Below are 128,615 nucleotides of genomic sequence, written 5' to 3'. Positions count from 1 at the left end.
ATAATTTATAAAAATATTAGCTGCTAATTGCCATACACAATACACTGTGACACAATAGGAAAAGGAGTTTACTACACACGATACACGAGGAGCCAAATAATATGATGGATATATCTTATTTCAGCGTTTTTCAAAGTGTGGGTGGTGATCCGGCACTGGGTCACAGAAAAATTCAGCTGGGTTGTGGCAAAAATTAAAAGGACACAAAAAATCTATAACATTTTGCTCGAAATTTAATATTTTTCAAGTACTGCAGGTGGCAATGCTTTGCCACCATTTCTTACCGGACCATTTAAATTCGGATGCTCTGATTGGCAGATTTTGATTCATCATTCAGTGCCTTCTCCGGTACATGTGCTGTGAACTCACGTGTATCAAAACAAGGTTATGTTTGAATTTTTGTTACGTATTTTATTTGGCAGTACTTATTATTACCTATTATTAAGTAATAAAAATACTTTTTCTTATAAATCATTAATAAACAAATTATTTTTATTAAAGCTTTCAACCTTTTTACTTCCTTGTACGAAGTAAAAAAGAAGTATTGTAATCGTGAAAAGTTTCAGGCAGCATATTTCAACAAAAATATCCATTTTGACCGCTATCGAATGCAATTTAATGATGTTTTTGCGTGATATCTGTACGTAAGGACAGAATAAAATACTCTTTCCCCTTCAAAAAAATTATAAAACTGCTTTAAAATTAATTCTGAAGAGAATTTTTCGTGGTGTCTGTACGAACATATGTACAAACGTATCTCGAAAACGAGTAGCCTCAGAACGTTGAAATTTTGTATATAGGACTGCTATAACATGTAGATGTGCACCTCGTAATTTGGTTGCAATCGGCCGCACCAAACGTATATAAATATATTTATATATATATCTACTCTGTTCCCGGCTCAGTGATCTCAGTTTCTTTACTCTTATATGTTTGTAAATTGTACATTTTTTGCTTTAAAAATGATTGTATTATGTTGTTTTTATCTTCCGATTAAGGTTTTTATGCCTTTAGTAAATCTGTATGTAATATTTTTAGAATTATCAACAATTTTAAAGTTGTCTAAGTGCTGCTAAGCCTTTTTTTTTAATGGCGGCCATTGCTTGTTCACTTTTGAAACAGCAGACTAGTGGATTTATTGCCAATCTGAAAAAACTTAGCTTCGCATTATCAAAAATAACGCCTTCATTTATTATTGCCAATTAAATCATGCTTAATTCTTTCTGGAATTTTTTCGAGGAAATAAGTGTTTAAGATTTACTTCGTAATTTTTTAATATAGATACTTTGAGTTTTTATGTATTTTTGCCTACTCGCGAAGTGAGAACTGAATTAATTAAATGAGAAATACTCAATCGTCTGTGATGGTTTTGTTTGCTTAATTTCTTTTATACATCATTCTAGCTTTATTACAGTTTTTGAATAGAACATGTGGCAATGATTAGATAATTCTATTCTTTAAATGATATAAATTTTGTGCATTATGAGTTATAATATGAACGAAATATATAAGTTAACTGTTATATAATTATTGGATTATATAACAGTTAACTTAGTTTCCGTTATATAATTATTATACAAGTTAACTGTTATGTAATTATTGATACTGTTAAGTGAATCTAGCGCCAGAGTGTCGCTATGGTAAACAAATACTAGAGTGAATTTTAAAGAATGCATTTATTCTATTGTTGTTTACGCGCTGTCGGCGAAGTAGATTTAATTCAATCCAATAAGTTTAAATGAAATGCAGAGGAAAAAAAAAAAGAAATGCGTATAATTTAATATTTCGTACAAGGAAGTCATGTGGTGTACACATCAGATTTTTTTAATGAATAAATGGTTAATTAAGAAAACCACAGATTCAAATGATGATAATCAACCAAGCATGAGCAAAGCTGAACATCATGATCGTGAAGAAACTGTGCCTGAAGCACCTAAAGCAGATATACAGCGCCAAAATAACAAGCATGAAGCTACTTGGACTCGTGACGAATATTTACGCTTTGGGTTTATTGCCGGCGGCAGTCAAAATAATTTGCCGCTATGTATTATTTGCAGTGAATAACTTTCAAATGAAAGTATGAAACCGTCAAAGTTGAAACGGCATTTAAACACACTCCGTTCTGAGTACTCTGATAAGCCAATTAACTTTTTTACTAATAAGAAAAAAGAATTGATTGCTGCTTAAAAAAAAAAATGAAAAATACACTTTTACCTCACCAGTCAAATAAAAACCTCACTTTGACATCTTTTGAAATTTCCAAATTAATAGCTGAAAGTGGGTATCCTCATAGTGCTGGGGAAAAATTAATACTTTCTGCTTTGAAAATTGTAGCAAATAATTTATGCGGAATAAAGGAAAAATGTTTATTTCCGGCGATACTTTTATCAAATAATACAATTAAACGGAGAATTGATGATTGCACGAAACATTTAGAAAAAGAACTAGTTGCTCAAGTAAAAGAGAGCAAGTTTTTTTACCTTGCAAATAGATGAAAGCACAGATATTGAGGATAATGCAAATCTAATGTGTTTTATCAGATATATTGACAAAGACACCATACAAAAAAAAATTTTGTTTTGTAAAAGGCTACCAGCAAGAATAACCTCAGGTGAAATTTTTAAGGCTAGGAATGATTTTGTCACTAGTCATGGTATTGATTGGATGAAGTGTCTTGGGCTAAGTAGCGATGGAGCACGTGCAATGGCAGGCTGTCAAAAAGGTTTGTTTAAACAAATTCAAGAATTAGCAATCAATTGTGTATGGGTGCACTACAGTATCCATAAAGAAACGGCGGTAAAATGAATGCCTTTAAATTTAAACATGACTTTGGAAGAATGTGTCAAGTGTGTAAACTACATAAAGTCTTGTCCATTAAATAGCAGACTTTTTATCGAATTATGCAAGGAAATGGGAAGTGATCATAAACACCTTCTTTTTCATTGTAATTCACGATGGCTTTCAAAAGGAAACATTTTAAAACATCTGTTTGAGCTAAAAGACGAAGCCTTGGTATTTCTGAATGAACACCCACCATCTTAAAAAGATGCTATTTTTCCATTTAAGGACAGATTCCACGATTTTGAGTGGTTAATAAAAGTAGCTTATTTGTGCGACATATTTGCTACATTCAATGAATTAAATTTAAATTTGCAAGGCTTTGGTTTAAATATTTTCAAAGTATCGGAAAAAGTCGCTGCAATAATTTAAAAAAATATCTCTGTGGAAACAACGACTTTCAAAAGGAAATTTTAAATCTTTTGAAGTTGATAATTTAATTGAAATTTCATGCCACACGGATCTTTAAAAAGTATTTGAAACTGTACCACTAATTAATTTTTGGTTGCACTGTCAAAAGGAATATCCAACCGTAAGCGAAAAAGCGATGCAATTTTTAATGCCTTTTGTCACCACTTATACATGTGAAACTCATTCTCAGCCTTGGTAGACTTAAAAAATGAGTATTGAAACAGATTGGATGTCGAACCTAATTTGAGAATAAAATTAACATCATTAAGTCCTAATTTGAAATTACTATGTGATGAAAAACATCATCATCCTTTGCACTAAGGTCAAAATAGGTAAAACAAAATTTACTTTATTTACTTTAAGTTTAATATGAAGATAATGGATTGTCTTTAATTACATAAGTTTTTGTTATATAATTATTTTGCAATTTTTGTGTATGAAATAAACAAACAAATAAATTGAATTTTGATTTTTATTAAAAAATAAAATTTGTTTTGTAAATAAATGTTTTTTTATATAAGGTGGGTTGCGAAAAAATTTTAAATCTCGTACCGGGCCGCGGTCAAAAAGTTTGGGAAGTGCTCACTTATTACATAGCTTTTGAACATATTTCTATCCATAACAGCTAGATCAGAAATAGCTGAGATTGCTTTCCTTTCTTCAAAAACCAAATACAGTCAAAAGTCGTTAATCCGGACTCGTCGGGACTTCGGCGATTCCGGATTATCGATTTTTCCGGATTATAGATCATCAGTTTAAATCTGGTAAGATGGCATGCAAAAATTACAAAATTAAAAATGTGAAACCGTAATTTATGAAATGAAGAACAATTATGATCTAAAGGGTATCAAAATTTACAAAAAGAAAAAGCTTAATATTTATTTGTTTACTTTATTAAACATTTCCTTCAATGTAAGTTGCTTCGTTTCATGTGATAATACTTTCTCTTTAATTCCATTAAACAGACAATTTCTTGTTTAGTTACAAAGTTCCGCTGTTCAAGTCCTATAATTGCTGTGTTGAGAATACCGACTAATTTGTCAATCGAAATGTTTTCGTTTTCAATAACCTCTGGGTCACTTTCTTCACTATCGGAAGCGAATTATAATGACGAGGAACTTGATTTAAATCATATCAAAGACGGAGTACATCGAGACGAAATACTAAACTTAGTACGGAATTATAATCCAAATAAAATGAAAACATCTGCTCTGAAGATAAGGATAGTGTTGACAGATCAACTTCCAATCCGCGGCGTGAAATTCATAAACAGATTTCGGATTTCAAAACATACTTTCGCTTTGTAGATACAAATTACATATTAGTAAATATATATTGGAAATTCTATTTGACATAATCTTTCTAATCTATCATCTAATAATGACGTTTCTGCCCCCCCCCTCTGCCGCAGAGCAGCGTGAAATTGATAAACAGATTTCGGATTTCAAAACATACTTTCGCTTTGTATATATCGGAAATTCTATTTGACATAATCGAAAGTTCAAGCTTAATTTTATAAAATTGCTCTAACAGTCTGCAAAAAATAATAAGCCGGATCCAATTCGAAGATTAAGGAACAACGCAATCTGCAACATTAACTGAATTAGATAACTTTAGCTTAGCGTATAACTCCGTTACACATTAAACGCGCATGCGTACAAACATATTCGCAGCCGTAAGGGTCTCACGCGCTCTCGTAAACGCCTGTGCGCATGCGTGAACGCGAAGCATGCGCAGAAAGTTTGTAGCTTTGAGGTCCGGATTATGGGTGTCCGAATTAATGACTTTTGACTGTATAGTACAAAGTCCGAAATATGGACTTGTCGGGACTGGCAATTCCGGATTTGGGATTTTTCCGAATATTAGATTATCAGTTTAAATCTAGTAAAATGCCATGTAGAAATTATAAAATTAAAAATATGAAATCATGACTCATGGAATAATGAAGTATTTATGATCTAAAGGGTATCGAAATTTACCCCCCCCAAAAAAAAGAGCTTAATATTTATTTGTTTACCTTATTAAACATTTCTTTCAATGCAAGTTGTTTAAGTTTCTTCATTTTGTGTCCTAATACTTTATCTTTAATTCTGTACACGGACATAATCTCTTGTTTAGTCATATTATTGAAGTTCCTGTAACTGCTCTGTCGAGAATTCCGACTAACTTGTCAATCGAAATTTTTTCGTTTTCAGTAACTACTCTGTCATCTTCTTCACTATCGATAGTGGTATTTTCTAGATGTAGAACTGTACTGCAGATTTCGCCATTCATTAATTGATTGATGATTAAGAAGCATTGTCATCACAATGAAAAAATTCTTTTATATAATCTTCATTTATTGCTGTTTCTCTACAAGATCTGTTATTTGGAAAATTTCACCTTTGTTTTGCAATATCCGAAAACCTTTAAAATTTGTTGCTATCATCACCAGATTTAGCTATCTTTCATTATACATATTTGGCTATGCATCATGTGCTTGGCGACTAACGACAAGTTGTTTCGTTAAATTTTATCTTGCTTCTATCATGTACTGAGACAATTAAGAGTGAACTGTATTAGTTTAGTTATTTATTATACTTATGTCTATTTCTTGCACATGCTTAAGGCTTATTGGAGTTGTGAATAAATAAATTCCCACATATACTTAAGCCTTATTGAGGGCAGGCGCAGGATATCTTACCGTTTATCTCTGTGGGTCCTGAATTCTGTGACCCGTTGCAGCCTTACGAGCCCTGGCACTGGTTCTGGGTTTATGTGAATAACAAATCGGTTATTCTTAATTCAAATAGCCCTAAATGTAATCTTTGGGTCTGTTAGTATCATCAAGAAAATCTATTTGTAGCATATGGAAAGAAAATTTTGTTAAATTGTTCCTCGTCAACATTTTGTAGCGCATTTAACTTAAATTTGCAATCATCGCCAAGCGTAATGTCAACATAAAAGGTTACCATACTCCTTTGTTATTCAATAACTAACATAAAAAAATTGTTTAGGCATCGCTACATGAGTCATTACTAAAGTTGTCATGTTTTGATAAACATGCGGTGATGAAAGGAAAGTATAATGAATAATGAGTTGGCGTCAGATCAGTGATGTATCTGTGTGGAATGTTTCGGTTTGAGATGTTTGCCAAGCAGATATACAGCAACGGAGCCAAATTACTGATCATACAAATTTATGCTAAAATGAAAGATATTTTTAGCGTGAAGTGAAATTAAGAATCAAGACTATCCAGATGTTTTATTATGCACGGAGGAGGAAAATCAAATGCGTATGCATATAACCTAAAAAAAAAAAAGAGGAAAAAGTTGTTGGTGGTTTTGAGGTCCGGATTTTAGATCATTCTGAATACTAGATGTCTGGATTTCAAACTTTGTACTTCATATATTTTTGAATATTTTTATTTATCAGCATTTATTATAATTCTTTGTTATTTTTCGCATAGCCTTGACAAAGCCATCCTGTTTCCAGCCTATGACATGCATAACCACAGGTTGGGAACCACTATTCTAGATGATATAATTCTCTTAGGAAGACGATTGTTTATGAAAGGTAGCTTTCAATACCAGTATTTTATGAGAAATATTGGTTATATTCGAAGGTAGTCCTCATATCACATTTCTGAAAGTGAAGTAAGACTTATGTAATAAAATTAAGGAAACCTGATAGGCATAAACTGATACTTTATATGTGATTAGGTAAAATATGAGCTGTAGCATTTTAATAAAATCCTTATGCAAGACAAATCTGTTGATGTTTTGCATTATACTCCACTTTAGGCATCGTTTACCTTTGACATTAGCTAATTTTTGTCTTAAGTTAGCTATTTCAGGTTTCTGTGTTTTCAGGTTTTCCATTCAATGTAATTATTTTTACTATTGTTTTATATGCTATAAAAATATGTCTGTTAGCCCCTTTCCGCCCCTCCCCCCCCCGAAAATAATTTTTTAAATCACTTTTTTTTTGCTACTCATTACAGAAAAACACACCTTAAACAGAAGAATAACAGAAAAGTTTTTGTTACTAATACTTCTTCATTTGATTAAATCTAAAAATTCTATCATTTTCTCTAAGTATTAGATAATGGGAATCTAAATACAGGTATATTCAGTAAAGTCCATCATTAGGATAGCTCTTCATAAAGTTTGGATGTTATATAAAAATGGTCAAAAAAGCTTGTCTTTATGTAGGTTGTCTTGTCTTTTGGGGTGGTACTCAGCTCACTACCACCCCAAAAGACCAACCAAACAAAAGTGACACCATTCCCGCAAATGGAAAACCAAACTCCAGCCCCAAAACAAGCAGAATTGATAAAGTGCGCATTATTGTCGTAGATGACGTACCAAAAGCGGATGAATTCTTAAAAAACTTAAACAAGCAAACCGGAAAAAAGATAACTGGCACCTTAAAAGGACGCCGCCTTGAAATACAGCCTGCAGACTCTGACTCACATCGATTCATTCGCAAAATAGTTGAAGAAACAAAGCTTAAAGCCCACACCTACTTATAGACCGAAGATAAAGTTTTAAAAGTCATAATAACAGGCATACCCATCACCACAGATCCCCAAACCATCACTCAAGAACTACTTGACAAAGGATTCAAGGTTAACTTTATTACACTGTTTAGAAACAGAAAAGAAAATAAACCAATGCCGCTTTTCTTAGTGCATATACCAAAATCAGAAGAAAATAAGGAAGTATTCAAAATCAAACGCATAGGTTATTTGAACGTATCAATAGAATCATTACGCAAGAAACCTGGCTCTCCACAATGCTATAGATGACAAGGAGTTTTTCACAGTTCCCTGCTCTGCACCAGAGACTGGGTATGCGTCCGTTGCGAAGGCAATCATAATCCTATAGAATGCACCCATAGTCGCGACCAGCCAGCCATATATTATCACTGCGAAGGTCCTCACCCAGCCTACTTCTCAAATTGCCCGGCCAGACCAAAAAACAAACAAGTTCAGTTCCAACCCAGTCCTCCACCAGCAATCAATCCCTGGACTAACAGACGACATGACTTTCCTCCGCTGACATCAAACAGTAACGAAAATCTCGCTCAAATCTGCATTCAAAACGAAAATCAACAGAAGAAACTACCAGCACCGCAGAATCCTCCCTGTCAGACCTCTTTGACTTCTTTTCGCTAAAAACAATCTGGACATTAGTGATACAAGGACTCAAAAACATTAAAACCAAGAAATCACCTCTTGATAAAATAATCGCAGTAGTCGAAATCATTGAAAAAATAGGAAATCGTCTTTAATTCTAATAAATTCAAGAATAGGTGCAACATAAAATCCTCTCTTGAAACGCAAACGGTCTTTACCATAAAAAAGATGAATTATCCAAACTCATTATTGAAATTGAACCTGACGTAATACTCATACAAGAGACTCACCTTAAAACAGCACTCAAAGTACTTTATGCTAATTATAACACCTACCGTACGGATCGTGAGACAGGAAGAGGAGGTGGCATCATCACATTTGTTAAAAGGAGCATAAAACACTCTCAAATTCCTAATAATACCACTTTCGAAAGTAACACAATAGAAATTGTAATAGAACATAAAAAATTCAAAATTTCTAATATATACATCCCACCAAATAATAATCCCAGCTCACAAGAATTGATTCACCTCCTTAATTCTAATACTTCTACCATTGTCGGAGGGGACTTCAACACCCCTGCTGGAACCGAGGACCTGCTAACAAAAAAGGAAATGACATATTTAAACTCATTCAATCAAATAATTATAACATTCATGCCCCAGACGAGCCTACCCATTACGCATACAATAGCGCCACCGCAATTGACTTCATCTCAAATAACATTACTAACAGATGCAATATCTCTGTAATTCCAGCCCTCTCTTCCGACCACAACCCCGTTGTATTTGAAATCCCAATTAATAAATACCTCCCCTCACTTGACAGAAGTATAGGAGTTACAAATTGGATAAAATACTCTGAAATTCTGAATAATTCCATACAAGGTAACACATGTATCAACAACAAAGAAGATTTAGAACACGAAGTCTCAAAATTTACCAACTGCATCAATTCTGCTTTAAAGGAAGCCACCAATACATTTTATGCGAACAAGCCTTTCCTCCCCCTGCCTGCCGATATAAGAAATAGTATTAAAGAGAAAAACCGGATCCGTAAATGATGGCAAACCACCAGGGATCCACAACTCAAACACGAATTAAACTCTATGCAAAAAGAAATCAACAGAAGAATCAAGAACTTGATTCTTCTGATAAAAACCAAAAATGGACCAATTTCCTAAATAACCTAGCTATAGAGGACAATTCCCTATTTGACATTTTCCGCAAATTCAAGAAACCTTTTAAAGCTATTCCACCTATTCATGGACCTAGTGAAATTTCATATACAGAAGAAGATAAAGCTAAATCTTTTGCGGACTATATGGAAGATACATTCACTCTTAATTTCACTCCGTACGACAGTAACCATATCGAACGGGTCAACCAGGTGGTCAATAACTTCCTTGATACCCTTGCTCCGTACTTCACTTTCCTGACTACCCCAACAATCGTTGCCAACACCATCAGCGCCTTACAAACGAAGAAAGCCCCAGGGCACGATGGCATCTCGACCAAAGCACTGAAGCATCTTCCGATCAACGCTCTTACCTGCCTAACTAAGATAATCAACAACATTATCAAATTCGCTCATTTTCCTAACTCATGGAAGTAAGCTATAATAATTGTTTTTGCTAAACCGCAACAAAATCCAACCTTCTCACAGAACTATCGCCCTATCAGTTTACTTAGCCATCTGTCTAAAGTTAATGAGAAAATCCTACTTTTCCACATCCAAAAAGTTTACCCTTTCATGAATTTTCTCTCAGAAGAACAATTCGGTTTTCGTAATCATCATAGCATTTCCCACCAACTTCTTAGAGTTATCAACATTATCACTGAAGGCTACAACTGCAAGCTTCCGACCGGTGCTATATTCCTCGATATCGCGAAAGCTTTTGACAGGGTATGGCATCGAAGCCTTATTTGCAAACTAATCACTCTCAATTTTCCAGATCATTTTATTCGCTTAATAGCCTCTTTTCTCAGCAACAGAACATTCAGAATCAAAATGAGTACTGCTTACTCTATCACCAGAGTAATTAATACTGGTGTCCCACAGAGGTCGGCACTTTCGCCGTACCTTTTTAATATTTATACACAAGACATCCTTAAAGACCCTTCTGTTCATCTTGCATTCTTTGCCGATGACACCGCCATACTTACTAAAGCCTGCAGAGTTATCGCCGTAAGAAACCAACTCCAAAACTATCTCATAAAGCTGAAAAAATGGCTCAGCCTTTGGAGGATTAAAATTAACACTGATAAAACTAAGGGAATAATTTTCCGTAAAGAAAACACGAAATACTATCCTCCACCCCCTGAAATATTTGACGAAGAAACAGACTGGATTAACCTTTTGAGGCCGGGGCTTTGGTAGCAGTAAAAGCTACCAAAGGACGGGGAATCTTGAACCGAATGCTTTCCCCCCTTTAAGAAATCTCCTACTTGCAACAAAGATTCTTTTGTGTAGTTTAATGGATTCTCAGAGGGGTGCATCTATGTCGAAAAAGGAAGATCTTTGAAAGAGATAAGTGGTTAAAACCCCAGGGACGTCAAATTTGACATTTCACCCCACTTTTCAGCCTGGAAAATGGGAAAAAAGACATGGCCACTAAAGTGGACAACCCCGCCACTATAATGGCCATCCCGTCTTCAAAAGGTTAATTAAACCAAATACCTTGGAGTCACTCTTGACCAAAAACTTACCTTCAGAACCCACTTCCGGTTCGTAGTATAAAAATTTAAAATCCTACAAACAAATTAATTCTATATCGCTCCGTACTTCGCCCAGCCCTCCTTTAAGCAGCACCGATCTGGGGACATGCAGCTAAAACCAATATTAAACAATTACAAATTCTACAAAATAAAATTCTACGAGAAATTATCAATGCTCCTTGGTATATTCCAAACATCTATATTCACAGAGACCTTCGAATCGAACTTCTTCAAGAGTATATTAAACGATTAGCGGTCAACTTCTTTTATTCAGTACAAACCCACAGTAACAGCCTTGTTAGCACTCTCAGACACTCCCCGCATCCCGGAGAAAAACATTGGTACCCAAGTGACATCCTACCCACATAAGAATTACAACCTTAATTGACTCATTCCACGCTAAACTGACTCTGCGGTTTACCACCCGCGGCTACATCTTATAACGACACTGCGCTTGCCAACCCCCTTTTTTGCCGCCACTAGTGCGGATCTCACTCTCGTTTTTCCGCCTCCCACACTTCCTTCCATCCTACTCTTTCTCCTCTCACCCGATATTTATCAGAAGTCGAGTAAAAAGATGTTTCTACATCTTGACACTCGAGAATAAAATACGATCTGTGTGTGTGTGTGTTATACTAGTATGGGTTACGTAAATGGTCACAAAATTCCTATATTAAGGGATTCAGGTGCTAGTATTGATATAGTTTGTCGCAAATACACCATGCCGGAAATGCTGACAGGTGAAAATGTGTGGGTGCAACAGCCATTAGATTTGAATCCACCTGTTTACCATTGGCTGAGATCGAACTAAATTGCGATCTTGCACGAAAATAGAAATTATTAGAAATGCACTCGACAAAAGAAGGTATTTATTAGGCAATCGAACTTTTGCACTGTTTGATAAACAAGGAAAGGAGCCTGATAGTTATCCTCACCAGGTTAATGCTGTCTCTACTAGAGCTCAAAGGAAAAGAGAACTAGCTGAAGAGAAGATCTTGGAACCGATGGAGGAAGAAAATAAAGCATCCAGAGATGTTTTTGAAGAAGAAGATAATTTTCCGGAACCAAATACGAAGATGAAGCTCTCATGAAGCTGGTAAACATTGACTCAGAAGAAGTTGCACAACTTCAGCTTACTGATAAGGAACTGTTTAAAAACATCAAAGAAGTTAAAGAAGGTACATACAAAAATGAGAACTATAGTCCGACAAGAAAAGAGCTTTTAGTTAAAAAAACGACGGATAAAATGGGCTTTGAAAGACAGCTTGTCGTTATACCTGAAAAACTCAAGCCGTCAATTATAAAGATGTGCCACGAAGGAACTTCTGGTCAATTGGGTGTCAAAAAAACCAAAGACAGACTTGCTAGATATTTTTACTGGACGAGGTTTTACAAAGAAACTGAAGATTTTGTAAGAACCTGTGATGCTTGTCAGCGCGCTGGAAAAGGAAATGACATAAAGAAGGCTCAGAATGACATTAGTACCAGTAATTTCCGAAATATTCACTAAAATAAATGTCGATGCTGTTGGTCCGCTACCTATTTCAAAGACTGGAAAAAATATATTATTACAGCTCTGTGTATGTCGTCCAAATATCCAGATGCTGTTGCGGTGACAAACATTTCTTCGCCATCTGTGATTGATGCTTTCTTACAGATTTTCAGTCGTATGAGTTTCCCAAAAGTGATCCAAACAGATCAGAGGACTTCTTTCGTCAGTGCTTTGACAGAGGAATTTTTGGAGCGTTTCGGCATTAAACATGTAAGAAGCTCTGTAATCCCGTTGAATATCACGTTGAGCGATTCCATAGAACGCTAAAAAGGGTGTTAAGAGTCGTATGTATAGGAGTGACTTCGGATTGGGAGAATTATCTACCATCAGTTCTTTTTGCTCTCAGAACAGTCACACACGAAAGCACTGGTTTTACACCAGCAGAATTAGTTCATGGCAAAAACCTACGAACGCCAGTCACTTTATGAGCAGTGGCTAGAACCGATTGAAGAAAGTAATAATGTTGTCAGTTACGTTTTCGAACTTATTAATTGAATGAAGAAATGCCAAGAACTTGCCGTGGAAAACATGAAAGAAGCTCAACAACGGAGGAAAACATCGTACGATCGAAACGCAGTGAAAAGAGAATTTGCTAGAGTAGATTTAGTTCTTGTTTCATCAATGAATCGTCAAAGTAAACTAGAAGTACAAAGGAAAGGACCTGAAAAAATAGAGCAGAAAATTTCAGAAGCCAATTATATTGTAAGTTTCGAGGAACAAAATGAGCCAAATCAAGTATATCACATTAACATGCTTAAACCATATTACAAAGGACCAGAAATGATTAATATGATAACTGAAGTGGAAGGAGACTTAGAAATGGACATTCCTTATTTACCTTCCAATCCAAGTATATTAAATTTCTTGGACATCATAGAGGAGAATGAACTCGAGAAAAGGTTGAAACCTGAGCAAACAGAAGATTTACAAAAAGTTTTATGGAAATATTCTGGTTGTTTTTCAAATAATCCTGGACTAACAAGCTTAGTTTGTCACGATACTGAGTTATTAAATAACGAACCAATACAAATAAAGCCATACAGACTGTCACCTCGACAAACTGAAATTCTCAAAAAGGAAATTCAGAAAATGCTCGATCTTAAATTATAGGGCCTCGAGAATCGGACTAAACATCTCCCATGATTTTGATAGAATCTTCATCAAAGGATACTCGGCCTTGTATTGATTATCGTAAACTCAATGCTGTTATTAAAACTGAATACTATCCTTTGCCTAATCTTGAAGAATGTATCGAAACTGAAGCAAAAGCAAAATATATTACCCTATTAGATTTATCTAGAGGCTACTGGCAAATTCCGTTAACAGAAAGAGCCCAAAGATATGCAACATTTGTAACTAGTTTTGGAAGTTTCAGGCCTCTACGTTTACCATTTGGATTAAAAAAATGCCCCATATTTTTTTAGCAAAGTTATGACTAAAGTCCTGGCTGGATGCGAAGGATTCGCTGTACCATACCTGGATGACATTGCCATTTACTCAGAAAACTGGGAAGAGCACCTTAAAAACCTAACTTCTGTTCTAGAGAGAATACAGAAAGCAAACTTACGACTAAAACCATCAAAATGTTAATTTGCACAAGATCAAGTGAGATACCCAGGCCATGTTGTGGGAAAAGGACAGCGAACCCCGGATGAAGTAAAGATCCTGGCTGTAAAGGAGTATCCTACACCTAAAACCAAAACATAAGTACGTGCTTTCTTAGGACTAGTAAGGTATTATCGCCAGTCCATACCGAGATTTTCGGAAATTGCTTCACCCCTCACGGACGCTTTGAAGGGGGTTACAAAAAAAGGAAATATAAAATGGCCTGAAATATGTGACAAAGCTTTTAAAAATTTAAGAGTTGCTATGCAAGAAACCAATTCTGTATGCTCCCGACTTTGATAAAAGGTTTATTATACAAACCGATGCCTCAGACAATGGCATGGGTATAGTACTATGCCAATTAGATGATGAACAACATGAACATCCTATCTTGTATATAAGCAAAAAATTTACTAAATTTGAAAAGAATTATTGTACTATTGAATAGGAGTGCGCTGCGATCCTCTACGCTATCAAGAAACTACATTTTTATCTGGATGGTCAGCAAGAATTCAAACTGATCATAACCCTTTAGTCTGGCTACAATCCAACGCCAAATGTAACTCTAGATTGATGCGCTGGGCACTCTCATTACAACCTTATAATTTTAAGGTCATTCATCGCAAAAAATTTTTGCACAAGAAGTAGATGTTCCGAGTAGAATTAAGTAATATAATAACTCTTAGTGTATGTAACCACGTTTAGAATTTATTTTATTATTTAATGTATGCTCAACTGATGTATTTGAACGTTCTCCATTTCTTTCTATTTAAATGTGGTGTAAAAGTATTTGTTTAAAACTTAAAATTTTTGGCCTGAAAACTGGAAATTTATAAGAGAAATTCCCTTTTTCTCTTTAAGCAATTGAGCAAGCCGAGCTTATCAACCTCTCCGTTGGGGGAGAGGTTGTAACAGCTTTAAATATTATTAAAATCTTGTAGTTTAAAATAAATAATTTAATTAGATGAGCATTAAGGTATTTGTGGATGGCAGTATTTGAAACCAGGCTCCAGTGCCACGTGCCACTCTCACACGAAGAATGTAATTTATTTTTAAATATTAGAATTCTTTTTCTTCTTGTCTTTTATGTCGCCATTTTGAGTGCTAAATAAAGTTTTTTTTGTGTGTTCCCTCATTGGAGTTGCTTCATTTGCCAAAGAAGTATCACATGGTGCTGTGTGGTTCCAGGAAGTAAATGGTCAAGAATGTGCCGTAGCATACTAGAGCAAGTGTCTATCTAAACCGGAAAGAAATTGCTGTGTCACAAGGAAAGAGTTCTTGGCTATAGTTAAAGGTGTAAAACCTTTCCATCATTCCCTCTACGGCAAAAATATTCCTGCTCAGCACAGATCATCATGCATCGTTGGCCTGGCTTTTGAATTGACACTGGCATCTGGCTATTTGGCTTTCAAAAGGATATGGAGACTCCAGGAATATGACATAACTATCCGTCACAGGAAATGATCATTGCACGGAAACGCTGACGTCCTATCCAGAAAGCTGCCGATACTGATGCAGAGTCGAAGTAAAATGCGAGCTGGTTAATCTGGTTGAACGTCAAATTACGAATTCAGCGTCGTCTGACTCAGACCCATGAAGACAGGAAAGACCATTTGGCTGTGGAAATTATTTTGATTAATTTCAGACAACGCGAAAACTTTTAAAAAGGGAAAAAAGGAACTTGAACATTTCTCTAAACTATTGTCAAATGAGAAATTCCAAGATTTTCTGTCGAATGAAGGAATCAGTTTGGAAGTTTATAACAGAATAGGGGCTTAGTGGGGAGGCTTCTACGAGAGATTAGTAAAATCAGTAAAAGAGTGCTTAAGAAAAATTCTCGGTAAAGCTTAACTAACGTTTGAAGAATTGTCAACGGTTTTAGCACAAGTGGAAGCTGTTTTGAATTCTCGTCCTTTGACATATGTGTACAATGATCACAAGGAACCGTTGCCACTGAAGCCAGTCAATATTTTGATTTTTGGAAACAAAGATTCTACATTACCTATTAACTTTAATTCCATTGTTAAAGATTTCTCTACCAAGTCCTCTCTGACCAAAAGAAAGATTTATTAAGATTTATTGGTTAGGCAATTGTGGACTAAATGGAAAAAACAATATTTGATGGATCTTCGGACAGCCCATCAATTAAAAAATCCTAATGTTTATGATGCTCTAAAAGTTGATGATCTTGTATTAATCGAAGGCAACAATAAGTGCAAACTTTTGTGGAATTGTGGAAGAGTGATAAACGTTTTTCGTGGTCGTGACAACAAAGTTCGTTCTTGTGAACTAAAAACTGCTGATGGAACAATAATAAAACGACCAGTTCAATTATTATATCCTTTAGAACTTTAAAAACATTTTTTATGATTTATTAATATGAATATGATTGAATATGGTTTTTATGCAATTGTTTTTTTGCTTATTTAGTTTCTATGATTAGATTAAGAATAGTTTAGATTTACTGAAGTAGTGTCAAATTGTATTTGATGATTAACATACCTTTTTTAGAATTTAGTATAATGATTATAATTTGAATATAGTTTCTATTCATTAATATACTTATCAATTGTTTATAATTATATGTTAAAATACTTATTGATATAAATTTGATTGTTGTTAGATTAATGTGAACTCTTGACAGAGTTCAGGTGGGGAGTGTGTGGAAATTATTTTGATTAATTGATAGATGGCGCTAGCGTTGCGTGTTAACGCGACGCGACGTGCCTTCTGAATTTCCATAGACGCTCCACCGGCAGTTCGATAGATGGATGTCTGATGTTTCGCACGCTATTTGATTAGGAACACTCCGGTTCCTATTTGATTTCGATTTTCGATTATGAAAGCATATAGATTTATTTGTCAACTGAACCACCATGCTTTCATCAATGATCTGTAAATATTGCACATATTAAAAGTTACATTTTAAAAGTTATTGATGTCGATTTATAAATCTTAGAATATTTTGAAACATTGGCAGACGACGATGTTAACCCATAATTGGTTCAATGGAATCTTCAAACTGGAAACCTACCTAGCAGGGTATTTCAATCTACAGGCCTGTAATAAAACAATACTGGTCTTTCAGGGACTCAATCCTTATTCGAAACGGTGTCTTGTACCAGAAATTCGAATCGGATGAAGGAAAGGCATTTTGATGGCAGCTGATACTTCCAAGATTCCGGACACCCTTAAAGAATTACGCTTTACTTCAATTGGAGGTTACTTATAATGAAGACTTACACAGTGTTCGTGAGCGCTTCTACTGGAGCAATGCAAGGGCTGACGTGAAAAGTGCTGCCAATCTTGCGATGCCTGTGGGGATCGGAAATGACCGAAGAAAAGCAGCCGACAGGAGAAGCAACGTTACAATGTAGGAGCGCCATTTGAACGTATCGCCTTTTTTAACCTGGAATATCTGCCACGAACTGCCGATGGCAACAAATAGATCCTCGTTCTTATTGATTACTTCACAAAAGGGCTTTATAGCCTATCCTATTCCTGATTAAGAGGTTGTAACGGTAACCGAGATAATGATACAGCCCTGGAGTGCTCTTGAGTTACATTCTGATCAAGGAAGGAGTTTTTATAAGCTACTCGGCATCGATAAAACCCAAACGACACGTTTACATTTCTAGTCAGACGGCATGGTAGAGATGTTTAATAGAACCATCCTTAATAACCTCTCGCTAACGTTTTTCAAAAATCAATAGAAACTGGGATCAGAAGTTACCACTGTTCTTATTGGTTTACCGCAGTGCTGTCCACGAGACAACCCTATATTCCCCATCATAGGTTCTCTTCTTTCGTCTGCCTTATGATCTCTTGTTTGATTGCCCTCCTGATGCACTTTTATCGTCTGAGAAGTCTGCCCCAAGATCTCCAGGCACTGTTTGAAGTGATGCAGAATTTTTCCCGAGACCCGAGTCAGCTTGGCGACGGAGAAGGTGAGGACTCGATACGATAAGAAATCTAAGGGACATCGCTTGAACAAAGGTAACAAAGTTGGGTTTTGGAATTCGATTCGTCGGAAAGGACTCTCTCCTAAACTACATTCATGTTGAGACGGTCTTTACACAGTCCTAAACAGGCTGAACAACGTCGTAGCTCGGCTTAGCTTTCAATCGTTCATTACGACAGGCTAGCTCCTTACTATGGCCATAGTACGTAGTTCCACACAGTATATATAATGTAAATAGCATACTAAGACCATGGTCCTGTTTGTTTCTAAATTTGTAAATTTATGCAATTTTTATTGATTTATTATTTGATTTGTTTTTTTTTATTTACTGAAATTTTTGTTTTAGTTTAAGTATGGCTTCTTGTCTTAATTTATAATGAATTGTCTGCCTTAATTTTCCTTAGCTGTAAGTATGGCTTCCTGTCCAGAAATTCAGTCCTGGGGAAGGGGGCAATGTTACGACTTTTTTACATGAATAGATAATTTTCGTTAAATTATATATGAAATTGTTGTGTTTTTCTGTATAGTGTAACACGAAAAGCTTGGCAGGAACGATGCTCTGCCGGACAAAATTAGAATACAGGTGAACGACTAGATATTGCGAAGCTGTCAACGGTTTTTGGCGAATAATTTTTGGCCCCAAATTTGGCGATTTTGGTCTGGTCCCTGTATACCTGTTATGGATATTGTAATTGAATAACTGTATTTCATCCTCTCAGCAACTGTAACCGTATCTGGTCCTCATATGCTTTTCAGTAAGTTCAAGAACTATAAATTTCTCGTTGGCGTGGGAAAAACTATATAAGACTTGAGAGAGCATCGGTTTCTCAGCTGTTGGTTGTTAGTTCAGCGTGGTTCGGATTATAGAAATAACTCCGTGCCAGCTTCGCTCTTCAGATTGGCTTTGCATTGAGTTTTGTTTAACGTTCTTAGTAGTTTGAAATGTAACTGCTGACTGTACTCTGTGATACTGGGAAGAATAGGAGTATTTTTGTGCGAATTTCCAGCACTGGGAAGTATTTCTTTTGGTAAAACAAATTTTATCAAGATATCATCAGTTCTGTGTGCGTTCAATCTTTACAGTACACATGCAAGAATATATATGCATAATCGACTTACCCGGGCTTTATTTTCGCCTTCCAATTGCAAAAGTGTTTTAACTCATGAAAATACTCATGGTTTGCTATTGTCAAATAAATAAAAAAAAAAAATCGACAAATAACGAAATCTGACTTTTTAAAGCAGTCTTCGGGTTCCTATACTTGCATTTGGGAAAGTTTTACATTCTCTATAAAAGAAATGAAATTGTATGAAGTTTGACTCACGTACGACGAAAAATTAATCGGGATATTTAATTGCAAAAATTTCAAGATTTGATGTAGCTTTCAACATGCCTTGAAGGAAAATGTGTATAATTTAATAGGCCATGCAAGGGCGTCATGGGGGTGTTCACATCAGATTTTTTATCAGTTCTGAAAATAAACGTTCTCCTGTATAGTTGATCATTATGATGCACGTAAACGCTCTGAGTGAAATTTCAACATTCGGAAAAACATTTTAAATCGTCCAAAAATATTTTGCTGGAGAATGCGGGAGGAGTCTTACAGTTTTCATCAAGAGCAATGTAATTCTTGACACGGTCACATTTGTGTAAAAATTCTTCATATTTCAAGTGTTTATAATACATATTAGCTAGATGTCCACATATTTTCTTTAGAGAATAGGTTGTAACGTTTTTAAATTCCTGAAGAAAGCAAACGTATTTTCAATCTGGGAACAAGCTTCTGAACGTTTTTGCCAGTTGAAATATTACAATTGCTGACTCATTAGATTTTTATTGGAGCAAGAAATACGAAAAAGAACGATGCCCTTCCCGGGACTGGAACTTAGAACCTATACCAGGGATGGCTAAGCTCCTTGGTAGTCCGAGCCATATTTCAAAATTTGAAATTTTTCGCGAGCCGCAATTAAATATGTATTTAAAAGGTATGCGAAAAAGGTATTAAAATTTTTTATAGAAATTATATTTATTGAAAACATAAATAAAAGTACAAAATGTGTGTATTTAATTTAAATATTAAAAATTAAACGCATTTATTTACTTCTCTTGATAATTCTTTAAAATTTAGTAAATAATTGGTGACAGCACTTCTCAGTAATTCTTTGACATACTGGTTAGTTAATAGTGATCGGTGTTTGGATTTCACGAATTTTAAAGTGGAATAAAATGATTCACATAAGTACGTTGTTCCGAGTATTGAAATAATTCGACAAGCAGCCTTTTTTAATTCAGGATAGTTCGATTCTGGTACAAATTTCCAGAATTCAGTAATCGGCGTCGACTTATATTTCAATTGTAGAGCTTGATATTCTTGCATCTATATTAATTCTAATTTTCCATATGCTTTTTGGATCATAATTATATTGGAAATGGAAAACTCACCTTGAATTATGTTAATTTCAAATGGTTTCAGAAAAAAAAATCAAGATTAAAATATTTCAAGTCGTGAAATCTGTTTTGGAATTCTGTCAGTATTCCTTCTAGCTTTTTTATATACTCGTTGAGTTTTTCTTGTACAATATTGGAACAAATTTTTTTAGTTCGAGGAAAATGACAAAATGTTTTATTTTTAATGTCCTTTTGATAAAGCTGTAATTTAGCTGTAATAAAGCTGTAGTTTGAAAGCTAGTTAAAACTAAATATACACTGTGAGAGGTCAGACATCATTTTATCTTTTCCCTGCAATTGTAAATTCAGTGTTTGCAAATGTTCCATGACATCAGTCAAAAACATTAAGTCTTGTAACCACTCGTCATCGTCTAATTCTGAATAAGTTATTTCCTTTTCTTTTAGAAATGCAGTTATCAGATCAAACAAATCTACAAATCGATTTAATACGTTGTAGCTAGATAACCATCTAACAATTGAAAAGAAATTATTGTCATTTGGAAGTTCTTCGTCCTTTAATTCTTCAAGGAAATTTTTGAATTGTCGGTGATTTTTTGCATTGGTGCGAATGTAATTTACAACGTGTAACACTGTTTTCATAACATTAGAATATTTTAAATATTTTGTAAGGAGATGCTCTTGGTGAATTATGCAGTGAATTGATATGATTTGTGGAATTTGAGAATCACCTCTTAAAAGCCCAATAAGACCGATTTTTTTAACCCAGCACTGCCGCAGCTCCATCAGTTGCAATGCTTACAAGTTTATTAAGAGACACATCAAAAGTTTTCATTATGGAATCTAATGCATTTTTAATATCGACACCGCGGGTTGACTCTTGAAGTTCTACTAAATCTAATAATTCTTCTTTAACAACTAAGTCAGGTGAAACAAAACGTATGAAAACTGCCAATTGCAGAAGCTCTGTGATATCTGTCGATTCGCCAAGGGTTAAGCTGAATGCAATACAGTTCTTCAAATCTTTTTTAAATTATATTCAAGAGATGTATTAATTGCAGTTATGTGTCGTTCGGTTGTGTGTCTCGAGATGGGAACTTGCGAAACAACTTTGTGCAATGCTGCATTATTTGGATATAAAACTTTAAGTACATCTTCCAAGTTTTTTTTAATAAACTCTCCCTCTCCATACGGGCGTTTTGCACGAGCGATATTCCAGGCAGTAACAAAACTGAGTTCAGCCACATTATTAGCTTGATTGCTAAAGGTCATCAAAATTAACTGTTGTTTATTTAAATTTCATTTTAAAGAAGCAAGTTTAGCAAGTTATGATAAGGTCAAAGAAGAAATAATAGAACAGACAGCTTAATGCATTCTGCTGTTCTGCATTATGCTAGTAAATGCAAAAGCGCTTGAGAGTAAAATTGATAGTCCCATAAATAGACCTAATATTAGCCCTGTAGTACTGTGTCGAAAGAAAATAATCTCCTACCTTACGAAATTTAAAGAATGGCGTTTTGCTATTGATTATACAAAATTAAACCGCATAGCAAAATACTTAGTTTACCCATTACCAATAAAAGAAATAATTAGGAAAGTAAAAATCTACAGTAAACATGACGACGCATGATTTCTTTTCTGTATACTTTCAGATTTGTGTGAAACCAAAGGATGTGCCAAAAACCGCATTTATTACAAAGCAAGAGTTTATGCTTTTCTTATAATGGCGTTTAGCTTATGCGGAGTACAGGTGACTTTTCAAAGAGCTATTGATATTATTCTGAGACTGGTCCTCGGAAAATCTATGTTTATATACTTAGATGATATAATAGTTACTATCGAGACACTTGATGAACATACACGGGATTTTCAAGAAGTATTTTCACTTCTAAAAGAACGCATCATGTTTAAAGATGAATGCGGTTAAATAAAAATATGCGGCCGAAGAAGTTCTTTGCCTCGTCTATAAGGAATTTCAAAAGGAAATTCAAACGGAAGATTCTTAAAGTCGTAGCGATAAAATTTATCCATTGCTTAATACAGCAAGAATGTTGGCCTCATTCTTGGAATTGTGTTCCCATCACAGAACTTTCTTCAAAGGTTTTGCTCATATAGCAGAGCCACTATTAAACTTAAAAAGAAAAAGAAAAAAAAAATCTGATGTGTACACCACATGACTTCCTTGTACGGAATATTAAATTATACGCATTTTTCCTGCGTTTCATTTCATTGACTTTCCTTATACGGAATATTAAATTATACGCATTTTTTCTGTGTTTCGTTTAAACTTACCGAATTATACTTCGTCGATAGTGCAATAAACCACAATGGAATAAATGCACTCTTTAAAATTCACTATATTTATTTACCATAGCGAAATTCTGGCGCTAGGTTCACTTAACAGCGTTACATTTCATTCATTTTATAACTCAGAATGCAGAAAGGTATATCATCTGAAGAATTATCTAATCGTTGCAACATGTTTCATTCAAATACTATTATTGGCTCCTAACTCCATATTAATCTTTATAATTAGAACTCCGTTTCTTTAAATAACTTTAAAGAAACACATTTTTAATTCGAAAATAATCTTTATTATAGCTCTAAACAAACACAGACAATTCGTTTGAACAACGACACTGAATAATCCTTTCGTTGGCATTCCAAAAACAACAAAAAACAAATAAAACGATATTAACCATTAATTAAAATTTCTGTATAAGTTCGAGCCACAACAGTACTCCTTTCCCAGTAACTAAGTTACGTTAGAGCATATTATTACCCTCAAAGCTCACTATTTACAAAAAATATTATAGATATACAGGGTGTACCATAAATGTTACGACAAACTTCTAGGGAAGGTAGGGCACTTCATAAGGATTAAGAATTGCATAGGAACCCATGCCCGGAAATGTCAGAGGTAAGTTGTAACAGAGGTAGACGATGGGAAAAGAAACAGGAGTGATTAATTTGATACATTTATTGGACATGAATACAAATGTATACGACAGCTTGAATGTTACAACACATGCTCGAAATTTGTACCATCAGACGCCAAACGTGCCTAGCACCGACGGACCATTGATTTTCAGACATGTTCAAACACACCGGGAGTTTCTTTGATTGTAGCAGCTACATAGGCGAGTTTTGCTACGATATCCATTTCAGACACAACAGGATCGTGATACACAACACTTTTGATGGTTTTCCCCAAAAATAAATCCAGGCTCGATAAATCCGGTGAGCGTGGGGGCTAGGGAACTGGTCCACCATGCCCAACCCATCGATGCGGGAATGATCTGTTCAAATGGCTACGAACATCCAGCCCAAAATGAGCAGGGGCCCCCATCATGTTGAAATCACATGTTGCGCCTCACATTTGGTGGAACATGGTCCAAGCAAATCGGGAAGAACCTGCTCCAGAAAGATCAAATAATTCGCGGCATTCAAACGGTCCGTTGGTGTCAGGGATGTTTGGCGTAAATAAATATGGCTGCTATGGTAAAAAAAATTAGGTTTAATCCCATATAAACAACTTTTAAATTGTTGATAATTCTACAGCTCTAACATACAGGTTAACTAAAGACATAAAAACCTTAACCGTAAAATAAGAACAACATAATTCAATCATTCTTTAAAGCAAAAAATGCACAATTTACCAACATATAAGAATAAAAAGAATCGATTTTGGAAATGAAACTTAAGTATTTTAGTTTGACCTGCGATAACTAGTGTAAATAAATTAATTGATAGAATTATAGATGCAAGCAAGCGATTTCCAAGTTTAATCAATATTGCTGTATGGAAAAGGTTTGATAATAATATTAGAAAACGAAGAAATATGGCGTGCTGAAAATTGGCGTGGGATAACATTCTTCTGCCCTAGTTCCTATCCCTACACATGTGAGCATCGTCATGTAATTGTTTATTTTTCTGATAGAAAAAATGCTTTAAAATTAAAATTCCCGTGGGCTATAGAGGCCAATTTCGAAAGTATTATGCCCATTTAGTCACTTATTTTAAATGAAAGGAACAGAAAACAAATCGACACAATCTTTCACTTCCTAATCCATATTAAGGAGTAAATTTTAAATCTCCATAGTTTACTGATATTTCTTGAGACACATTTAAAGTAGTAAATGTGCGGGACATATATGTCCCAGCCCCCTGGAAAAGGTTTTAACTAAGTATAATGCTATGTTTTATTTTAATATATATAATAAATATGTAAAGTATGCTAACCATGCATCAGTAACTCCCTTGTATTTTTATTTTTATTTGGGCATTTTTTTCTTCCTGCCTTAAAAATTATGACTATTTTGCTTCATTCTGCTTCATTTCATAAAAATTGTTACTTTTTCGTTACTAAATAAATAATTTTATTTACCAGTAGAATTTATAGAATATTCTGCATTATTATTAAAATCTGGAATTATTATACAGTCTTATCCTGTTTTGAACTATAGATTTTTTATCAGTATTTCTCCTAGAACGACGAACTTTTATGATGTTGTTATTTACACTTATGACATTTACATTCATATCGTTCTGCCACCCGTAACTAGGGTAAATTCCCATTTTAGCATTTGCAATCACTTTCCTTTTTAAGCTAGAATTTTTAGTTGGTTTAAGATAATTTTTACTATTTATATAATCAGTGAAAGCTTTCTTTTTATTGTTTTTTAATTTCATTTTATATAATTCAGAAAGGAGTGGAGTACCTGTAAATGAATAGCTTTTGTCTGGTTTGATGCCAGTTCTGCGTCATAAATCTTTGATACCGAATCTTTTAATGGCAGTTTCGATTCTGAAGATGTCTTCGAATTGATTTATTTAAAATTCCTCAAACGAATATTAAACATTCATTTAATTAATTTCCTAAATTACAATATTTCGCTAAATGGCACTATTCATATATAAATTCATTTAAATTTCCACTTTTTCGTTGCTTATTAAACTAAAAGCTACAAAAGATTTCAGATGCTGTTAGAGAAAAATGCTGACTTAACACAGCCGCTATTTCTTGAAAATGTTACTCTGATGGCTTCTTCTACAACACAAGTGCTCAACGGTTAGCAAAGCAGCATGCTGTCATTTCTTTCAATAATTCCATTAGCTGCTAAGGAAAAAATTGTTTAAGTACCATGAATCTTTTATATCATATTCGACGACTGTACCAAAAGCACACATTATTAATTGAAATCAAAATTTGCCTTGAGATGACTTCAGTTTAGTAATACTTCCTCTTTACAAAATATTTAATCATTCGAATCCCATATACGGAACAAATAAAAATGATCAACACTGACGTCAGAAGAAATGAACGGATATACTCTAAATTAAAATGCAGTCATACTAAAGAATATCTCGAATTAGTCTGTTTTGGCACATGGCAGTTTCATGTAGAAATATAGATATGTTTCATATATTCATAATATATTCCACAGAAAAGCAGGAAAAAGCGAGTGTTGCCATACGGTAGATACAAATCATGAAACCAAAATAAGTAAATTCTGCAACTAACCGTTCTTAAATCCGATACGCAAATTCTCCACCTTTCGATATGGTCGCACAAATCTCATGCCAAAATTCCTCCCCAGGGAACGGTCTGCCTTTCTCCTTTTAATTATGTTCTATTACAGGTTTTTCTAGATGAAGCATTTTTAAAAATAACCCAATTTCACACTTTTTCGATGAGATAAGCGTAACAGAAGATTCTGTTTCAACCTTTCCGAAAATTGTAATTAGAGGTTGCGCGACTGCAAAATACGTATGAAATGATATTACTCGTATAATGATATTCTTGCTCCTAAATTTCGCATTCAGATATTGTTTAGATGCAAAATTAATATCATCGGTGTAATATCTGATACAATAAACATAATTTTTTACGTGTGTGTGTTTGTGTGTGTATGTTTATCATTAATTGTTGTTATCTTGAGATATGGCCACGTTGATTTCTTAAAGGATAATCACAGCTAAAATACTTTGAGAATTTTCACCTTAAATGAGCGCGAAAACGTTTTGAGAAATAAATCAATTTTAAAAATATAACTCACCAAAGACTCGGGAAAATTATGAATGATGTTCCTATAACAGATGTTACTAAAATGGGTTCATTATTTTATTGATAAAGATTTTTTTAATATGTGCGTTACCTCATGGACAAAAAATCTTGAGTGATGCCATATACAAGGAAATAGAATTTTTGCTACCATTTTATAAATAGAGTTTTTATGTAGTATCAAATAAAGGTTATGTCCTCCTTCGCCAACTAAAATAAGTATTCTCCGTCCCATCTCAGCCTTCCTTTTTAGATTTTTCTTAACTCATAATTTATTTCGAATTATTTAAAATATGCTAATTTTATTTTTGAATTTCTACTTCTAATGCAAACAGTGAGAGGGTTTTCTTGCTGATACGCTTGCGATGACCAAGAGGTAGAACAGATTTAAACCAAAGTCATTCTGATATGCATGCGATACAATTTTAACCTATTATATGTTTTGGAAATATTTGCAACTATTTGTTTAAAAAAAACTCTTCTATGAGTTGAAAGTGTGAAATGACTCTGTTCTTTGATGTGCTCATTTCGATATCATTTTGATGTTCTCCAAGTTGCCGAAAAGAAGAAAATTCCTGAAGAGGCACGATTTTAGTTGCCACCTTCAGAAAGCCTGAAGTGGGAAAAGCTGAAATGAGATCCCAAGCTTCTTTTTGAATACTTAGATTTTTGGGTTTTAAGAAATTATTTGAATAAATAAACGAAATAAATTCGCTCAGTTAAAGAGTTAACAAATATTTTTAAGACATTCCAAGCATTTTGAAATTGCTAGGGAATGGAAATTTTGCTGCCGGAATTCTAAAATATCCCAGGGGAAAATGTAGTTTCTTTAAATATAATCCATTAGAATATCTAGTATAAAAGAAAACAATCCAGAATTGAAAGTAGAATACTAGTGAGCGTGGCCTTAGGCTGAGAATGATTATTAAAGTTAATAGCCACTTAAAATTTAATTCCAGTTTTTAGAAACTTTGCCACAACACTTTTTTCATCGTAATTTTATATCTTAAACGCATCCTATCATTCGAATTGATAAAATGAAGACATAAAACAACTAACCTTATCTACTTTGGCAGTAGCTTCATGTCTTAGCTGACTGAGAAAGTATAGGTTAAAATCAAGGAGGTTAGAATAGAAGGAGGGAAGGTTCAACTCAAACGGTGAAGCTTGGCGGCCATGTTACTGTTATCACTGTGACTTGTGCAAGGAAGTCTGTAATTGTAACATTTTTTCCCCCTTTTCTTTTTGAAGCATGTCAGCTTATATTGCATATGGATGCACAAATAGATTTTCAAAAAATATTCCTGGGATTACTGTTTACTCGTAAGTATTGATTTTCTTTTTTTTTTTTGTGTGTAATTTCATAAATATGTTAAAAAATATCACAATGTCATGTTGTTTTCTTTTCAGATGTGAAAAAAAAAAGACTTAATAATAATCGAAACATGTTAAATACACTTTAATGTTTTTGCTTACAGCTGGTATCTTCGTTCCTTAACATATAATGATATGTGCTAGTAATTAAACTGTATGATTTGAACGCTTAGGTAAATAGTTTCATAATTTTCATGAAAAGTAAGAAATCAATTGTTACTATTTTTATGAATTGTAAAAGTGTTAAATAAAGCAACGCTTTCTTTATGCATTAATTATTATTCATTTTTAAGTTTTGTGAACTGTTACGAATATAATTTGTGCATTTGATCGAGATAAACTGTTCAGTTGTTAAAATGTTTTTGCATAAGCTTACAAATTTCTGGGCAGTATTGCGATAAACGTAAGTAAAATATTTACACAATTGAACATGTGGAAAGATATATCCAAAAATTTATATAGGTACATTTCTGTAATTCAGCTTAATTCAGGGTAATTTCTTTGAGATTTATAAATATGAAACGCGCATAAACTGAAATCATTGAATTCACATAAATCTGGTTTATTTTATTAATATTTATTTGCTTGTTTATATAAGGTTGTTGGTTGTGAAAAAAAATCTATTTAAAACATTCATTTAAAAAAAGCAACATGTTACCATTTTTTTAGATAATTATCTGCTATTAATTTCAGGTAAAAATTATTCTAAGTGATTCTTTAATAAATTGTAATAATATTGCGAATAAATCAGAAATATCACTTCTTAAAAAAACAATTGGAAAGTATACTCAACAAGTTGATAATAAAACCTATACAAATTCTTGAAGTTATGCAGAAACATCATTTAGATTTCGAACTATTTCTTAATGATTTTCTGTACTTAGTAAATTACGGATATCATCTTTATAACTTTAAAACAAAAAACTAACAATAGCGAAGCATTTCATTATAAATTTAAGATATTTTTACTAGAAAATCCCTGCATTTAACAGCTGAGAAACACGTACGTTTCACTACCGTATGGCAAATGTTTTGAAGTTACAAACATGGACGCCGCTTGTTCCGTGGAGCTTCATTCCCCAATAGTGGAGGAAACTGCGAACCCTCCCTCCTTCTATTCTAACCTCCTTGGTTAAAATGCATTGGGATTTTATCGCTGAAATTCGGGTTATTCTTCAAATTCAAGAAAATCGCTTTGTGATAATTACCGCTTTTAATCCCATTCGAATTCCTGGAGTGGGGATCTAGCTTTCTGAGTTCTTTCTACAACCTTGGTGACATATTCAGCAAACTTTGGAATATATTGAAAAAACCATATCTGTCAGACCTGCAGTTTATTCCTGTCTCATTTTAATGTATATATTCTATACTGTGGCTGATCATTTGAAAATTTAATCTTGTGAAAATTACTCTCAAAAATGTTTTAATAAATAATATAAATATTGCTATGATTAAGAGTGATTTATTACACATTAACTGAATTTAATATTATTTCCAAGCAAAAGACTGATCATATTTAAAGCAATATTAACACATTTCAATATTTACTATGACACCCTTTGGATTTCCTGGATTCTTTTGAGTATTCTTTATATAAAGATTTTGCATTGCTGCTATATATCTTATCTTTGTCATAATCCCTTATCTCTGGACCTTTTGAACTAATTTATCAATTTCTGTTGCACGAATTTTACTTTTTTAAATATTCTATATTTTTTAGTGAGCAGCAGGACTATTTACAAACCAAGCTAGTACCTGAAGCTAGCGCTGGATGTATGGCAAGTGGCATTGTTGAAAAACTGCATCGCCTAAAGGAAATCATATATTAAGCTATGGAAAGAGATTTTTTTCTAAATTCTGCTTGTGTTTTTCCGTATTTATACTTCCTTTAATTATTTTGATGTATTCGGTACTACAAATAGATAAGTGGCTTCATATCATTAAAAAAAAGAGAGTGCTTCAGCTTAGTTTAAATAAAATCTTCTGTACTTTCTTCTTGCCTCTTATGAACATGCTGAAATCCGTCAAAGTATTTTGATCATGATCTCATAGGGGAAGGGAGAACCTATTGTCAAAAACGTTAAGAATAATGATAGAAATTGTTTTCAATTAGGAAGTTAGAGTAAGAGGCTTTAAAAGGAAAAATAATTTAATTTTGAAAATGTAGCTTGCTTCCGTCCTGAGAAATCCACGTTTGAACTTGAAAGAATAATTTCTTTATCATAGAAAGTGTCAGCTTAAGTATGATATGTAGTTTATAAGCTTTGAGAATGCGTCTTCTTCCAGTACTAGTGCTAGCTGACATATGATGATATTCCCACATCCATTTCAGTCGTGCAGGGGATCATCTACGATTTTTCAGACGCTTTCTTTATCAGTCTTTTAGAAAATATCTCTTTATGCCCTCATTTGTCTAAATGTTTCGATGACAAACATTCATTTTTTTGCTATCATTTTTATTAAATAACGTTACCGTATGGCAACACTCGCTTTTTCCTGCTTTTCTGTGGAATATATTATGAATATATGAAACATATCTATATTTCTACATGAAACTGCCATGTGCCAAAACAGACTAATTCGAGATATTCTACCTAAAGTGAACTTTTAGCTTTTTTGTAACATCTCTTCCCCCCCCCCGATCGGTATTTTTTCGTAATATCTGGATTCGTTCTCTTAATTTTGAATAATTTAATAAATTTAATAAAACAAAAATGCGAAAAGCAATAATCTAAAGATTGAACCAAATGTATAGAACGTAAATATTGTATATTTGATAATATTATTTTAATTTGTGGAACAACAAACTGATATGAATGAATGAAATTGACTAAATTTAAATACTAAATTTGTTTTTGAGAAAATCTCAAATTTCAGTATATTTATTTCTATAAATCTAATTAACAAATGATTAGCACTAAACTAAAAAATAAGTTACGCATTTTTGGATCAAAAGTTTTTCAGTACTTTGAACAGGAATATTTCTTGTGAACGCGTAAACGAGACCGTGGCCTTCGAGATTAGATGGCCTGGTCAGCTGCAGAATCACGTGATTTGACGTCACGTAAGGCGTCTGAACCAAAGAATCTATAGTGAGATTCTTTGTCTGAACTTTCACCCTTCGCCCTGCATTGTGTGGACACTGCAAGCGAAGACTTCTTATTACGTTGATCGCGTGCTGTATTTTATTGTTTTATTATTCGTGTCTTTTTTATTGCTAAATTTAAGTAATGTTGTTAAGGATATTTTCGTTTTTAAATTTAGATAACTAGTTAACTTATTTGTTAACAAGAATAACGATCGACGTCTATGTAGAGCTGTCTTCATCATGCCTGCACGATGTTGCGTTCCAGCATGCAAATCCAATTACGATGGAACCAACGAATATGTATCAGTATTCAAATTTCCAAAAGATACAGTAAAACGGGATTTATGGATCAAAAGAATTTTAAGGAAAAATTTTATTCCAAGTGATCGCAGCGTTATGTGTGAAAAACATTTTCGAAAAGATGATATTATTCGCTATGATTATTTACCAACAAACGAAGGTACTTTTATTCAGATGTGTAGAGGGCATCCTAAATTAAATAACGATGCTTACCCATGCATTTTTTCTGGTTGTCCAAAATACTTATCTGAAATTCCAACCCCTCAGAGGAAGAGCAAGAAGGAAAAATGAGCTAAGATGGAGAAGCATATTTTTAATGAATTTTTGAGAAAGAACAAAATAGCATCATTTGAGAATTTTTCTTCTATGTTACCGAATAAATTAAATATTTCAGATACTTCAAATATTATTTTACACAAATCTGTTGCTGGTATTTATATTTTATTGCTAGTTTTCATCCACATCCTAAAATTGAGAAAAGTATCTTCGTATCGCTTCATATGGATATAGCAGTTTATCTAGGAGATGAAGTTGTTCCAGTTGAAAGTAAAGAAGAACCAGTAAAGAAGTTGAAAAACATTCTTTACTGGTCAAACTTACCGAGATATATGTACAAAACATTAACATGTTCTAATGATGTTCATGAAACTTGTTTAATGTGTGGAATTCCATTTTCTAGCAGATTAAAAAAATAATGAGCACCATTTCAAATATTTGTTTAAACAATTATACTAAAGTTCTTCAAAATAATATGCATACAAAAATCGATGAAAGGAAACTTAAAAAAGTCAAGATTAAGTGATGGAAAAGATATGAGTATGTAAATGACATTGTTTTATTTTTTAAAAATAGTGTACTAAATATGCAGTTCAAATATATTTTCAATAATGTACCTTTTACATTTAAATTTATTAATCCTTTTGCTGTTTCCTTATTATTTGATAATACTTCATAATTTTCAAAATAAATTATCAATTGCGATTAATTATTGCTTCAGTATACTAGTACAACTTGCACAGTATTTGCTAATTAGACAGAAATGATGGTTTGTTCTATGTATAGTTGTTTTGAGATTTTCGTTGGCAAATTTATTGATTTTACGCTTTTGTGAAACATTTTATGGATGGCTTTTATTTGTAAATATATTATTTATTATGCATCTACATATAAGTAATAATGTAAATATTATTAAATGACGTAAATATTATTATAATTATTGCTATAGGTAACATATAAATATGTGAAAATTATTCGTTTTCTGTAATGTTGCAGGAAAATTGTAATTTATTTAATTTACAAAGTTTTGAGGTTTAAATTTTTTCTGTGGCTTTTGAACTGCTTTTCATTTTATTAGATAGTAATTTAAATGAATTAAAAATGTATTTGCATAATGTTTGGAAGCCCTGAAATATTTATAGTTTCGAGGAAAAATAATTTTTTATGTCTTTTAATTTGCTAAATTATATTTACTTTTGTTAGTGAATTATTTATGTTTCTAAATCTTTTCATTCCTCTCCTTCTCCAACTGTAAAGACATTTTTATGTTAATAAATAACAGCCTTTTTATTTCCTTATTTCAAAACTTTCTTTTTTGAGTGTATCCTAACAAATTATTACAATACAGTGTAAAACAAAATGCACAAGATAACCTAAAACATGGCATAGAAAATTTCGTGAATATTTCTTAAAAAATAATATTTATTAAGTTATTAATCTTAACTGCAAATGAATATACGACTTTTTATATACGTTTTCCCGTCAAGTCTCTGGAAATTTAATCATTATGCATTATTAAAAACAAAACACTCTAAACATCGAACGAAACGCTCGCATTCAAATCTGAAGCAAAGAAAGTCACGGAAGGATCGGACGCCTTTCATGACGTCACTCGCAGCTAATCATGGACCTTATAAGAGATAGACTAACCCAGTGGGTGGGGCGCGCGTCACCGACATGTCCGCAAGAAAGAGTAGGGACGATCTGGTTTACTTTAACAATGAAACCTATGGCGTTTGTATCACATAACTCTTTTTAATTATGAAATGTGATACGTTGTATACTGATGAGATTATGAAAGCCACAGTTTTTTCCAAATAGGATTTAATATATCTCATTAAAGCACTTTTTACTACATTTCGAGCATTTTTTTCACGCGTAATTCTTGTACAAACATCTTTACTTTGGTAAAACGGTAAAAACTCTAAGCACAAAATTTATTAACTTAATTTTGCAAGAAATAGTAGGGACGAAATTTTAAAAAAGGCTTTTAAAAAGGCCTCGATAGTACGTGATGCTTTGAAATAAATAAGGTAAAATTAAACAAGATCTGATAATTTGTTTTTAAAATTTAATGACCATTTTCAGCCAGTGATTTTCAAAACTATAATAACATTACAAAACAATTATTTACTTGATTATATCATCATTGACTTATCAACATTAAAGTGGAATATTTATTTTAGTAACTTATAAAATTCGGAGCATAAAATTTTCTGAGTATAATGATGGGGGAAAAAAAGGTAAAATAAAATCTAGAAGCACTCAGATTTTATATTACGCCCAAAAGGAACTTTTTTTTAACGTTTTGTGTGTTACCTATATTTATTGAATATCATGTTCTTCGCCCGTAAACCACATACATTTGAAAACAGCATATCTTTAGAATTTCCGCATTGGAGATAAAAATGTTATTTTCCGTACAGTGTTACGATTGCTCGCTTTGAACTCGTTGAGTTTGTTAATCAAAAATTTGTTAAAGTTTTACAAAATATGAAATAGATTGAAACAAATTCGAAATTCGGCCGTCTAAATGCCCATGTTCGGGTGGAGGATTACTTTATTCAAAATTTGATGGCTCTAGATACCGTCGTTTTTGTCACAGTGCGAGAAACATGCATGTATTCATGCAGATTCTTCATTATTTAATTTCTTTAAATATAATACAGAGCGATAATATTTGGTAACAACAATTTGCAAGGAGACATGGACATTTATAATGAAACAGCGCAAAATGCCGCTTTGAGCTAATAAATTAAATTAACAGTAAATTAAAAATTCTTATGCAGAACTAAAAATAAATTAAAAAAATAATCACTATAAAATACAAGCAAAATTAATTATTACGGTTAAATACAATTTTAATATTAGAATTAAATGTATAAAAATTAAGATGTCAAAAGTGTTTATCACTATGAAGTATTATGAAATATAATTAAAATAAAATTCCTTTATAAAAATTGTGCTATAATACTCATCTATAATTTTAAAAAAGCAGCACAATTTAGAATTTTAAACAAAACTTTCAAAAATTCGTTTTTTAATATTTTAGTATTTTTTACTTATTTACACCAATAAAAAGTATAAAAATTGCAAGAGAGAATTGCTTGTTTGAAATTTTCTATTAGTTGAGATTTAAAATATTATTTTCTAAAAGGAGTAGTTAAAAATTTCCTTACAGCATAGGAAAATCTAAAAAATTATCCAGTCCTAAAAGCATGCTATAGCTTTATAATTATTTGGAACGTTAATTATGCTTGATAAATATGCTAAATTTTTAAAAATCAATCTCAATTTCAAAAATAAAAATATGTAGAAATTCTAATTTGTGAAATGAGGCGCTACAACCAGCTTTCTCTTGACAATTATACACGCTGCAATAGGCAACCACTGTTAAATTTCTGCAAGTCGTCCCTACTCTGCGGATGTGATCAAGGTGACAGCCGGGAACGCCTCAGACGAGGGAGAAAACCCATTTGGGTTAGTTTATTTCTTATAAAGTCCATGCAGCTAACCAAGCCATGTTATCTCGAAGGCCACGACGAGACTGGCTTCAGCCAACACCTCCTGTGTTGCTTCAGCGCAGAGAAGCGAACGCCATCTATTGGGCAATGAGCCAAGTTTATCTTTTGGTAACCACAACTCTCTTATCTCTTAGTTTTAGTTTCGCTTTCTGAAAATTGTGGCACCCAAACAAATCGCTGTGGTTCACTCTCTTTTCTTACACACCATCAAAGTGTACGAAGAGAAAAGCCGCTGTTTATCAAAAGTTTCCTTGGTAGGTAAGACTTCATTTTTGATAGATATTTTTTAATTTGAGTGTAATATTTAATAATTTATAAATGGCAACATTTAACATTTAATATTTAGCAACTTGTAATTGGCAACAGTTTGGATACATATATGAAAATAGAACTATGTTGGTATTGGAGGTCTTTGTAATATTATACATTCTATTATTATAAATAAATAGTTTCTAAAAACTAAAAGTGTACCCTCATTATTCTATATGGAAAAAATCTCAAATTTCAGTATATTTTTATATCTAATTAACAAATGATTAACCCTAAATTAAAAAGCAATTAATTTATTTTTTGGGTCAAAAGTTTTTCAGTACTTTGAACACGAATATTTTTTGTGAAAGCGTAAATTTATATCATTTAAAATTTTTAGAATATATGATTTTAATAATATGCCGTTATGATATTTGAATTTTAAACATAATTTTTGAGTGTCATGAGCTCAAATTTTTAAGAAACTTATTATTTCAGTATTTAGTTAATTCCCTGTATTAAAATTTTGCATAAGCTCCGTAAAACGTGGTATTCTGTAGTCCAGTCCAACACGATTTTCCTCTAAAGCAGTTTACGTACACAAATTGGTTTTGATGCTACTCGTATTAAGTTTGGCAAGCAGCAGTTAAGTTGCGCTATTTAAACATTGAATATTTTTTCATCATTAAGATGTACGGATCATTTGATTGTTATACTAAACTCTATATGTAAACAGTCGCATTAATCTGTATGTGTTTGTGAAGTGAAATAATTTGGATATTAAACGAAGTTGGATTTCGAGTCAAAACAGGTTCCATCATTATCGTATAGAACAGGAATGGCAAACAGGATTTACAAAGTGCCAAAATTAAAGCAAATTTAAATGCAAATTTTTTTCATGTACCATATCAGTAACTTATACTGATCATTCATATCAGTAACTTATGTTTTTATACGTAGTGCATGTATATTTTTTGTAATAAATAATAAACAAAACATAGAGGTAGAGTACAGTATTTATTCAGTATAAAATAGTTATAAAATTATAAAATTTTAATAATCATTATAATTGAAATAAACTAGTCTTATGATCTGTTAGAAGTTTTTTTGCTTCATGTTGCTTGCAAGGTTTTTAATATCAGCCTGGTATGTTATCGATTGCAAGACATGCTGCTGAGTCTATCCCTGCCAATCTGTTTGCGGGAAGTACATGATTTCAGGACTCAAAAGAGTCCTATGTATCCCTGACATGATTTAATACAGAAAAAGACTTTCTAAAGAGTGAGTGGGCAAAAAAGGGTTAACAATGAGATTGCTGATTTTTTTAACTGAAAAAAAAAGGGCATCTGGCATATTGTTCCACGTGTCTAGTATTGAGTTTTTAATGCGGGATACCGGCTCTCTATCCTCTGACAATAGATAACGCTCCAATATTTCGATATATTTTCGTATATCTACAAATTTTTGTGTCCATATAGGATAGATCACAAGATACATTGCAGCTCTACAGTCTACATTTCTAAATTTATTAATTCCATCCAACTAATGAGGTTGTTATCGAAACCCTTTGTGTCGAATAAATCCGGATAATTTACGATATCTTGTAGCCTCTCATTTCTTTTATAATCTTTAAATTTGTTTGAAAATTATTCTTTAATAGAATAAAGAACTTTTGAAAATTCATAGTTGAATTTCCAATTAGTTGTTTTGAAAAGTGTAGTTTCATTCAAAATAATCTTAAGTTTTGGAAAATGATTAAGTTTTTCAGATGCAGTATCTCTAGTAAAAATATCTAATTTGCATTCAAACTCATTTATTAATCCAATCATTAACTCACTGTTTTCCCCCCGCTTTGCAATTTTTTATTCAGATCATTCAAATGTAAAATTATGTCTACGAAGAACACCGATTTTATCAACCATTCCGTATTATGCAATTCTTTATACTTCGCGTTCTTTTCGGTACATTTCTTAGTTTTGAAAGTTTTATGTACATTTTATTTTCTGGAAAGCGTGCAATAATCGCTAATCTGGCAGATGACTTCATATCAGTTGCTTCATCGAGATAAGTAGAAATTAGTCGCAGCTATTAATATCGTTGTAAAGTTGATTGAAAATAGTGGCACTGATTTCTAAAATCGTATTTTTAACAGTATTTCTACTTAGAAAAAGATTATTCCGAGAGTTCAAGAATTACAAACGCGATTCTTGAACTCTTGGAATAATCTTATCTTTATTATTGAAACATTGAAATAAACTGGGGACAGATTTTAACATAACCGTTTTTATAAACTTTCTACCAGAAAATGCTTTTGATTGTTCAGCTATCATATCATTTGGAAACTTCAAAACTGGCTTCCGTAATAATGGTATTATTTTGGAAAATTTTGACAATAAATTTATTGATTTTCATATATTTTTTAATCGTTGAGAAATTAGTTCTTTTCTCAGTATTTTTTCCAGCAATTTCTGTATAGTTGGTTTCAAAATGTCGCTTGACAGGTGACATTCGACATACAATAATTTCAAAACACAGACCACATCGACTTTTATCGCCATGTTCAAACGAAGCCACAATCAACAGTCCAAGTACATCCTGAAGGTTCTGTTTTTTTTTTTTTTTTAATTTTTTTTTATCGGTATAATTTTAATCTAGCGAGTATTAAATATTTTATATTTAAATTCAAACAGAAACTTTATAGTAATTAATGAATTGCATTGGTAAAATTTTACTTCAAACAAACATAACAGTGCTGTACTGGCCGAAATAGAAATAGTGACAGACATTGTTGTCAGCTCTACAAAATCCAATCCCGGACAGAATTATTAAAAAAGCAAGATTGTTAAATACGCTATTAGATGATACTTATGCTACTAAACCTACATAATATCATTTCGTAACCTAGAAAGAATATTCTCCCAATTATTTTATTTAGTTAGTTATTATGATATTTACGTATTATCGCGTCTACCGTTAAACTGTCGCAAGCAAAGCGATTTAGAACCATTAATGGATAAAGAGTGGTCTAACAGCATACACAGAATATCTGCTCCTCCGTTTTATATAATTACGACTGATTCTCGAAAAAACGTTTTATTTTTATGAATTAGGATATTTATTTATACAAACACCAGACATTTAGGGGCTAAGCCATTAGTCTTGATCTTGTTTCCCATTACTTAACAACAATCGAATTAAAAGATAATAGAGCAGTGCATTCGTCAATATGCTCCTTATCCATAGACTGTCAAGAGTTACAAAGAGTACAGACTGAAGCGTCCTTAAGGCGAATTTTAAAAAGATGGGCGTTCAGACGATCGTGCCCAATCAAAAGACGGACTATCGCCACTGTTACAGGACGAGGAAAATCCGGAATAACTGGCTTTGAACTAGTGATAGACTCCCAGGCCTTGGGCCTACCTGTTCATTTTGTATCACACGAGATTCACGATTGTTTATAACTTGATATTCTTGCGTTTATTTTTGATAACATTTCTTATTTATTTAAATCAATGAAGTACTGTAAGTATTTACAGTAATGTATTTACTGCAAACTGAAATATACAGTACTGAAATATATAATTTGACGTTTGCGCTCTATGGGTCTGAAGAGCAGGGGTCTGCTTACACGCGATTTTTGTTTTAATAATTATATGCGTAGATTATTTAGAGATGTATAGCAGTTTGGAAAAAAAAAAAAAAAAAAAAAAACCCTGTTTGACAAGCCATACTGTATATAATGGAAAATATGTCATAAGAAGTAACTTAATATTGTATGTGCGTGTAACATGTACACTGCGAGAAAAACTAGGGGGGACAGTTCTATCTCCCATTCTACTGGGACGATTGACGAAATTCAAATTGCGTTTTTCATGTCTCGAAAGCGCGACTTAGGATATATTAGATTTATATATAATATTGTTCTAATATAGGTATTTTGACAAAAAAAGGCGGACTTTTTCTGAAATAACATGACATATTTTTCCCATATTTCGATTCTATGATTCAAATTATGCCTAAATATTAAATTTTGTAAAATTTGGTGCCAAATTTACGGAGAAACTAAAAAAATGTATCTTGGCGAATTTTTTCAGTTTTCGACAAGAATAACTCACTTTGCAACCTTTTTAATTTATAGCAACCTATTTTCCTTTCCTTTTTTTCATTGTACACGAGCGGAAAAAAAGTCATCATTCATTCTTTCAAATAATTTTAACAAAGTGCGTAAACCACATTTGGCAGTATTATCGCTTATAACAAATATGCCAAATTTCAAAACGCGCCAATATAGGTATAAATTCACTTATATCTTAAGAAATTTCGAGCTTAAAAAAACTCTAAATTTTGCAGGTATGCTTAGAAATCCATCTACTTTAAGATGATGGTAAAAATTTCATAGGTTATAATTCAAATTTTGTTTTTGAAAAATTTATAAAAATTATTTAAAATACAAATTTTAAAAATAAATCAAACAAAATGGACGAATTTTGTTTGGAATGAACCTAAATTTCGATATGTGAAAGGAATAAAGAAAATAATAAAGCAATAATAATAATTAATAAAGAAACCTAAATTTCGAATTGTCAAATATGTTTAAAATAAAAAAGAGATATTAATAAATATATATCAAATTCAATTAACATTGAGGAGCTAAAATTTTGAGAGCTAATTTTTAAAGACTATTCGTGCGATTTTTACAAAACTTGGCAGTTTGACATAATTTGCATCGAAATATGGAAAAAATTGAAATTTTAGAAAATGACATTTTAGAAGAAATTGACATTTTAGAAAAAGTCCGATCTTGTGTCAAAATACCTGTATTAGAACAATGCTGTATATAAATCTAATACATATCCTAAATTGCGCTTTCGAGACTTGAAAAAACGAATTTCGTCTATCGGCCCAGTGCAACGGGAGATAACTATCCCATTTTTTTCTCCGCAGTGTACGTACATGCTAATCTATTTTATTGCTTATTATTATGAAATAAGCGCAGATTTGCATATTTTACATAGTGCCGCTGGCTAAGAGTGAAATATAAACAAATTTAAACTACATTTGTATAAAATTAGAGTTTATTACTTTTTAGAATAGGCACTTCAAGGTTATTTTCCGCTAAACCATGCTTCTTAACCACGGTAATGACTATTTTGGGAAAAAGATCGAATTCTTTAATTTCTGAAATTTTTGGATTAACTTTGTACGGCGACGACATACATTACGATCGTCAATCTGGGAAGATTCGCTACGATACTGAAGTGTTTATTCTAGAGAAACAGGCTGTAATAGTAATTGTTTCTATGCTATTACATTTCGCAGCTGTCTGTTGTTGCTATTATTACAGCGAGGTCAGGTATTGTAAATATCTATCTATAACACGGTCATTTCTAACTGACAATCTGTGAATTTAGCTTTGCTGTAAAATGCGATCTCCCGAGGGTTCTTCGCTACTTTTCATTGTGTTTAGCATAATATTGTAAATTTTAAAATTTTGAATAAAACATGACGTTTATTCAGGATCTGCAATAACTAAGGTTGCTTTTTATTTAATGTTTAAACTATACGTTAACATATTACTTCTAGTTTATTTATTTCATGCTTGCAATGGATATTTCCGGGTTGTTTTTCTTTATGAATATGCTTTTCGTCTAACACAACTTTTTTTGCTCCATGAACCCTTTCCACCATTGCTAAAAGACCATTCCCCTTTTCCAAAACTTGAAAAGTACATATATACATTTATTTAGATTTAGATTATTTTCTAACATGCTTTATAAATTAAACAACCAAAAATATAAAAAATTTGGCAAACACCAAAATTCGAACAAAAATAGTCTTTTTATATTTGTATACTAAAATTAAACGTTTAACAGCAAGAACAGGTCAGGCCTTCCTGAAACTATGAAATTCTCTCCTGGTTAAGAGCCCCTGGTCTAGCATACATTTTGCTGAATGTGTTAGGAGCTTCGGTTGTGTCTTCGACCTCAATGCATAGGCAAATTGTGTCTTAATTTTACTAAGTTCATTCACGAGTTACTATATTGAAGGATCTCGAAATTCAACTCATAACGTTGAACCTAATATCATTTTTGCGACAAACTATTTATTGCTTTCATAATTTGTATCGCGTTTTAATTATTAATTATTATTATTATATAATTTGCATCATTACTATAATTCATAAAAGAAGTTTCTGGCAACATTATCATTTTGCTTTTCCCTTATAAATCAAATGAAGGTCCTTAAATGTGAGTTACAATATTAAATACTTTTAATTTTTGCGGAAGTATTTATGCTTTGTTTAACTGGCTTACATACACAAAATCAAGTTATAGTACGCATTAAAAAATAAATTAATTAAATTAAAAATATAAATAAGCCTGAAAATGTGATATACATTGGCATGAATGCAGCTTTTAGCAGCTCTCTGAATGATTTACAGTGAATCAAAAAAGTGTTGGGCCAGAACAAGCTTTCAGAATTTTTGTTGAGAGAGAGAAGGTATAAGGTATTTCTCCCACTTCCCTAGCGTGCCTTCGTGGTGTAGTTGTTCTGCACGCTGGGCCGGTATTCCAGAGGTCCGTGGTTCGATTCCCGGCGAAGGTGGTTGCATATTTTTCATCTTTTCTGCTTCCAATTAACCTAATGATTCTACAAAGGATGAAATATTTAGTTTAATCAAAATATTTTTATTACCTGCCATATCTTAGAGCTGAGCGAAATCGAAAAACCTTGAAATTAATTAAGAACAAAATTTTTCAAAAATCTGAAAGTTTCCAGAATTTATATTACGTCCAAAGGGACATTTTTTAACGTTTCGTGTGTTACCTTTTTTTATTAAATATCATGTTCTTCGCACTTAAACCATAAAATTCAACAGCAATATCGCAAAATAATTTTAAAATAAGCATATCCTTAGAATTTCCGACACACAGTCTCACGCGCTGGAGATCTTTTTTTTTTTTTTTTTTTTTTTTTTTTTTTTTTTTTTTGTACAGTGTTGCCCTTTCTTCCTTTGGAATCGTTGAGTTTTTTAAACTGTTGCGATATATGAAATCGTTAATAAAAAAATTTCAAATTCTCAATTAGAGCTTCCAGATACCCAGATTCGGCGGAAGATTACGTTATTCAAAATTTGATGGCTCCAGGTACCGTTGTTTTATCACAATGCGAGTGCGAGAAATATACATACATTTATGCAGATTCTTAATTATTTAATTTCTTTAAATATAATGTAGGGCTCTAATATTTAGTGGCGACAATTTGGAAAGTGAAATCAGCATTTAACGTTTTCAACGCAAAATGCCAAAATGAAATTAATATCCATTCTGGTCTAAAAAATCTGAAAGCCTTCAGATTTCATATTACGCCCAAAGGGGCGTTTTTATGTGCTACCTTTATTTATTAAATATAATGTTCTTCGCACTTAAACCATAAAATTCAGTTCAACAGCAATATCACAAAATATTTATAAGAGCATATCTTTAGAATTTCCGATACACAGTCTCGCAGGCTGGAGATAAAAATGTTTTTTTTTTTCCCTCCCCGTACAGTGTTGCCATTGCTCACTTTGAAATCGTTGAGTTTTTTTAATCAAAAACTCATAAACGCCTTACAAAATGTGAAAGAGATAATAAAACAAATTCTAAATTCCAAATTGAGCTTCCAGATATCTATATTCGGTTGGAGACGTACATTATTCAAAAATTAATGGCTCTAGGTACCGTTGTTTTATCACAGTGCGAGAAACATTCATGCATTTATGCAGATTTCTCATTATTTAATTTCTTTAAATATAATACAGTGCGATGATATTTAGTGGCAACTATTTGAAAAGTGAAACGCTACAAAATGGCAAAACGAAATTAATAGCCCTTCTGAGCTAAACCTTATTTTTAAAATTATCACACTAGTAGTAGTACTGCTACTGAAAAAATATTATAAAGCTATTTTATAGTTTTATAATTGTTTTTTAAATTTTTATTTTACAGTAGTGTGAATTTGGCGTAATAATGCACGACATTCCTTTTTGTGTACAGTATTGTTCCTAAGGTATTCAACTATTAGATTTTAATATAAACGTAATTCTTGCTGTACATAAATCGAGTAGAAACTTGTCGGATGTCTATATGTGCTTAATAAACTTATTATCTTCTACATTTTTAAAGCATATAATTACAATTTATATCTATAATTTCAGGAATAGTACAAATAACCTTTCTTTCAGTAGAAACTGCGTTCTTGTTTTCTGAATGTGGCTCCAAATACTCTATCAGTTCATCGCAAATTAAAATAACTTTAAATTTTGGCAATCTGAAATACGCAATGAAAACATCTTCCGGCAGAGCAAAAGCATCAACATATTTTTTATAAATTTGCCACCGATTCAGAGATCTGCGACCGTATTCTTCGTTTAAATATGAAAAAAAATCAGCGGCGAAAACATATAAAGCCATTGTCTATTTAGTACGCCAACTGCACAAACCTGATTGACGATGCGGCAACACTTTTTTGCGCGCTTTCTACAACTTCCGTACTCAGAGAATATAGGATGTTGGGCAGACCTGTTTTTTTCTAGCAGCGACATCTGGCGGCCCACAACATGCTGTCGACTCTCGTAGCGTAAAATAACCGTTCAGGACGCCTATTCTATGATCACTGGATCTGTCTACAACTTGAGCGAACAATATTGACTCAAAAAAACCGGTATGGACACCCATCACAACTTATCGGAGAAAGCCATTCTGTGGTCCTCAGTTGGTGGGCGGGTGGGTCCATTTGACTTTACTTAAAGGGGACAAGGCTTCAAGGAGCTTTAGACCAATCGCAGTACAGACGAGTGACGAAATTTATAGCGCGCGCTGACTGAAGTTCTATTAATATTCTACCATTATTTCACTAACTCATACGCTGCATTTTTAATTCGAAAAAAATTGCACAAAACAGTATTATGACCAACACGTGCAGAACATGCTGCTGTGTTATGTGAAGGAAAATCCCGTTTTATAAGGTGAAAGTTAATGCAGGAATTTAGAGCTAAGAAATAAAGAGTGATATGGGATACCACGAAAGCAATGGTAAATAGATAAGAGTAGATGAATTAAGCTTACTTCAAATCCTTTTAGAAATAAACAATTTTAATTATTTAAATTTATAATATGATTAATTTGCATTACAATCTAATAGCAAACTAAGGTTTTTTTTTTTTTTTTTTTTTTTTTTTTTTTTTTTTTTTTAATTCCATGCTTACATTAAAACTGTTTCTCCGCAATTTACAGTTACTATTGGAAAAATATTTCTTTAAATAAGAAATTAGAAAGAAAATATTTCTTTCTTAATATTTCTTCCGTTTTTTTATTTTCTTTTTCTATGAAAATTATTTCTTTTCCTAAAGAAATAATTTTCATAGAAAAATTCATTCGCTATGGCCGATTGCTGCTGCATTCAACTATCACACACGCATCAAAATGCTATATTTTAAATAATTTATTCTATAATTAACATGATAGAAAATATTTTTTCAGTATAAAATATTTAACCAAAATTAAACTAATCTATCCTGTATGTGTGATTAATTCGTTTTGCAATTTTTGTCACAAAATTACTAATACCTTTTTTTAATATTACGTTGCTGTTATTTTAATTTTATATATATATAAGAACTTCTCAGTTTAAATATTCTTCCTTCTCAAAAGATTTTATTCTGTGAAAATAATTAAAAGATATTTTCACAATGCAAGTACTAAAGTAAAAATAATCAGTGTAGGTCTCCTGCAGTTGAAGTCCTTGTCAAACCAGCGTTTCGACACATTTTAAATAGAAAACTAATAATAATCAATATCTCTTTTACAATATTAAAATGAGAATGCTGTGAACAGTAATTTTTTTTTAATTTAAGTTTGCAAAGAAGCTATGATTTTTTTAGTACTAGAGTAGGTTACAAAAGTACTATTCTATGAACAAACCCTCAGTCTTATAGCATTGTTACTTTATAGTATAATACAATAATAATGCAGTATAATTCTGCTAACAAGTCCACCAGCCGCTGAGCGGTAGAGTCGCTTAACGCAGGTAGTTTGGTCCGAGGTTCGAATCCCGCGAACGAGCTGGCCGGCGTTTTCGAGGCCCATGTGTAACGTGTATACGAGCCAGCTTCCCCTAGAAAGTCCTCAGGTACCGTTGTTTTATCACAATGCGAGAAACATACATACATTTATGCAGATGCTTCATTATTTAATTTCTTTAAATATAATACAGGACTCCAATATTTGGTGGCAACAATTTTAAAAGTGCTTCGCCGTTTATAATGAATCAACGCAAAATGCCAAAACGAAATTAATAGCCCTTCTGGGCATATTGGCCCTTTGGTGAGCTAAAAAAATCCTTACATGCACAAAAAAATTAAACGTTTGTTGAACCTTGCAGCTGTTAACTTCAACAAGTTTATGATAAAATGTATACTAGATAAATAAAAACTCGTAAAAATGAACACACTACTTTAACTCTCAAATCGAATTATTTTAGAATTATAATTATCACTTAAAAATTTATAATACCTGTTCTCATTTCATACAAATATTTTAACCAGTATGCCATTACAAACTGTTCAGCTTTTCTCTGTGTGAAGAAGCTTGAAACAAAAACATTTAAAATTTAGCTATTTCCTGTGATAAGAAAGTGCCGTTTCCTGTCACACTGTTCATGAACCAAAACTTCGGGTTCGGGAAGTTGCGTAGAACAGCTTTGTCGAAGTTATTATGAAGTAGATAGTAGATATGTTTATATGGATATGACTTCTCTTAATCAGATTAAAATAAAGTCTCTTAAGGCGTAACAAAAACATTGTCATTGAGAACTCATGCATTTTTGCGTCCACTAACTGCGGCATATAAGGAAACATACATTTCCAAAGTTGACTGACAATTTAATATTTAAACAGTGTAATTATTGTAGAAAGAATGATAATTAAACTAATGGATCTCATCTAAAAATTTCATTTAATAAAATACCCAATTATAAGACGTTATACTAAATTTGAGAACCAAAATGTACAAAAAAAAGATGTCCGATTTTCGAGTAAATGCGGTATCTAAGAGATTAATGTAGAGTATTTTGAAAACTGAATAAAGTTTTGATGTAAATGGAATTAAATTTGGATTAAAGTGTTCAAAATACGAAACATAATACATTTAGGGTTTTTAATTTGGAAAAACTGCAGTAGAATATTTCTTAGACGAAACTGAGACGTAAAATTCGATTGATAATCTCTTTCAAATTTACAGTAAATTCGCTCATTTTCTTGTGAAAGGGAGAGAAAAATTAACTGATGTCTAATAATAATAGTTATGTTTCTCAAAAGGTTGTAATTTCAATTTTAACTCAAAAAATTCGCTCGCGTTTATTACCATAAAGAATGAATACCATATCTGAAATTCATCATTAAAATTAAGCATTTGTAAAAATAACTTTTTATTACCGAAAATTTTTAACAAAGCGATTGAACGTCCCGATGCGCTTTGCCACAGTGTATTTGAGAGAAAAATCAGTTTAAATCTACGTAGTAACAAAACAAAATACAGAAATAGATGCGTTTGTGAAACCGGCACTTTTATAAAAGTCGGCAATTAATTTGAATCGAACAGCCTGCTTTACGGTACCACCAATTTTTTCCGAGCATCATTACGTAAAGAAGGCTCTACTTTACTTCTTCACTAAAATAGCTGTTACAAAGCAGAAAGTATTTATAATGATTTTAATGAATCCATCAAATATAATCATAGATCCAACCGCCAATTAGTATAACTGACATGAATCTATGTTTATTGCTTTTAAAATTGCTCAGTTCGTTCATTAATAACTGAAATGAATTTATATTTATTACTTTTAAATCGTTGAGTTTGTTTATTAATAACAGAATAAATTTGAAAGAAAAATTCAATACATTACTCTTCGCCAAATGATAAAAAACTGGCTCGCGGAACATAAAAATATTTTATACTAGTCGTGGCAACACGTCTCTTTTATATTATTGATTTTTCTGATTAAATTTGAAATAGTCTTATATTACGCTTTGCAGAGTGGCAACACAAAACTTTTATATTCTTGAGTTTTTAATCAAAAGTTTATTAAATTCGCATTCGAGGTACACATTTTCGGGTATTCAAAATTTTGTGATTTTAGATGTCCAGGTCTTTCTACAATGCCATTAAATTTCAAAACAAATTTATTGCGTTTTGTTAAATGGAAATACGTATATTTTACCTCACTGAGTTTTCTAATTCAATTTGAAACATTAATGTCTTACGCTTAGTAGTGAACTTTTAATAAAACGTTCATTACATTTGATTGGTTCTAGAGTTAAAAAAGAGAGGAGTTCCTACCAAAGCCGAATCGTACGTTATCGCTGGGAGATTCAATTCCCAACAGCTATTTAGGACTGTGGAAATGGTTTATAAGAATTGCAAATTCACGTTTTGATAGTAAAAAAGCAAACAAAACAATTAATAATTGCTGCCCTAAGGTCATAATATTATTTGCCTTAAGTATCGCCAGGGGCGTTGTACATTATAAGCATCGCATTACACGGGTTCGTATAGAATTGAAAGCACAAAAAACCGATGATAGGTTGATAAAATTTATTTTGTCGAAAGGAACACTTGACACAGGTCACTGGAGTACATGCTACAACCACATCGCCTTTCCTAATGACGTTTGCTTTATCACTGGAGTTGGCAACTCTCACCGGGATGACGGCCATCGATAGGTCGACGCGGGGCGAGGCTACTAGTACTCCTTTGAGAATGAAATATTCCATTAAGTCGTACCCGAAATTTCTGTTTTCAGATATGGATCCAGGAAGTAATAATTGTGTTTTTGTTAAAATTGTGGTATCAATCAGAACTATGATTTAATGAATGTAGTTAACTCCTTCATCTTTAATTCTGAACAGGATTATGTTCTCAGAGATAGAATGTAATTCGTTATTCTGAGAGTCCGAAGAAAAATTGTGTTTTCTTGGAAAGTCTAATCCGAGTAAGCAAACATCTGTAATATTTGCTCCTAAGCCGTGTGATGGCAAGTGGCATTTCCAAACGTGATGTTAACGTTTAGCTTTCCATTGACGTCGGTTTTATCACCGGACACAGTCCGAAGGGTTAGGCAGGGTGGCGTCCAGATGAGTTTACCTTCCAATTGCCCTTCTAGCACTTTAAGGTCGGTTTTATTGGCATTGACAACTTCTACTTCAAGGCATTGACTAGCCTGGTTAAATCGTTTTGACGAGCAGTCAGTTTATCCAATGGCTCCAACATAGGGGCAGCTTCTTCGTCACTGCATCGGTCTGGGTCTGACAATGTTGAAGTTGCAGCTTCACATGCAACCGCATTAGCCAGCTCGTATTTCGTTTCGCCCCTCAAACAATATTAACAGCTTTCTGGGCAGGGTCTTCCAGACAGGGAGTCAACATTTTCTTTTATCGATCTTTTCTCATGACAGATATTGATGTCATATTCCTGAAGTCTCTGTATTCATCTGGATATTTGGCCTTCGGAATTCTTGAAATTTAATAGCAAGGTCAACGATGCATGATCTTTGCGCAGCAGGAATTGTCTGCCGTAGAGATAATGATGAAAATGGTCTACAGCTTTAGTCATGGCTAGCAACTCTTTGCTGGTGACAAAGTAATACCTTTCAGATTTAGATTGACATCTTCTCCAGTATTCTACGACACGTTCTTGATTATTTATTTCTTGGGATAAAACAGTACCAACATTCCCATTGCTCTCCTCCGCGTCATGAATAAATGGTTTGTCGAGCTGAGGATACGTCAGGACTGCTAGCGATGCTAAAGCCTCATTCAGTCTGTAAAATGCATTCTTACATTCCTTTGCCCATAGAGCTTTTGTTTGCTTTTTTGTCAGTCAGTGAAGGGGTCTTGTGATGGAAGAAAACGACATTCACAAATATCATATAGTAGGTGCAAAACCCAAGGAAACTTCTCAGCTGATGAACATTTTCACAGCGTCCCCAGTCTTTAACTGCCGATAACTTTCCGGATCTGCAGACAAAATTTCGGCTGAGGTGACATGTCCGAAGTGAGTCATTTCCTGTCTGAACAATTTACATTTGGCAGGACTTAACTTTAGATCGGCTTCTTTAATTGAAGAATCTTCCTAATATTTCCTAAATAATAGTCAAAACTTTTCTTGACAATGATGATATCATCCAGGTATATCAGACAGGCTATAAGGTATTTCTCCCACTTCCCTAGCGTGCCTTGGTGGTGTAGTGGTTCTGCACGCTGGGCCGGTATTCCAGATGTCCGTGGTTCGATTCCCGGCGAAAGAGGTTGCATATTCTTCATCTTTTCTGCTTCCAAAAATAAACCTAATGACTCTACAAGGCTTCGTAGGAAAGTTCTTTCATAAATGTCTCCATGAAGCGTTTGAATGTCAACGGCGCATTACCTAATCCAAACGGCGTTTTCTTGAACTGCCAAAGTCTTTGTACGGTAGTAAATGCCGTCTTTTTTCGGTCAACAGGATGCATCTCTACATGCCAATATGCGCTCTTTAAACCAAGCGTCGTAAACTACTTGCTTACAGAAAGAGTGTCCAGAATGTTGTTATATCTAGGAAGAGGTAACTGTCTTTCTTCATGACCTCGTTCAACCACCGATAGTTAACGCAAAATCTAGTCGAGCCAGTTTCTTTCGGAACGGGACCAATGGGAGAGACCAAGGAGTTCCTGAAGTCTCGATAATGTCGATTTCTTCCATGTCCTTTAGAAATTTTACTACTTGTTCCTATTTAGAAATCGGCAGACATCTTCGATGTTGCTTGATTGATGGATGACCTACCGTATCGATTCTATTCTGAGCCAAACTGGTTCGACCTACGTCAGAAGATCTGCGGGAGAAAACATCTTGAAATTCTATAATGACACGTTGGGTAGCACTCCTCTCTTCATCGCTCAGATGAGCATTCTGCAATAACTTCGATGTAAGGCCCTCCGAAAATACAGACTCTGGAAGACTACTGGTTTCGTATAACGCAAGTTACTGGAGTACATGCTGCCAACAACTTTGCATTTCCTAATGATTTTAGAGTTATCACTTACGCTGCTAACTCTTACCGGGGTGACGGTCTGCGATAGGCTGACGAGTGCCGAGGCCATTGGTACTCCTTTTGGGCTGTTACAGTTATGAGAATATTCCATTTCGCCGTAACGGAATTTTCTATTTTCATTAATGGATTCAGTAACAACAATTCTATTCTTGCTGGCATTGTATACTGTATTGAGCTGTTACTTGGTGAACGGATTTAAGTCATTCATCCGTAATTCTGAACATAGCTATGTCCTCAGAGGCAGAATACATTTCGTTATTTTCTAACTCCAAGAAAAATTGTATTTATATAGAAAGCCTAATCTGAGTATGCAAGGGGTTGTAATATTTGTTACGTATGCCGACTAACGGTAGCCGGCCTTTCCAAACGTGACTGTAACGTTTAATTTTTCAACCATGTGGATTTTATCCCCAGACCCAATCCGGAGGATGACGCAGGGCGGTGTTCAGATGAGTTTACCTTTCAGACAAATCTTTTCGGATGATGGTAGCATTGGCTTCTGAATCGATCGTCATATTGCAATAAACTCCATTTAAAATAATGTCCGATTATGAACAGTTTATTACTGCCGCCATTCGTTGAAAAAATACAAAACGCTTTAAAATGAGTCCCCTCAAGATCTGACAACTGCTTCTCTAAGAAATGGCTTCAAATCTGTTTCCTGCCTTTTTGCTGAGGAGAGGTTTTAGCTTCTGTGCCTTGGGATGATCTGCAATTCCCTCGTATGTGGCCTTAACCACCGTAGTTTCAGCACTTTTGAGTCGCCACTCCTTTTCCGCCTCAAGGCATTGACGTACCTGGTTATATCGTCTACACGAGCCGTCAGTTGATTCACTGGCCCTGGACAGGAGCAGCTGTGTCTGGGTTCGGGCTCTGAGAGTTGCTTGCTAGGCTGCCTCGAATTTCAGGGCGTACACTGAAGCACTTTTTAAATCCTTGACATCCATTATTCGCAGGGTTTTCTATGTATCGAAATCCCGGATGTCATAGATGAAGTACTGCAGATACGAGAAAGATGCTGTCAAAAATTGTTGGGCAGTCTAGGAAGGTTGCATGAGAGAGCCTTTTAACATCCGTGGCGAACTCCTGAAGTGTTTCAGAGGATTTTTTGTTGTCGAGATTTCAACTGAAGCCTGCTATGGTCTTTTAAAGAATTCTCGCCATGTCGCAGTTCCAACGCGCCGAATAGAGTTTCGAAATCTAGCCTCTGGTTCCCGGGCAGGGTATGAAGGATATCTGCTGCGTCCGTTCACAGAGAAACGGCGAAGTGGCCTGGGAATTCTATCTAATTGTGTTTGCCAGTTTAGAGAACTGAGTCTTGCAGACTTGTCAGGAGGTCTTCCCATCGTACGTGAATAGCTTCAAAGATGGTCTAGGAAGACATAGGTGTGGATTTAAAGGTATCAGAATTTTATCCAGCGGTTAAATAATATTAAAATATTGTAGTTTAAATAATTTAAATAGATGAACATTAAGGTATTTGTGAATGGCAATATTTGAAACCAGACTCGAGTGCCACGTGCGACTCTCGCACGAAGAATGTAATTTATTTTTAAATGTTTAGAATATGTTTTCTCTTCTTGTTTGTATGTCGCCATTTTTTTGGGTGTTAAATAAAAGTTACTGCTGTGTTCCATCATTGGAGTTGCTTCATATCGCCAAAGAAGTATTACAGTCTTAATTATTTTGGAGGCACCGGCGAGATCGAATAATCGTGCGTATTTTTATTTTATTAGTTCATCACTGAACATAATATTAGTGATACCAGATTATTACTTCCTGTTTATATAGAATTGCTTTATTTTATTAGTTCATCACTGAACGCAGTATTAGTGATACCAGATTATTACTTCCTGTTAATAATAAATTGTCTTATTTTATTACCGTATTTGATATTATATTTAATATTCATTTTAGTTGTCCAGACGGTAGATATATATATTGCTCTATATTATTATTCTTATTTTAATCACAATTAATGTGGTAGAGAGAATGAACTTCATATAATATATTCATTTCATTTTTGAGGTATACGTACTTAACAAAGTGCATTTAATTTCGTGATTCCTGACTGCATTAATTAATTAAAGTAATTGAATTGAGCTATTTTGAGGAAATATAAAGAACACAGTGTTCGTTAATTTTAAACATAGAAACAATGTCTTACTTAGGAAGAGCTCGTATAGAAGATTTGCAAAATCGGTGCTACTTTGGTAGACGGTTGCACGGATTTTGGCGATTTTTTGGCGATTTTCCTTTGGCGAGTAATACAACTTATGGTAAACCCATTGCTGGATAAGTTATTTATGGTAACCGATACTTTGTTGTCATTTTATTTAAAAAATAATGCGTTTTATTGGGCATAAATTCCGTGCTTAAAATATTATTTATGGCTTTTAAATATTAAAAATCAATTTAATTTTGCATTTTTATTTGAAATACAAATTTTATTGTTTATCATATTTTATGAAAGTTTATGTTGTGGATGATGTAATCAATGACGTCACCTTACTTTAAAAGTAATTCGTTTTAATATGTATAAATTTAATCTAATGTTTTAAACATTATTTATGGCTGTTAAATATTAAAATACAGTTTAATTTTGCATTTTTTTAAAATATGATTTTATTATGTATGAATTTTTAAATAATTTTAATTCTAGCCGTGATGTAATAAGCTCTCTGATTGGTTATAGAATATTTGTGCATTGACGAGCTGTAATCAGCTCCCTGATTGGTTACTGACAATTTGTGCATTTCCGCGCCGTTTTAAAATTTAATTCATATCTTCGAATTCTTTCAAAGATATCTTCAAAGATACATATTTTTCTTTTATTTTATAATTGTATAATATATTTCTTTTATTTTATAATTGTATTTTTTGTTAAAAAATTAATACAATATTTTCAGAAATTGCTGAGATAATTATTGTCCATATGTTTTAATGTTAATTATATTCTATATAACGTATTTTAAAGTATTTGAATTTAATAATATTCTAATTCTTTTAAATGTTGGTATGATGGTTTTTTAATTCGACATTCAATTTCAGTAATATTTTAATCTAATTAAACGTTGGCCCAATGTTTCTATAGCGGTGTTTTTATTCTCTTCTTTGCTATATGAAAGTAATAATAACCTTACTTTAGTATTTTATACTCATAGTAAATGTATTTATTTACACTTGCCTGCCATCTTAAAAATCGACATTTTCAACAAAAAATTAATCCATTACTTTTAATGATATATTTTTTTTAAAGTTTCGAATACTTTACTATGCGTAAAAACAGCGTTTTTCAAGATGACTGACGTTTGTAAAAATCGCGCCAACGTAAATTGCTAAAAATCCGTGCAACCGTCTACCAAAGTAGCACCGCAAAATCTCGCGGCTGAACTGGGAGTTCATGTGACTGCAGATTTGAAAATAGTCGATTTAAAACAGAAAATTGTTGAAAGTAGAGATTATGATGAAGTCTTCGTCAAAGGAGTCTTAGACACAATATTAGAAGAACGGAAAGAGAGGGAGAAAAGAGAACGGAAAGAGAGGGAGGAAAGAAAAGAACGGAAAGAGATGGAGGAAAGAGAAGAACGGAAAGAGAGGGAGGAAAGAGAAGAACGGAAAGAGAGGGAGGAAAGAGAAGAACGGAAAGAATGGGAGGAAAGAGAAGAACGGAAAGGGAAAGAGAAGAACGTAGGAGACAGGAAGAAGCAGAAGAGCGGAGAAGAAACGAACAATATGAATTAGAGAGATTAAGACTTGAAGCAGAGACAAAGTCTCAAAATCCCGGACAGATCCAGCCGAAAACGGAGCTGCGTCACCTTATGCAGAAATTCGATGACAAGAAAGGAGATATCAGTCTATATTTGCTATTGTTTGAGAGGCAAGCAGAATGGGCTAAAATTGATAAAGAAGAATTTGTATCTCATTTACTAGGACTACTTCGTTACGAAGTAACCCAGTTAATAGCTAGAGAACCCTCCGATAAAGCTAAAGATTATGAACACGTGAAGAATTTATTGTTAAGACGGTTTAAACTAAGCCCGGAAAAGTTTAGGCAGAAATTTATGAAACATCAAAAGAGTACCGAATCCACATGGGTGGATTTCAATTATGAAATAGAAAATTATTGCAAAGAATGGGTGACTGGTCTAGGAGTTAAGACTTTTGATCAGGTGCTAGATTTGATGGTGATTGACCAACTTAAACGTCGAGTTCCTCCTGAAATTCGAGATCATTTTCTTGATGAGTGGGTAGAGATGATTTCATCTAAAAAATTAGCTGAAAAACTTGATGCCTATGAAAACGTTTGCGGAAAATTTCAAAAAAAGCCTGTAGTGGATCGGCAGAAAGAAAGATACAATGCACTAACTCAAGATAAATTGAGTTCAAATAATAAAAATAAAACTGAAAAAAAAAATTGTCATCGGGATTTAATTCGCAAAGCTGGTTTCTTAGACCTAGAAGTCCACGTCCAGATGATAAATATGAGAAACGAAAGACGCCACAATGCTATCAGTGTGGTCCTATGAACATTTAAGACCCCAATGTCCAAAACTTAAGAATAGTACTGAATCTCCTGCTAATCTTAACAGAATTAGGGCAAAACCAGAGGATGAATTTCTATTACCTTATACTAGTATGGGTTACGTAAATGGTCATAAAATTCCTATATTAAGGGATTCAGGTGCTAGTATTGATATAGTTTGTCGCAAATACATCACGCCGGAAATGCTGACAGGTGAAAATGTGTGGGTGCAACAGCCGTTAGATTTGAATCCAACCTGTTTACCATTGGCTGAGATCGAACTAAATTGCTATCTTGGGCGAGTAATAACTAAGACTGCCATTATTAGAAATGAACTCGACAAGGGAAGGTATTTATTAGGCAATCGAACTTTTGCACTGTTGAATAAACAAAGAAAGGAACCTGATAGCCATCCTCACCAGGTTAATGCCGTCTCTACTAGAGCTCAAAGGAAAAGAAAAATAGCAGAAGAGAAAATCTTGGAACCGATGAAGGAAGAAAATAAAGCATCCAGAGATGTCTTTAAAGAAGTTAAATCACCGGAATTAGGCGTGGAAGATGTTCACGAAAAATTGGAAAACGATAAAGAAATTAATATTGAGAATCATTTTGCAATGCAGCGTTATCATCATCTTTCGACTTTTGATTTAATATCAAAGCCGCTACTAATAGACGCAGAAAACAATTCTCGAAAGCAAATGATAAAAGGCACAGATGAACTGAGCAAAGGCTTTGCTGTGAATTATAGCCGAGTAACTGGTCCACCATGGAAGAGATCTAGTCGCCGTCAAGGAAAAAAAGAAGACTAATTTGAACACTGTCCATTTTCTTCCTACTTAAATGTGGTGTAAAAATATTTGTTTAAAGCTTAAAATTTTCGGCCTGAAAATTTGGAAACTTGTGAGAGAAGTTATCTTTTCTCTTTAAGCAATTTAGCAAGCCGAGCTTATAAACTTTCGAATTTTACAGAACTTTTCTCTTCGGTAAAAGTCTCTCCGTTGGGGGAGAGGTTGTAACAGCTTTAAATAATATTAAAATCTTGTAGTTTAAATAATTTAAATAGATGAACATTAAGGTATTTGTGAATGGCAATATTTGAAACCAGACGCGAGTGCCACGTGCGACTGTCGCACGAAGAATGTAATTTATTTTTAAATGTTAGAATATGTTTTCTCTTCTTGTTTGTATGTCGCCATTTTTTGAGTGTTAAATAAAAGTTATTGCTATGTTCCATCATTGGAGTTGCTTCATATAGCCAAAGAAGTATTACACTATGGATTTCTTCAAGATGTCAACTTCCAGCAGAAAGCAGCAGAAAGCAGCAGAAACTCTCTCACTGATTTGTTGTTCGACAGAGGAAACTGTTTCTTCAGTTTCTACAACTTTATTTTCAAACATATCTATCTTCCATTGCCTCGAATTTATCCTCTGTTACGCCAGGAATTTCTCTTTAGACACCAGAGGGCATCCCCTGAGAGCAAAACTCATCACCTGCGCGCCTGCAGACAGAGCGAGGTAGAAAGACGAAGAGATGTCAGACCACGTGAAGGTGGTGACAATGGACTTTAATCTGATTGCGAGTGCTAGTACGCGCTGAATGACTGTGTAAACATTAAAAGTGATGCACAATTGCCTTTGTGTTCAACTAGCTCGAGAAGGCGCTAAGCCAATGTTATATTCCAATTTAATCTGTAGTTTTTTTACGTTATTAAATATTTTGTGGTGTGGAAAAAGGATTCCTCATTATTTACCGAATGACACTATCTCTACCTCCCCCCATATATATATATATGTTACGAATTTTGTACATAAATAGATGATTTTAGTGCAATTATATGTGAAATTGTTGTATTTTTTGTGCAATATAACATAAGAAAAATCTAAAAGAGAGAAGCTATACCGGAAAAGTAATATCTCAGGGACAAGTGCATTTAACACTGAGTAAATGGCTATCTCGATAATTTGGCCAGATGTCGCCAAGCTGGCAACGGTTTTGGCGACTTATTTTATTGCCAAATATGGCGAGAAATCGCCAAAAGTCACAAAACTTGGCCATCATTTGACGATATTTTGGTCCAGTCACTGTATCACCGTAATATATATTGTAATTGAATAAATGGAATTGATCACTATGTTAGCTGCAACCGTAATTCGACCCTCATATTGCTTTTCAGTAATTTCGAGAAGCCAGAAAGTACTAAAATATCTTAGCGGCCGGAATATCTCCGGGTTAGCTTTCTCTTCAGATTTGCTTTGCATTGCATTGTGTTTAACATTCTTAGTGGCTTGAAGTATAAATACTGATTGTACTCTGTGATACTATGAACACCTGTACGAGAAGTTCTGTGGAAAATTCTAGAATTTTTAAGTGTTTCTTCTGATAAAAATAAATGTTATTAACTTATCATCGGATCTGCGTGCATTCAGTCTATTACGAACTTACACGCACACAACAATATGTATACTTCACTGTATAGCAGATGTTTCCAAACCTGAATAGCTGTATCAAATTATTAGATTACCGTACTGAAAAGACGAATCCATGACAATTTAAAAAATGCTTTATTTATTTTATAGAAACAAAAGAGGACAGTGGCAGTGGTTTCGCAAACGAAATTATTTATATGTTAGAAAAGGAAGGCCTTGATTTTCAAACTGTTCGAGTCAAGAATATGGTAATGGAACCATTATCCCTGGAATTGCACTAAGGTTCACAAATCATTACTTGTAAAAGAAATGATGGAGGCACATATTTTACTTGCTCACCTAACAGCTTAAATTTAGTAAGCAAAAATTCCGCTTCTAAAAATTCAGGCATGCTAGTATTTTTAGGAATTGCGCAGAGATTTATGATTTTTTAAAATCTTCAACTAGTAGATGGAGTGCAATTATGTCCGTTTTAATAGCCATATTAAAAATTCAGCCTGATACGTAAATGGGCTCCAAGAGCAAACGCTGTTAAAGATTTAGATCAAGAACTAACTAAAGTATGCCGGTTATTAAAAAATGCGGCATTAAATGATAAATCACTGAAGTGGACATAAAATAATAAAATTTTGAAGCATATCAAATTATTATTCTTATGTATGTTGCCTGCTTAGAGTTTAATGCTGCAAGAAACAAAAAAATTAAATAAAACCTTACAGTTAGAAAATATTGCTCTCTATAAAGCACATACTTATAAATGGATTATGTCTTTCTTTAAAGAAGACAACAGAAAATATTTCTCAAAATATTCATGAAAAATCTAGATAGATATATATCAGCAGAAACCAAAAAGAAAATTCCTAAACCAGATTGTCAAGAATTAATTGATAAGAACCCTAATTTTTTTAGAAGAATATGCTTTTATAATAGTATAGATGTGTTGTGGCTTGAACTTATACAGAAACCTTAAATACTGATTAATATCATTTTATTTATTTTTTGTTGTTTTGAGAATGGCAACAAAAAGATTATTCAATTTTTGTTGTTCTTGGAATGGCAAAAAAAGATTACTAATGATATTGTTCTAAAGAGTTGTTTACATTTTGATAAAAACGAAAATATAAAGATTATTTTGATTTAAAACTTGGATTGACGTTATTTGATGAAACAGAGTTGTAAAAATAAAGATTAATTTGGAGTCACAGCCAATAATTGGTGACTTGGACTTTCGATTTAAAAGTAAATATGTCTGAAGACGATAAAACTGTTACGGATTCTGCACACGAACTGTGCAAGGTAAGTGTCAAAATTCCTCCATTTTGGTTGAATCGCCCAGAAATATGGTTTTTTCAAGTTGAGGCGCAGTTTAAGATAAATGGGATTATTTCGCAAGAAACGAAATTTAACTATTTAGTATCATAGTTAGAACCAAAATATGTTGAGAACATCTGGGATATCATAACAAGTAATTCCGCTACTAAATATACAGAATCGAAAACAAGGCTTCTGGATTTATTTAAGGAAAGCGAAAGTACTAGAATTAAAAAACTTCTTACAGGAATCGATATAGGTAACTTGAAACCCAGTCAATTATTACAAAAATTAAAATCTGTTGCAACATCGGATGTGTCCGAAAATTTAATTAAAACGTTATGGTTAGAGAAATTGCCGGATTCTATGCGTAATATAATACTTGTTAGTGACGAAGAATTACCCAAGTTGGCGATCATGGCTGATAAAATTTCTGATATGACGCCTTCTAAAGAGATTTGTGGTGTATCAACAGCTGCTAATTGCTCGAATACAGAACTGTTAATGAAAATTCAGTCCCTTGAACAGGGAATTGCCGGTTCATCATATATCGAGACCACGATTTAGAAACAACTCTCCGTCCCGGAGACGATCTCGCAGTACTTCTAGGAAAAGATTTAATCTCAAAGGAAAATATTGTTTTTATCATTTTCGTTTCGGTAACAAATGTCATCAAGATAAATGTACTCAGCCGTGCAGTTGGTCAACTGATAGATCATCCAATCAGGGAAACGACAATGCGCAGTAGAAGAGGCGGCAAGCTCTACTGCCGATAATGTTAAAGAATGTCGCCAGTTTCGCCTATTTGTCAGAGATAAAAAATCGAAAGTGCGTTTCTTAGTAGATAGTGGTGCAGATGTTAGCATTTTACATGCATCAGCACAAGACAAACAATCCGCGGATTTCAAGTTGTATGCAGCGAATGGTACCGAAATCGAAACATATGGTATAAAAATGTTAACACTTGATTTAGGACTTAGGCGTGAATTTCAATTTCTATTTATAGTAGCTAAAATTAATAAAGGAATTTTGGGAGCTGGTTTCCTTAACAAATTTAAATTAATAATTGATTTACATGGCAAGAAACTGATTGATGGAGTAACACAACTAAAGGTAACTGGTGAAGTTCTTTCATCAGTAAAAATAGTGATATTGTTACAGTAACCCATTCAACAAAATTTAATACTCTTCTAAAACAATACCCAGACTTATGCAAACCAAATTTATTCTTATCAGGTTTAAAACTAAATGTTTAACATCATATCATAACACATGATCAACCTGTGCATTCCAAAGCAAGACAGTTGGATCCTCGAAAGCTTGCAGTAGTTAAGCAAGAGTTCCAATTCATCTTGGACAATAACATTATAAAACCCTCGAGTTCTCAATGGGCAAGTACTCTGCATGTGGTGTTAAAAAAAGATGGTACTCTTCGCCCATGTGGAGATTATAGACAGCTAAACAATAGAACAGTTCCTGATAGATATCCTATTCCTAGGATAGAGGACTTCCATCATATTTTAAAAGGTACGAATATTTATTCTAAAATAGATTTATTTAAAGCCTACTACCAAGTGCCCATTGCCGAAGAAGACAGATGTAAAACTGCTGTTATTACTCCTTTTGGATTATATGAATTTAATGTTATGAGTTTTCGTTTGAAGAATGCACCAGCAACGTTTCAAAGATTTTTTAAATACAGTTCTTTCTGGTCTAAATTTCTCTTTTCCATACTTAGATGACATTCTGATAGCATCTGATTTGAAGCTTGTGTTTGAGAGATTAAATGCCTATGGACTCCGCATTAATGTTTCCAAATCCATATTTGGCACACAAGAAGTAGAATTCTTGGGTTATTTAATTACTCCTCAAGAATCACGACCTTTACCTGAGAAAGTCCAAATTATTGTTAATTACAAGCTTCCAACAACCATTCACGAACTGAGAACATTCTTAGGCCTTATTAATTTTTATCGGCGATATTTAAAAAATGCATCAAAAAACCAATCTCTCCTACACGACTGCTTTAAAGGAGCCCGAAAAAAAGATAAACGGAAAATTCAGTGGACCGATGAAGCTAAGGAACAATTTCAGCGATGCAAAGATGATTTAGTCAATACAACACTCTTATCATTCCCGAATCATGAACTACCTCTGTCATTATATGCAGACGCTTCAGACTCGGCGATTGGAGCGGTACTTCAACAATTTGAAGATAACGGATGTAAACCTGTAGCATTTTATTCCAAAAAACTAAACGAAGCACAAAAGCATTACAGTACTTACGACAGAGAGTTACTTGGAATTTACCTCTCCATCAAACACTTTAAATGTTTACTGGAAGGAAGAACATCTACAATATTCACAGACCATAAACCCATAATCTTTGCATTTAAACAAAAGCCAGAAAAAGCATCACCTCGTCAACTTAGACATTTACAATACATCTCTCAATTTTCAACTGATATACAGCACGTAGAAGGCCGAGATAACATCGTTGAAGATACTTTATCGAGAATTGAAGAAATTTCTTTGATCGACTATGACAAAATTACAGATGAACAAATTATGGATAAAGAATTGCAAAATTTGAAGACATCAGCAATTTCCCTGAACTTCAAGTAGTATCTGCTACCTTCTCGGAAGTCTCTGTGGTGCGAAACTTCAACGAATAATTTCAGACCATATATTACAGACAGCTATCGCAAGAAAATATTTTATCAAATGCATAACGTAGCCCATCCTAATATTAAGTCATCTGTAAAGCTCTTATCGTCTAAATTTATTTGGCCAGGTATCCGTAAAGATGTACAGTACAACGTGCATATTGATCTTATTGGACCCCTACCACCATCAAATGGGAATATTTACTGTCTCACTTGCATTTACCGGTACTCTAACTGGATGGAAGTGATTCCACTTAGCATTTCAGCAGACACAGTTGCTAAAGCATTTTATTTTAATTGGATTTCAAGATTTGGGACGCTCTGTCGCCTAGTCACAGATCGTGGACCTCAGTTTAGTTCAGAGTTGTTCAACAACCTATCGAAAATGTGTGGAATAAAATTACAACATACAACGGCTTACCACCCCCAAGCAAATGGGAAGGTAGAGCGCTTCCATAGATCTCTCAAGACCGCGCTTATGGCACACAATAAACTGGCCTAGACTGAAACACTTCCAACTGTTCTTCTTGGCTTACGCACAGCTATGCAGGAAGACTCTGCATATACAATTGCTCAAATGGTTTATGGACAAAATATACGATTACCTGGAGAAATTTTCCACGATAGCACAACTCATACACCACCTGACATTTTTGTCAAGCAGCTAAAAAAAACTATGGAAAAAATTGGACCAAGAACAGTATCCGATAAATATGTCCAAAAAATATTCGTCCCTAAAGACTTGAAAACAACATCGCATGTGTTTATTCGCAAAGACAGAGTTATAAAGCAGTTAGAATCCCCTTATGATGGTCCTTTTAAAGTGGTTGACAGAAAAGAAAAATATTGTTACGAATTTGGTATTTAAAAAGCTAATGTTAGTTCAATTATGAATTAAATGGTTTTATTTCTCGCGCAGTGCAGCGCGTGACGAATATTAAAAGAAAGCTAAGCCGGAAAATTGAAAATACAAGAGCGTGTGCATTAAATAAATAAATATCTCTTTTTGATTTCGAGAAAGTACTGGAAAATTCTAGCGCGTGATTTTAAAATCTTATAAAAGGAGGAAAACATCTCAGTTTGTTGTAGTTGCTTAGTTTGTTGTTTAGAAAACTGCTGTTGTTGATTGTAGCGAATTCGCGGATTAGCTTTCTTTAGCTGTTTTGAATTACGTTCTATTGGACATTTGAGTAGTTAAAAGATAACTACTGTGAGATATTGTGATACTGCATGATAATTTGAGAAGATTTAAGCATTTTTGTTGTGATAATAATAAATTTTTGTTCATTTTTCATCGGACTTGTGCATTCATTTCGTAACGAACCCGTACGCACGCGACAATTTTTGGTGTCAGGAGTGGGGTTTGAATGCCAATCACAAGAGCGATGGAAGAGCAGTTAAGACAGTTGATATCAGCCTTTGCTGCATTTAAAGAGGAAATGAAGACGAGCCAGGAGGAAATGAAAGCGGGACAAGAAGAAATGAAAGATGATATGAAATCTGGTCAGGAAAAGATGGAAGAATCCGTTAAAAAGGAAATGGAAGCCGTTCACGAAAAGTTGGAAGCTGGTCAAATAACTTTTAGGAAAATATAAAAGCTGTACAAGAAAAGATTGAAGCAGGTCAAGACGAAATGAAAAGAGAAATAACCTGCGTAATAGAAAGTAAATTTGAGGCTATGGAAGACAGAATAGGAGCTGTCGAAAATAAAGTCGGGCAAATTGAAGAAAAGGTTTCTTCTGTCAAAGATGAAATAGAAGATAGAGTGTCGGCTGTGGAGCAACGAGTCGAAGGAAGAGTTTCGGCCGTCCAACAACAAATTGAAGAGAGAGTTTCTGCAGTTGCCAAAGAAATGGAAACTTAAAAAAAATTCGTAGCGACGGCAGGGAGCAAGAGTGATGATTTTAAATTCTTACCGATGCCTGCTCGTCCATCTCTGAAGCTATCCACATATGATGGGAAGACATCCTGGCAAGTGTATAAGACCCAGTTTTCTATCGTTGCGGATGCGAATGGATGGGACTCCCAAGCTAAAGCCTGTCATCTCGCTGCTTCTCTTAGAGCAGACGCAGCGGATATTCTGCAGACGCTTCCCGAAAATCAAAGGCTAGATTTCGAAGCTCTGTCCGGCGCCTTGGAGCTGCGCTTCGGCGAGAAATGCTTAAAAGACTTCAGCAGGCTCCAATTAAAATCCCGTCAACAGAAGCCCACCGAAACACTTCAGGAGCTCGCCACGGATGTTGAAAGGCTGTCACATCACGCCTTTTCGGAGTGCCCGACAGAAACAAAGGAAATCCTGTCCCTGCAATATTTCATCGATGGCATCCGGGACCCTGAAATACAGAAAGCTATACGAATGGCGGATGTGAAGGATATAAAAAGTGCTCTGTTGTTAGCCATGAAATTCGAGGCAGCCCAGCAAGCAACTCATACAGACCGCTACCCAGTCAGAGCTATGCGAGTCCACGAGCCAGTGGATCAACTGATGGCTCGTTTAGATGATTTATCCAGACAAGTCGACGCTTTGATACGGAGTAGCAGTGAGAACAAATTGGCTCGAAGGTGTTGGAGATGTGGTTCTGAAGGTCACCTACGACGGTATTGCAGAACACCCCAGGGCACGAATAATAAAGCGGATGAGTTGTCAAGACCAGTGAATGCCTTTAGACGGAATAGTGGTGAAAAGAAACCGACCCTAAAGTGCTGGAACTGCGGTGTTGAAGGCCACATACGAAGGAACTGCAGAACACCCCAGAGCATGGAAAATAAGGCATACGATTCAAACAGACAATTAAATGCCATGGGAAGGAAAAGGATTGACAAGAAACCAAAGTGCTGGAACTGTGGAGCTGAAGGCCACGTACGAAAGAATTGCAGAACACCCCAGGGTATGAACATTAAGACCATTTCTCAGCAACGACGCAGGAAACAAATAAATGACCATATCAAGGAACGGAGGTTGCCAGATAATGAAAAACCTTGTTTTAAAGCACTCAAGATTTCTACGGTGAGTGGCAACAGTAACGGACTTTCCATCAATGGGCATATCGATGGAGTTCCTTGCAATATGATCATTGACACAAGAGCTAATGTTACCATCATTAGGAAAGATTTAGCTGAACAGTTTAAAGATAAACTTATTTGGACGCCATCCTGTGTTACCCTTCAGACTGCGTCTGGTGACAAGATCGAGATAGCTGGGAAGTTAAACTTGAACTTCACGTTTGGAAGTGCCTCCTACAATCACACGGCATATGTGGCGGATATTACAGATCCATGCATACTCGGATTGGACTTTTTAAGGAAATACAATTTTTCCTTAGATTTCAAAAACAATAAGCTGCTTTCAGCATCTGATGGCATGACTATCCATCCTCAAAAGGGATCCTCGCCTGGAAATGTCGACGCCTTGTCCGAAAGATCGAGCTTGGAAAGCTGCCGAAATCATACCAGGGTCGAAAAGAAACGCAAGACTACCAGCTATTCTCCATCCCAGAAGCTCTTCGGTCGAGACCTTCGTCTGCCTTGTGACCGCCTGTTTAGTCGCCCTACGCACGGATCCTGAAAAGGTATCAGCGGTTAAATCCTGGACGCGTCCCAAAAATGTCCATCAGCTGAGAAGCTTCCTAGGGCTTTGCACCTACCATAAGAGATTCGTGAAGAACTTTTCTTCCATCGCAAGACCACTTCACAAGCTGACAGAGAGCAAGCAAAGATTCTTGTGGACAAAGGAATGCGAGGATGCATTTAACAACTTAAAGGAAGCTTTAACATCTGCTCCAATCCTGACGTATCCTCAGCTCGACAGACCATTTATTCTCGACACCGACGCGAGCAATGAAAGTGTCGGTGCTGTTTTGTCCCAAGAAATAGAAGGCCAAGAACGTGTAGTAGCTTACTGGAGCAAGTGCCTGTCTAAACCGGAGAGGAATTACTGTGTCACAAGGAAAGAGTTGCTCGCCATAGTCAAAGCTGTAGAACATTTCCATCATTATCTATACGGGAGAAAATTCCTCCTCCGCACGGACCATGCCTCATTGGCCTGGCTTTTAAATTTCAAAAATCCTGAGGGTCAAATAGCCAGGTGGATACAGAGACTCCAAGAATATGACATCACTATCCGTCATCGTAAGGGATCATCACACGGAAACGCCGACGCCCTGTCTAGAAGACCTTGCCAAGAAAGCTGCCGATATTGTTCCAGGGTGGAAGCGAAATACGAGCTGCTGACTCCGGTCGCAAGACAAATTACAACATCAACATCGGCTGATCGAGACCCGTGGAGTGATGATGAAGTCAGGAAAGACCAGCTGGAAGACCGCGACATTAAACCCATACTTGATTTAATAGAGTCATCAAACAGAAAACCTACATGGCAGGACATTTCTATCTGTAGTCCAACAACAAAACAATACTGGGCACTCTGGGATTCACTTCACATTCGAAACGGCGTCTTATACCGGAAATTCGAGTCGGATGATGGGAAGACGTTCCGATGGCAACTGATACTTCCAAGATCCCGGATTCCTGATGTCCTCAAAGAACTACATAACAGCCCTACAGGAGGTCACTTTGGAATTATGAAGACCTTACAGAGAGTTCGTGAGCGCTTTTACTGGAATAATGCAAAGAATGACGTGCAAAAGTGGTGCCGATCTTGCGATGCCTGTGCAGGTCAGAAAGGACCGAGGAAACGCAGCCGAGGCAGACTACAACGTAGGTGCGCCTTTTGAACGTATCGCCTTTGACATCCTGGGACCACTGCCACGAACTGCTGATGGCAACAAATACATACTCGCTGTCATTGATTACTTCACCAAGTGGCCTGAAGCTTATCCTATTCCTGATCAAGAGGCAGTCACAGTAGCTGAGGTAATGATACAGCACTGGATTTCCAGGTTCGGAGTGCCTCTTCAGTTACATTCCGATCAGGGAAGGAATTTTGCCTCGGCAGTAATCAAAGAACTATGCAAACTACTTGGCATTGACAAAACTCAAACGACGCCATTGCATCCCCAGTCGGACGGCATGGTAGAGAGGTTCAATCGAACCATCCTTAATAACCTCTCATTAGTGGTTTCCAGAAACCAACAGGACTGGGACAAGAAATTACCACTCTTTTTACTGGCTTACCGCAGTGCTGTCCACGAGACTACCGGCTATTCTCCATCACAGATGCTCTTCGGTTGTGACCTTCGTCTGCCTTGTGATCTATTGTTTGGCCGCCCTCCGGATGCTCCTTCATCGTCTGAGGAATATATTCAAGATCTCCAGGCCCGGTTTGAAGTGATGCGCAATTTTGCACGAGAGCGAGTCAACTTGGCGACGGAGAAGATGAAGACCCGATACGACACAAGAGCTACTGAACATCAATTCCACGAAGGAGACAAGGTGTGGTTGTGGAATCCGACTCGACGGAAAGGACTTTGTCCGAAATTACAGTCACCTTGGGATGGGCCGTACACAGTCCTAAACAGGCTGAATGACGTCGTGGTTCGGATTCGTAAGTCTTCGAACTCTAAACCTAAAGTCGTTCATTACGACAGGTTAGCTCATTACTATGGCCATAATACATAATGTAAATAATTGTAAATAGTATAAGACCATGGTCCATTTTGTTTTTAAATGTGTATTTGATTTGTATTTGATAGCATTTGATTTGTTTTATGTATTGCATTTATTGTTCATGTTGTTTATTATTGTAATGTAATGCTTATTAATGCATTTATGCCACAGTTGTAAGTTTAGCTTCCTGTCCAGGGATTGTACTGCCCGGGACGTGCAGTCCTTGGGAAGGGGGCAGTGTTACGAATTTGGTATTTAAAAAGCTAATGTTAGTTCAATTATAAATTAAATGGTTTTATTTCTCGCGCAGTGCAGCGCGTGACGAATATTAAAAGAAAGCTAAGCCGGAAAATTGAAAATACAAGAGCGCGTGCATTAAATAAATAAATATCTCTTTTTGATTTCGAGAAAGTACTGGAAAATTCTAGCGCGTGATTTTAAAATCTTATAAAAAGAGGAAAACATCTCAGTTTGTAGTAGTTGCTTAGTTTGTTGTTGTTTAGAAAACTACTGTTGTTGATTGTAGCGAATTCGCGGATTAGCGTTCTTTAGCTGTTTTGAATTACGTTCTATTGGACATTTGAGTAGTTAAAAGATAACTACTGTGAGATATTGTAATACTGCATGATAATTTGAGAAGATTTAAGAATTTTTGTTGTGATAATAATAAATTTTTGTTTATTTTTCATCGGACTTGTGCATTCATTTCGTAACGAACCCGTACGCACGCAACAATATTTTACAGTAAAAATTAATCACAAAGACGTTACAGTGTCTATTGATAGATTAAAGGTTGCATATTTCTTGCAAACACCAGACATTACTACGAAGCAACCAACAACGTCAATGAGAAAACCTGTCAAACCTCCAACAGACTTACCTCCTAAAATTAACAAGTTTCCTGCAAAACAGTAGCGTGTAGGGCGGACCCCTGTGCGATTTCGGAATTAGCATTTATATGTATCAATATTTTTTTTTTTTTTTTTTTTTGTAAATAGTGTGTTTTAAAGGTAATATTATGCTCTACCGTAACTTAGTTACTGGGAAGGGATTACGGTTGTGGCTTGAACTTATACAGAAACTTTAAATACTGATTAATATCATTTTATTTGTTTTTTGTTGTTTTCAGAATGGCAACAAAATTATTATTCAATTTTTGTTGTTTTGAGAATGGCAACAAAAAGATTATTCAATTTTTGTTGTTCTTTGACTGGCAACAAAATAGTACTATAATGATATTGTTCTAAAGAGTTGTTTACATTTTGATAAAAACGAAAATAAAGATTATTTTGATTTAAAACTTGAATTGACGTTATTTGATGAAACAGAGTTGTAAAAATAAAGATTAATTTGGATTCAGAGCCAATAGACGTATAGAGTCTCACTCGCATTAGTAGCATAAACTTATGAGCTCTAGAAAGACTGTCGAAGGAATTATCCTCTTGTTTTAAACTGACAGACAAAGTCAGAAGAAGGGTGTAAATAGCCCTTTTATTTGTTCACAAAGAAGTAATAATGACCCAATACACAAGCCAACACTTCTTCTTTTACACAAGCCAACACTTCTTCTTTTACACAAGCCAACACTTCTTCTTTTACACAAGCCAACACTTCTGGCTTAACTTTAACAAGTAATGTTGAACAAAAATCAAATGCAGTTACTATATTAGCTTAACGGCTCATAAGATAAAGTAACGCGCAGGAAAGCTCTGGCTTGTAGAACTCGACGAGACAAGCTTAATGGCTAAAAGCACTGAACGCCACAGAATCAAATTACTATTTGCCGTTGTCTTGTCCATGTACTTCGCGGAAGAATGGTTGCCAGAGCCTCAAGGAAGTTGGACTTCTATTTTAACCACAATTTTGAGGGACAACACCCCGGAGTTGAGGGACAACAACCCGGGGGTTGGCGGTCCGAGGGTCTCCTACCTCTCTTCCTTCCCACCAAACCACACGAGAGGACTTTCGGCTGGCCATATATTTAGAATGATCTCATGCCGCAAAGACACTATACATTTGTAAACATCCATGCTTTCTCTGGGATTCGAACCCGGGCCTTTCGGTGCCGCAGTAGGCTCCCCTAATCACTATACCGTTTGGGCAGCAAACCGCTATTTAGTCACGGCAACAACATGCTCTCAAGTAGGCAGAACACGCTCTAAAATCAACTTGGGAACTCTTTTAAAATAGCACTTCTTTCTTCCTTAATTTGAATAAACTCGCGCTATCTCATTTACATTCTGGCATGAAAAGCGTAGGTGAAAAGGCAAGGAAGTTGCTTTATAAGGTATTTCTCCCGCCTTCTTAGCATGCCTTTATAGAGTAGTGGCGTGCACGCTGGGCACGTATTCCAGAGGTCCACGGTTCGATTCCCGGCGAAAGCGTTGCTCATTTTACGTCTTCTGCTTCCAAATAACCTGATGTCTCTACAGTTGCGCCCGAGCTAAAAGGGGGTGGATGATGATTCTCCACACCCAGGATTTGGCGAGTGGGTCCCCTAAAAAAAACTCCAGTCACTCTTTAAAAGGGGGAGTATATAAGGTATTTCTCAAACCTTCGTGGTGTAGTGGTCTGCACGCTGGCTGCGTATTCCAGATGTCCGCGGTTTGATTCCCGGCGAAGGCGTTGCTCATTTCACATCTCTTGCTTCCAAACAACCTAATGTCTCTACAGCTTTAACTCAAAATTAACTATTAGTCAAAAATAAATAGATAAATCCTCATAATAGAAATTAAAGAACAATTAGATGTTTCAATTTCACTCTGAAATAGCGATGCAAAAAATAATACGGAATATCTTCCGATTTCCAGTTTCTAACTGTGAAAAATCTATGTCATTAGATTTAGCTAATGTAAAAGGAGCAGCTTATAACTTAATATTTATATATCCGAATGATATAAATGCTACAGAAATTCAGTTAGAAATATCTCAAATATCAGAAAGCCCGATTCAGTTAGTTCCATATAGTGTTCTGTCAGAGGCCGTCCAACACCTTTTCCTTAAAGAAAAAGATTAAGAGAAACTATAAGATGAATAAAATCTTGTTCCTTAGGCCTGGGCTGTATATGACTAGGCAGTAATCGTTTGTGTTAGAATAAAAAATTATGAAATTTTGAGGCTTACTGATTATTTCATAAAGAACTGTTATCTGAAGAGAGACATTAAAAACTATTCAACGAAATATCTTAAGACATCGGAGTTTGGAAAAGTTTTCCATTCTAATGTTATCGTATGAGCTGCAACTGGAAACGAAACCTTAATATTTTGTTAATGCTTCTGACAACCAATCCAGTGAGTTCCTGTATCATTTGCTTTAGAAATTTAGTCTGAATTTGACTGTCATAGAAGTAGCAATTATTTCACTAATGGACTTGGAAATACAACTGAATTTTACAAAAACCTCATTAACTTGTATCAAAACACCTAAATACAAAGGTCGTCACTTAATCCTATCTTGATTAATGTTATCATTCACATAACATTATCCGATTAGAGAAACACGGATGGAATTTAAACTGCATTTCCATAACCTGATAAAAAATAGGCAATTATCGGTAAACCATCGACTGTTTTAATCATTCATACACTTTCTATTATCAAACTGAAAATTTGAATCCTAAAAGACAGCTTATCAGTAAAGTTAGATACTCGTTTTTAAAACCATTTCTCCAATTTCCGCACTAAAGATGCAGATCATTGCTTCAGTAATGTATTTGTATGTCTAAGCTAAAAAATCATAAATTATAATTGTTTCACAACTGTATAATTTCTAGGTATTAGGAAAATATTTACAGACATGTTGTGGCGTGTTGTTGTTCCTTCCAACTCTAGTAGCTAGGTGAGTAGTTGTTTTGGTAGATATCACTGTGTGCAGCAATATTTTTCACTAACTGCGTAAAAATAGGTGATGAAAATAAGATCTCGCCATCTCAGCTTTTCTATGCGTCTCTTATATGCTATCTGCTGCAGTTTGAAGCTTTTTCAGAAATACAGCATCTCATTTTCGTCCTCTCAGACGCAAATTCTGTCTTTATAACAGTGCATTTCAGGATTTTTTATTTTCTGGAGCAACCTTCAGGGATTTCATTGAGATTACTCGAAAGAATTGCAGTTGTGGAAGCTCAGTTTAACCACTGCATTATCGAAGTAAAAACCTTCATTATTGCTGTGGATGGAACCGGAGAAAGAAAAAATATATAGACTTCACAAACGAGCACATGGCGATAAAAAGATGTAGATTTGGTTTTAGTAGAAACTTGGATTATAGTTGAATAGCTTCGAATTATTTTAAAGTTTTTACCTGAAATTATGTATAAGCATCGATGAATCCGGACGTTTTTTTTCTCATATGTACTCGATCAGAATATACGACTTAAAAATGAATCTGATGGAATAAATTTGGCAAAAATCTGCAGAGGAGCATATTACCTTTTTCGTGTTGGGCCAATATATCTAAGAGAAAAGATAGCCGTTATTACTAAACGCAAAAATATTTCATAAATATCAAGAAAATGCTTTTTGATTATTACTCCTATTTTGAAGCATGGATGGCTGCAGTGATTTTTAGCGGATGTTTATTGAAATGAGAGGTCAAAATGAACCATGACACGTCTTTTTGTTAGGTCATAATGAAGTTCATATCGTTAGTATCACATTGAAGCATATTAATGGTTGCCTTCTAAACTGCTGATATTACTATTACTTCAGCTTTGTGATGAAGATATTATCCAATTAACAGAACCCTAATACTACTGGGAAATGATTATAATTATAAAAGGAAGAGATGAAAAGACTTCTTTTTTAACAGTACACATGACATATTTCGAGGATACTCTCTTATGTCGTGGAACAAGATCACAATGGAAAAAGTTCAAAATAGACTTAATAAAGGAAAATTCCCAAAACGAAAAAGGCCGAGTCTATGAAGATATTGGGCCTGTCAACATACTGAACTAATAATGTGGAAGACTTGCAACCAAAGTGCAAATGTAGCAGAGGATCGCCAAAATTTTAGCAGTTTTGATATTTCTTTAACTTATTATAATAATTTTACCATTACCAAATATTTTTACACAATGTCTCTGAAAATAGATAAAGATAAGACAATACAGACAAAGAAAAAAAACGAAGTTTCGACGCATTCTTTTTGTAATATAAACGTTCATTTTCCTTGCTTTGCACATGATGATGTTATATACTTATTAAAAATTTTCACATTGTATTATGTCTTAAAATTAGAAAGTAAAGTGAATGCCCTAAAATTGCAAAAGTATATTACAGTACAAGTGAAAAAATTGACAGTTTCACTCACGTGTGTGTCGGATTTGCCCAATACTTATGGGGTCCCTCAAAATTTTTGTAAATATTATGGGGTTCGGGGGATCTCGAAAAAATATCAGTGATGAAAAGGGGTCACGACTGAAAAAGGTTTATGAAAATTCCATCAAATACTTTTTTGAAAAAGTACAAAACCGTCTGTAGTACTGATAGTACGATATTTATTATTAAATTGATATGATATTATTAATGAACAAGATAATTAATAATTTTTATCTCAATGGGTATCATTTCTATAAATTGCCCTTTTTATTGTCAAAAACATCGGTTATTCCGATACTAAAATTTTCAAAATTTATTAAAAGTAAATAGAGATAATAAAAGTTTCAAAAACAATAGAACATTAAATTTATTTAATATTTACCATTTACTTCACACGTGAAAATTTTACAGTTATGCTTTATAAAAACGCATTGGCTTATTCCAATATTTTATTTCGAGTTGAGTTTAGTTGTAGCATCAGTAGAAATACCACCTAGCAGAAGAAATTTAATTTTAATTAATAACCGACTAGAACTGAACATGAAATAAATTAATTAGTTTTTAATAGATAATATTGATTTATTAATTAAACTTACGCTTAAAAGTATCTAAAAAACTATTTTTTGGTGATTCTAAGGTTCATTTTCCGAAATATAGATGCTTAAAGTCGAGCACCACTTGGAACTTACTTATCTTCTACTGCAGCTGATAAAATTAAAAAGCACTCCTCTTATTTGTTATCAAACTGAAGGTTTCGTTACTTTTATTGTACATATTTCTCTGCCATGTGAGGGACTTTCCCATTTTTAACATTGCAGGTGAAAAGAAAGGTATGTAAAGTGAGTGTTCTTTGTTTGTAAAACAATCACCATTTCTATTGATTTTCAAATAACGGTATTTTGTCATATATGAGTATTGCTATAAGATTTATTCCATTTTATACATTGTTTAGACTGTTGAAATTATGATAAACTGATTAAAGGTTTTGATAAAATTCATAAGAGCTTTGAGAAAGTTCATGAGACTATATATTTATTGCCAGCAAATGCATAGTGACCTGTCAGAGCTTAATAACCGAAAATAATTTGCAGTATTAATGATCTTGCATCCTGTTATATATTTTAATTCTCTCTACAGAAGTACTTCCTGCTATAAAATACAATTTGTTTTTGAGATCTTGATTGCAAGGACCTATTTTTGTTAAAGTAGCTTGAAAATACATCGAAACCTCATTTACCTAACTCAGGGGTAAAATATCAATGTATATATATTTCACAAACGTACTTATCGCTCATACGGATGCTCATGAGGATGATATTTCATAATGTATTAATTAGTAACAAAGGACGTTGTAGAGACTTTAGGATTTTTTGGAAGCAAGAGAGATTAAAAAATATGCAACGCCTTCGCCGGGAATTGAACCACGGAAGTCTGGAATACACGCCCAGCGTGTAGACCACCACACCAGGAAGGCATGCAAAGAAGGCGGGAGAAATACCTTATAATGTTACGGCTTTTGTCTAAGAGAAGTGACGATTTCCATATAAAAACTGGCTCATATTTACGTGATATATCTAGAAAATCATATCCTTTTGGAAATAAAAAGAATGAAAGCAGCCATTTAAACGAAACCTTTTTATTCTGAAGGTACATAACTCGGACTGCTGTTGCATTATTCCATTTAGGCACAAATAATATCGAGGAACTTGTCGTACCAAAAGTCTTGCATATAATTAAAATAAATAAATTCTTGCATGTAAATGTCAGACACTTCTGGTCCAATCCATTGGGAAATGCAGTTAGAGGCATTTATTGAAACTCTTGGGTGTCAGCTAAGCTCTTCCCCCCTCCCCTCTTCGCCAGAAAAACATGCTCTACGGCAGTGTCCAGCCGCATCCACTCAATAGCTGCTTCAGAACATTCGTGGGAGATCGGGGAGCATCTAGCTTACTCCACGATCTTGCTTCCTGTGATGACTATCTTTTAAAAAATAAAAGGAGTCTTCGGGTGAAACGCTTTTCTGAAAATGAGTTATTTCAGCAAAATGCTGCAGTTATGAATTCACTGGCGGCAGAAGTGATGAAGAGGTATAGAAAAGTAACAGATAGTACCAGTACCGTAATAATAGCGCCAGATGACAAATAAGTACTTGTCATCTGGTAATATTATTGTCTGAAAGCGAGGATTGAATATTTGGAATAGCAGTCCAAAGAAAGTACTTTAAAAATAAAAAGGTTTGTTCAATTAGCATTCTTTCGTTCTTTATTAGCAGCGGGAATCACTGTATAAACATGCTATATATGTAGGGAAGAGGACAAAAACGCTCGGTAACTTGAAAAATGATCAATGTTGCGCAGTTTTAGTTACTGGATCAATGGCGGATCACATTTTTTTTTATTTAGTGCAGGCATGTCGAGTTCAGTATCTCAAATGAGCGAAATAGTCAAGAGCACAGTCAAGTCAACAGTAAAGTGGGCCATTAAGAAATAGAAAGCCATTTTCAAACTGAATGATACAGTGAGTGAAAACACGAGTAAATACTATACAATGTTATCTAATATCGTAGTTTTTTTAAAAAATAGAACGAACACAGGATTTGATTTGTTTGATTATGGCAGAGCGCGCAAGAGCTATCTGCCTAAGGGAGGGATCGCTTTGTATAGAACTTTCTGAGGGAAATTGGCTCGTATCCACGTTACACATGGAGAAATCACGAAAATGTCCTTGCAGGCAGCCCGTTTGTCGGATTTTGAACCCTGATCGAACCTGATAGAAGTATTTAGTGGCTTTACTAGCTCCATCCCTGCTGAGCCAACGAACATAAGAAATCTGGATAATATTTGATGGATACTTTATGTTTCTTTCCGGACACTTGGTATCTTTGTCCTGCAGCTAACTTTAGGTTGCCTGGAAACACGCTGCTCGGTCTAACAGTTTTCAAAACAGAGATAATTTGGATCTTGCTGGGAACTTGTTCTTTTCATAACTGTTCTTTCATACTTTAAGGGACTTAATGATAATTTACCAGTCTTTAATGTTGTGTACATTTTATGATGGCTAAGCACATTCGACGTTACAAATACATCACATGAGTCACTATATTACGTTTTTTACTATTTTTTTTTTTTAAACATACAGACTCCCCGTGCACCACATATGTACAACATGGGACTTACAGAAGTAAGTTAAGTAAAACATTAAAAGTTACATGTATAAATAAAACGAACAAAAGCAGAGAACAGCAGTCTGGACTTCACGAAAACAGATAATTTCACTGGCCAAGTCACTCCGAACATTTTCAAATCGTTCTGCAAATATAATCTAGGTCCATCAAATGTAGGGCATGAGAAAATCAAATGTTCCACATTCTGAGGTACTCTTTTTGAAGAGTCACATTGTTTGATCTTAGATTAAAACGAAACAGGTAACTTGCCAATTTACCGCGACCAAATAAAAACTGACAAACTGTAAATTTATAGAGAGGAAAGGCTCGGAATGCAATAGAAGGAAAGAACATTTTGGTGACCTCAGCATAACAAGATGAAATATATTCCGTATTTCACTTAGCTAAAAGCTTCTTATAATGAAAAGACTTCCAATAGGTCTTTGGAATGTTAATGTTGATGCATTTTTGCTATTAAACTGAAAGTTCCCACCCATGAGGCTTTTGAATAATGAATTTCGTTTTGTAGTATTTGTAGTATTGTAGTATTTTGGTTGAATGTTAGTAGCAAAATATTTGGTTTGAAATAAAGTGTGATATACAGACTATTCGCAAAAGATGGATATAGGCATTATTTCCTTAAATATTGATACTATATTTTTCCGGTTACAATGTTTTCCAAAATAATGCGGAAAGAGAAAATCTTTTCAGCACTGGTGATAGACCGATTTTGATAATGCAAAATTTTAGCTTTGTATATAAAGCGTTTAAAGCAAAAAATGTTTTATTAAAATATTAATTATGTTTTCTCAAATTAAATACAAAACATTTAAAAAAATTCCCTAACTAATCCAAGGGGATATTTATAATCAACCGCTTGCTTGAAGCGAACTAAAAAGAGAAGGATAAGTGCTGTTTTATTCAAATACTAAATCGCCCACCAGTGGTCGAACGTTAAAGTCGCTGAACCCTGGTAGTTCGGTCCGAGGTTCGGATCCCACGAACGGGCTGGCTGCATGGGCGTTTTCGGGGTTTTACCTATGGGTAACGTGTGTACGAGTAAGTTTTCCTTAGAAAGTCCTCCACGAAGGCATCTGTTCCCTTAGGCAGCTAGCCTTCGCAGCTTTGCCATAATCACATACACCAACATCAAATACAGAATCATTAACAAAAATCAGTCAAGTTTTTAGTTGTTGTTGTTGTTTTCCCGCAATTATGAGCGAGAATTATTCACATTAGCTGAGCGAGTTAAAATGCTGAGTCAGTAAATTCGTTCTCATGTATCTTCACGAATTTTGAAAGTAAAGATCCAAAACATTTTATATTGAATTTATGAAAACATTACAAGTGTACTGGATACAGAACTCACGAGAATTAAATAAACAGTAAATCATATAAAATTTATACTTAAAAAAAAAAACCTTCTATTCCCAGGTCTTGAATTACTTTCATAACACCTCCCTACACACCTTATTTTGAGAAACTTAATAATTGTAGCTGTCTGGAGGTTATTCAGATATGGCAAAGAGGCAATCTGCCTAAGAGGACTGATGCCTTCGTGGATGACTCAGGCTGCTATCATACATCCGTTTGTTTCGGAAGAACAACTGTTTGGAACAATTTTTCTTTGTCACAACATCCAATCACCACAGATCGCTTTGGGGTTAACACACAGGAAACTGGTTTTTCACTACGAACAAGCTGATAGCACTCAAAGCTGATAGCTGATTGGTTGAAAACGAACAACTTGAAATTTTTTCCCGAAAGGAAGGAAAGACTCGTCATTCTTTCAATAGTAAACCAAATTGTCCGAAACAGTTGATCGTGTGAAACAAATGCGTGTGTGATATGGGCCTTAAAAGAAACTCACTCGTATTCATGACAATTGTATCCAAGTCGTTCGCCTGGGCTTGAACCCAGGCCTAACTCCCAATATTCAGCTGTCTTAACCGCTCAACCACTGGTGGAAGCAGTTGTACCTGTCTAGCATCACCAATTAAGAAAATTCAGGCGGGAACTTCCTGTTTTCGAAAGTTTATCATAAGAGAGCTTGGAAAATGACATAATTAAGAAATATTTGGTATTTAGATTTTACATAAAACATAACCTAAAAATGTTTTACTTTTATATAAAAGAGTTTCACAAATGCATCCACCAGAATGCATTTATATCACTTTGAAAACACACTGCCCAACTATGGCTGAAGGTTGAACACTGTTAATTCAACCTGAATTCAGGAGAACGAACAGGTACGTTGCATGGGAGTTTTTGTGATTTTTTCCCATGTATCAAGTGCATATGAGTTAGTTTCTCTTAAAAGAAAAAATTATGTATGCTTAGAATAAACTTGCAAGGAAACTCGTTGAAAAGTTAATTTGAATGGATATAAAATTAATAATGCGTACAAAGTTTCCACAAAATTTTACCGGACTTTATTTCCTCAACAGTTGGCAACAAACATATATTTCCAATTATAAAATTAGTTTAAATGATACAAATACTCATGTTTTGGCATTCTGGAATTAAAAAAATAAAACTTCTTAAAATTTACGAAAACAGATTTTATAAACTTTCTCCTGATCGGTATACTCATATTTAGGTAAATGTTATGCTCATTATCAAAAATGTGACTCGTATGACAAAATCTGACAGAGATACTTAATTTTAATGTTGAACATCATACTCAGAAGCAGTACACACACTGAACGGCGAAGTATTTGCATTTGTGTTTAATGAAAAATAAAATATCAAATTGGAGAAAGATTTCCGAGGTAAACAGATTTAGAGACGAGCATTTCTATGGATATTTATCGTGAAAAAGTGTTGATTAATACAATTATTTTTGATTTTATTCGTGTAAAATCTCTTGTTTCTCTTGTTTTTAAAGAATTTTTGTTCTATAAATCATTGGCATAAAAGGACGCCGCTTTATTGTGATCACATTTGTCCACGGCTATTTTCATAACACTGAAAGACGAAAAAATATTGTTACGAATTTCGTATTTAGTTAAATATTTTTAATTAGAATTATAATTAAAATTGTCTTATTTCCCCGTGCAATGCAGCGCGGGACGAATTTTAAAAGAAAGCTACGCCGGAAAAAGAAAAATACAAAAGCACGTGCATATAACATTGAATAAAAGTTTATCTCTGTAATTATTATTTAATTTGAATAAATGTAATTGACTACTATGTTAACTGTAACCGTAATTCCACTCTTTTTGCTTTCCAGAAATTGCTAGAAATATCTCGCGTGGCCGATTTAAAAAACTATAAAAGCCGGAGAGAAACATCTCAGCTCTTAGATAACTGTTGTTTATTGATTGTAGCGAATTCGCGGTGAGATCGGATTAGATTTCTCTGCGCTTTGGATTGCGTTCTATTTAATGTTTTAGTAGTTTAAAATATAGCTAGTGAAGTTTATCCTTTTTAATTTATCCTGGAAAAGATGATCAGAACACACAAGGACAGAATAAAAGACTCTTTTCTTCCAAAAAAATTATAAAACTGCTTTAAAATGAATTCTGAAGAGAATTTTTCGTGGCTTCTGTACGTACGTACGTATCTCGCATAACTCAAAAACGAGTAGCCTCAGAACTTTGAAATTTTGTATATAGTTCTACTATAACATGCAGATGTGCACCTCGTATTTTGGTTGCGATCGGCCGCGCCAAACGTCTATAAATATATTTATATATATATATATTTCCTCTGTTACCCGGCTCAGTGGTCTCAGTTTCTTTACTCGTATATGTTTTTAAATTGTACATTTTTTGCTTTAAAAATGATTGAATTATGTTGTTTTTATCTTCCGGTTAAGGTTTTTATGCCTTTAGTAAATCTATATGCAATATTTTTAGAATTATCAACAATTTTAAAGTTGTTTAAGTGTCGCTAAGCCTTTTTTTATGGCGGCCATTGCTTGTTTACTTTTGAAACAGCAGAGTAGTGGATATGTTGCCAATCTAGAGAAACTTAACTTCGCAACAACAAAGATAACGCCTTCATTTATTATTGCCAATTAAATCATGCTTAATCCTTTCTGGAATTTTTTCGAGGAAATAAGTGTTTAAGATTTACTTCGTAATTTTTAATATCGATATTTTGAGTTTTTATGTATTTTTGTCTTCTCGCGAAGTGAGAACTGAATTAATTGAATGAGAAATACTCAATCGTCTGTGAAAAACTGTTTCTTTTTTGTTTTGTTTGCTTAATTTCGTTTATACATCATTCTAGCTTTATTATAGTATTTGAATAGAACATGTGGCAACGATTAGATAATTCTGTTCTTTAAATGATATAAATTTTGTGCATTATGAGTTATAATATGAACGAAATATAATACTGTTAAGTGAATCTAGCGCCAGAGTGTCGCTATGGTAAACAAATACTAGAATGAATTTTAAAGAATGCATTTATTCTATTGTGGTTTATGCGCTGTCGGCGAAGTAGATTTAATTCAATCCAATAAGTTTAAATGAGATGCAAGAAAAATTGCGTATAATTTAATATTCCGTACAAGGAAGTCATGTAGTGTACACATCAGATTTTTATTCGGCGCGATTCTGATTTGGTTGTGGTTTCCGGTTGTATGTTTTCTTGTGGCAAACCTAGAGGTTCATTTCGGTAACTGTAAGAGCGTGAATTTAGTGTAGCCAGAAGATTTTTTTTTTTAAATTTAATTTTGAAATACTGTGTTTGTTTTAAAAAGTTTTACTGTTTAATATTATTATTATATATATGTTTAATATTATATTTATATAAATATTTGCAGAAGGTTAAGCTGTTGTTGATAAGAGAATGTTGGATTTCAGATGACGTGAAGTTTATAATCTATGAATGTTTTCATTTAATTTTATTTAGTTAATTATTATTTATTTATTTTTTAGTTTTGTTTCTTGCATGTAGAAATCGAATGATGTGGAATATTTAAAGTTTTGAACGAAAGTTGTTTAGTGTGTTGAATTCCACGACGTTGTTTTATCATTTAATCAATTTCATTTACTAATCTGTTTGCACATAATATTCGCTGTTCACCACTGTAATCAAAAATTTGTTATTCTGTTTACGTTTAAAACTCTCTTCGAAGTACTCTGATCTGATAAGTGTATATATTATTTGCAGAATTATTCATCCTAATATTTTATGATGAATTACATAGATAAGACGGCTAGATAAGTACAGAATCGCCTACTTATTTGTTTGACGCTTTTTACAAGAGTAAGAAGAATTGGATTTTTGTCAATTTTCTTTGACTTTTGAAGTGAAAATAGGTCGATGTGTACATACATGGATAAAGTCAAGGGAGTGCGCAATGCCATTTTTGTGCAATTCTGGGATTTTTTTTTAAGCGAAAATAGGTCGATGTATACATGGATACCGAGTATATGCAATTCTTAAAAACGCGCCAAGCTGTGGGCGATTCTGCACTTTTCCCGCTAGGACTATGTTTTTACTTGCAAAGCAGCTGAACTTTGTTTTATTCATCTAATATTTTATCATCTCATTTTACTATTCTGTTTACATAAAATAACTCCGTTTCACTACTGCAAAACTTAAAAGTTACTATTCTGTTTACGTTTAAAAATTACATCTTAGTGCTTTCATTACCGCCAAAAAAAGTCGCCAAATTTTGAAGGCCAAGATAGTTTGGCGCCAACTTACCCCGCTTATGGAATATTAGCCCTTTTATTTTATTTTATTACAGACTCTTGGACAAGTGCCCGATCTTGTGTATGTTTATAACATACGATAATTAAATATATCGTTTCTTGCCAATGCCAACGATTAAGTATTTCGGAGTGCTCATGGTTCTAAACCATGTACCTCCACACATCATAATATCTAAGTAGAGAGCAGAAATAGGGAAATTACATAAATAGTTAGTTTGATGCAAGTTAGAGGTAGGCACATTAGCCCGAGAGAGTTTAAGTACAGAAAAAAAAATCATTAAGACAAAATGTTTTGATTTATTTATTTATTAATTTTTTGTTGTTGTTTATAGTTTTAATTCAAAGGGGCTTTGTCCCTAAAAGACTATTGTTTTCGTTTTGCGATTTTGCGTTGAATCACTATAAATGTCCGTTTTACTTTTCAAACTGTTGCCACCAAATTTTAGAGACCTGCATTATGCACTCTTAAAAAAAAAAAAAAAAAAAAAAAAAAAAAATTCGAAGCACCATGAAGGAAGTGGTTGTTTTTGATGAAAGTGAATATGTGAATAACAACAGATAATAAAATGATTAAAAAACCAAGGTACCTGTTCACGGTTCACAATCACCCATTGAATGTTCAAATTAGTAGTTGGTCGAACCGCTCCTGGCGGCAATGTATGCTTGAATTTGTCCAGGCAAGGAGTGGTAGAAGTTCCTAATGTCATCCTGCGACACATTCTTCCAGGCATTCATAAGTTGTGACTCCAGATCTGCGATATTTTGTGGTGCCCTAATATGGCGGCCTACCATGCCCCAGACATGTTCGATTGGCGAAAGGTCTGGTGACCTTGCTAGCCAAGGAAGAGTATCAACCGCACGGAGACAGTCCAGAGATATGCAAAAGGTATGTGGCCTGGCATTATCTTGTTGGAAAATGGCCCCAGGATGACGTGCCATGAATGGTAATGCAACCGGCCGCAGGATGGTATCAACATATCGTTGAGCTGCTAAAGATAAACGAAGCATGACTAAAGATGACCTGCTGCCATAAGAAATAGCGCCCCACACCATCACACCAGGGGTTATGGCTGTATGCCTTTGTAAAACAAAGGACCGCTAACTGGACCGCTGATTGGGACCGCTGGCCTTATCCTCACCAAACACAAACACGGTGGTCATCTGCTTCAAGAGTGAAGCGGGATTCATTGCTGAACACTATACGATGCCAGTCTGATGGCAGCCATGATGATCCGCTGCGACACCACTCCAGAAGACTCCGCCGATGTTGTGGGGTCAAAGGCAAGCGTCTTAAAGGTCTCTGTGAACGTAACCCCGCCTCAGACAAGCGTCGTGAGATGATGGACGGTATCACGGGAGGTATAGACATGGCTTTAGTGCATTGAATGGTTGACAATGGTACCGTTAGGGTGGTTCGGGCCTGGCGAACAACATAGTAGAAAACAAATCGAGGCTATGGAAAGTAGAATAGAACAGGGATACTATTAATAACTCTGTTTATCTCTTCGAAAATCAAGTTCATTTTGTAAACAGTGCCAACTTTCTGGGTGTCACCTTTAATAAATAGATCGTTCACTTGGACAGCGAACATCAACACTATAAGGGGAAAAACCTTCACTATCATGGAAACTTTATTTTCTATTCTCAGAAAACTCAGGACTCAGCATAACCAAGAAAAAGCGTACTTATACCACCATCATCCGTCCCATCTTTTCTTATGCCTCGCCTGTCTGAGCAAATGCAAAACATAACGAAACTAAAAAATTGCAAACCATCCAAAATAAATTTTTACGACTAATTACTGGAGCACTTTATTTCATCAGGAACAAAAATCTTCATAGAGATCTGAACATCGACTAACCTACCTCAACCATTAAGACCTACCTCAACAAATTGAACGAAGTTCCTACCAAAAAGCCATCCATAACCACTTTGCTGATTTTTCTGAAGTGCTAAACTATGTAATCATCAACGATGATTACTTTGCTCGACCCTTCACAGCTCATGTCTTTAATATATTAAGTAAAAATAGTTAAAACTATCAGACTTTGGATGCTTTTTCCACACAAGTTCCTGATCTGCTTCTTAGTCACTTCATATTTTTCCAAGCGTCGAGCATCAACAGAGTACTGAACGGATAGAGCATCGACCTACAGATCCGCAGATCGTCAATCTGATACTCAGGGGTTAACGACTTTTGGAAATATTAGTCTTTTCAACTTCTACTGTTTTCTCGAACTTAACTACATTATTAGACGTTTTGAAACTGAATCTGCATTTTTCCCGCCACTTGGATTATTGTTATTAAATTTTAAATAGTCTACTCAGCATCCCCCTTTTATCTATGACACCGTCTATTAGAACGTAGCTATATTCATTCTAGACACTGTTATGTACCTTTGAAATTTCTTTCAAGACCATACCAGCAGATTACCAGCTAAGCATAATCAAAGAGGGAAAAGTTCATGTTTTTAAGATAAATACTGAATTATCCCTCGCCCACCGTGACAACGGGTTTCATTACATTCCCCCCCCCTTATTAAAGAGGGTACACGTTTAAATCCCATAACTAAATTTTAAAGATTTTGGAGCATAAAGTTTTGTTTGAAAAATTGTTCTTTGTTCAATGCATTAAAATCATATCTAAAGTTCTATTTTAAAACCGGGTCTTCTTGAACTGAGGAAATAGTTCATTACACAAAATTTTAACGTGTGAATTATTTATTACCCATTTTAGAGTGTTTTAATGTAATACTTTTCCAAACATGAATCAGAATAGATTCCTTTTAATTCTTTTTCTTATATTCCACACCTGTACTTTAATTAAATGGATCGCACTTTTGCTAGTTTACTACTTGATTATTAGTGGTGACGTGGCGTCAATAGCCATTTTTATGTATCTTTTTTATTACCCTTTCTTTCGATTACTCTGGCTTGCCTCTATAGAGTTAAATGGTTTTTATGAGGGAGGAGGATAGAACAGAAGCAGAAGAAAGACCTTTTAGAGAGGTGAGCATTTGTTGCATTTTAAAACAGATAATGACAGTTCTTCTCCAAAAGAAATTGCAAAAGAATTCATCTTTGAATGTCAACATATATATAAATGCGTTGCAATTTTCAAGGTGGACTAAAACATCACGTATTACTAAAAAAAGTATGGCTTGAAAACTTGTATACACTTTAACTTTCCTTTATGATAAGTTCCTTCAATGTATTCTTTATCTTTTACATGGTCCCACCAATGACCGAGTGGTTAAGGCTGCTAAGTACTGAGAGTTTGACACGGGTTTTAATTGCCAGTGAACGGGCTAGCTGCTGACTTCGTGGTTTTCCCCCATGTGTAACGTGAATACGAAACAGTTTTTCTTAGAATGTGCTCCACGAAGACATCCCCTCTCTTAGGCAGATGGCTCTTGTGTGCTTTGTCGTATTCAAATAATCTAACCCATTCAGCCTTTAATACTTAGAATGGATATCTCATTTTTTTTTTTACTTTATATTATTAGCAATCTGTAACTTTATCTGCTCAGAAGAAGAAAAAAGTAAACTCTTATCATAAGAATTCCTGACCACAAAAGTGTGTTCTTTATGTCGGCAGATAAATCAATCATTTTAAGACGACCTAATGTCATCTTGGATATAAAGCGTTAATTTTATCAAACTCGACATCACAAGTAATTCCAAAATGAAACATTACCCTTCTCTTGAATAGAGACATAAAAAAATGATTCAGTTTATGCATAGATATGTTTAATTGCTATCAATGTTGTACAATTAATGTGCCCTTTTTCTCATTTTACTTCAAATAATATTCGTGATAATATACACAATTTTTAATGCATTTGCAAAACTGCCGCCTACATTCCGCGAAATAATCTTTTCCCTTTGCTCTTGTTGTAATGTTGGTTCTGGATTACAAAACAGGTCAGAAATATCTGTTTTCGAAGTTAGTTTTACTTATGTAATATCTGAAAGTGTCATTTATTTATTCTGGTATTCCTATATTGGTTTAGGTTAAACGTTTTAATGGGTTTTAAAAGTATGAAAAATTGATAACATTTGACTCTTTCCACTTACGTAAAATAGCATCGTTAGCATGACAAAAACATATTATATTATCTCGGCCAGATATTGACACGAAATGTTTCGTTTGTTTTAAATATGTGTGTTTGTAAAACACATATTTGCACGAATTTCATTTTGAGCCTTTGTTTCTTTTATAATTTCAGATTTTAAGACCACTGGTGTGATTTATAAGAAGAGCAGAAATGCCTCCAAAAAGAGGAAGAGGAAGAGGACGAGGTAACTAAAATTCGTTACATTTTTTATTGTTTAAACTGTTGGTTTAAAAATGAAAGTTTCTTCAAATTAGTACACGCTAGATCTGTTTATAGCGCAAAAGACTTTTCTAATAATAACCGCTGCCTAAATTTTTCCACAGTCTTATAAATCTACGGTCTGAAAATAACGCAAATCGTTTATAGTGAAAAATGGCTAGTCGGACATTTTCATTGTGCCGTAGTTAAATTAAAATCTAGTGTTATCTTGCTAATATAAAATATTTAAATAGATGAAAAAACATATGAATTTTATTTGAAGTTAGCTATTTAAAAAAAATCTATGAATAGAAAATATGACCTATCAGCACTTCAGAAAAGTTAACATGCTGTTCCAAATTGTCAGTTATATTTCTTACCTGTAACAGAAACTCTATCGAAAGTATAAAGCTTTGTTTTCCATTCGAACAGTATCTTTGCCCACGCTAAGAAACTATAGCCCCCTCTTCCGTGATGTTTAATAGTAATGAATTCTTAATTCTATGCATAGCATATTCAGAGAGTCTAAATTCAGAATTCAGATTTTCTGTGAAAAGCACATTGCTCTGTTCTCAGTTTTGATGCTCTTCATTCTTAAGCTTTCGTTGAGGATAGAGCAAGTGTCATGTTACTATACGTCTTGCATTTAAACCAACATCAGAAACCTGGATCTGGAAACTGGTTTGGTTTGGTTTGTTTTATTTAATTATGGCAACACACACTAAGGCTATCTGCCTAAGGGGAGGGATGCCTTCATGGAGGACTTTCGAAGGCTCGTATACATGTCACACATCGCTAAAACCACAAAAACGGCCATGCAGCCAGCCCGTTTACAGGATTCGAACCTCGGACCGAACTACCAGTGTTCAGCGACTTTACCGCTCGGCCGCTGGTGGGCCGATCTGAAGACTAACCGAGTGCATTGCCTAACAGTACCAAATGTCTACACGTACGGTGCGACGGTATTTGCTTTGCCGCTGATTACCAGCACAGCAACATTGCTACGGCTTACTTCGACGCTGCAACAGAAGAATCACTGCCTACAATGATGGGTTCAACAATGCAAATGGACATATCAGAGACTTGTTATCATTTTCTTTAAAACATCCCCCTTTTATGTACAGCTTATCTAACATAACCCTACCTTCTACCTCTGAAGAGACAGAAAAGCGAGCCAAAGAAAAAAAATTGATGTGGACACCACATAACTTTCTTGTACGAAATATTAATTATACGCATTTTTTGCTGCATTTTATTTAAATTTGTTTTCCAGAATTTCATTAGAGATATATTTTTCCTTCAATATCCCCCTTTTATGTACTTTTCACTTCGCGATAATGCAAAAGTGCATAAATCCTCAAAATACCTTCATTAAAAATTGAAAAATATAGAAAAAATAAATAAATAAAACATCAAATACAGTTCAAATAATTAAAAAACAATTTTTACAATTAAAATTAAAGTTTCTTGCAATTCGGCCAGCAGGCAACAAGGTAAATTTTTCGGTGCACAAAACTGAAAGCTTACTTTTAGTCCCATTCGGCAAAAAGACGCAAAAGTTGGTGCAGAAACTCAATTCACTATTCTGCTATGTTTCAAATGTAAACAAATATGGGTCCTTTGGTAAACAAAAATTAGGCTTAGCCGCACTTTAGGTTATTTACTGGCATTTATAAATTGTTTTAATCAAATATTTAATCAGTGAACTAGTTTTTAAAATTTGTTATTCTGTTACTGATCTGAAGTTATTAAACAAATTAATACAATTAACGAGTTTCAGATTTATCGTTTCTTCCATACCCAAGAAAACAACAAAGACTTTTTATTTAGAATATTGAAAATTTGGTTGCATTTCTATCATAAATTACTTTGTAAACAAACAGACACTTTCAGATTTCATAACTTTTAAATTGTTATTAATTTTACAACTATTGCATGCAAATTAGGTAAAGGTATAAAAACCTTAACTGGAAGATAAGAATAACAGAACTCAATTTTTTAGATGCACAATTTACCAACATAACATATAAGAATAAGAAAAAACTGAGCTCACCGAGCCGAATAACAGAGTGGGTATATATATATATATATATATATATATATATACTTTGGTGCGGCCTATTGCAACCAATGAGGGAAGTGGACAGGTACTTGCTAGAGCAGTCCTATATACAAAACTTCAACGTTCTGAGGCTACTCGTTTTTGAGTTATGCGAGATACGTACGTGCGTATGTACGTACGTACATAAACACGCCACGAAAAAATCTCTTCTGAATTAATTTTAAATCAGTTTTATAATTTATTTTAGGAAAAAGAGTCCTTTATTCTGTCCTTATGTACAGATGTGAAATGAAAACAAAAACATCGTTAAATCGCATTTGGTAGCGGTCAAAATGGATATTTTTGTTGAAATACGACACTGGGAATTTTTCCTGATTACAATATTTCCTTTACTTAGTACAAGGAAGTAAAAAGAATGCTTAGTTAATGCTTAAACTAGCGTTAATGAAACTTATAAACTCATACGAGTATAGAAATTATATAAACTGAAAATTAATTTATAATTAAAAAAATAGTTTTATCTATGAGAACTTTTAAAATTTTAAACTATATTAATCAGGGATAGTTTATATATCACAAATAAAATATCAAAGGCGTAATTAGAGAAAATATTTGAAATTTGCCTGAAGAATTTATACAACAAAAATACATATTTTATACAACAAAAATACATATTTTGATATTTTGTATTCCTAATCTTGGGCTATTAAATCCAGTTAAGATATAAGAATTTGCAATTTAAACACATGCTTTTTTGTTATTTTTTATATCTAGATTTTATTTGCTTAAATTGAGTTCCTTTTTTATCGCAAATTTCTACTAATTACTTACTACAGAATAAAGCTCAATCTAAGACTCTTAAATTTATATTGGAAAAACTGAAATCGTATTGTCGGTAAGTAAGTCTCCCCCGTTTGTTTTTGTTTTAGGCAGAGGTGGTCCGCCTGATAGGCAAGAAGGTCCTCCACCACCTTCATATGAAGAATCACCACATAGACCATCACGAGGTGGAAGGCCACCACGTGAAGATGCTACAAGACACCGTCCTCCATTTGAACGAGAATACGAAGCTCCTTCCTTTAGAGATTCTAGACCATCACGTGAAGAAGCTGTTAGGCAACGTCCACCACCTGAGCCACAGCTTGAAGTTCCTGCGATTCAGCCTTCTCATGAAAAAAGCGAAAAAGCGAGAAAACCTCAGGCTGTAAAACTTGAGGAGCTTGGGATTGAGTTTAAGGAAAAATTAACATTAACAACAGAATTACCAAGACGGCCGGGGGAAGGCCAATTAGGTCGTCGTTTCAGATTGATTTCAAATTGCTATCCAGTTCAGTTACCTAAGGGAAACATTTATCATTATGATGTAGATATTGTAAATAAACGAAATATTTCTGAAACTGGCACTGGAGCTGAAGCTCCCTTAAGTGAAGACAGGAAATATCGTTGTTTAAGCACCAAACGTAACAGGGAAATAGTTAACGTGATGTTAAAGGTTAATGAAAATTTCAGAGGTTTGGTAGCTGCCTATGATGGTCGAAAAAATTTGTATACTAGAAAACCTTTGAATATGAAAACCGTACCTTTGAAATGTGAAGTAGTTATTGAAGACGAAGCTCCAAGTGCTCCATCTGATTCTGGAGTCCTTAGGAGCGATACTTTTGTAGTTGTTATTCAGCCTGTAAGAAAAAGGGATACGAATTCATGTGCCATTAGTTTAGATTCTTTGCACGCTCTTTTTGATGGTCAAGTAACGTCTGTAAATCAAGATGCTATTATGGCGTTAGAAACGGTTCTTCGTCATGGCCCTTGTTTGAGGTATACTCCTGTTGGCCGATCATTTTTTTACCCACCGCACCCAGATGATGTACATCCTCTTGGTGGGGGAAGAGAAATCTGGTTTGGTTATCATCAGAGTTTGCGATTGGGTCAATGGAGACCTATGGTAAATCTTGACGTTACAGCTACTACATTTTATCAGTCAACACCTGTTCTTAACTATATAGCTGACATTCTGAGAACCACCGTGCATAGTTTAAGTCAGATTCCTCAACTGAAAGATGCGGAAATTAAAAGGATTTCAAAAGAATTAAAATCTTTGGAAATCCAGGTGAATCATTTACGTTACAAAAGGAAATATCGCATTTTGAGACTGACCAGAGAAAGTGCTAGTCGTCTATCGTTTTCAATTGCAGATAATGGAAATACTGTCACAATGACCGTGTCTGAATATTTTCAAAGCCAGTATAACAGAAGACTGCGGTATGGTCATCTCCCATGCTTGCAGGTAAATCCTGAAAAAAAGAATATTTATATACCAATTGAGGTTTGTGAAGTAGTGGCAGGTCAACATTGTAGAAAAAAGCTCGAAGATAAACAGAATGCAGAAATGATAAAATTTACTGCTCGAGCCCCTCGTGATAGATTCAATGAAATCAGAGATATTGTAAAAATGGCCGAATATAATAGTGACAGGTTTTTGAAGGAATTTGAAATGACAGTGTATTCTGAGCCATTAAAGCTCGAAGGAAGAATTCTGGAAGCACCAAATGTCCAATACAAAACAGCGCGAAGTCCTGATCCTATAAGAATTAAACCAAAAGATGGTTCTTGGGACATGAGGGATAAGCAATTTTTTCGTGCTGCCGAGGTACAGTCATGGGTATTATTGAGTTTTTCTAATCCCAGGTTTCTTTCTCAAGATATCCTTTCTGACTTTGCAAGATTATTGTGCAAAATTGCTCAAGAGTGTGGTATAATTATAGGCCGACCTTCTTCTATTGACATTATAAATCCTCGATCTGCACGAATCGAGAATGTGCTTAAAAATGTAAAGCAGAAATATAGTGCTGACTTAGCAGTGATAGTTGTTCCCGGTGGAGATAAATCTATTTATGGAGAGATTAAACAAGTAGCAGAAACTATAATTGGGCTTTGTACGCAATGTATAAAAGATGATAATGTCAAAAAATGCAAACCTGCTTTAGCAAGTAACCTTTGTCTGAAAATTAACGCAAAAATGGGTGGCATTAATAATGCTCTAACACCCGGAGAAAAACCTGCTATAATGAGTAAGCCAGTTATTATTATTGGAGCAGATGTTTCTCATCCTGGTCCTTCACAGCGTATAAAACCATCCATTGCTGCGGCTGTTGGCAGCCTGGATGCCCATCCATCAAGGTATGCAGTTACTATCAGAGCTCAGACGAATATAGATGAAAATAAAAAATCTGTTGAAATCATTCTTGATTTGAAAAGTATGGTTTTGGACCTACTGAAGACATTTTATAGAAACACTAAAGGAAAAAAGCCCGAAAAAATTATTTTCTATCGTGATGGTGTTAGTGAAGGTCAGTTTGAGAAGGTTAGAGATCATGAGGTCAAATGTATTAGAGAAGCTTGTATAACTTTAGGAGAAGATTATAAACCTGGAATAACGTTCATTGTTGTTCAGAAACGACATCATACTAGATTTATGCCTGAAGATAGTAGAGATGGAGCAGGAAGAATGAGAAATATACCTCCAGGTACAACTGTGGACACAACTGTAACTCATCCCCTCAATTTCGATTTCTTCCTGTGCAGTCATTTTGGGCTGCAAGGTATGTATACTTCTTCATAATTTCTGAATAATTAATGCACATTTCTCTGGTAAATAGTGATAATATTTGTGGTTTGTATTTTCCTATTTTAGCGGAAAAACTAAACTGAAAAGGTATTTTATATATAAAGAAAATGTTAGAGTTCACAAGTAAATTTTTAAATATGTTTAAATGAGATAAACGATTAAAGACTACATATAATTACTTTAAAGCCATTTCAGAGCTATAATTGTAAATATTTATGAAAGTGGACAAGAAATCCTATATATTAAAAACTAATTAAACTCAACAGCTGTTTCAATGTAAATTAATAATATATGTGTTGCTTTTCACGTAAACTAAAAAAGGAGAGCTGATGCTTTAATCATTAATAACTAAACATTGAATAAGTTATGTTCTTAAGGGATTGCAGTTAGCTTGCATTTTTATTTAAAAGTAGTTATGTTGTGTTTGAAGCTTTTCCGAAATAGGTATGTTTCACTCCAGATGCGAACTAAAGCAAACTCAATAAACTCAGACTCAGTTTCGGGAAATTTTTAGCTGGGTTATTTATATCTTTAATTATTTATTATTTAGATTTATTATAATTATAATTATTTAGATTGTAAGGATCTTAAGTTTTACTAACGTTTATTTTATGTTAAATCTTTACTATCACTTCTTATTTTTTACTTCCGGCCAGAATTAAAAGCTTTTAACTTATTTATGCAAATTTGTCTTGCTAACGCCAAGTACTTAAGTTGTGGCTTTTTGCCAAGCAAGAGAGAGGAAGGAGCTATTAGAAGCAGGCAGCTTGCCATAGTAGTTTTACTCGGTTGCTGGTTGCCTTCAAGGCCAGAGGTTTAATCCTCTTGATAATTTTAAACGTATCGTAGTTTTAGCAGCTTTCTGTACTACATACGGCTTTTTGTTAATTTACGGCCAATCTTGGAGTTAAGCACTTGTTTATTAATCCAAAGTTAGTTTAGTTAGAGTTTAGTTAATATTTTTATATTCTTACGTTCAGACCACAAGTGGTTGGTCTCTGTATTCTGAAGTTCCGGAAATCATTGTAAAGATAGAAAAAATAAAGGGTTTCGTATACCCTTCCTATGTGTATTGTCTACTTCACAATTTATTGAACATAGCTTGAGTAAGCTCCTTGTTCCGAGTCAGGACAGTTAATGTTTCCAAAGCAAGTAAGGAGGAACACAGAACCTGATAAGATCTTTTAAATCATATTTAATTGTATAATTCTCCAACCGATGAAACTAACCAGAGTTTCATATTAAGGACCATTCTCTATATTATTTTATGTAAACTTAAAGCAAATTAATATTTTTTTTTATTTAAGTTTAAGGTTTAGAAAACGGAGCTTTCTGCATATCAACTATCCATCTTTTCTCTACTTTTAGGTAATGTTAAAACTAATACCTCACTGCAGTAAATTTTGAATATTGTTTATTCAAATGAACTTTCCGTATTTTTTATACCATCACATAATGTACAGAATGATTGCTTTCAAATCATTACTGCGAAAGAAATGCCGTTCAAAAAAACCATCACAATTTTTGTATAATAAAATAAGGCTCTTGAAGATAGTATTGTAACTTCAGAGAAGTGATAAATATTTTTAATGAATGATATTTTAATTATTTATGTAAATATACACTGAGGTGGTTTTTCTGTCATCAGTATTTGTAGTCTTAAATGGTTACTATATATAAACTTCCATAGCTAGTGTATCAAACATTTTAAACGTATTAAGTACCTGGTTAAATAAAATAAATAGATATTTCACCTCATTTCATCGGCTTCTACCTTTCGAAAAATGTTTGGCAGACGTTGGAGCGCATATGTTGCTACTCTGCTCTTAACTTACAGTGCTTTAGGAATATTTATACTAAATATTGCATTACGAGCGTGTGTCTGATTTAAAACAGGCAGTACTTCTTCAGAATTATTTGCGGCAGTATCTTGGAATACAATTATTAATTTACTTGATTCGAACAACAAAGACAAAAAATTTGGGGGAAATTCATTTATAAAAAAAAATTTCTTCAAAAAGCATTGCATAGAAGAACACTTCCAAATAGCTTCAAGATAAAAGGATTATAGTTTCTTCAAAGAATGCAACTGCTAAACTGTTTAATTATATACCATGAAGTCCTCAGTCTTAACACATATGTTACTTTACTATTGTTATTGGTATTACTATTTATGGACCGGCTATTACTTTGAAAATTTAGTTAATTCTCTATACTCCCAAAAGAGATGATGAACCAGAACTCTTTAGAATCAAAACGTAATGGGAAATCAATTTCAACCGAACTCTTTGCAGATGATGTCTTATAGAAGATAATTTATATGGTAATAATATCCTCATGGCAGAAGAGCTTGACTGTATAAAAATTAAAAGAAAGAACTCTGCACAACTTTTCTATTTTAAGTCTGAAAGCGTGGTAAACTGCGGAGATCATTTATCAAATTATTGGACATTTTTTGAAAATTTTAAATGACAATCAAAGTTTTATTAACTTTCATAAAAGTATATTCCTGGTTAGCATCTTTGAATGTCATATTCTTTTGAAATATATTAACAAACATTATGAATAAAAATTAAAATTGCTCCAGCCAGTAATTTTTAATTACATTCCTGATGCTAATATTTTATATTTTGCGACATTATGATCGATCAGTCACAAATAAATTTATAGAAACATCCAGCAAGTAGAAAAAGATGAAAATAAAAGTTGCTCTTGGCGAAAATTTTGGTAGCACTTAATTTCTTATAATATTTCTTTAAAATATAAAATTTCTTATGAATAAATTTTCTTCACATAAAACATCATTAAAAGAATTAAAAACACTGATAAGATGCGCTGTCACTCCTGTGCTTTTGGTTCATAGCTCTGTACACCGATATCTCATGGCACTACCATTCAACGAGCGGGTAAAGACAACTAAATACTGATAAGTTCGTCTTGGTTTCGAATCCAGGCGAATGGGTTGCTGCATGAATAAATTTCATGGTTTTCCACCCCTGTTACATGAATATGAGCTAATTTCCCTCAGAAACTTCTCCACGAAGCCATCCCTTATTTTAGACGGATGAAACTCGAGTGCTTTGCCATATTCAAATATTAAACCAAACCGATAGCTTATTATTAAATAAATATTATTAAATAAATATGAATGTTACTTAGAATTTAACCTCGTACTGTTAAATACACTGTTTCGTTTCACATGAAACTCTTTTATAACTATGCAGAATCTGGGGTGAAATCTGTGAGACCAAGGTGTGCTTCATGGCAGAGCTAAAAGTGTGAATAATTTTAGCATTTTTCACAGTAGTACAATGGTAAAGCAACCTATGTATTAGCATGAAACTTTTATACTTTGCGAAAAGTACTCTTACTGTGATGACAAGGTTTTCCATTGCAGAGTTAAAATAGATAGTTTCAGTATATATTGTATACACAAAAGTCTTCAACCAGTTTTTTTTTTTTTTACTTTCGCAACCGTTGGTCGCCGACATGTACTTCCCGTTAGAAAAACTTTTTGAATGACGCAAAGATTTGTGTTTTGTCATTTTTACCTTTAAAAAGATCAGTTTTATAAAACTTACAAAATCTAACTTTTTATACGGTTTTTCAGCCTCTATAATTTAGGGTATTATTTTGATAGTCAGATTCGTAATTTTGACAAAAACAACTTCTTTAAATTTAAAAATGCCAAAACAAGAATCTTAGCATAATTTGAAACGTTGAATAATTTGAAACCATCTGCGTAGATATTTTTTAGATACAGCACTCCTGCGTTTATGGTGCAGATATATGGAAATCGTTCTGCTGGATGGATGCTGTGGATATTGAGTTTGGTCTCATAGTCAAGAGTTGATATAGTGATTCAGTGAGGGAATTACATCTTGCCGTAGGCTTAGTAATCTAGAACTCACGGCCTTTTCTTCATTAATATCATGGGTGTGGTGTATTGAATAGGTAATGTAGTATGATCACTCAAGGCGGTATCCTGTTCCATTATAAAATCCTGAATTGAGCTAGATGCATTAAATAGGTAATGTAGTTATGACTACTCAATGTGGTGTTCTTTTCCACTATCTAGTAGTGGATTGTATCAGATACGTCTTGCGACGCTAGTATAACGTCCTAGCTCGTGCAGTTATAAAAGTAGGAGAAGAATTTTGGGTGTTTAAAATGGTTAGTGTTTTTATGTAGGCGAACTGAAGAAGTTCTGAGCCTTTTCATTCCTTTATGGATTCATTCTAGGCGTTTGGCATTTTCATCTCCTCTGCTCTGAAGAAAAATTTGGGTGCTTGAGAAAAGTTTTGTGCACTAAGGTCTGTAATTGCTTCCGCAAAGTCTCCATGAGAAAATGTAGACTGAGTGGTGGAGTGGTATGAAAGAAAGCAGTTGGATAAGCTAGTAAATTTATCATTTTTTGTAGTGTGGTTACTGTAAAACGGCAAGGCAAATACCTTTAGTCCCCATGTACTGCACTTCCAAATGAGTTGTTGTTCCAGAGCATTGCAAGCTTGTTTATAGAAACTTCATTCCGTATGGTCTTGTGATGCTTTCTTTTTGCCTTTTGAGGCCGTGATCTTGTAACTGAGTACTTCGCTGTAGGTTAACATTTTCCCTCTTAAGCAGCGTGTTCAATGATATCCTGGCCTATATTGTTGTGCTCATAGTTTATGGAATGCTTTATCTTCTGGGTACAGTCTCTATAATCATGTTTTCAATAGACTGAGCAGGCTGTTGGAGTTCTGTAATTGCTGCTCGCATCAAAAAGACCTTGACAATTGAAATAGCTGGAAATCCCGTGAAAACGTTTAACTGAACAGGAATAAAATATCAGGAGATTTTCGACGGAAGAGTGGATGGTCCTCTGTTGTACAACGTAATATCTACTGTAGCCACCTTTTCGATGTTCTTAGAATATTATATTTTGGTCTCTTTCAGGAGTACTCGAGTATCTGTAGAACCTTCATTACATTTGTAGTTGTTATATTAAGGGGAGCGTTGTGAATTATGACTACTTCTCGTTTGGTCTGTGGAAATTTTGCTTGAATTGAGGATTTAAGAGATTCTTCTAGTTTGACGACTTTTTGAAGAGTCTTGGCCCGCTTTCTCCTCTTAGTAAATAAGAAGTTTCTTAGAGCGCGTTGGTCTAACTGCGAATTTTTTATATATCCAAGGTTGTTAACTTAACTTTATTCAGAAGTTGGTTCTGAGTCTGTCGTATAATATGTTTTGAATTCACTGGTTTTGGTCAATAGAATGTCATCCTTAAGTGCTGGGATGTGCCGGAGAATGAAGAATGTCTGTTACACGTAGTGAGCTTCCGTATTCTGTAAAGGGTTTGTTCCTGTTGCATGTCGTTACTGCATGCTAAACAATAGGAATGGGGTTTGATTGAAGAATTTCCTACATTGATACATTCAGTAAATTTAGTTCGCCAGTCTACAGTTAGTCTGGTGTTATGCTTGAATATGCTTCTGTTTCTTTTTTCCTCTTTCTCTACTGAGTTGGTACTTCTGATATATATTCAGTCAGAAGCTGATTAACTGGATTCATAGCTGTTCATTTCATGTTGCTGTGCAGATGAAGACAAACCAACATACGTCTTATAAAACTACTTTATTCGTGCTTGTTAGATCCACATGGTAACGATACCATCATTTCGAATCGTGCAAAACGCTTGAGTGATACTTGCACACGAAAATTCATCTTGCTAAATTAAAATTGTAAATAAAGTTTTAAAAGTTTTAATTTAGATATTAGAGAGCAAACATCTTTAAAAAGGGTAAAACGAATGTGGTTGAAAAAGTCTTGGATTTTTAAGATAAATCGGAAATTATGTACTTTTGTGGTGTTGGTCGCAATAAAATTGTATGTTTATTATGGATTTAGGGAACATCAGTTCATAAAGAATAAATTTATGTCTTCCCAATTAAGTTAAGAACCTGACTGGCCAATAAGCATCTATAATCCGTCATAAGATAGTTTCCAGTAAATTTTTTCTAAGGCTATGAGCTTTATTAGAATCGAAACTGAGCTACGTTGTAAAAAATAACGAAGTTTATAATTATTTACTTATAAACATCTGTACGTTTTTGTATGCATAAAAACAATTCAAAAAATAAAAGGAAGAGAGTAGATTATCGTTATTTATGCTCAAGCTTTGTTCTTCTTGGAAAGTTTTCCCTAAAAACTTGGAAAGCGTTCATTATTTGTTTAAGTTAAAAATACGTTATTTAATGCTTTGTTCAAAATATTCGAATTATTTGGAAGAAATGCCAGTTTGAAAATTTAATATTTAGCTGTTGATACGTTTGAATTATAAAATGTAAGGAATTTCCTGCAGATTTCAGAAAGAAAGTAAATATAAATTTGAATTTTTACATTGTATTATTATTATTATTATTATTATTATTGATTATGGGTGTTTCGATAAATATTTAGGCTTTGAAATTTAAAATCAGCTCAAATTAAAATCAAAAATTTTACTTTGCCTTGAAAATTCATTTTGTTAAAAAGCAAATCCGGCTCGTTGGGTGCTTTCAGATCGTCCGTTTGGTGGGCATGCAGCAATTTGAGACTACTGCCATATAAAATTAAACTTGTGCGAAGTCGGTAGGATTTATTTGCATTGCTACAGAACGTACATAAAATGGTCTTTATAAAAGACAAAATTTAAACTTCAGAAATGAATTTGCCATGTACACTGAACATTCATTTGTATTGTATACACTGTAAAACATTTAGTCAGAACTTAACGAAAAACACTGTTTTTAGAATGAATCAGAAAGAAAGTAAATTTGGAGTAAAATATTATAAAAGGCAATACGTAAGAGATTAGCTAGAAATGTTTTGGCTGAGAAACAGTTAAGAAAATGTAATTTCTTCAGAGCTCGAGAAATGGCTACGCTTGAATTGTATTGTTATTAATACATTTAAAAGGGATTAGAAGATTTATGCAAAACCTCTTCTTCTATGTGACCTCATTTATGGCGCTTAAAAGCAGAAAAAAAAACTGATACTATTTGAAAGAGTCTTCTGATTACTTTTTTCCTACATTTAGCAAGGCATGACTAATTTTTCCAAGATTTTTGCTCACAAAATTCTTGATTACTGTGCATTGATTACGATTTGTTTCACATTAATATGATATAAGAACGTATTTGACAACTGTAATTAAGCTGTGTAAAATTGAAGTACGCATGTGAAAGTTATAAAGAAGAAATTGAAATAAATCTAGGAATATCCACTAATGGCTCTTCATAAGAAACTGGGCCTTTAACGTTGAACGGTAAAATTTAAACAGGGGGAGTTCGACCCGGTTTCAAATCTCTGCAAAAAGACTAGCAGCGTAGAAACATTCGCAGTTTCCTGCATGCATACCATTCGCATACCTTCGAGGGAGCCAGTTTTCCCTGAAAGGCCATTCACGAAGGCAGCCTTTCCCTTAGACGTAGCCTTCACGTATTTTGCTGTAATTTAAATAATTCAACTAGTCATAAGAAACTGGTGCACATTGGTAGGCAAGTGGATAAATTTGCTGAACGCTCGTCGTTCGACATGGGTTCGAATCCTGGCAAGCTGTCTAGCTCTTTTTGTTTTTTCTGTGTAAAAAGAATAGAAATTAGTTTCCCGTATAGTGTCCCCCATAAAAGTATAAAAGTATTGGGTTATAAGATCTTTCGAAGTCAGGAAACATCAAACATCCATTGTGCCCTCGTATGGATTCGAACTGTGGAGCTTCCAACTACTAATTGAATACGCTGTAATGTATTTTGCAGTAATTTACAAAACAGACAATCTTCTTAGTAGAACATATATTTTATTTCTAGTTCTCGGTGAAAGACAAATTTTATAAAATTCTTAAGTGGCAAAATTTTAATACTACTCCTAGCTGCAAAATCTTCAGAATACTAAATCATTTTAACAATATCTCTCGTTGCTGAGTAACGGTTTGATATAAATATGGCGTTGCCACTTCAACAATAATTATATTTATTTATTAAATAACAAGATATTACAACCTCTCCCCCCTCCAGATAAACTTTAACTTATATTTTTATAAATTAAAGTTTACAGTTTTTAAAACAATAATATCAGCACAACACAGAATTAAAGTATAAGCATTTAAAGGAGAATTAAACAAGAAATAACATAATAACATATACTGAAGAAGAGAGGAAGGAACAAAATATTTTTCTTATCTATATAGAGAAACAAATTATTTAATCAGGCCAGGGAGTACGACTTAATGCGTCTACATTTTTATGGTTTTTACCACTTCGATGAACGATCGTGTAATTGTAAGGTTGTAGTACCAGTGCCCATCTCATAAGTCGTGGATTTAGACTCACATTATTTTTGAGCCAAACTAAGGGATTATGATCGGTCATGATGAGGAATTTAGTATGCCCGTCTAAATAACATTGAAGTTTCTTTACAGCAAATATTATGGCGGCGCATTCCTTTTCTGTGATACAGTACTTTTTTTCAGTTTCTGTAAACTTCTTACTGAGGTATAATACTGGATGTTCATTGTCTCGTTCATCTTTTTGAGCTAAAATGACACCCATACCAGAGTCTGAAACATCAATTTGCAAAATAAACTCCTTATTGAAATCAGGCGAGTGTGACAAAGGCTTTTGTGGCAGTTTTGCTTCTTCAACAACTAGCTCTTGTCTGTTTAGTTTCTTTAAAAACTTCTCTTTGACTTGCATTCTCATTGAATGTGGCAACTTTGAGTATCCTTTATCATATTTGTGCTTCTTTGCTAAGTTTTCTGACGCGTGCATAGATATTCTGAACGTATTTTTAATTTCTTAGCTTTAGAAGCACCTTCATGAGTTCTTTTGTCAGGAATTATTTTATCTGCTGTTAACAAACTGTCAAACACAACTTTGCTTTTTGGAGAAGAAGGAACTGGGGAACTTGTAGGAGAATACTCATACACACTATCCACAGAAGATGAATCAGCAGGTAAATAAGGTGAGTCAACATCCATATCAATAATTTCAGTTTTCTCATCAGTAGATGAACGCTTAGATTGTGTGTCTGATTTCTGTGAAGCATTGACAGAGGCTTGACACTTAGAAGGGTGCATATTGACCAAATTATTCTGAGTTTTAGCACTATTATTTGTTTGGTTCTGCATCAAAGTTGTGTAGTTCTGCATTTGATCCCTATATTTTTCAGGAATAACAATTACTTCATTTTCATTTCCATTTTTATCTAATTTCTTTTTCATCAACAGCTCGCTCTCCTTTACTTTGAAATCATTTGTCTTGCTGGAATTTTCATTTTTAGCTTCCTTAAGTAATGACGTTAGATCTCTGCTTTGATGCTGAGATTCAATTAATTCCTTTGAATTAACATTAATCACTTTCTTAATTTCCTTGTCTTCCTCATCAGCTTGCGGTAAAATATCTTCGTCAGTTTCAATAAACTTCACTTCTTCTAGTTTCTCCATTTCAATTTCTCTGCTTCGGTCATCTTCATGAGATCTTTTTACTTGAGATCGTGTCAAAACCGCATTTATTTTTTCTAAATTTAAGAATGATTTATTTTTGAACAATTGTGCAGTTTTGTTACCCAATACATATCTTCCGGGATCATTTGTAACAACAGCTGCCTTTGTCTTTATATTACCAAGCTCGCAATTAATTTCAACTTCCGCTAACGGTAGACATACTAAATGGTCATTTAAAAGATATTGTACCCAGACATGTTCTCCAGTCATTTTTGCGTTATCTATGTATTTCCGAGAAATAACATCAACAGTGGCTCCTGTGTCTCGAAGAATAGGCATTTCATACCCATTCACTAAACTGTTAATTGTATATGTCTCTAACAAATCATCATTTGAAGATACGCAATTTACCTTTTCATTTGGTTTTAAGCGAGGACACTGAGGCTTAAAATGTTCATATGATCCACACTCGAAACAACGTGGTCGATATCTTTTGTCATATAAATTTTCTTGGTTTTCGTTTTGGAACTGATTCCTTTGCTGATGATCTTTCTTGTATTTTGAATCATCCCATCTATCAGAATGCTTAAAATGAGGCGGATGCTCTATTTTTTTCACAAAATTATCATAACGCAGTTTAAATGATTCTTTGTTAAATTTCTCAGTCTGATTGGTAGAAAATTTCGGTTTTATTGTTTTTCTGACATCTTCAAAATTTTCAATTTTCTTAACCATCTCAGTAGGTGAAATTATGGTTGTCCATTGATCCATAAAATGTTATTTGAAATCAGGAGAAGTACGCTTTTTTATTTGATCAACCAGCATGAGATCTTTTAGCTGTTCAAAAGTTTTAATGTTTAATCCGTTAAGCCATCCTTCTAAATAATTCTTTAATTCATAGTAGAAATCATACCAAGTACTTTCAGTAGATTTTTGGTGTTTATTAAATAGTTGTCGAAATTTTTCCGCAGTCAATTTAAATCGTTGTAACAGTAAAGTTTTTACATATTCATACTTTTTCGCTTCCTCTTCTGGTTCTCTAGCAATAAGCTGAACAATGTCAGGAGGCAGTAATGAAATAAGTTGAGTCACTTGATTTTCAGCAGGTATATTCATTATTTTAGCTTGACGCTCAAATAACACCAGGAATAAACTTATTTCATCTTCTTTAGGGTTGAAACGTGGCATGACATCGTGAATTCTGATTTTTAAAGGCTGCTCAGGTAACTGCGTAGTTTCTGCCGGCTGTGCTGTGGCAGCCATTGCTTCCAGATGAAGTTTCTGTAGCTCAGCTCAAAGGCTCTAATTCGCTCTTCTCTTTCACGCTCTTCTTTTCTTTCCCTTTCTTCTCTTTCGCGTTCCTTTTCTCTTTCTTCTCTTTCGCGTTCTTTTTCTTTTTCTTCCCTTTCGCGTTCTTCTCTTCTTTCTCTTTCTTCTCTTTCACGTTCTTTTTCTCTTTCTTCTCTTTCGCGTTCTTTTTCTCTTTCTTCTCTTTCACGTTCCTTTTCTCTTTCTCTTTCTTTTCTTTCACATTCTTCTTTTCGTTCCCTTTCTTCTCTAATTGCAGCCAGTAGTTCTCGAGTAAACTCCTCATCATAATCGGGACTTTCAGTAATCAGTTTATGCAATTGAGCAATCTTAAATTCAGGTTTCACGGTTAAACCTAACTCTTCTGCTAGTACTTTTAAATCCTGTTTTTCACTCCTAGCTAAGAATGACATGTTGACACAAGTTACTTTTAATAGGCTTCCTTTTGAAATTCAATCTAAAGGCTCGTACTTGTATTAAAAATATATAATTTCTGGCGAGATTTAATTTCTCGAATACGAAATTCACACTAACCAATTGGAGAGAATTATTTAAACAACTTTGCCAGGTTGGCACAAAATAATTTAATACTACGTCGGGTTGACGTTTTAACTCACTATTCACAAGCCTCGTTAGCTATAACTATATAAACACCTTTGCCAGTTAGGCAATACAATGGAATTTTACCAACGTCAGTTTGACGATTTTACTATCTATCTCCACGGCTGGTTGGCGATAACAAAAACAATTTTTGCCAGTTTGGCAATACAACTTTTAGAATATACAATCTGTAATACGTCGGGATGACGTTACTATCTACCACACGCCTGGATGGCGAGAACTTAAACTTTGCCAATTCTGCAGTATAATCAATTCACTCTACGTCAGTTTGACGTTATTACTTATTTTCACGCGCCTGCTTGGCAACAAATTCAAAAACTCAGCTAGCAGTTCTTTTTTTTTTTCTTTTTTTATAAATGCCGGGATGGCTTACACATATCAATTATCAACATAAAATTTCAATACAAATAAAAGTAAAGCATAAATAATAATTTCAAAATACTTCTTTACCACGAATATCAATTATAAATTTAAGCTGAATATTTTTAGTGTCAGTTATTTTAAACAAAATCTTACACGATAAACTATAATTCTGAAACAAAGTATTAAAATTCAATAAAATCTTTTTTTAAGAAAACCAAAAGTTAATCTTATCTTCAGAGATCAGCAGTATCCTATTTTTGACAGTTTTTTGCTCGGACGCAAGTTACAGAAGCACAGAAGATAATCTTTGAATGATCCGCTTCAAATCTGGCTTTAAAACGGCAGACTTCTTACATCCATTTATCCTTGAAATAAACAAACTTCGCAATTAGTATTAGCAAACTTGTTGTAAAAAGTTCAGTAAATTTCTGGGATTAGGAGACCAGCACCATCGATATTGATAATTGCACTCCTAATTTCCAGTATCTCGGTGGAACCTCCAATTTATTAATTAATGACTGTAATGTATTTTGCAGTAATTTACAAAACAGACAATCTTCTTAGTAGAACATATATTTTATTTCTAGTTCTCGGTGAAAGACAAATTTTATAAAATTCTTAAGTGGCAAAATTTTAATACTACTCCTAGCTGCAAAATCTTCAGAATACTAAATCATTTTAACAATATCTCTCGTTGCTGAGTAACGGTTTGATATAAATATGGCGTTGCCACTTCAACAATAATTATATTTATTTATTAAATAACAAGATATTACAACGCTAACCACTTACGGCCCGACAGCACGCCCGAAAGTATGCGAAAATTACAATCAATGCATCCCTTCCTTTATGGCAGATAGCACTTGTGTACTTTGCCTTAAACAAACTCTTAAAAATTTGTGCCATTTGTCACATTAATAGAAAGGACACCATTTAAGGCTTTTACTACCTTGTACAGAAATTTAATTAACCTATTATGCATTTCAGCCTGCTTAGAAGGAGTTTCACGCGCTATTTCAAAATACTAAAATACTATTATTAAGATATCACTTAGTAAGCATTTGCAATTATTTAGCATTTTAATAGAAAATAAATATGCTAAATTTTTGTCTAGGAAAGAAAAAAAAATATACTTGATGCTTGATTTGAAATGCATTACGTTCATTGATTTCCTCCCTTATGTTAAAGTTTTTATTTGTTTTCTCTTAGGCACAAGTAGGCCATGCCATTATACTGTTATTGAAGATGACAACAATTTTACTGCAGATGATCTCCAGAAGTTAACATATTATTTGTGCCACACTTACGTAAGATGCACCAAAAGCGTATCAGCACCAGCTCCTGTGCAGTACGCACATTTAGCAGCGTATCGTGCATTACAACATCTTGCTACGAGGGTCGAGGAGTCTACAACTAGCAGTGATACATCAGCTGCTGATGCATATCATCCTTTGCCAATGGCAGTTTTAAACGCGATAAGGGTCGTTGATATATTTCGTGATGCTATGTATTATGTTTAAAATAATATATTTTTATATTAGCAACATGGTAATACGTAAAATAATATTTGCGGGTGTATCTCATGATCACTAATATGGCTGCTCAGTAGTAACCTTCAGATGCCATTGTGTGTTCCCCGCTTCACGTGGCAATTAGTGAAAATTCAACTGATGATCACTACTATAAATAACCATAAAATAAACCATTAATTTTAAGAATACTCTATGAATTTAAAGAACATAACCATGAATTTTACATAAAATATATTTTAAGTATAAAATAAGACTCATGTCTGAAGTTGCATCGCGAAAAGTAAAAGCGTGAGTTAGACTGCTGCATATTACTCAAATTAATAATGTTTTCTCATTAAGATTTGGTTGCATGACACGTATGTGATATACTCGAAACTCTTTTAAATGAGTTTTTTTATACTGCCAGCGTAAATCGAAATATTTCTTTATCAAAACAAAAAATAAAATTTCTTTTAAATTCTTTTCTTTTTTATCACTGCCTTTTTATGCACAAATTTCTTCATATCAATTGTTATAATATCTGTCATTTCACGTCATTATATTTTTAAGCAAAAAATAACATATACATACTTTTCGGCTACGCTACTGTATGTAACATAACATACATTCCTTAGTTAAATATCTCATATATATATATGCATATGCATCTCATGATCAATCTCAAAATAAATCTGTCTTATACTATTCGAAATTTTTCTAATTCATATAGTGTTATACTGTTTCGAATATTTTAATGCCTTTGACAAAACTCTCTGAAGCATTTCACAACTGAATGTTTTCATTTAGAATGTTTAGTTGTAGAAGTTTAATGTTTTTATTTAGAATGTTTAGATGTGGAAAGTGAATGTTTTTATTTAGAATATTTAGATGTAGAGACAATGTGTTAAGATTATAGTAGGAAAAATACACAAAAATACTTTTGTTTCAATGTCTTATTAGAGATGTAGTATGAAAATGATTTATAGTTTTTTTTTAAATATACCAATATGTTATCTATTTTTGTTTCAGTTTGTATTTTCAATTTTTATACATTTGGTGCATAATAAAAATATATCTTTTGTATGTAATGTTATTATTTCTCGGCTGTGTGTAAAATGTATTTTTGTTGAGCTTTTTGTTAGTGGAATTTTGTACAAAATAGTAAAACAAAAGTATGCTGAATAGTGTTTTAACTGTGAGAATATCATTACACCATGTTTTTCACGAGAAAAATTAGTGTCTGTGAATAAACTTCCTTTTAAATGACTGGTTCGGAAGAACCGTGTTTCCACCAGATTCATTAACTATATCCTTAAATTTCTGTTAAAAAGCTTTTAGAAAAACATATTGTTACTTTTTTATTCTTCTGACACCAGTTGTTGCGTTTTTCTTTTCCTTCACGTTCATACTGGGTTCGTAGATTTGGAGTGAATGACGACGACACTTGATGAATTATCGAAACACACTTTATTCAGCCAATATTAATCAGGACAGCTACAAAACACTTTTACAGTAGTCGAAGATCTACAATAAACTCGCTGGAACAATCAGCGACACAGCCTTCACACTGTCAGGCTATCACGGTTGGAGACAGCTTCACCGCAAAGCATCAGAGTACAGCTTCTGACTCTGCTTGGTCGTTCTTGGAACTCCACGTACTCTCGAGACTCTCCACGCTACAACTCGCGATGCACTTGACGATACGCAAGAGTATAGCTCTCGGCTCAGCACAGTCTAAGACAAAACTCGACGATGCACTAATTCACGATACACTACAAGACTCTCTCGATTCACTCGTCGACCAACTCGGCAGCAGACTTCGAGAAACTCACTCAGTGATTGACTATCAGCTCGCTAGACGAGGCACGCACTAACTGACTGCGGACCAGCAGGGTTTATATAGCTTTTGGCTGCTGTTCGAGAACATTCTGGGCTAAACTGGTAAAAATTCGTTCCAGAAGGTTCTCCAATCGTCCATGGTATATCGTCAATTTTGTCGCCAAATGGGCGATTTCTCGCCAAATATGGCAACCCTGCTTTCCCTTGCCATTTTATGGCAACCATAAAACTGCTTTGCGGGGAAGCCATCTCACCGCGTTTGTACAATATTAATGATGAATGTTTTCCTCAATAATAAACGATAGTTACATTAATTTTTCAGAAACTTGAAACATGTTTCATATTTCCCAAACATTTAAAACATACTCCAATTTCATCAAAATCCTTTTCCTTTCATCCGCAGAAATATTATGCGCATAATCACGATCCTTCCTGAAATGGTCTGACAAATCACAAAATACACTCTTAGGTTTCATTCTAAGGTATTTTGAATTTATTGAACTTAATTCGGATGCAAAAGCAATCTTTGTGTTATCAAGTTTATCGTTCTTTGAATCTTGTTATATTTTTAAGAACACCGGATGTGAAATCTGGCTGTCGTCGAGAAATATATCTGTAATCAGAATGAGTCATCATTACAGCTCACCCACGTGAATTCAGAATTTTGGAATGTTTTTCTTTAATTCATTAACATCAGAATAAACTTTTTCATCTTCACTTTTATTCCCTTCGATAAGAATAAACCGTGCCAGGGCGTTTAAAATGGTAGGGCTTAAAGCAGTAGAAACATTTTCTGTAAAATAAACCAAGTCTTTAAAAACTTCTCAATTCAATCGATACTTTATCATAAAATTTTCTGAAACATGAATCTCAGATGAACATTTTAACGGTTTTATACTCAAAATATTACTCATATGGGTATGAATCAGTGACTAAGGATTTGTAAACCTTGTTTTCAATAACTCAGTAGTATAATATGTAGAAGCCAATATAGAAAATTTTTTCTACATATTTAAAGCTAAACTACCTAAATGTCCCTTCAGATAATTCAATTTATCTATTTTATCCAAAGAATCATTTTTATGAATTGCGGAATCATATGCTCCAAAATGTTAACCTTCCACTATTAAAAAATAAGAATACTCATTCTTGGTAGTTTAATAGGAATTAACTTCTGTTTGCTTCGCATTCATATTTGGTATAACTATACTGTTATCACTTTCGCTCACGAATTCTTTTTTATTGGCATAAAATTTTCCCACAATTACTTTTTATCAGTATATTTTTCAGCTCCTGTCATTTCATTCCGGCTTACAATTCATCTAAATCCAATAGCAACTTTACTCATTATCAACAGTTTGCATTGAAAAACAAGTTTACGTGTCAAACTTGTAACGAGTTCCTCTAAAATCATCGGATGTTATTTCTTCCGTTTTCGCAAATTCACTTTTTAGCTTATTTAGTGTTTTAGCAACACCAACAGATGTACGCAATATGCCGCATCTTTTCTCTAATTTCTCAGTAGACACGTTTCTTACATGTAAAATATGCTCTAATTATTCAGAGTTCAACAATAATAGACAGCCAATCCTGGCAGGGATGCCATATTAATTAAAATTAAACTTACAGAAATTAGCATATAAAAATAGCAAGAGTTACTTAAAAGTTAGTCTTATATCTCTATAAAATTTCGTAAAATTCCCGGTAGCAATTGACAGTAAAATATCCCAATAAATTGAATTTTGAGACATTGTTTAGGTATTTACACATAAAATAATGCTGGAAACAGAATACAACGAGCATTAATTGCACAGCAAACTATCAATTCCAGATGATTCTTGAAAAAAATTGTACAGTATCATCCTGTAGGGTTTATATTTATTTTAACTAACATTTATTTTAAGTTTAAACTATCTTTCCTGTCAAGCCTTACTTTCCCCTGGAACTGCCAATGTCAGAGTATGTAAATTTTAGTAGAACGCGCAAGGATTCAAATTATCAGCGGAAGTATTCTGAGTTAACTAGAAAGGAAACGAGTTCGAGGTGTGCTGTTCTTACTTCACGAGCGCGGAGGTAGTTAGCCAGAAATTGAAGAACCCCGTGTTTCGGCCTGTGTGCTTGCCTCGGAGAATTGTTAATCGTTCAACGTGATATTCAAAGTTTGCTGAATTAGCAGCGGTATTGTAAAACGCGGTGAGGTTAGTTACTTTTAGAGAGCCTCGTAGTTAGAATCTTGTTATTATTTCTTTTCAGGTTCTTATTTTTATTTTACCGCCGGGTCGGCGTAGTTTGTGAGCGTCAAGAGCACGCAATTGTAATTTCTTAAGTTGAATAAAAAGGGACTTAAACCCTTAGCAAGACTCTGTCTATTTTCCAGTTTCAACAGTCACCTCTTGGTTGCGTGCAGGTTGGAGGCGCGCAACTCTACAATCCAGAGAGAAAATTTCCACTACATGGCTAAAATTAATTTATATAAAACGATATTTCACGAAGGTCGCTGAGTATATTCTTGACATTTATTGATTTCAGTGTGAATTCGCATTTCATTTCTAAACTACTGCCAAAGGCCTCAGAGCTCTTAGGTATAGGTGAAAACAATTGTAATTGTATACCTCTTTCACACTAACAGCATCAGACTAACAGCACTAGCAGCACAGTAATGTTAACAGCATCAGAACTGCACTTTCATAAACAAAACTAAAATTTAACACTAGAAGCTAACTTTCACTTGTAAGAATGAGAAAGAATTGAAATTCCTTATGCCTGTTGTTAACGATATGTCCGAGACAACTATGGAAGCAGGTGAAAACTAGCTAATCCTTCCTCGCGTAGAGCCAACACAAACTTAGTACTTCCGTTTCAGGGGAAAAAAAAAAAGGACCGTACTTGAACAACGTTTTTAAGAACAAACGTTTTCTTTCTTTAATTTCTAAAGAAACGTAAAATGACACTCCTTTCGAAGTTTCCGAATGTAACGTAAAATTTTGTTTGAAAGTGTTGTTACGTAATGTATTCGGGAATTACACCTTAGCTTATCTGGGCACTAGCTGATGACATTCCAAATTATGATAACAGGTTGACAAGCAGTACAGCTTTTAACAATTGCAGAACGCTCTGATCTGTCGGCACGTCGCTGTTATGCTCTCACACAGCGAATATCATTGGTAAGGTTTAAATGAGATTCATCACTAAATATTATCATTGTGCTTTTTATTACATCAAGAGATTTTGATACAATTGCATTCTTTTACATTGGTGCGATAATATCTAGGGTAGTCTTTGCAAAAGATGGTTTGACTGTAGGTCGCTGTCAGTCATTCTTTGGAAAAATGTTTTCACTGTCAAGTCCAAAGCTTCTTGCAAAATAATCTTAAAATGACGGTAGTAGTGGATTGCGCGGTCGCCGTTGCGTGCTTTCGAATGCATTCTTTATACCTTTATCCCTATGATGATACACATTCTCTTCTTTATTCCTGTTTTCAAATCCTTTGGCACAGTCGATGAATTTTGGTATGTTACAACTTTGATACGACGGTACGATCACCCAGCATTGCGTAAGCCTCATTAAATTTCTTGTTAAGTCTTCAATTTAACGAAACTTTCTTCGGTGGAGTCTCCCAGGCATCTTTTCAACTTAATGTCCTCGCAGTCTGCATATTACTAGAGAAAATTTTCAAAATGGAGCTGCTTTTTTCTTTGTCACGTAATGTAATATGTATCCCTGTTACCATTCGAGGATACTTCTTTTCTAGGCTACCAGATTATGCAGTCTACATATTAAACCATATTTAATATTTCCATTCGGTTTCTACAAAGGTTTACAAAATAGAAAAAAATGTCTCTGGAATTTTGAATCATATTATACAATAAGTTTGTAGAGACATTAGGTATTTTTTGGAAGGAGGCAAGGTGGAAAATTAGCAAACGCCTTCGCCGGGAATCGAACCACGAACCTCTGGATACCGGCCGAACGTGCAGAACCACTACACCACGAAGACACGCTAGCAAGGTGGGAGAAATACCTTATATACTCCCCCTTTTCTAAAGGGCAACTGGGATTTTTAGGGGACCCAATCGCCAAATCCTGGGTGAGGAGAATCATCATCCAACACACTTTTGGTTCGGGCGCCACTGCAGAGACATTAGTTTAATTGGAAAAGCCGGAGAGATGAAAAATGAGCAATCGCCTTCGCCCGAATCGAACCACTGACCTCTGGAATTCCGGTCCAGCGTGCCGAACCACTACACCACGAAGGCACGCTAGGAATTCGGGAGAAATACCTTATAAATTACAAAATTTATGCTGCAGATCATTTATGCATTTAAACTTTTGATTTTCAACTTTTTACCTTCGATTACAAGTTAAATCCACTTATTTTGGAGTTTTTTTCGTTAATTTTCAAATATCTCTAGCAAATTCCCCTATGAATAAAAAATGTGAGGGAAAATGAGTGTTCGATAAACTGATTAATATATTTTGGATGTCTGACTGAAATTTCTTTTGGTTTTGTCACTCCTACCTGCAGTTAAAATTTATTCTAGAAAAATAAACTAAGCATTCGCAGTGGTACATGTTCACTAAATTCCCTATCTGTCTTACTAATTATTACAGGTGTAAGCACGAAAATGCAAAATCCTCAAACGGCCATGCATACCTTAAAAATCAAACTTTACTTTTGTAATTTCTCCTTCATATTTTCATAAGGGATTTATCTTTTTAATTTCATTTGTCTATTTTTCCCTATGATTCAGTATAATCGCTGTTAAAGCAGTTTCATCTATGTTCACGAATTTAATTTCTTCCTGAAAGCCGTTCTTCAATAAAGCAAAAAGGTGCATATGAAACAGATAAATAATTAATTAATAGTTTGATTTTACTATAGTTGTAGCAGGGAGTGTTGACTGCATAAGTGAAAAATGTCAAGGAAGATATTTGAATGCGAAAGCCTCTTCCATGAAAACATCAGGCAATAGTCTTTGGGATATATGTTATTTTATTTTTTCTTTTCCTTTAGGTGCCACTGGGTTCTGGTTGAGACTCGCTCGGTCTCTCTACTTCTCTCAAGCTTTGTTCATTAGAGTTGCTGTTGCCCTATGTTTTAAAATGTTACTAAAGTAAGGCGTGGTTTTGTCACGGAAAAAGTTTTTTGAAGATAGTTTGCTACTGCTTTATCATGGTGATATCATTACTCAGCGTTACCCCATTTTGCACAAATGTCACGGATCTAAGAACTTGTAAGATCTGTTTCTGCTATTCCACATAAACTAAATTAGATCCTAAAATGAAGATGGTGAATTCTCGCACAAGCGTTAATAAATTACCAGCACAGAAGAAGGGTGAAAACAACCCTTTACTTAATTCAAATAATTGTCAGAAAGACACGATCTTTGTGCTTTACAATGGCACCGCCAACTTGCGGTGAAACTCAAACGTAGAATATAATTCAAGTCAAAATCTAAAATAATATAGTGCTGGATTAACACGTTAAATTGCGCCTAATAGGTTGACTCAACAAAAACCTAACAGGCGTGACGATATTCCGAAATGGCTAAGAGGCTTACTAGCGTAACAGCGAGATAGCAAAGAAACATGCTCTGGCTAGCGAAAACACGTTCTGAATAAACTCAGAGATTCACCCATTTAAATACTCACTTCACTTAACTTTAAATTTACATCCTGGGGAAAAAATGTGAAGAGAAGTTGAGGAGTTCAGGAAAGGTATGAAGTTTAAAATTAATTTGTTATGCAAAATAAGAAAAACCCTACAAACTAAGATTTTTTTTCTCTTCTTCTTCTGAAATTTCTTCCATAATCGCTTTTGTTTCTGCTTTTGAATTTGTAGTTCTCGTTGAACTAATTTTTAGGGTTCTCGGGTATCTTCTCTTCGTCTTCATTGTTAACTTCCTAACTCATTGTTTTGCCTAGAGACACTATCAGGTATTTCCTCCCTCCTTCCAGCCTGCCTTTCTAATCCTCAGTGGCCCTTTAAAAGGTGGAGTATATCAGGTATTTCTCCCTTCTTTCCGCATACCTTCGTGGTGTAATTGGAAGCATACTTGACGCGTATTCGAGAGGTCCAGAGTTCGAGATCACTACGTATTTTTCACGTCTCCTACTTCAAAAAAACATAATGATTCTACAACACAATATCGTAAATTATGGAAAGGAAAAAAAAAATTCTGTGTATCAGAGTCCTCAGAATTTCTACCTGCATATAATAGCTATAATTTCCTCCACGCCGAATTCCCAGCCTTGCAAGTCACGTGCTACCACGCTTTGTCAATTTAAGTGCTAGTAATTGAAACATCGTTCGTCGTCGTAGGCGTCTTTTATTGTGATAATTTTTTTTCGGGAATCTAATTGCTCGTAAAGTGAGGCATTCGTGACCCGATGTTCCACTGTATGCCATAGTTTTGTGGATTTGATGAATAAGCGAAATCGAAACTAATCAGTTTAAAAACCTAGCAAGCACCGGACCACAATCGAAACTGATCATCCAGAGCATTTCATAAATGAAATAAATGCTTATTTTGGTCTTAAAAGATATATAAGATATTTTATTGGAGTTCGTCACCACGCCGTTGAAGCATTAACACTCCACCACAATAGATCCTGCTTTCGATTCTAGTACGTGAATACTTTTCCTTATCGTTCTTGAGTTTCGTTTTAATTCAATTTACTTTTGAGTTTCAGATAAAGTTGTTTTATCCCCGTGATGCAAAACCAATCATTCTTCTGTCGTGAAGGGATTTTGTGCTTTTTTTCCCGGCTTTTTCTTCTATTGTCTTTTTAGCGGTATTTGTTCTTCTGTAACTTAAACAAAGCTTTTGTTTATGTTTTTTTAGTCCAAAGGGGCTTTGTCCTTGAAGGACTATTATTTTCGTTTTGTTATTTTGTGTTGGTTCACTAGAAATGTCCGTTTCACTTTTCAAACTGTTGCCACCAAATGTTAGAGTCCTGCATTATATTTGAAGAAATTAAATAATGAAAAATCTGCATAAATGTATATATATTTCTCGCATTGTGATAAAACAACAGTACGTAGAGCCATCAAATTTTGAATGACTTAATCCTCCTACGAATATGGTCATGTGGAAGCCCAAATTTGGAATTTGTTTATTATCGATTTCATATTTTGTTAAACTTTAAAATGAATTTTTGATTAACAACTGAAGAATTTCAAAGCCAGCAATGGCAACGTTGTACAGAAAAAACATTTTTATCTTCAGAGCGCGGGTCTCTGTATCGGAAATTCTAAAGATATGTTCATTTTAAAACTGTTTTGCGATATTGCTGTTGAACTGAATTTTATGGTTTAAGTGCGAAGCATGTGATATTTAATAAATAAACGTAACACACAAAATGTTATAAAAACGCTCCTTTGAATGTAATTTAAAATCTGAAACTTTTCAGATTTTTATTTTTATTTTTTTTATTTTTCTCCGATTCAATTGCAGCTTCATTTGGTTCGCATTTTCAACATAGGGAAATAAAACTGATATAACAATTCTGTTACTTTGCATAAATACTCAATCAATTTTTTAATACCATTACTGACTGTATTATTATTACTTAAATTATAGGCAAAATTACTCACTACATCTGTGTTTGAGGCCCTTGCAACATTAAATTCCATTCCAGTATTTCCAATGCACATTTCTACGTAGTGAAATCTAACACTTTTTATAAGTGTGCAGAAACACAAAACACGAGAACTGAAAAGAAAAAAAGTGTCCAAAATGTGTATTATTATTGTATTATCTCTCCATTCTTCAACCATAAAATGGCTGAGTACATATGGCCATCAACTTCTTGTCGTTACAAAGTGGTGTTTCGATGCCCAAAAGCGTAAGTTTCAACCACAATATTTCAATTTTGCTTTTCTTTTGATACCATACCCTTAAAATTTAACTATGTGCTTTGATTTATACTGAAAGAACTTTTAGCAGTAACCTCATGTTATCAGCTTATCACCACTTGTTAAACTTTATGCGAGCGACGGGGTGCTTATATTTCGTTTAATTCTCAAGTATAAGGTGACCAGATTTTCCAGAGGGCAAAGCGGGGCGCTAGGATCCGAATTTGGGTGGTGGGAGGAGGGTGGAAGAGGGCGGAAACCTCTTCTGAAGGTGAAAATACGGAATCCAAAATTTTTATTGAAGTCACATTGTCCTGTAAAGAATTACCCATCATTTGAGAATTAGCGTGCCCATCATTTGAGAATTATTATTGAAAGAAAAAATAGAATTTATCCATATATCAGATCGAATCAATTATTAAATCATCAATCATGGACTTTGAGATCTGGACTGAGACAACTCAAACGCGCTTTCAATAAGCGTAAGAGCGAACAAAGAATAAAACAAAGCAATTGAGAAATAAAAGTTTGTAACTTCTTTCCTACCTTACTGCTTGAATGTGTCCATCGAGCACATGGCGCCGCAATAATTCGACGCGGACGATGTGCCTTCCTGATCAGCCGCTGACCTAAAAGGATCATTCTGTGTAGATGCTCCGTAGAAGTATTTTATTGACGAATGAATGCTTCTAAGAAGTTTTGGCTCTTGTAGAAGTCTTTCATAGACTTCATCACAGGAACTACAGGAACTGTCAAACTCAAAATTGCACTTCACCAGTAACATTGCTTGTAATGTTTCCAGTTTTAACTGTCTTTTCAGTTGTCCATATGATATTCATAGACGAGAAAACTCTTTCACTGGCGGCGTTTGTCCCTGGAAGACACAACAAAAACTCCGTAATTTTCTGGATTTGCGCACATGGCACGTTTTTATCCTTGTGGTGTGTTGTGGTGTATTTAACAATGGCAAAGCACACTAGGGCTATCTGCCTAAGGGGAGGGATGCCTTCGTGGAGGACTTTTTAAGGGAAAATGGCTCGTATACACGTTACACATGGGGAAAACCATGAAAACACCCATGCAGCCAGCCCGTTCGCGGGATTCGAACCTCGGACCGAACTACCAGTGTTCAGCGACTTTACCGCTCGGCCGCTGGTGGGCCCGTTTTTATCCTTGAAATGACAAAAATTTCAGCCCATCGACAGTCGAGGCTAGTTTTCTGACGATCCCAATTTGCAGTCTTTTCACTTTTTCCACGTTACTGCTGACTGTGGTATCCATGCTTTCATCAATAACTAGAACATTGAATTGGTTGTTCGTTTCTAGATGCGGAGCTGGTTTAAGTTTATTAATTCTTGCAAATTTCTTCGGTGTGATGAACTCGTTTTCAGGATCAGCTTCAGTATTTTCAGAGACGTCACTTCGAGTATCCCAATCCGCAGGAATTGAGATAATTGGGTAGGGTTTCACACGTTTGCGAAATAAGCAAGCTTCAGGATTTTCGATGCTAGCGATGTAGGTTTCATATTTTCCGTGAAGCGAATCAATATCGGATTTGAACTGGTTTCGCTTTTCCGTTGGCCAAAAGTTTGAGATAATCAGGTTTCAGCTTCTTAATCATGGTATTTGCAACAGCAAGATAATCACGAGCTACCTTAATAATAGGAATAACTTGTACTGCAGCGTCATAGTCCATAGGATTGCGTACACAAAATGCACGACTAAGGGGTAAAAGTAATTCAGATCCATAAATAAGTCCACTGGAGAGCGGTATTTTAGCAGGAAACACGAAGAATCTATCCTCAGAAATGCAGTCTTGAGCCCGGTCGTATCGCACGCTCAGTGAAGAAACTAATAACTTGCTGCACTACGCAGTCGTCACTACGGTTAACAACCAGGTTATGAAGAAGTATTGATATTCGGACCTAGAGCTTAGGTGTTTCACATTCCATGTTATGTATATGCTTGATTAACTCCATAATTCCTTGATCTATCGATTCCTCAGGTTTTGCATTAGCTTCAGCAGTTTGAATGGCTTCACGTAAAACATTCAATTTGCCTAAATGATGGTCATAGCGCGTTTCATGAAGAATCACATCCGCATTACTGTAGAGTAATCCAGTATAGTATGAGATAAAGCAGCCGAAAAAGCGACTCTCGCAGTTGAAGTATTGCTGAGCCGGTCATTCGAATTTTCATAGGCCGACAACGGCATAAAATCACTATGCCCCTTAAGGCATTTTTGCACAGAAATGAAACAAATTTCTGAGTTATTTAATGTTATACAATAATCATGTATTGTAGACGTTCTTTGCTTTGGCGACAGATATTTCGCGCATGCGCAGCTGTTTCTCTGCCTTAGCCACCAATGCGGTCGCTGCCCGCGTTTCTCAGTGATGACATCATAGCTTTATCGGCATGGACCTTATAAGAAAGGTCTCTCTTATAAGGTCTATGTTTATCGGAAGCAGGCATCAGCGAGGCGTCACCAATGTGCTGTGGCGCCCAATTCGAGTTAATTGACGTTAAGAGTCTCTTTTGCAGAAAAGCGGGACAAACAGGAGTCCCGCCGGGGCCAGCGAGGGACCTCGGGACATGAAGTCTGAAATCCGGACTATCCCGCCTAAATCGGGACGTCTGGTCACCTTACTCAAGTAACTACTTATCATCAACAAATGTTTGGACCGTACAGTATTTCGTAATAATCAATCAGTTTTGATGCAGGCTAGACATCGAGTCCGAGCCCTCCGGTCCTAACATCACTTCTACTCTCACTACTTTAAAAATCTGTCTTCTACCTATTGCTGTGATGTAGTGCATCAAACGTCATTTAGAAGAAATATTCGAAACGAAAGGTATGGTAAAAAATTATTATTAAATTTCTTCAGAATTCAGGTTTAGTAGCATTTTTTGTAAATTTTTTATGTATATATGATATGTATGTATGATTTTATTCTTCTAGACACTAAGTTGATTATTATTCAAAATATTTCTGAAATCTTACCTATTTATATGCTAAACCTATGAAATTAATTTTAAAATTTCTCACTTTATGTATAAGACAGAGTATACCGCCAGAGAATTCATTTCATTATTTTAGTCTACACTTTTGTACCCACCAGCGACTTCTGTGGCCCACCAGCACCCGAGCAGTAAAAGCTGCTAAACACAGGTAGTTCGATCTGGGGTTTGAGTTTTGACGGGCAGGCTGGTTGCATGGACGTTTTCGTGGTTTTCCCCTTATGTAAGTGGATATGACCCAGTTTCTATTAAAAAGGCCTTCCATGGAGCTAACTTTCCTTCCTGTGCAGACCCGAATGGCGGAGCACGTATTAAATAAATAATAATAACTGTGTTCCTTTCGAAAATTATGAAAAAGAACTATACAAAACAAGTATTGCTGACAGAACATTTTGTTTATTAAATTTATCCAATCACTCAAATAATTTTGCGTTCACTCTATACCATTCCAATGCATGAAAATTTCTTCGACGTGCTTTTCTTTAATTTTGGCTTTAAGATTTCAACTTTAGTTTAAATCTGAAACTAGATATAAATTCAGTTTCATCAAATATCTCAGAAATAAACTTTTGCTTCTAGTTAAAATTTGTACTATGCATCTATAGAGAACTTTCAAAATGATTTATAAGGTTGCTTTGGAGATGTCGATTAATTTTTCGTTCAGCATCTATTTACAAATAAGATCAATCACAGCTATCAGCAGTGTGTTCAGATGAAATTACCGATATCAGAAATTTCATTTGTAAAATAAAATTACTTATATTAGTAATTTCCTATTCCGCTAATTAAAAAAAAACAACTGTTTCTTTTATTAGAAATATTAACAAAGCAACTCAGAGCTCTCTCGATAAAGAAATGCACCTCAGATGTACAGAAACTCAAACTGGCAATCAGACTTTCTTCTAGGTCAGTGTCCTCAAACTGGAAACCAGTGGGTCACATGCGATCCCAGAAGCAATTTTATGAGGCCCGCGAATACATTTCAATTATGTATTTCTTGCAAATACGGTGCGGTAACAATTTCAAGATTTTAGTTATTTAAAATCTCAGTCTACACTGTTATCATTACCATTTAAGGTGAACATGAATAAAGCACCTGAAAAATCTATAAATATAGCTAATCAATTTACAATGTGACATAAAACTTATTTATTATTTTATTAAAATTTTTTTCTTTGTCGAAACATAAATATGCTAACTTATCAACTTTTACACTAAGAACGATCGCTTTCTTTAGGAATACATTTATATGCCAACAGCTCTTTTTTACAGTTGAGAATTAACGAGAAAAGAACCAGTTAACCGTTGAGCATCTACAATGCAATATGAAGATAATTTCAAGTGATATCTTTATAAGGCTTTACTTTATCGAAATTACTTCAGCTTTATCAGAATCGAAACACCATCAAGTGTCCAACTGTAGTAAGGAACTAAAATGTTTATAAGTATTTACATACAATAATATGGAGTTTTGTTTATGTTTCAAAGAAAAATTTGATAAATAGAAAAACAAGTTAGATTTATCTCAAACTTTGTCCTGTTTGGGAAGTTTTCATCAGTTTTTTTTTTTTAATAAGTATCAGTCTGAAAAAGTGATAATTAGCTGTCAATGTATTTGAATTACAAAGCGTAAGGGACAAAATATCCTGCAGGTATCAAATTTTAGATTTCAGATAGAAGAAAAATTATAAATTTGAATATTTAGATATTCTTTTTATTATTTATGTATGTATGTATGTTTCGTTTGTGGGGTTTTACTTTATTTTTCTAATAGCTATTTTTAGTTTAAAACAAGCCTTTTCTGTACGCTCTCATATTCCTACCAGAGTGAGTTTTCAGTTTTACTCTTTATGCAAATAGGGTAGAAACTAGTATTTAAGCTGAGTTATTTCAGTAGGAGAAGTTCGACGTTGGTTCTTAGTTACAGGCCAACTACGCGAGATTGATTCTGCACAACTTCGGCTGATTAAATCTATTTAGCTATCAGATAGTTATCTATTTATCTACTTTTATGTTGTCTATTTTCATTTAAAGCCAGATGGGGCTTCTTGGTCCAAAAAGGGATAGTATATTAATCTACTTTTGAGTTAGAATACAAGGGTATTTTAACCCTTCTTTAGAGGTGTTACTTACGCTACAAGAACTCAGCGAATAATCGCTATACAGTTCTTCAGTATTCTAGCTTTCAAAAGCTTCATTTTAGCTAGGATATTACACGATAAATATTTAATAAGGAAAATTTGAAATTTATTCATCTTTTTATTTTGTTAGTATAAAAAATTTATTCTTAAAAAAAAAAAAAAAAAAAAAAAAAAAAAAAAAAAAAAAACATTTTGGCCCGTCAGTTGTGTTTATATCCCGCATGCTATATATTATATAAGCTTGAGACCACTGTTGTAGATCTTTATTCAAATTAACTGTTTGTGCAGGCAACCACCTAAAATAGTTATAAAAAAAGAAGAAAATATGTAATGATGAGTGATGAAATTATGACTCATCATTCGTCAAATGACGATTTCAATCATAAACTGAAAATATGCCTTTTTATTTCTTTGTATGAAATAAAGAAAGCATTCTAGTCGCGAAAAATTGTTGGTCTCAAATTTCAAGGGATGTATTGTGATGGAACCTAAATTTCGAAATGTGATAGGAAGAATGAAGTAAGTTTGATTAAAAAAAGAGCTATTAATAAATATATAAACAAATTCAATTAACATTGAGGAGCTAAAATTTTGAGAGCTAATTTTTTAAAAACTACTCTTGCGATTTTTACAAAACTTGGCAGTTTGGCATAATTTGAGTCGTAGAATCGAAATATGGAAAACAATTGGCATATCATTTCAGAAAAAGTCCGATTTTGTAGCAAAATACCTATATTAGTACAATGCTATATATAAATCTGATATACATCCTAAGTCACGCTTTTGAGACATGAAAAACGCAAGTTGAATTTCGTCAGTTGGCCCACTAGAATGGGAGATATAGAACTGCCCCCTTTTTTTCTCATCGTACGTACGTATGTATCTCGCGCAACTCAAAAAAAAATTAACCGTAGAATATTGAAATTTTGTATATGTTATTGCTATAACATCTAATCGTGAACCTCCCTTTCTTTATTGCATATACGCTGCTCGACATTGAAAATGCAACACCAAGAAGAAGTGGTCAGAAATTTATGCAAATTTTAGAGTAGACGCACGGCACTGAGTCCTGCGAATGATGTGAAATGCGCAGCTCTCCGACGCACGTAAAGTAAGATATAAGGGAAGGAACGTGCAGAATGGGCAATATTCGTGTCTTTATTTTTGCCAGATGAATTATCGAAGAAAGTTGGTTTTTGTCCTGGAGGATACGTGTAATAGGAGAGAATGCCAGGCCGCCGTCAACGAAGGCACTTCCAGCAGATAGACGATTTTACGAGGGGTATGGTGATCAGAATGAGAAGGGCGGGTTGGTCCTTACGTCAAATCGCAGCTGATACCCACATGGATTCAATCAAGGTGCATAGGCTATGGCGAACATGGTTGGAATAGGAAAATGTGGGAAGAAGGAGGGGTGCAAGTGCAGCCAGAGTGATGTCACCACGCGTTGATCGACGCATCCGCCGACAAGCTGTGGGCGGTCCCGCAAGTCACTTGTACAGCGATTCTGCAGCATGTGCAAGATACCCTGGATGTTCCCGTGTCGACCAGAACCATTTCCCGTCGATTGGTTGAACGTGGCTTGCACTCATGGCGTCCGTTAAGAAGACTGCCATTGACCCCACAGCATAGACGCCAACGTTTAGAACGGTGCCGGACTGGAGCGATGTGGATGACAGAATGGCGAAACGTCGTGTTCTCAAATGAGTCACGCTTCTGTTTATCCAGTGACAGTCGCTACATATGTGTGTGGCGTCGACGTGGAGACAGATATAATCCGGTAGTAACTGTGGAACGCCCGACTGCGCGACAGCATGGCATAAGGGTTTGGGGTGCTATTGCCTACGATTCCAGGTCGCCACTGTCTCTGAATTCGGAAAGCCATTTTGGGAAAAGCGGACCCTCTCATCTTGGAGAACTGGAAATATACTCTCTACACGATCTCTCTTTTAATTCAGAAGGTATTTCAGGACCTTCTAACCTTGGAGAATGGAAATGAACGCTCTACACTCTCTCTCTCTCTCTTTGAATCGGGTAGCCATTTTGGAGGATCCGCCCCCCCCTAACCTTGGAAAACTGAAATGAACGCTATACACCCTCTCTCTCTCTCTCTGAAATGGGTAGACATTTAATGACTCCCTAACTTTGGAAAAAACTGAAATGAACGCTCTACACAATCTCTCTTTGAAAATGGTTTGCCATCTTGAGACCTCCCCCCTAAACTTGAAAAAAAAAACTGAAATGAACGCTCTATACAATCTCTCGTTTGACATTGGTCATCATTTTTAGAACCATCCTCCCCTAACCTTGGAGAATTGAAATGAAGGTTCTACACAATTTCTCTTTGAAATGGGTACCGTATTTTTCGCCGTATAAGACGCACTTTTTCTCCCCAAAACCAGGGGGGAAGTGCCTGCGTCTTATACGGCAAATACAAAAGCCCACCATGGCCCTCCGCTGCCCCTCCACCTCTGCATACATACCTTACCGCAGGAATACTCGGCCACTCCGTTCCCTTCCACCTCTTGGCGCCGTCTGAGACCAGGAAGCTCCGCTCTGCCTCGCACTGTATTTGGACGGTCTCTGCCTCGCGCTGCGATTGGCTGAGCGAAGAGATGCGTGCCTTCGCTCGCTCCCGCGCTGGCTTTGTGCACTTTTTAGAGTCTCGTAAGCCAGCGCGGGAGCGGGTGAAGGCACGCGTCTCTTCGCTCAGCCAATCGCAGTGCGGGAGCAATCGGGAGCAAGCGGAGGCGCGGATAGCTGTGAGCTGTGATATATGTAGTATGGTATATCTGAATGAAATATATCATATTTCATACCACCCCATCAAGATGTCGAAGCAGAAGAGACTGGCATATAAAGTTGCTTTCAAGTTGGAAGTAATAAAATTTGCTAAGGAGAATGGAAACAGAGCAGCGGAGAGACACTTTGGGCCACCTCCAACTGAGAAAATGATAAGAGAGTGGAGGAAACAGGAGGATCAGCTCCAAAAGTTGGATAAAAGCAAGCACACCTTGCGTGGACCAACTGCAAAGTGGCCAGAGTTAGAGGCAGAAGTAAAGGAGTGGATCACACGTCACCGGCAAAATGGACTTTCTGTCTCAAAAAAATGATAATCTATGAGGCCAAACGCATTGCTGTGGAGAAAGGCATTCAGGATTTCACCGGATCACCATCGTGGTGCTATAGATTTATGAAGAGATCTGGCCTTTCTATGCGCACCAAAACCAGAATTGCACAAAAAATGCCAAAGGAATACTATCACACAAGTGTGTGAATGGGTTAAAAGGTCATGGGACTCCGTAAAGAAAGACATTGTTGTAAAACCATTCAAGAGGTGTGGCATTAGTAATGCCTTGGATGGAACAGAAGACGACGTCTTATTTGACACCAGTGAGGAAGAAAGTGATGACAATGACTGCGTGGATCTGTCCTTCCTCATTTCTGATAGCAGCGAAGAAGAGGAATTCTTGGGGTTAGAATAAAAACATGACAGCCTTATTTTTGTTACTTTCACTGTTTGCTGACTGTTTATGAGAGTAAAGATAGCTCTTAGTATGTTACATGGTTGACATAAAATTTTTCTTAAAATGCTGTTAACTTTATACAGTTGATATAAAATATTTTACTACAGAATTTGGTTCATAATCTTTTTTTTCTAGATTTGCCTCCTTTAAAATTGGGTGCGTCTTATATGCGGGTGCGTCTTATACGGCGAAAAATACGGTAGATCTAGATCTCTCTTTGAAATGGACACTCTCTTTGAAATGGCTATCTTGGAAAACTGAAATGAACGCTCTACACCCTTTCACCTTGGAAAATCGAAAATGAATGTTCTACACCCTCTCTCTTTGAAATGGGTATCTTGGAAAACTGAAATGAACGCTCTACACCCTCTCACCTTGGAAAATTGAAAATGAATGTTCTACACCCTCTCTTTTTGAATTGGGTAACCCTTTTGGGACTCTCTCCTCTTGGAAAAAAAACTGAAGTGAAGGCTCTACACAGTCTCTCTTTGAATGGAGTCCTTATTTTGAGAAACGTGAAGCACCAAGATTGGTATATATATAATATTTTTTTATTGATATCATGACCAACATACAATTTGTTAAAAAAATTTTCTTTCTGTTTTTATCACATTTCCGATGTGATTTCAGAAATACAATTCCATAACAGTTAAATTTCATTCGACGTTAACTGATCTAAACAATCTTTGACCTACATATCAGTATTATTTTCTTCTGCCTCATTATCCATAAAACTTTGTAAGTTCATATAATCATTCCATACGGGAAGGGCTGGATCCTCCCAAGGTTGTTTTGAAACACTTGGAGTCTCTTTGGGATGAGTGGGAGGATCCATGATGTCTGGACCAGGCTGAGATTCTGCCTCCCTGATTTCTGGACACGTTGGAGCTCATGGACCAGGCTGAAATTCTAACCCTATGATTTCTGGACACGTTGAAGCTTCTGGACCAGGCTAAAATTCTACCTCTGCGATTTAGGTACAGGTTGGAAAAGAAGAAGAGGATATTGGAAGAGGTTCTGGACACGTCTGAGAGGAGTCCGAAAGAGTCTGCCTGTCTGAACAAGTCGGAAAAGAAGAAGATTCTAGGTTCTTGAACGGATCTCCCAGTTCCACATCAGGCAGGTTGCGGTAAGTCAACTGTTTTTTAAGAGGTAATTTTTTTTCTTCCTCCTCATATTCGATCGTAATGACTTCGATTTCATTCCATTGACTTTTCGATCTTGTTTCGGGCCATGACTGTTTTCTCCATCTCCTCATCATCTAAGGGAGGGATGGCTGAAGGTGGCTCTGGATTCTCTTCTTCTTGATTCACCATCGGCGTTTGGAAAGGAATCTCCTTTTCCAATTGTTTCCAAAGTGTCCACGAGCACCGATCGACGAGCAAGAGGCTCTTCTGGGTCGTGACGATGAGATATTGCGTTTTCGGAGGGACGACATAGTTTTGGAAAGGTCTTAGAATATATTTCTTAAATTTCATCCTTTCGGTGACTTTAAAACTGCTTTGCTTCAGATCGGGGGACGATGGTTCGTTATAGGGGAAGGGAGCGGCTGTGGTCTGATAAATATGAACGTTGTCCTCGGCCGTCGTTCTCGCTCCAAACGTAAAGTATTGTTTCGTGAGAAAAATATTCTTTCACCGAAAACTCATGCGCGAATCAGTATATCTCCGGTCTGTTTGAATGGGCCGTCTCAAAGCTCGATCCACATGGTTCCAAGAGAAGGTGGATTCCTCTTTCGTTTGTTAGGAGTCGAATAAATTTCGATATATATTCTGAACGAGCAGGTCGGAGGATTCGACATCCTGCTTGAAAAAAACGATCCCTTGATGAGCTGGTAAATGCGGAATAAATTTAGCACAACGACACACCAAAAAGATTTTCAGTTTGACGATTTGCTTCAGCGTCTTCAAATCCTCCCCGTTCGAAATCCGTTGAGTCGGAAAAACATCTAACAGCGACATGGCTCCCAATGGAAAGAAATGATCTCGCCCAGTGCTCTCGCTCTTTTATATACACATAGAGTCTCTATGACGTCAGTTTTGTGTTTTTATTTTTTTGTTTCTCTCTATATATATCTCCTTTCCAAGAAATCTTATCTGCATGACTTCTTTTTTTAAGGATGAGTGGGTTGGAATGGGGAAGAGAAAGTAATAATTTAATAAAAAAACTAACCAACCATGACCTTCTTTTTTGAGTCACCCTTTCAATCCTAAGGACGTACAAAGATAAAGCAAGAAGGGAGAGGAGGGGGAGGTCTCTCTCTAAAAATAAAATGGGAGATCCAAAAAGTCGTATTTTTGAGGAAAATGATCATGAGGAGGAATCCCCAGCTCACCACGTGTATTCCTTTCAAATATAAAAATGTTGAAGTTTTCTTTTATATCATCCAAGGAGTCGTTTACTTGAAAGCCTCCGATTTTTCAAAATGTGTGGGTTATCATATCGTGGGTAGCTGTCACAAGATGCGGAACGAATTTTTGCCCAACGAAAGCGTTTTGACGGCTCGTGAAATTTCTACTTTGGATGCACAAATTTTGTTAATAAAACGAGCCAAATATTATTACACGTCCACTTTTCTAACCGTCTCGCAAATGAATAGGATTATGAATCGTCTTGAGAAGCAAAAGGGAATTCCCGTTCATTTTAGCGAATGGTTGCACAAATGTTTGCACGAACCTCTCTCGATCGTGAGGGCTGGGAAGAATCCATATTATATTATCTCGAGGACCCTCCTCCTCATCTTAACGAGTCCACGACTTTTGAAAAAATTATCGAGCAGGAAAAAATAGAATGGTGGAACAACTACCCCATCCTCTCCCCGAGAATCAGGAGGAGTCTGTTCAGAAAAAAAAGAAACCTTTCTAAAAGCCTATCATCATCATCCTCGATGAGGATGAGGAGAAGCCTGTTCAGATTCCTCTCCGTTTGTCAAAACCCCTCGAGGATGAAAAACCTTTCCATTTATCAAGAACCCTCGAGAATGAGGGACCTCTCAAGAATGAAAGATCTCTCCCTTTGTCAGACCTCCTCGAAGATGAGAAACCTCTCCATTTATCAAGACCCCTCGAGAATGGGGGACCTCTCCCTTTGTAAAACCCCCTCGAAGATGAGAGACCTCTCCATTTCTCAAAACCCCTCGAAGATGAGGTACCTCTCGATTTGTCAAGACCCCTCGAGGATAGGGGAACCAAAACTCCTCTCCCTTTATCAAAACCCCTCGAAGAGAGCAGAGATCTCTCCCTTTCTCAACTCCTCTCGAAGTTGAGAGACATCTCGATTTGTCAAGATCCCTCGAGGATAAGGGAACCGAAACTCCTCTCCCTTTATCAAGACCCATCGAGGAGGAGAGACCGCTCAATCTCTCAAGACAGGACCCCCCTATGTCTCTTGAGGATCAGAAAGAAACCATTCCTATTGAAAAACAATCTATCGATGATCCTCAGGAAAGATCCTCTGATGAGACTAGACTTCCATGTAGAAAACGACTCTGCAATAACAATAATAATAATATACCCAGCCCCTCTTAACAAAAGAATCCTATAAAATTTGCAGATAAAATGCATTCAAACCAACCCCTTTATAGTAACCCTTTTGATTGGAGAACCCGTGCATTAGCCTCGAAAAATGAGATGCCAGAATGTTTCTATTACAATTTTAGGAAAAAAGGAACGGGAGGTAAAAACGTGTGAAAGCCAATAGATATGTCTAGCTCAGAATTTAAAAATAAATAAATAAATAAATAAATAAATAATCGAAAGACCATTCTTCTTAAAAAAAGTGTAAAGTCTCATTGATCGAGTCGGCTGGGAAAAATTTCTCAGAGCTGAGAAAAAAATTCTCCAGCTCAGATTTAAAAAACAAAAAAACAAAAAAAAAACAACTTTTTCTTAATTTTTATCGTGTCTTTAGACAGGATAAAAAATAACTACTCCCCTTTTTGTCTGGGAATGATGTCTCACTCTTTCGAAAAACAAACCGTGACTCATTCTTGGAATGGTTGCAATTAGAAAGGATGAGTTATGGTCTATTTTTAGAAAGGATAAGATATCATTCCCAGACAAAAAGTGTGAAATTAATTTTTATCATGTCTAAAGACATGATAAAAATTAACAAAAAGTGGGTTTTTTTTTAATCTGAGTGTGAGAATTTTTTTCTCAGCTCTCAGAAATTTTTTTCCCAGCCGACTCGATCAACGAGACTGTACCATTTTTTTTAAGAATGAATTTTCCCTGATCTATTTAAAAATTCCAAGTTTCGCTTCAGGACCATCCGTGCTGTTTAAGAAGTAACGTTATGTATATTTTTTATGAGTTCTGTCAAGATTGAATTTTGCATGATCGACCTTGCGAATTTCTTCTCTGTGTCTTTAAATAATAGTGATACCGAACTGCTTGTTGTAGAGCGCAATGGAAAAAACCTTTTGTATGGCTAGGACAATTCATTCGTTCGATCCCATTGTATTTGAGAATTGTGGAAATTATTTTGATTAATTGATAGATGGCGCTAGCATTGCGTGTTAACGCGACGCCACGTGCCTTCTGAATTTCCATAGACGCTCCACTGGCAGTTCGATAGATGGATGTCTGATGCTTCGCACACTATTTGATTAGGAACACTTCGGTTCTTATTTGATTTCGATTTTCGATTATGAAACCATATAGATTTATTTTTCAAATGAAGCACCATGTTTTGATCAATGATCTGTAAATATTGTACATATTAAAAGTTACATTTTAAAGTGATTGATGTCGATTTATAGATCTTAGAATATTTTGAAACAGCTGGTGGATAAAGGCCGTAAAGAATTGGATTTAGCACATTGCAAGTGTGCGAAGTCAACAAAAAGGTAAGATTAAATTTTCTAATTTGTAGAGTAACTATGGCGGAAGAGTCTGTTGCTAAATTAAAATCGAAAAAAAAAAAGTTATCAGGACCACCGTGTCTAAGATTCTAAAAAAATCGAATCGGAGTTGAATAAAGAAGAAATTGATACAAATGCATTAGAAGAAATTTTAGACCAATTAATTACGAAATCGAAAACTCTGAGTGAACTAGATGCACATATAGAGTGTGACTTGAAATCAGAGGCAGAAGAGTTTGAAACAGAAATTCTATCTTGTATCGAATACGAAGAGAAAATTCAATTATGGCAATTCAGAGCAAATAAAAAATTGAAAGAATTAAATAAAGTAACAAATTCGGATAATTAAAACTCTCTTAACGAAACTAATTCTGAAATCGAAAGCAATAAATGTACGCGTCTGCCAAAATTAACCATTGCTAAATTCTATGGAGATTATACTCAGTGGACAAGTTTTTGGAACTCTTTCAAGGTAGCAATCCACGATAATGAATCTTTAACAAAGATCGAAAAATTTAATTATTTAAAATCGTACTTATGCGGCAACGCTGCAAACGCGATAGAAGGTTTTTGCATTTCGGAACCAAATTACGATGAAGTTATCGAAATACTTAAAAACAGGTTTGGCAGGAAAGATATAATTATAAACTCACACATGCGAAAACTCCTGAATCTTACCCCAGTAACCAAATCTAGTGACACTTTAAAACTTCGCAAACTTTGTGACACTATAGAAACTCAAATACGCAGCTTGAAATCATTAGAAGTCACACCGGATAAATACAGTTATATATTGATTCCAGCCATAATGAAAACTCTGCCGTCTGATATAACTTTAGAATT

At 34.5% G+C, this 128,615-nt stretch overlaps 1 protein-coding gene across 4 annotated transcripts; it reads left to right on the top strand.

Annotated features, from left to right (window-relative positions):
• Positions 1-35,407: 35,407 nt before the first annotated feature.
• On the top strand, positions 35,408-105,607 carry LOC118203488 (protein argonaute-4-like). 4 transcript variants are annotated; one of them, XM_035375772.2, is made up of 4 exons: positions 35,408-35,490; positions 85,488-85,560; positions 88,566-91,235; positions 104,223-105,607. In XM_035375772.2, the coding sequence occupies exons 2-4, from the start codon at positions 85,527-85,529 to the stop codon at positions 104,531-104,533; spliced, it is 3,015 nt and encodes a 1,004-aa protein (XP_035231663.1). In that variant the 5' UTR covers positions 35,408-35,490; positions 85,488-85,526; the 3' UTR covers positions 104,534-105,607. The 4 variants fall into 4 exon arrangements, with proteins under 4 accessions (XP_035231663.1, XP_035231665.1, XP_035231664.1 ...); XM_035375774.2 differs by having other exon boundaries at positions 35,420-35,494; XM_035375773.2 differs by lacking the exon at positions 35,408-35,490 and adding an exon at positions 73,179-73,253.
• The last annotated feature ends 23,008 nt before the right edge of the window (positions 105,608-128,615 follow it).

The sequence above is a fragment of the Stegodyphus dumicola genome, chromosome 9, assembly GCF_044657685.1.
Source record: "Stegodyphus dumicola isolate Sdum_Otavi_A_Nest chromosome 9, ASM4465768v1".
Lineage (NCBI taxonomy): Eukaryota > Metazoa > Arthropoda > Arachnida > Araneae > Eresidae > Stegodyphus > Stegodyphus dumicola.
Note: the sequence above shows the minus strand (reverse complement) of the source record. Positions and strands in the feature narration are given on the sequence as shown.

Bases quoted from the DNA above. Each gene is read 5' to 3' on its own strand.
- LOC118203488 (XM_035375772.2), top strand. From the start codon at position 85,527: ATGCCTCCAAAAAGAGGAAGAGGAAGAGGACGAG. The intron at 85,561-88,565 runs GTAACTAAAATT...TTTTTGTTTTAG, and splicing joins AGGAAGAGGAAGAGGACGAG to GCAGAGGTGGTCCGCCTGAT. The intron at 91,236-104,222 runs GTATGTATACTT...GTTTTCTCTTAG, and splicing joins CAGTCATTTTGGGCTGCAAG to GCACAAGTAGGCCATGCCAT.